This window comes from Protopterus annectens, chromosome 1.part1 (genome assembly GCF_019279795.1).
Source record: "Protopterus annectens isolate FY-2018-M chromosome 1.part1, PAN1.0, whole genome shotgun sequence".
NCBI lineage: Eukaryota > Metazoa > Chordata > Ceratodontiformes > Protopteridae > Protopterus > Protopterus annectens.
The window spans coordinates 465,861,666-466,005,844 of record NC_056726.1 but is presented as its reverse complement, the minus strand read 5'-3'; positions in this window follow the sequence as shown (position 1 = coordinate 466,005,844).

Sequence of the window (144,179 nt, the reverse complement as noted above, 5' to 3'; positions counted from 1 at the left end):
TTACAATCAAATAATATGCTTCAAAGTTTGGTAGCTCAAGTCCCCCTCTTGTTTTAGGGGTCATTAATTTCTCATAAGATATTCTAGTTCTTTTTGGGTTCCAGATAAATTTAGCTAGATCTTTATGCATTTGTTTAAAAACTGTTTTTGAAATTGATAATTGGGCAGACCTAAATATGTATAACATTCATGGTAGTATATTCATTTTCACTATTGATACTTTTGCTAATACTGGTAGTTTTAAATTCTTCCATCTGTCACAATCAGCTATTATGTGTTCCTATACTCGTTTAACATTATTGTTATAAAAGTCCTTATTATCCGTAGAGAAGTTGATACCAAAATATTTAATATTTTCTTTACATGTTAACTTCCCATCAGGGCCATTAGTGAAAAAGGTTTTGGGGTTCTTAATGGGAAGATATTCATTTTCTGTAAGTTAATTTTATAATTAGAAACTACTGAAAATTCGTTTATGAGCTTTAATATCTTTTCACTGTCTGAAATTGGGGTTGTACAATAAATAATAAGATCATCGGCGAATGCTGACATTAATATTTTATTCCTATAAATTATTGGTGCATTATGATACAAATTTTGCTTGATATATAAAAATAGGGGTTCTAGATATAGGTTAAACAATAAGGGGGACATGGGACAACCCTGACGAGTACCATTTTTAATCTGTATTCTGTTAGAATAAGTCCTATTGATGTATAGCGTAGTGTATGGATTACTATATAATATTTGTAGTATCTGAATGAATTCTTGGGGCAAGTTAAAATAGGGTAACACATCAAACAAAAAATTTATGTCTACTCTATCAAATGCTTTCTGGGCATCTATTATAAGAGCATAGATATTAAAGTTGTTTTTTTAGCATACGTCATCATATTATGCAGTGTAAGTGTGTTATCGCTGGTTTGTCTAGTTGCCATAAATCCAGCTTGTTCCTTAGAAATTAGATATATCAAAACCTTCTTTAGTCTCGATGCTATAATTGATGTTAAAATTTTCATATCCACATTCATTAGTGCTATTGGTCTGTAATTATCTGGGTTAAGGGGATCCGAATTGGTTTTATGTATGAAAATTGTTTTGACGCATTGAGGTGGGGGTCACTAATTTTATTTTTAGTTATATAATTAAATACATGAGACAATTCTTTTCCCAAACTATTAGCAAACTCTTTGTAAAATTCAGCTGTAATACCATCAGGCCCTGGCGACTTATGTACTTTCATATGTTGAATTGTATATACTATTTCTTCTTTAGAAATAGGTTTAATCAGGTCACTTTGCAGGCTCTCTTCTAATTCTGGAAAGTTAATTTTTGCAGAAAACTTTTATTCTGGTTATGTAGAGACCTATCAGTTTGCCCTCATACACCTTAGTATAGATTTTCCCAAAAACATCAACAATATCCTCAGTTTTAGAATATATTGTGTCGTTATACTGAATTTCGAAATATATCCAGTTGTTTTTGATTGATTTATAATCCTTGCCAGTGCTTTTATGGTATTTGAACATTATTAGCATATTTCACTAAACACCTATGTTCTTGAAGTGTTAATTTATTATTATGAAGCAAAGAGATCCCTTTGAAGCTTCAACATTTCCTCCTCAGTTTGAGCATTAAAATTCTGAATCAGCTCATTATCAAGTTGTTTTATTCTTATTTCTAGTTTTTGAATATTACTATTATGAATTTTCTTATAATATGAGGCTTTTGTATAAGAAATCCTCTAATTTGAGCTTTAGCTGTGCCCATTCAATGTCAGGGGTATGTTTTGGAGCTTCAAGCTATCTGTAAATTCTTTCAAATATTTTATAATTCCATCTGCTATCTCTTTTTACTTAATAGATTTGGGTTGAGTGACCAATTATAACCCCTATGCCTTCTTGTGTCTTTTAAATCTTTAGAAAATTTTAACGAAATTTTTGAGTGATCTGATAGATGGCAGTATGTATAACCACCACTGGTTCTAAATTCGTTAGTGCTTTAGATATCAAAAGTAATCTATTCTAGCCCACATTTTGTGGCATGGTGAATAGAAGGTATATTTATTTGCATTATTAATATCTTGTGAATAAGAAAAGGGGTCATATAATTGAAAATCTTCCTTAAAATCATTTAATGCTATCCCGGCCTGCTTATTAAATGCTCTCTGTGGACAAGACCTATCCAACTTTGGATTTTGATAGGTATTCCAGTCCCCACCCACAACAAAATAATAACCATCGTATTGTGTTAATATTGGATATAATGATGCTATGAAACTGTGTTGATCATTGCATGGGGCATATATATTCAAAAGTAGGATAGGTTTATCAAATGCATTATCCGATAAAATCACATAACACCATCACCCATTTGGATCCACTTTGGAGTCTAAAATCCGATCTTTGTATTGGGTTTTGATAATTATAGCCACTCCCGCACTGTTTGTCTTACCTTCTGATGTCACTAGCTCTCTAATCCAGTTCTTTTTTCTAATATCATTCCATTGTTCATTCATCAAATGTGTTTCCTGTAGAAATACAAACAGTGCTTTGTCCTGTAATAATATGTGTAGCAACAGCTTTCTCTTCTTCAAGTTCTGGAGCCCTTTAACATTCCATGAGTTCAACTCAAAGACACATTCTTTCAAATGCATCTTGATTGAACTTGAAAGCACAAAAAGGCAAAAAAGTGAAATGGCATATAAGCAAATTCTTTCTCTGGGAAAGAAATTGCTTGGCTGCTTCTGTTATTTTGCCGTTTTTGTCAATGTAGTGTGACCTCAGAGTTGGTATAATTAAGGGACAAAGCCCTCCACTTTATGTAATGTTTTACATTTTTTTTGTTTTGTGGAACAGTGATTTTTTTTCCCTTGAAAAAGAATTGCTGTTCTAAGCATTTGAAATTGTAAGCTTTCACTTACATGGTTTCGATAAATCATTGTTTGCTTTTTTTTAATTGTTTGATCATTTAACATGGACCCCAAAAAAACACCCCCCAGAACTCGGCCCATAACATATTAACTTAAAACAAACACACAAAACTATGTACATTTTCAAATAATTAAGTTTAACCCTCCTGACAGGAACAATTGCCCCAAATTGACAGCTGCACCCACAGACATCAGTTAACCTAAAATGCGGTTATTCATGCTAAGATGCATGTTATAACCTGAGTTCCTTCTACATGACCTGCTATCTGTTCTTGTCTTATATTTATTCATCTTCCAGATGTGAAAAACAATGTGTATGCTTTCAGAAAACATTAACTTTTAGCCTTGAGAAAAGGTGTACTGGCTATCTTTAAATAAAACTACATTATACAATGTTCTAGTAAATGCACTGAAGTATTTTGTTTCCAGTAAAGCTGCTATATTTTATTCACTTCCAGTAACATCAAATTGTATTTTATATTGAGCTCTTGCCCTTGTACCTTTTAATTTTATGTTTCTGTCACCAATGTCCAGACCTCTTGACTTATTGCCTTCACCTTTAGTCAGCTTATTTCCATGAAAACATAAGAACAAAATATACAGCTGCCCTCAGCTTCAGACTTCTCAACTGGTATTGAACATTTATTTGCTTAAAGAAAACTATTCATTACATTATGGTGTCTCGTTTTTTTAAATCCACTTGCATTCATGAAAAACTTGTCATTATATTAAGCCAAGGGCTTTACTCCAGATGTTCATTTATGCAAAAGTAAATGAAATAATTTCATCTCTCTATATATTAGAATCAGTGCATTTTTACACCCCAGCTCCCACCCTAACAGCTCTAGATTGCAACCTATTGGTTTAAATGTGCTTTTGTCCAGCGTTTCTTATCTTTTTTTACATTATAATGCCTACATTTTGTAAAACTAAAGTGTTTGTTTACTGTAGTATCATTATTACGTGCAACAATCCCTGAAAATACTTTACCATATAACCTGAAATTTACATCATAAAACATTTTATACAAATACTGTTAAGAACAAAAAATGTTTTACAGATGATTTTCCCTTTTTCTTCTTTTTTCCCCTTTTAGTGTCCTTCCAAACATTAATGACATGGTGGGACATATGCATGTCAGTCTCCCACCAATTTTAACAAAGTTAACAAAAATATAATTTTTCCTCACTTTTTCTTGTAAAACCATAATTCATAAATGTGGTTGATGCTTTATAGTCTCACATTTATTCACTAATTTCAGTGTTGCTGATCTTCTTCCTGTTCATCTCTATCTCTCAACCCCAGATCATGTTTCAAGTCCAGGGTACTCCCCATTCTTCTAGTTAGCTTATGTGCTTTTTTTCTGTCTCTCAAGCATTTTCTGTTGGAGCACTGAAAAAGATTTCACTTGCAAAGTCTCTCTATGAGCCTTACTGTCAGAAGAATGGGAAGAAGAGTCTCCTTTTCTTTGTGGCCCACCTCTTGTTAGACAAACCTTTGCAATTCTCCCTTGTAGTGTTCTGCATCAAAAAATGACCTTGATCATCCTGGAAAAAAATATTCTGAAACAGCTGGATACAGCAGCTTGAATCTCACACCTTTTTCTTGAAATTCCCTGGTTGCTTGGATAAATTTGTTTCTCTTCTGCCTGGTATACAGTGAATAATAATTTTCTACAAACACTCTACTGTCGTCAGTTTTTAATACTTTGCCTTTCTGCCACAGTTTTGTCAGGATCAACTCTTTCTGTTGGTATGATTGTATATTTACTAATACCGGTCTTGGCTGCTTTCTCATTAACATGTTTGGAACATACACATGACTTGCCCTTTCATTTAACAAATTTGGCTGTAGAATACCAGTTCAGTTACTTGTTTGTGCTTTCATAAAATTAATATAGTCTTTTCCTTCCATTTTCTCTGGTACAGCCGTAAATATTAGGATTTCTCCCCATACTCTGTCCTCTAACTCTATCATTTTTTAAAACTGCTCTTATTGTACAGTCTAATACTCAGAAAGACTTTTCTTCATTTCAGACTCTGATTAATGCAGTTTTATCAGTTCATCTGAATAGTTATTTAAAGTTTCTTCAATTTTTTCTAGCCTTTTGTTATTTTAGTTAATATACACCTTCAGTGTTTAATTAATTTTAATCAGCTCTCAGCACATTTGACTTACATTTTCCTCTAAATTACTAGAATCCATCTCTTGTACCAAACCTGGAGCTTGAACTGCTTTTTTGCTGAATATTTGCCGGCTTCTTTTCAGTCAGTATTTTCTCTTCATCTTTTCTAGTTGATTTTATTTCAGGGTCTCTAAGTTTCTTTTCTGGTATCCAGGCACTGTACTTACTAGCCATTAAATGAATTTTTCTAAAACAGGCAGAATTACTGGCCCTTATCTATTAGCTTATTTTTTCATACTGAGAGAACTGAAATTAATCTATTGATCAGTGTGCAGTCATCTTGGAAAGCCTGGTGTTTAGTACTTGAGCAGTTCTACCTACTTCATAGTTAGTTTCCCATCTTTCTGCAACTGGAAAAATTATCCTCCAGTAAGTAAATATGAGAAATAAAACTGGAAAAAGCAATATATTTTTCCTCATTGTCATCTAAAATGTATACCATCATGTGAACAAATTCCTTCATTTACTAATTCTTCTGCCTAGTTTTCCTTTGCCATACCAATATTGCCACATTTAAGGCAGTATCTGATGCTTATTTATCTTTAGGTCTCCCTTCCTTTTCAGACAACTCACACATATATCCATCATTTCTCCAGTACCAACCTCTGACATCACAAACATACTGTATCAAAATAAGCTAATACTCTAGGATACAAACTAAACTGCCCCATTATCCTACTAGACACACACACATTGCACTTCCAACATTTATAATATTTTCTGACTGAAATACCCACTTTCTCTAATTGTTTTATCCATTTCAGAGTAGCAGAGAAACCATAACCTTTCCCAGCAAATATCTGGCATAAGGGAGGAACCAGTCCTGTAAAAGGTGCAGATGCACAAATGCACCCAGTGTGTACACTCTTGGGGACAATTTGAACATCACACATTTGCCTATCCATGTATCTTTTAAATTGGGCAGAAATTTAAGACCCTGGCAAAACCTCACTTGGGCGTGGGGAGAAAATGTAAAATATAGACACAAGGCACCAATTTGCATCAAAACAAAAATGGGTTATGAATTGTGTCTTTCGGCTTTTCCCGGTTAGGGGTCGCCACAGTGGAACTCCGGTCTGCTAATGATTAGCAGTAGATTTTTACGTGCCAAGTTGCCAGCTCTGATGCACAACCTTCAATGAAGGTACGCCCATTCACGCATGTCTCCACACAGAAGACGCTCTAGCTGAGAATCGAACAGGGCAACGTCTTACTGTGAGGCGACAACGCTACTGCAGCACCACCACCGCAGCAAAAACAAGCTGTGAATGGAAAATAAAGCTTAACATTGACATGCTGACTTGAATTCTTCCTCAGAAAGAAAAAAAAAGATGTAAGTTGGTAGAGATGCAATTGGAAATCAAGGGATATACATTAGGCAGTAGGAGATGCAATTGTGCTGTTTTGGTGTGTGGGAAAAAGTAAACTGAGATCAGAAGAGAATGAGGAAAGAATCAAAGAAAACAAAGTGCTAATGGGGGAGCATAATAGCTTGATAATATCTGCAGATATACACTGTTTGTTTGTTTGTTTCTTTTTTTCTTTGCTTGTTTATTGACATTTGATTACCATGAAAGTCTGACTGGGTAGGAACCCATTTTCAGCAGAGTCTGGGAAAAAAAGCTCCAAAATATTACAGAACATTTTAAGGATAATAATTTTACAATCTTTAAAAATAATACAAAAACTAATACAATAATTATGCCAAGTTAGACAAAACATGAAATCATTGGTAGAGAACAGATACACGTTACATGACAATGATTAAATAGTTGAGAAATTTTAGACAGTTTATAGACAAATTAAAAGTAATTTAGTATAATACAAACATGAATTGCAATATAAAGTGAGTCAGAAGCAGACTTATGGCATAGTTAGGGAGAACGCCAGGGGAAAGAAATTGATAGAAGCAAGGAAGTGAGTGAAGAAGGGAATAGTAAGGAGCTGTAACTGTAAGGTATGAATAGGTATTTATTCACATTTAGGGATATAGTTTATCCTGGTGTTTAGCAAGAACAGAACCAGCTTTTGGCTAGGATGTCTTTCAGAATGGTGTTGAAGGATGGGATGGAGGGTTTTCACCTTATGGATAGAGATAAGGAGTTCCAGGCCTTAGCAACATAGTATGAGTACATCAGTGCCCAACAGATTTGATAGGTTTGTGAACAAACAGGAGTTTTTGGTCATCGGATCATAATGACTGACTAAGAACATAGTTATGTAGAATGTTATTTAGTGCTGGACAAGCATATGGATTCTTGATAAATGTATAGGTGGCAAGAAGCTGTGTGCATGTTAGTTGATGGGGTAGTTCTAAACAATCTATGCTTTTTAGTGCTATACATTTGTGGGTTCTGAAAGGGGTATTTGATGCAAATTTAGGAACTTTGTTCTAGCATTGTTCAAGTTTTGATTTTTGTGATGTCTGAAGGTTAGTAAGGATGGGAGCACCAAAAAGTATCCCTATTTTTTATGAGTTTTTTCTTGCAATTTTTTACATGCAGGTTGAATTTAAGATTATAATCCACTATCATCCCTAATAATTTGCTATGAGATGTGACTTCAATGGTTGTATTATCAAGAGAGAATACTATACATTTTGTTTTTTTGTTTTTTCCATGGGAGAGGGATTTGGGAAAAAGTAGTTCTTTTTTTAGAGTTGAACATGAGTTGTGAGTTACAAAATCATGATTCAGTTGTTGTTAAAGCTTCTTGAGTAATTATTTGGAGGTGTACCAATTAATCAGATGTGCAAATGAGTGTGAAGTCACCTGCATACTGTATTAGGTAGGCCTGTTGAGTGAAAGTGTGGAGGGTGTTGGTGAGAATATTAAAGAGGGGAGATCAAGGATAGAACCTTGTGGTACACTGGTGGTGACTGGAGGCATGGAAAGAAGGTGTAGTGCCATTTTACTGATACCTCTTTGATGGGTAGCCTTTGAACCATAGAAGGGTGGGCTGATCTAATGTGGACATTTTAAGTAGAAGTTTGCTGTGACAAACTGTGTCGAAGGCTTTAGATAAGTCTAGAAATAAGGAGACTAGTTTGCTGTTATTTCTAACTTTATTAACAGTATTTATATAGGTTAGAAATGCAGTGTTAGTACTATGGGAAGGATGGAAGCCATTTTGTGTGGGATTGGAGTTTTTCCTGCAGTAGATAGTTTAGCAATTGTTTTTGAGTACATTTTTCAAGTATTTTTGAGAAGTGGTATAAGATTGCTATAGGTCTAAAGTTAGTAATGTCTGTTGAATTTCCTCCTTTGTGCAGAGGGATAATGTGTGACTTTTTTCATAGAGAGGGAATGTGGGATTTCTGGAATGACCTACTTATAAGGATTGAGACAAGGTAGGCAATGCTATCTGCCACTATTTTAAAGTATTCAGGTCCCCCTTCATGAACCAAAAAAAGAACAATGCCTACATGGACTTACTGGAGTCACCTGTTATACAGCCCAACACCTTAGTCATGGAAGATTTCAGTTATCTTTCCATCAACTGGGTTACATACACAAGCTCAAACACATGTGCTCAGAGATTCCTGGACTTTGTCAATCAAATGCTTTGGAACAGATAGTCTGCACTCCCACAAGGGGCTCAAATGTCCTAGATATTGTACTCACCAACATGGATGGTCATTTTACTGCCCCCTTTGTGATGCCCTCCCTGGTAAGGTCAGACCATAAATCAGTCTCATTTGAAATACCTATTGGACCCCACACCCCCAAAGGAGCAAAATAATTAAGGAACTTCTCCAAAACAAACTACAGCCTACTAAGTGATGGTATACAAAGTTTTATACCCCCTGCAATCACAGGCAATAATGACTCCTATGCAGAGATGTTCACAAATGCCCTGTATAATCATCTTAGCAACTGTATAGATTTGCCTGTACCTTGCCAGACTAAAACCAGGACCTCACAAAAAAACAAGGCACCTTGGTGGATGTCTGGTATAAACAGATTGTATACCCAAAGGAAGAAACTGATGCCCAATAACAAAAGGCAACTGCCTCTGCAGAGGAAGAATTCCCTCCACAGATTGAACAAGCAAATCAGAAGTCTTGAAAAGTCCTCTAAAGCTAATTATGAAGCTAAAATAGCATCCCTAGCCAAGGACAATCAAAAGGCATTCTTTAACTATGATGGAAATTTAAAAGGGAGTGCCCAGCTATGTGCCAGATTTGCAGTAGATGGTACCACTCACACATGGTTATCAACCTCTTGGCACAAAAAAATTGGACAAAGCCAAAAATGATGGGGTGACAAAGCCCAAAAATTGGGGCAAATTTTAAATATTGCTCTTATAAACTTAGAAAGTTGTTATTATACCAGAGGAAATTGTCAACCTGCTTGCTGACAGATTTGGTGGAAATGTCATCCTCCTATCCCCATCAGCCATACCCCAAAATATACCTGACACCAGTTTTCTACCTAGTATCTGTAGATCTGTAGCGATCAAGTCATATCTGTGCTCTCCAAGGCCAAAAACATGGCCTCAGTGGGACCAGATAAAGCCCCTGGTTGCTTACTATGTTCTCTTTAACCATAGCTTAAGGGGAGCCATCAACCAACCCTGGGAACTATAGACCTATAAGTGTAGCCGCCTCATCTGCAAGGATCATCATGGACCTTATCAACAAGGATATAAGCAACCTCCAAACCCTATACCAAAACTACTTTGGCTTTGTTAAGGGTAGATTGTGTTTATTGTACCTGGTAGACTTCTTCGAGAAAGTTACCAAAGCCCTGGATAAAGCTAAGACAGTGCATACTGTCTATCTAGACCTAGCCAAAGCCTTTGACATCATCGCCACTCAGGCATCATTGAAAAACTCTCCCAGCTAGGTAGCTAATTGGCTCATGAACAGAATACATACTGTCAAAGTTGGTGACGCCACCTCCACCAGTAGACCCATCACCAGTGGTGTACCACAAGGATATGTGCTGGCCCTTTATTATTTGGAATCTATTTCTCAGAAGTAGATAGCCTTTGGCTTATTAAGTTCGCTGATGATTGTAAACTAGGTGCAGTTATTGAGTTTCGCACCAATGTGCTTTGAGCAGCCTATCTGTTGCTGGAGGAGTAGAGTCAGCTCAGAATCTGTAGTTTTATTGGCCATTTTGGGCTATTTCTATCCCTTTCATCTTTCTGTTTAAAAACCCGTGTTTGCAAGGTTTTACCCATCGTGCAGCACCATTTAACTAGGGTTAAACTATTCCTGGTGCCAGAAAGTCTGCTCTTCTAGTTATCCCTTAGAACTAGCCAGTTTTCTAGTTTTAGCACTCCAAACTGTTTCCTTGTGCTCAGCACTTGTTCAAAACTCATTACAATCACTAAACAATCTGCACATTACTGCAGCACTCAACTTTTTTCACTTGTCAGGAGGAAAACAGTTTTTAGTACTTAAATTAATAAGCACCTATCCAGGCATGTCTAAGGATCAGCTCCTGGTATTTTCCCCTGTCCACCTGATGAATCTAGGCATCTTGGGACAATGGAGCAATTGCCTCATGTACACTGACAACCCTATCCTCCTATCACCCAACACTACAACCTGTGAGAGCTGCACTTATATAGCCAAACTGGAAGCTAAGCTCTCTCCAGCCAAGACTGTACTAGACAGTCAAGAGGAGAAGGTAAACACCTGCACCACACCACACTCAACACATAGTCCATCAAAACCTACGTCACCTAAACCCACACATAGTAACACAAAACACACACCTACATTTGCAGAGGCTCTCAATAAAAATCTGCCCAAACAACAGAGACCTCCAAAGCTGAAAAACAAGCAACCATCACCCCCAACACTACCCAAATGACACATAGCCCAGAAAATCAGTGTGCCACTCAACCTCAGCCTATAAGTCAAAACAACGCACCCAACACACAAGTCATAGGTGACGCCTGTCGGGTACCAGGATCTGCCACATAACGCAAGCACTCAGGTCACTCCACAACAAGTACAAATATGACTCTGTCATTGTCCATGTTGGTGTGAATTACCTGAGATGTACCTCACTGGACTACATAAAAAGAGACATGGAGGAGATCTCAGATTATGTAGCCCAGACAGATATGACCCTAGCCCTGAATAGCATCCTGCCATCACCCAGAATGATATCACAATACAAGGACAAAATGATTGACTTCAGCAATTGGCTAAGCTTCTGGTGTCATTCTATGGAGATCCAGTGTCTGTCTGCCTGGCACGACATGATCAAGAGACCACAATGCTTTGCCAGAGATGGCCTGCACCTGTCGCCCCTGGGATTCCAGATACTGGCTAAGGCTCTTGCCAGCCCTATAGTGCCTTTTTAGGCAAGGTTCAAACAACCACAAGGACAAGCACTCAGGTCACTCCAAGGCAAGTACAAATATGACTCAGTCATTGTCCATGCTGGTGTGAATGACCTGAGATGTACCTCCCTGGACTACATGAAAAGAGACATAGAGGAGCTCTCTGAGCATTTGGCCCAGGCCGGTATGACCCTGACCTTGAGTAGCATCTTACCCTCACCAAGAATGATGCCACAATATGAAGACAAAATGATCAATTTCAACAATTGGCTTAAGTATTAGTGTCATTCAAAGGGGATCCAATGCCTGTCAGCCTGTGATGACATGCTCGACAAGCCACGATGCTTTGCTAGGGACGGCTTGCACCTGTCACCCCTGGGCTTTCGGATATTGGCAAAGGCTCTTGCTACCCCCATAGTGCCTTTTTTAGGCAAGGCTCAAAAGACAAACCCACCTCCATAGGTATCACAAGGGATAAGAAACTAAGAGTAATGCTACTCAACGCCAAAAGTCTAAACCTCAAGATGCACGCACTCAAAACTCTCCTTAGCATGGAGAACATCGATATCTGTGCAGTAACAGAAACCTGGTTCAAGGCTCCCAAGAGCACCCCAGCACTACCAGGTTATACCTCATACCATGCTTTTCAGCCCCAAAACTTGGACCGACCCACAAAAGGAGGGAGTATCAATATTTGTCAAAGATACCCACACCTCCAGGTTGGTGGCACAGCACGAAGCATCAGAGACTATCCATGTGCAACTAACAGTGGGTAAAACTGCCTTCCAGTTTATAGCTTGCTACAGACCACCCTCCCTAACCCAGGAACCCCACTCGGCCTTCCTGAGAACACTGGAAAATATGAAGGTCTCTCCAAACACCATTATATTGGGTGACTTCAACTACCCAAACATAGACTGGGAGCATTACTCTAGCTCCAACACCCTAGCCCAAAAGTTCCTAGAATTTATAAACTCAAATGCTATGGAACAACTTGTTACCACTCCCACAAGAGGGGAAAGCATACTGGACCTGATCATCACCAACATGGGGACTCTATGTTCCAGACCAGAAGTGTATCCCTCACTGGTAAGATCAGACCATAAACTAATCTCACTGGATATTCACAAGCTGGCCCCACCCCCTGCCCAGAAAACCACAGTGAAAAACTTCTCTAAAGCAAATTTCACACTCCTCAAAACCGAGGTGGAATCCTTCAAAGCCCCTGGGCCTGTGGAAAATACGGCCCAGACTGGAGAATCCTTTATAAACACATTCTATGAACACCTTCAGGAATGCATGGATCATGCGATCCCAAATAAAACCAAGACCCAATCCTCCAAAGGCATACGTCCTGTCTGGTGGACCCCAGCCATAAACAAACTATACAATAGAAGGAGGAAGCTACTAAATGATAGAGCAAAATTCCAAAAAGGGAAGGCATCTGTGGTCAGTATTAGCAAAAAACTACGGGCACTCATAAAATCATCTAAGGCCAGCTTCAAGAGAAAAATTGCACAGGACACTAAGGATAATCACAAGGCTTTCTTTAGTTATGTTAGGAACCTGGGTGGTAATTCCCAGATATGCTCAGAATTAGTCCAAAATGACAAAAAATACACCGAACCCACAGACATTGCCAACATCCTAGCTGACAGGTTCAGCACAAACCCCCCCTCCCCACCAAAAGGGCAAATATCTATCCCAGCAGAGTGCTGCCCCCCTGACATCTCATATGCTCAGGTAAGAACCGCCCTCTCCAAAGCAAAAAACACAGCATCAGTGGGACCAGACGGTGTCCCGGGCTACGTCCTACATGAACTCCAAGAAGAGCTAAACCCAAACATAAAACTACTGTTCAATCTCAGCCTTACTACAGGATATGTACCCAAAGAGTGGCGTACAGCAACTGTGGTCCCTCTCCACAAAGGTGGTGCCTCAACGGATCCTGGAAACTATCGCCCCATAAACCTGACTAGCTTGGTCTGCAAAGCTATGGAAAGGATCATCATGGACCTCATAAATAAACACTGGATCCTACCCAGTTCAGCTTTGTTAGGGGCAGATCCTGCCTCTTAAACTTGGTTGATTTCTTTGAAACAGTCACCAAGGCCATTGACGAGGGGAAGGTGGTCCACACAGCCTACCTGGACCTCGCAAAAGCCTTCGATACAATACCCCACTCGGGCATTATAGATAAGCTCACCAGCTTAAATATAAACCCTATGTCACTAGATGGGTTGCAAACTGGCTCAAGGACAGAACCCACATGGTTAGAATTGCTGGAGCCATGTCAGACTCCAAACCAGTTACAAGTGTCGTCCCACAAGGCTCAGTCCTGGGACCTCTCTTGTTCGGTATATATTTCTCGGAGGTACAGGCCAACACGGAAGTACTGTGGCTGACCAAGTTCGCAGATGACTGCAAACTGGGTGCCATAATCGACTCTCCAGCCGACACAAGCATCCTCCAAAAGGGCCTCATAGAAACAGACAACTGGTGCCAGAGCCATGGCCTCAAGCTAAATGCCAAAAAGTGTATAGTCATCCCTTTGGCAAAACAAACTGTCCACAAATTACCACATAGGTGGTAATCCATTAAGTACCGAAGAAGTAATTAGGGACCTGGGGACCCAAGTTGATAGCAATCTCTCATTTGACAACCACGTGGCCAAAGTGGTTAGAAAAACATTTTATATAGCCCACCTAATCATGAAGGGATTCACATCTAGATCAGGGGAGGTCATCGTGCCTCTTTACTCATCCCTCATCAGGCCCATAATTGAGTACAATGCCCCTTTTGGGATGTACCTTACCAGACACCTGCAGCAACTGGAAAGACCCCAAAAGTACCTCACCAAGAGGATCAAAGGGCTCAAACAGATGCCATATGCTGCCCAGTTAAAGAAACTCCAGCTCTACTCAGTGGCATACCGCCTGTTCAGAGGCGATCTGTGCCTGACGTATAAAGCCATGTCCAACCCGGAATTAATGGACATGCTGCACCTCAGAAAATCCAAATCCTATCGAGCTACATACTCCAAAGACTTGAACCTCAGCACTGAAATAAACAGGACATGCTGGAGGGACAGATTCATAACCCAGAGGCTCCCTTCACTCTGGAATAAAATCCCAGTCCAGGTTAGGCAGAGTCCCTCATTGACTCTCTTCAAGAGGAATCTTGATGAGCGTATGGGAGATCGTAGGTTTACCCCAGGTATCACTTCTGTGTCACTGTTAGACAGAGGCACAGTATACTAACCTCAAAAAAGGGCATAGCAAAATTAATTTAAAATGGGTGGCGAAAGCCAAACACATTCTGGCTAGGCTTATAAATGCCCTAGGGCAGATAGCCTAGTATGAACCTATGAACAAACCCACCACCGTAGCAGGTATAAGCAAGCAAAATCTGAGGGTATTGCTACTCAATGCTAGAAGTCTAAATCTCAAAATGCACTCACTCGAGGCACTCCTTAAAATGGAGAACATCGACATCTGTACAGTGACAGAGAACTGATTCAAGGCTTCAGAGCGCACCCTTGCATTACCAGGCTATAACTCATACCACACCTTTTGGCCACCTAATCTGGACCGAAACATTAAAGGAGGAGACGTGTCCATATTCATTAAGGATATCCACACCTCCAGGCTAGTTGCTCTACATAGGTAGGTTAGGCCAACGTATTTATGAACATATGTATGAGGTCAAGCAAAACAACGAGAAAAATGCCTTATATAGGCATATTAAAAGTTGTCCTCAACATAGTTTTAAATGTAGTGTTTTGCAACAAATTTCTAGTCAACCCAGGGGTGGTCCTTGGAAAATACAACTGGAAGAGAAGAAAACCTGGTGGCAACTTTTTTAAATGCTGGTTCTCCCCCAGGGTTGAACGACACAATTTCAATTGCTTGTAAATTAAAATTAAAAGTCTTTGACAGGTGACCAGGTAATATATAAACCTAACTATCATCTTGTGCACACCTTTTTATTATACTTAACGGTAATTTAAAGTAATTAGGTAAACCTAGGTATAGTTTCATAGTTTCATAGTACAGTACTAGGCTATCTGCCCTGGGGCATTTGTAAGCCTAGCCATAGTGATGTGGCTTTTGCCACCCCATGAAATGGTACAAAAATGTACAGAATAAATCTAGAAAACTGTGCCTCTGTCTAGTAGTGACACAATGAAGGTCCCCTTATATAATAGAATTAGTTTACTGTGCCCCTGTCTAGCAGTGACACAGATGTGACCCCTGGGGTAAACGTACGATCTCCCATCCACTCATCAAGATTTCTCTTGAAGAGAGGCAGTGAGGGGCTCTGCCTAATACGAACTGGGATCCTGTTCCAAAGCATGGGAAGCCTCTGGGTTATGAATCTATCCCTCCAGCATGTCCTATTCATACTTGTGCCGAGGTTTAAGTCTTTAGCTCTTGTGGTCCTGATGGATTAGGATTTTTTGAGGTGGAGCATGTCCATAAGATCCTGATTGGACATGGCCTTGTACATCAGGCAGAGATCACCTCTGAGCAGGCGGTATGCTACTGAATAGAGCTGAAGTTTCTTTAGTCTGGCAGAATAAGATATATGTTGGAGACCCTTGATCCTTTTGGTGAGGTACTTTTGTGGTCTCTCCAGCTGTTGCAAATGCCGGGTGAGGTACATACCAAATGGGGCATTGTACTCAATCATGGGTCTGATGAGGGAGGAATATAGGGGTACAATGGCATCCTTGGATCTGGATGTGAATCCCTTCATGATGAGGTGTGCAAGGTAGAATGTTTTTCTAACCACTTTGGCAACGTGGGTGTCAAATGAGAGATCGCTGTCTACTTGGGTCCCTAGGTCTCTGATTACTTTTTCTGTACTCAGTGGGTTGCTGTCTATGTGATAATTTGTGGGTACTTTGTTTTTTCCAAAAGGGATGACTATACATTTTTTGGCATTTAGTTTAAGGCCGTGACTACGGCACCAGTTGTCCGTTTCAGTGAGGCCTTTTTGTAGGATGTGTGTGTCTGCTGGTGTATCGACTATAGCGCCTAGTTTGCAGTCATCTGCGAACTTTGTCAGCCACAGCCCTCCCATGTTTGCTTTAACATCTGAGAAATAAATGCCGAACAAGAGGGGTCCCAGGACAGATCCCTGTGGGACACCACTTGTGACTGGCTTTGAGTCTGACATTGCTCCAGCGATTTTAACTTTATGGGTTCTGTCCTTTAGCCAGTTTGCAACCCATCTAGTGACATAAGGGTTTACTTTTAAGCTGTTTAGCTTATCTATGATGCCTGAGTGGGGTATTGTGTCGAAGGCCTTAGCCAAGTCCAGGTATGCTGTATGGACTGCTTTGCCCTCATCAATGGCTCTAGTGACTGTTTCGAAAAAGTCAACCAGGTTTAAAAGGCAGGATCTGCCCTTTACAAAGCCGAACTGGGTGGGGTCAAGTGTCTGTAGGTCCCCTATGTCTCTGTTTATGAGTTCCATAATGATTCTTTCCATAGCTTTGCGGACCAGGCTAGTTAAGCTTATGGGGCGGTAGTTTCCAGGGTCTGTAGAGGCACCCGCCTTGTGGAGTGGGACCACTGTTGCTGTACGCCAGTGTTCAGGTACATATCCAGTAAGGCTAAGGTTAAATAGCATTTTTATGTGTGGGTTTAGCTCCTCTTGGAGTTCACGTAACACGCACCCTGGGATACCGTCAGGTCCCATTGATGCTGTGTTTTTTGCTTTGTTTAGGGCGGTTCTTACTTGGACATCTGAGATGACAGGGAGATTACATTCAGCTGGGATAAGTATTTCTTCTTTTGGGGGTGAAGGAGGGGAGAAATTTGCACTGAACCTGTCAGCCAGAATGTTAGCAATATCTGTGGGTTCAGTGTATTTTTTGTTGTTGTGAACCAACTCTGAGTATATCTGAGGGTTTCCGCCCAGGTTTCTAACATAGCTGAAGAAGGCTTTGTGGTTATCTTTAGTGTCCTTAGCGATTTTTCTCTCAAAGTTTGCCTTGGATGTTTTTATGAGAGAACGTAGTTTTCTGCTAATGTTGATCAGAGATGTCTTCCCTTCATGGGATTTCGCTCTGACGTGCAGTAGCTTCCTTCTTTTGCTATACAATTTGTTTATGGCTGAGGTCCACCAGACAGGATGCTTACATTTGGTGGAGAGGGATTTGGATTTGTTTGGGATTGCATGATCCATGCATTCCTGGAGATGTCTATAGAAAGCATTTGTGAAGGATTCGGCATTGTGGGATGTGGTATCCACTGGCACAGTGGGCTTAAAGGATACCATCTCAGTCTTAAGAAGAGTGAAGTCTGCTTTTGAGAAGTTTTTCACTGTGGTCTTTTGTGCTGGGGGTGGAGGTGGGATATGTATATCCAGGGTGATTAGTTTGTGGTCAGATCTCACTAGTGAGGGGTATACTTCCGGTGTGGAGCATTTTGAACCCCATGTTTGTGATGATTAGGTCTAGTATATTATCTCCCCTAGTGGGAGAGGTGACTAGTTGTTCCAGTGCATTTGAATTTATGAATTCCAGGAACCTTTAGGCTAGGGTATTAGGGCTAGAATAATGTACCCAATCTATGTTTGGGTAGTTGAAGTCTCCCAGTATGATGGTATTTTGTGATACATTCATATCCTCCAATGTCTTCAGGAAGGCTGAGTGGGGTTCTTGAGATTGGAAGGGTGGTCTGTAACATGCTACCAGTTGTATAGCAGTTTTGCCTATGGTTAGTTGCACCTGTATGGTCTCTGATGCTTCATGTGTTGCTACTAACCTGGAGGTGTGGGTGTCCTTTATGAATATGGACACTCCCCCTCCCTTTGTGGTTCGGCCTGGGTTTTGGGGCCGAAAGGCATGATACGAGGTATAGCCTGGTAGCACTGGGGTTTCAGTTACTGCACAGACGTCGATGTTCTCCATGCTGAGGAGTGCATCAAGTGCCTGCATCTTGAGATTTCGACTTCTGGCATTGAGCAGCATTACCCTTAGTTTTTTTCTGTTTTTGTTTTCTAAGGAGGTGGGTTTGTCTTTTGAGCCTTGCCTAAAAAAGGCACTATGGGGGTGGCAAGAGCCTTAGCCAATATCTGGAAGCCCAGTGGTGACAGGTGTAAGCCATCCCTTGCGAAGCAGCGTGGCTTGTCCAACATATCATCCCAGGCAGACAGGCATTGGATCCCCTTAGAATGACACCAGTACTTGAGCCAATTGTTAAAGCTGATCAAAAGCATTTGTTTAGATTCTCAAGGAATTTTTCTGTGTGTTATATATGAGCATTGTTTCTAATTTATTTTTAAATAAGATTTATTTGGTTTGAAACAACTAATTGGTTTTACAACAAACTTTTATAATTGTTTTTATCTTTGAAATAATAATATTTTTTATTTTTTATGCTTTATACTTTTGTTAGGAGACTGGTTGCAGCTTTTTAGTATCTCATTGTCAATACTTAAATATGTAATTATTCTATTTACCAATTATGCCAACTATTGGTTGATTAATTTATTGTGTTTAAAATCTATGTATATAAGTAAGGGGGTTACTTGTTTTAATTGTCTGATGAAGTTTGGTCACAGGTACCAAACGAAAGCGCTTACTTTGTGGTAAATAAAAGTTGGGTCGTGCAGCTGGTGTTCCTGGCCTCGTTTGTTGGATTTGTGTTTGCTAGTTGCTCAACATAATGTATCCGAAATGATCCAAGTACAACTAACACTGCGCAAGACTGCAATCCAGGTTGTAGCTTGTTAAAGATCCCCCAACATGCCCCAGGATGCAAACTCCACATTTCTTGATTGACTGGGTAATATTAAGGTACAGTCCAATACCCTAATAATCAACCTACCATCAACTGGCAAAACTACTCATATACTAACTCATTTGCTCAATGCTTTCTGGAATTCATAAATTCCAACACCCTGGATCAGCTTGTCCATACCCCCACCAGGAGCAGCAATATCCTGGACCTGATCATTACCAATATGAGCAACCGATGTTCCACCCCAAAGGTCAACTCCTCGCTGGTCAGATCCTATCACAAGCTAACCACCCTAGACATCAATATCCCACCCCCACCCCGTTAAGGAAACCACCGTAAAAAAACTTTTCCAAAGCCAACTTCATGCTTCTTAAGACAGAATTGGCAAGCTTCACAACACCCATACAGATGGAAAATAGAGGTACAACTGCTGAATCCTATACAAATGCACTGTATAAGCACATAAACGAGTGCATGGAATGTGCCATCCCCAACAGAACCAAGATGCTATTCTCCAAACAAAGGAAACCAATCTGGTGGTCCCCTGCCATAAACAAACTCTACAACAGAAGGAAGAATCTGTTGCAAAAAAAAAGAGTAAAATCCCCTGATTGCAGTAACTCCCTGGTCAGCCTCAGTAAGAAGCTGAGATCCCTCATAAAATCCTCCAAAGCTAGTTACAAAAATAAAATCACCACTGATTCTAAAAACAACCACAAAGCTTTCTACAGCTATGTCAAGAATCTCAGTGGCGACACTCAGATGTGTTCTGAGCTACAGCACAATGGCACTAGATGTACAGAACCAACTGATATTGCCAACATCCTGGCAGATAGGTTCAGTGCAAACTTCACCCCCCAACAGGCCCATCACTATACCGGTAGAATGCAAAGCCCTTGTAATCACTGCTGCACAAGTAGAGACTGCACTCTCCAACGCCAAGAACACAGCATCCATGGGAAATGACAACATGCCAGGCTGGGTTCTGCACAAACTACAGAATGAACTGGCACCCCACCCTAAGTACCATGTTCAGTCATAGCCTCACTTCAGGTTTTCTGCCTACTGAATATTGCATAGTGACGGTTATCCCACTCCACAAAGGGGGGTGTCACCACAGACCCCAGGAATTACCCCCCCCCATTAACCTGACGAGCCTGGACTGCAAGGCCATGGAATATATCATTTTGGAGCTTATAAACAAGGACATAGGTAACCTCCAAACTCTGGAACCCACTCAGTTTGGGTTTGTAAAAGGTAGGTCATGTTTCCTAAACCTGATTGACTTCTTTGAAGTAGTCACCAAAGCCGTGGACGAGGGTAAGGTGGTGCACACAGCCTATCTTGACCTCGCCAAGGCTTTTGACACCATCCCCCACTCTGGAATTATAGATAAACTCACTAGACTGGGCATAAATCCCTATGTCGCAAGATGGGTGGCCAACTGGCTCATAGACAGAGCCCACACAGTGAAAGAAACCGACTCCAAATCCAACTTCAGACCAGTGACAAGTGGAGTACCACAGGGCTCAGTCCTGGGTCGTCTCCTGTTTGGCATCTACTTCTCAGAAGTCAAGGCTAATACAGCAGGTCTTTGGCTAATGAAGTTTGCAGAGGACTGCAAATTAGGTGCCATAATAGAATTGGCTAATGATGTGGACATTCTACAAAGGGGCCTCACTGAGGCTGATGCTTGGTGTCAAAGTCATGGCCTCAAGCTCAATGCCAAAAAGTGCATTGTCATCCCCTTTGGGAAAAAAACTTTACCCATGAACTACCACATAGGTGGTAGCCTACTAAATACCGAAAGTGTGATAAGAGACCTTGGGACACAAGTGGACAGTAGTCTCTCCTTTGATAATCACATCGCCACAGTACTCAGGAAATCCTTCTATGTGGCACATCTCATCACAAAGGGGTTTCCCTCCAGAAAAAAAGAGGTCATTGTTCCTCTCTACTCATCCCTCATCAGACCCATTATAGAGTACAATGCCCCGTTTAGCATGTACCTCACAAGACATCTACAACAGCTAGAAAGGCCACAGAAATATCTCACTAAGAGGATTACCAGCCTCAAACAGATGCCATATGCAGACTATCTCAAAAAACTCCAGCTCTACTCCGTCACTTATCGCCTGTTTAGAGACGACTTCTGCCTAACATACAAAGCCATGTCAAACCCAGATCTGTTGGACATGCTACACTTAAAGAAACCCCAATCCCTCCGAGCCACATGCTCCAGGGACCTAAACCTTGCCACCACAATAAACAGAACATGCTGGAGGGATAGATTCCTATCCCAGAGACATCTCATGCTCTGGAACAGACTACCCATTCATGTCAAGCAAAGTTCCTCATTAGCTCTCTTTAAGAAATATCTCGACAATTGGATGGGAAATAGGAAATTCACCCGAGGGATCATTTCTGTGGCTCTGCTGGACAGGGGCACAGGAAAATAACTTTCCTGGGTGGTGAAAGCCAGGGAACTTTTTTGGCTAGGCTTATATAGGCCCCAGGGCCGATAGCCTAGTACCTACCTATGAACCTATGTTAACATATTACAGGAGGGGCAAAAACTAACAAATGACTGGTGCCAAAGTCATGGTCTAAAACCAAACACAAAAGAGTACACTATTATTCCATTTGGCAAAGTGGATTTCCCCACTAATTACAATATTGACAGCACCTCTGTAAGTTCAACCCAGTGGTGCAAGGTCAGGGAACACAGGTCGACAGCAAACTGTGACCACCAGGTTTCCACGGTGGTAAAGAAAGCCTTCTACATTGCACATCTTGTAAGTAAAGGCATCACATCCGGGTCTAAGGATGTTATAACCCCACTTTACTCGACCCTAATCAGACCATTAATAGAGTACAGTCCTCCTTCTGCATGCATCTCACTAGACACCTGCAGGAACTGGAGAGACCACAAAGGTCTCCTCAATAAGAAGATACAGGGCCTCCAAACATGACCTACATGGATAGACTGAAAGCCCTGTCACTTGGCCTACAGGGCAGTCCCTGGCCCAGACCTGATGGAAATGCTGCACATCTGCCAATCAAATGGCACTAGAGTCACTCACTCTAGGGATCTCAACCTTGTCAGTGACATTAACAGGACATGCTGGAGAGACAGATATGCCTCCCAGAGATTGCTGCTGCGCTGGAATAACTTTCCAGTTCATGTGAAGCAAAGCTTCTCAATGACCCTATTTAGTGCAACCTGGACAAATGGATGGGTGACTTCAAATTCACCCTGGGGGTGGCACTCATGTCCCTCATGGACAGGAGTAGTCAGTGCTGATCTGTAAAGTACATCCATCTAACCAAGGACAGTTGGGGCAACCCGAGATTAACATGGCTAGGCTTATAAAGGCTCTAGGGCTGCTAGCCTAGTAACCTATGAACCTATAAAAGTGTCAGTAAACATAAAAAAGAGCTGAATCAAAAACATCAGTCCCAAAAGGTTGAATGCAAAACATCAAAAATAGATAAGTCTGCTGCATCCCTCCACACCCCTGCAACTTATATATAACAACTCCAAGATCCCAGTTCCTAATTTCCACTCCAATCCAGCAGAAAACGTTCAACATTAGTGACTGCAAACATGTATATGTCAACATTAGCGACTATATGTATATATATATATATATATATATATATATATATATATATATATATATGTGTGTGTGTGTGTGTGTGTGTGTGTATGTGTGTGTGTGTGTGTGTATAGGGTCTATATTAGCAAATCGAAAAACCCTTTACGCGAATACCTAAATGTCAATGCCTATAACATGAACCGCAAAAATCCCGAATGCACTAAACAGCGAAAAATAAAATATCGAACTTTCATAGTCGGCCAGCCCCACCACCCGCTACATACTACCTACCCAAACAAAATAAATAAACCACATACATACACTAAACAAACCCTACTTCTAACCTAAAATAAAGCACCAAAACCCTACTTCTAACCCTACATTAAACCCGACATACACAACTAACTATGCACTATCCTTAACCCCTCCCTAACCCTAAAGTCCGTAATTACCGCACACGTCCCCTACAGACATATACCCAAAAAAATAAATACACATACATACATTTAACAAAACCCTACTTCCAACACTACACTAAAGCCCACATACACAACTATCTATGCACTATCCTTAACCCCTCCCTAACCCTAAGGTCCATAACTACCGCACACTTCCCCTACAGACATACACCCAAAAAATAAATAAATAATACACATACATACAGTTAAATAAAACCCTACTTCTAACACTACACTAAATCTTACATACATTACCTATCTATTCACTTAACTTAACTCACATCCTAACCCTAAAGTCCTATCTATCGCACACTTACCTTACGGAGCTATACCACAGACGGGCCAGCCATTACACTTCGACATTTAAATTTTTGCTATTTTGGACGTTCAGCGTTTCTACATTTCGAGCAATACATGTCACTCTTTTCGTATTCGCGATTACGGTCTTTCGATCTGGTAATAAGAACCCATGTATAGATGTATATGTGTGTGTGTGTGTGTGTGTGTGTGTGTGTGTGTGTGTGTGTGTGTGTGTGTGTGTGTGTGTGTGTGTATAGTATGTATATATATATATATATATATATATATATATATATATATTATATATAGTATATCTATATATATATATATATATATATATATATATATATATATATATATATAGATATATATATATATATATATATATATATATATGGGTCTACTTCTAACGTCCACAACGCCGATTCGCCGACAGTGAAATCACCGACACGAAGCGACCGACAACGCAGTTGACCGACCTTCGAATCCCAACAGACGGAAGACCGACAAGGGGAATGTGTAAGCGACCTGGTAAGTATGCGATAGTGAGGGATTTAGGAGTAGGAGCGGACAGGTAAGTGTGCAATACTCAGGGATGTAGGGTTAGGGTGTGTGATAGGTGAGTGTGCGGTAGTGTCGGAGCTTGGGGTTCGGTGTGTAAGTGAGTTAGGGTTAGGGTGCAGGTAGGAGAGTGTCGGTAGTGTCGGAACTTGGGGTTGGGTGTGTAAGTGAGTTAGGGTTAGGGTGCAGGTAGGGAGAGTGTCTAGTGTCGGACCTTAGGGTTAGGGTTTGGGTTAGGGCTAGTGGATATGTGTTGTAGTGTACTGTGTTGTTTACGTGTAGTGTGTCGGTGTTATGGTGTTCGGTGTTTCGCGTTGTCGGGTTTGTGTGTTGTCGGTTTTCTGGCGTTGGTGATTTCACTGTCGGCGAATCGGCGTTTCGGTCATTAGAAGTAGACCCATATATATATATGTGTGTGTGTGTGTGTGGGTCTACATTTACTTACCGAATTTCCATTTCACCGAATCGCTGTGAATTGAAAGAAACTCCAGTAAACCGAAAAAATGGTCTACTGAACAGCTTTCCCTGAGAAATGAACCGCTTGGCCACCAGTGAAAATAAATCAACGGAAAAGAAATGTAACCCACCCGAGTGGGGGGCTTCACTTCCACCCGCCTAACTAAATATATCAACTATGAGATTGCATTACACTGGGGAAAAGAGCAAAGGTCACCCTGGTGGCTAAGTGGTTCATTTCCCAGGGAAAGCTGTTCGGTAGTCCGTTGTTTCAGTTTACTGGAATTTCGTTGAACTGGAGTCTGCAATTTCCGATTCGGTAAAGTGGAAATTCGGTAAGTAAAAGTAGACCCATAGATATATATATATATATATATATATATATATATATATATATATATATATATATATACACACACACACACACACATATATATATATATATATATATATATATATATACTATATATACATACATACATATATGTATATAATATATATATATATATATATATATATATATATATATATATTTATTTAGCAAACAACCATTGCAAATATTAAAACTTCACAAACAACAGGCTAGACCAATGCAATGACAAGCAATGCATAAATAAAATCCATTTTTGTGTGTATGCAACTTCTACATTATTATAAAGCACACTGCAAAATGTCATAGCTCAACTACTTGGACTTTCCTCAATGTCACCGTCACAGTTAGAGTAGCACTGTTTTGCTACTTCAGAAAAGCACTTATCACAGAATAGGGCTGTTTTTTAAACTCTTGTATTCTTTCTGAAAAAAAAATTGTCACCAGCCAGACAGCTACTGCAGTGCTAAATGAAGCTTTCTAGAATTAATTTGAAATACACACACATATGCACACACACACACAGCACACACACACACACACACACACACACACACACATACATACACGGAGGCATACACACGATGGGAAATTGAAAATTTACCCAGAGTCTGGCCCTCATGTCAATGATAGACAGAGACTAACAGCAACTATGCCCAAACTAACATACCCTCCTACACATAACCTTTAGAAACTTCCAAACATATCCCATCTAGTAAATAGGGAAACAATTGGGTTGGTTTTGGTGGTTAGGCATATAAAGTTCGTGGTGATTGTTAGCCTAGTATATACCTATGCACAGATGAGTGTGCACATGCATGCACACACATTCATAGACATGCACACACACTACACATGTATGCATGCACATGAGTGTGCACATGCACACACACACACACACACACACACACACACACACACACACACACACACACACACACACACACACTCATACACTCTCGCAGATGCGCAAACATACATACATACACACACACGGACACACAACTTCACATAGACACACACTCACTTGCACATGTGTATACACACCCAGCTTCATATAGACACACGTCCATACCTCTCAACTGTACAGATTTTCACAGAATGTTCAGATTTTTGCCTCCTATTTTTGGCCCATTTTTCATAAAATTGTGATTTTTCTGACAAATTAGTGGCAAATCATTAAAGATTGAAGTTAGAAAATAATGACAGACATTTAAGTTTCAGATTTCATACCCTTCAGAAAATCCATGCTAAAGCAAAACCTGTTATTCTAACAACTTTGTAAGTCTGTAATAGCAATATTTAATAATTGTCCCTATTTTGGGGCCTTTGTCCCACTTTTGTTCATGGCTTTGTCCAGATTTCTTGCTCTAAGAGGTTGATAGGTGTGACACTCACTTGCACATGAGTACACACACACACACACACACACACACACACACACACACACACACACACACACACACACACACACACACACAGAGCTTCGCATAGATACACACTTGCACAAGCACACACACACTTGGATGCACACACTCTAGATTTGCAGTCATATACCTATTTACTGAGAATTATCTATCCCTTTCTATAAGTACAATATGTGAAGCATTCCCTTATAAATAAAGTGACTACTTTTTTAAATGACCACAAGAAGCAAACAAAAAATATATAGAAAAAAATAATCTGAAAAAAAACATGTCGCTTTTTGCTAAGTGCAATAATATTCTCCAAGATGGGCATTATAGGGAATTACAAACATTCCACTGGAGGAGAATCTCTTCACTTCATAAGTTCATAGCTTCGTAGGTTGGTACTAGGCTATCAGCCCTAGGGCCTATACAAGCCTAGCCATAACAATTCCCTGGCTATTTCTTCCCACACTATTTACTTCCATGGACCCATGTCTAGCAGGGCGACTGACGTGATCCCCGGGGTGAATTTCCTTTCTCCCATCCAATCGTCTAGGTTACTTTTGAAGAGGGCCAAAGAGGCGCTCTGCTTGACATGTATGGGCAGTCTATTCCAGAGTCTGGGGAGTCTCTGGGTCAGGAACCTATCTCTCCAGCATGTTTTGTTTATTGTGATGACAAGGTTTAGATCCCTGGAGCATGTGGCTCTGAGGGATTGGGATTTCTTTAAGTGTAGCATGTCCAACAGCTCTGGGTTTGACATGGCCTTGGATGTTAAGCAGAGATTGCCTCTGAGTAGACGATATGCAACAGACTATAGCTGGAGTTTTTTTAAGGAGGTCAGTGTAGGGCATCTGCTTTAGGCCTGTGATTCTTTCAGTGAGGTATTTCTGCGGCCTTTCCAGTTGTTGCAGATATCTTGAGAGGTACATACCAAAGGGGGCATTGTATTCTATAATGGGTCTAATGATGGATGAGTACAGTGGGACAATGACCTCCTTTTTTCTGGATGAAAAGCCCTTCTTGATGAGGTGTGCCACGTAGAAGGATTTCTTGACTATTGTGGCGATGTGGTTACCGAAGGTGAGACTACTGTCCATCTGTGTCCCTAAGTCTCTTATCACACTTTCGGTGTTTAGTGCACTGCCACCTATGTGGTAATTCACGGGTACATGTTTTTTCCCAAAGGGGATAACTACACATTTCTTGGCATTGAGCTTGAGCCCATGGCTCTGGCTCCAATGATCTGCTTCTGTAAGGCCCTTTTGTAGAGTATCCACATCATTTGGGGATTCAATAATGGCTCCCAGTTTGCAGTCATCTGGGGACTTTGTTAGCCAGAGTCCTTTAGTGTTGGCCTGTACTTCAGAGAAGTAGATGTCAAACAAGAGCGGTCCCAGGACTGCACCCTGAGGTACTGCACTTGTCACTTTTCTGGAGCTGGATTTGGAGTCTGCTACTTTTACAGTGTGGGTTCTGTCAGTAAGCCAGTTGGCAACCCATCGAGTGACGTAGGGATTAATGCCCAGCTTAGTAAGTCTATCTATGATTCCAGAGTGGGGGATGGTGTCAAAGGCCTTGGCGAGGTCCAGATAGGCTGTGTGGACTGCCTTACCCTCGTCCATGTCTCTGGAGACTGATTCGAAGAAGTCAATCAGGTTCAGGAGACAAGATCAGCCCTTCACGAACCCAAACTGGGTGGGGTCCAGTGTTTGAAGGTTGCCATTGTCTTTGTTTATAAGTTCCATAATAATACGTTCCATGGCCTTGCAGATCAGGTTCGTCAGACTGATGGGGCGGTAGTTCCCGGGATCCAGGGTGGATCTCCCCTTGTGGAATGGGATAAATGTAGCTGTGCGCCTTTAGTGGACATGAAGCCTGAGGTGAGGCTATGATTAAACATGACACTTAGGTGAGGTGCCAGTTCATTTTGTAGTTCATGTAATACCCAGCCCGGGATGTCATCTGGTCCCATGGATGCTATATTCTTAGCTTCGGAGAGTGCGTTTTATACCTGTGTGGCCGATATTACCAGAATTTGGCAATCTTCCGGTATTGAGATGGGCCATTTAGGAGGTGAGAGGGGGGTGAAGTTGGCACTGAATTGATCTGCCAGGATATTGGCAATATCCTTGGGATCAGTATATTTAATGCCATCTGAGCATTGCCATTTAGATTCTTGACATAGTTATAGAATGCCTTGTGGTTGTCTTTGAAATCTTTGGCAATTTTATTTTCATAACTAGCTTTGGAGGATTTTATGAAGGATTTCAGCTTTTTACTGAGGCTGGTAAGGGAGTTTTTTGCATCCTGAGATTTTCCTCTTTTCTGCAACAGTTTCTTCCTTTTGATGTAAAGTTTGTTTATGGCAGGGGACCACCAGATTGGCTTCCTTTTTTTGGAGGAGAGCATCTTGGTTCTATTTAGGATGGCATGATTCATGCATGAGTGGATGTGCTTGTACAGTGCCTTAGTGTAGGATTCAGCAGTCAAACTTTCAGTTCCTGTCTGCATGGGTGTCATGAAGTTTGTCACTTTTGACTTGAGTAGCAAGAAGTTGGCTTTGGAGAAGTTTTTCATGGTGGTTTCCTTACTGGGGGGGTGGGGGTGGGATGTCGATGTTAAAGGTGATTCGCTTATGGTCAGACCTGACCAACAATGGGGTAACCATAGGTGTGGAGCATCGATTTCCCATGTTGGTAATGACCAGGTCTAGGATATTGGAGCCCCTGGTGGGACTATGGATTAATTAATCCAGGGCATTGGAATTTATGAATTCCAAGAACCCCTGGGCAAAGGTGTTGGCACACAAGTAGTTTTCCCAGTTAATGGCAGGGTAGTTGAACTCACTCAGTATTAGGGTGTTTGGTTGTATCTTAATATTTTCCAGTATGTTTAGAAAGGTGTAGTGAGAATCTTGGGGCATGGTGGGGGATCTGTATCAAGCTACAATTTGGATTGCAGTCTTACCTAGTGTTAGTTGCACCTGGAGAATTTCAGGTGCATTGTGTTGGGCAACTAGCCTAGTGTTGTGAATATCCTTGGTGAATATGGACACTCCTTCACCTTTAGTGTTTCAGTCCTGGTTTGGTGGCCGAAAAGTGTGGTAAGAGTTGTAGCCTGGTATTGCAGGGGTGCTCTCTGGAGCCTTAAATCAGGTCTCAGTTACTGCACAGATATCGATGTTCTCCATTTTTAGGAGTGCCCCGAGAGAGTTCATTTTGAGGTTTAGACTTCTAGCATTGAGTAGCATTAACTTCAGAATTTGCATGCTTGTATCTTTTAAGGTGGTGGTTTTGTCTTTGAACTTTGCCTAAAAAGGTATTATAGGGGTGGCAAGAGACACTTGTGACACTAGGCCCCTGGGCGATCTGTTATTTTCTTATTATATCCACCCTCCCAGTCATTATTAATTACATTCAAAATAGGCACAGAAAAGCAGCCAGGCTGTAAGTTAACTGTACACCAGATGTGTTCCATGCATGAGAGAATACTACCTCACCTAAACATCTCATTATGTCACAGGATCTCAAATGGCTCCATTATTTGTCTCACTACTATCTCTGTCCTGCAATAGAAGAAGATTATGCAGTATTCTTCCATATAATATTTTCAAAAATATAAAAAGAAAGTCCAAGAAAAACATATTTTCCACAATAACTAACAGCACAAGGGCTCTATAAAAAAAATAAAACATAAAAAAATTTAACACTGCTTTCAATAACTTTGCCAAAATTCAACTTTTTCAGCTTTTTAGCATAACATCTATAGTCAACCACAAGATGAATTATGACTCTGAATTGATGTAACTGATCCCGAATGTGATTTATAAAAACGACTGTGAAACAATACTTATAAATGGAACTGTATAACAACACAGTATTTTGACAGAAGAGGTGCTGAAATGATTACTCTGAAAGTATCATAGCAAAAAGTCCACATAGTAGTAATCATTACTTAACAAGCAAGTAAATAAAATGTGCAGTGGAACTACTTTACATTAAAATACAGTACAAAACATATAATTATAGATAAATTATTATCAGTCATAAACTGATAAACATAACATTCAAACTTAAAAATGACCATTTTATAAGTGGAATAAGGCACTTGTGAGATATATAGGTTCATAGGTGTACATTAGGCTAACAACCACTGAAGCCTAAGCCTAGCCAAGCACCCCAAAATTATCCTGCAAGTTTTATGTGCCTTATAGGTTATTTTAAGGGTTATATGTAATCGAGGACATGATTTACAGTCTGCCTCTGTCCATTACAGACATAGGTGCCAGACCCTGGGTGTATTTCTGATTTCCCATTCACTGGTCCAGGTTTCTCTTAAATAGGTTTAGGAAACAGCACTGCTTCATATAAATGGGAAGCCTGTTCCAGACAAGGGAATTCTATGAGAGACATACTACTGATAGTACCGTAAGCCTAGGCACGGTAAAGCATAAACCCTTCAGGCTTCTGCCTCAGAACACCCCTGAACATGCAGTAATATCTGTTATCACATACATTCTCTCACATCCTCTCATGCTTATTGTGTATACACACATACATATAGAATCCTCTCATGCCTGTTGTATACATGGGCCTACCTGTAACCACGATAGGCAACAACTGTAGAACAGAATACCAGGACCAGCAATGAACAGCCAGGAGTTATTTAATAATGGAACATCCACCGACTAAGCGCTTTCACCTAAAAAGGCATCATCAGAGTCATCATGGGCCTACCTGACTTTGTCGAAATCCCACATTATCGAATCGGTCCATCGACACTCAAAATATCGAAATTTCACTTCATCAAAGCAGCAGAACAATGGAGATCTTCCCAGGGTAACTACCTGTTGTGTAAGATGGTGACCTTTGCCCTTTTTCCAACTGTAGTGCAATCTTGGAGTTGGTATATTTAGTTGGTCTATATTAAATCATTGAACGCTTAGAAAAGCGAACGATGAGTTATCGACCCCATGTAAGCAAAAGCTTACAAACTCAAACGCTTAGAACAGCGATTTTGTTCCAAAAAAAAAAAACACTTAAAACATAACATAAAGTGGGGGGCGAACACCGACATTGGGGGCTGTGCCCCCCACACCCCTCTACTTAAATATACCAAGTATGAGATCGCACTACAGTGATGAAAACAGCAAAGTAATGGACATGGCCAAGCGATTTCTTTCCCAGGGAAAAGAATTTCCTCATATGCCGCTTCATCATTTTGCCTTTTCGTCCTTTCAAGTTCGACCAAGATGCATTCGAAAGAATGCGTCTTCGGTCATCTAATAGGAATCCTATTTAGTTAGGGGGGTGGGGGGGTGGGAGTAGCCCCCATACCTCAGTAAGTTAGGGATGGTGTGGTTTGGGTTTTGTTTCTTTTTGGGTAAGTGGTTAGTTACCCTGGGTAGATCTTCATTGTTACGCTGCTTCGATGAAGTGGGATTTCGATATTTTGTTATTCGATGATGTGGGATTTTGACTAAGTCAGGTAGATCCGTATATATATTTTGCTGAAATGTCTGTATCCTATATATATTAATTAATGTAAGGAAAATCAGGTGCAAGTGATCAAAAATTTAAATGTACCACTGTTCTTGAGCAAGATCATAGTACAGCAAGGAGGAGGACATTTGTTCTTTCCCACATTATTGTGATCCCGATGTTGGTAGATATAGTTAGCAAGGAGTTTGTGGGATGCAGGAGACAAAAACAGATGTTTTGTTTCTATTTTTTTTTTATTTAATGTTTTGAAGATCAAACATTTGTGGTTCGGTATTATGACATTTTGCTAAAATGTTATACACCTAATATATACTATATACCATAAATTAAATATGCTTTTTTTATCTCTAATAGCATATAAAGATGTATAGATCCCAATAAAACAGTAAGCAAGTCTGCTAATTTAAAGAAATGTACTTTGCATAATTTATAATCCAAATAATGTCTTACTTTCAAAAGAATTGTAGTTTAAAACTATCTGTATATCTATATTGGAAAATGCAATAATACCAATATCATAATCTATAGATGCTAATTTAATGCAAACAATCAGTTATTTCTATCATATCTAATAACAAATAAAGATTCTCATTATCAAGTAAGGAAGTTACTAAGATTGCTACCCTGTAGAAAAATAAGATTCTTGCTAGTGTATAAGGTGTAGCTGGAGGTTATTATCCAAAATAATACTTAAATCTGTAAATTCATAGAAATTTGCTAGCAACTGTAGAAATGTATACTACTTTGTGATATTACTCACAAGGGGTAGAGGAGAATAACTTTTGCAACGTCTTCTTGAAGAGCTAAGTCTGCCTTATAGATTTTGGAAACTTAAGCATCTCTAAATATAGGGCCCAATTCCAAAAGACTTGCTCTCAGTGTAAATGACCTCTTACACTGAGAGCAGGTGTTTTGGAATCTGGCCTCTGTAGGAAGCCTGTTTATAGATAGGCCTTACACCAAACTGAGTCCCTTACACGGAGAGCAGATCTTTTGGAATGGGGGCAGACTTCCACTGAGAGCAACTCTTTTGTAATTTGGCCCATAATCTCTTGAGAGAAGAAGTTTCTACTATATACCAGTATAATAGGCTAACTACCACTAGGGCCCTTATAAGCCTAGCCATGCAACCTAAATGTGACCAACAAATTTGATTTCTATCAGTGGTGATTTACTGTCTCTGTCCTTCAGAGACATAGGAGCAGACCAGGGGTGAATTTCCAATTACCCATCCATTGGTCCAAGTTGCACTTAAATAGGGATAGGGAGGAACTACTTTACATTTACTTCATTACTTCAAAAAGATGGGGAGCCTGTTCCAGAGAATGGGAATTGTTTGATCTCTCCTAAATGTCCTACTTATGTCGCAAGCAAAATTTAGGTCTTTTAAAGCACTAGTTTTGATGCTGTTTGTTTTGCGGATGCACAAAACATTCATCAAACAGGGTCCAGGGATACCTTGAATGCCAGGCAAAGATCACCTCTCATTAGTTTGTATGATACTGAGTAAAGAGACAGGGCTTTGAGGTGATCAGCATAGGACATTGTGTTTACTCCATGATTTCTTTTTTGTAAGGAACCTTTGTAGACATTTTAGGTGCTGCATGTGTCTGGTCAGCTACATAATGAAGGGGCTTTATATTCTCTGATGGGTCTGGTGAGGGCTGGGTACAGTGGCATAATGATATCTCTGGAACTAGACGCCATGCTCTTTCTTATAAGCTGAGCAACATAAAAGATTTTCTTACGACCTTGGACACTTTGTCAAAGGCTAGGTTGGTATCTACATGACTTCCTAGATCCCTCACTAATGAATTAACTTTTAGGGGTGTTTTATTGATGATGTGGTTACCTGGGGTGGCTGACTTCCCAAAAAGTACTATAATGCATTTCCTGGTAATGGGTTTAGCACCAAGCATTTGTCTGTATTAGACCTTCCTGAAGGGTGTTTTCATCTTGGGTGGGGGGGGGGGGGGATTGAGTGACTGCTTCCAGTTTGCAATTATCAGCAAACTTGGTTAACCAGAGGCTATTAACATTGGCTGTGACATCTGAGAAGTAGATGCCAAAGGGGAGTGGGCCTAGCACAGAGCCCTGAGAGACTCTACTGGTAACCGGCATCTTTGTGGAGGGGGCCTCACAAGTTCTAACCTCCTTGGTTCTATCAGTGAGCCAGATAGCTATCCAGCGTGTTATATATGGGTTTATACCTAGTTCAATAAGTTTGTTATCAATGCCCGAGTGAAGCATTGTATCAAATTCTTTAGCCAAAACTAGGTAGGCAGTATGCACAGTTTTCCTCTCATCCATTGCCTTATTGACTTTTTCAAAGAAGTCCATCAGATTCAATAAGCATGACCTTCCTTTGACAAAGCCAAACTAGGATAGAACAAATGTCTGGAGGTCTGTTATGCTCTAGCTGATAACTTCCATGATAATTCTTTCCATGGCTTTGCAAATAAGACTAGTCACAAAGTCTGTTTTAAGACTATAGTTAAATAATGATTCCAGGGGTCCTGATAAGTCATATTTTAAACTGTTCAGGAGGCATCTTGAGATGTTATTAGGCCCCATGTTATTTACTGACTACATAAACTGAGAAGAATATTATTTACTGACTACATAAACTGAGAAGAATATTATTGTGAAAAGTAAAAATATTCCTCTCTCTCAGATGAAAGAAAAGCACTTCACCTTCTTTTACTCTGTACCTTGGAAGAGCTTTTTTGCTACCAATTTAGGTTCTTATTGGTTTATTTTAAATGTAGATGTACATTGGTCTCCAAAATGGATGAGCAGTGGTCCTTGATTCGGTCCTGCAGTAGAAGATACTTTTTATTTTGTTACTAGTTTGTATTCTATGAAGAACATATTTGAGACAGGAAAACTGAACTTTCTGGAATGTTTGGAGGTTAAGGAACATTCACCCTTTGCTTGTCCAGGGATGTCCTCACAGGGCAGAAGCACCAGTCCTGTAGGCGCCTTAGAACATGACAGCCTGGACAGGGGCTCCAGGACTTGGTGGAGCAGATCATGGACAGAAGGCTTCAGCTTACTGAGGCTTCTCTTTAACAGATGGAAGATTCACTCTACCAGTCAGTGCCAATCACCCACTAAAGCCCCCTGCCTCCTTAACATTAGGAGTCTTCCAATGCAACACCATCTGGCTGTAGAAATGTTTAAGGCCTTGTGGACTGGGGACTGTTGCTGGGTAACACTTCTCTTCACCTCCTTCCTTCTCTTGTCCTCTCTATTACAACTTCTTACCTAGTTCCAAACCACACTACCCTCTTCTGTTAAAAAAATAAATAAATAAAAAATGGAGAAGTCTACTCCCAGCAAAAGCATAGAAAGCCACTCCTCCAGCCTCTTCATGTATTCATACTGTGTCTCCCTCTTTGTTGTTTCTTCCCTTTCTCCCTCTTATCTATTTCTTCCTTTCCACTCTTTAATGAAAACATCAGGATACCCCTGCATAAAACATAACAAATTTCTTTATTTTAAACAACAATAATAATAAAAGCTGCACAGTCTACAGCTCATCTTTAAGTCTTTCAAGCATGACTGTGCATAGTCACGTTCATCCACAATATCCAAGTACATACAAGTCATACAAAGCATACATCTTTCTCATACAACTTTGCATATGCTTAGGAGAATCCTCCCCTTATCTTACCACTCATAATTCTACCATACTTTCTTACTAGCTATGAACATCTACCATTCTTAGGTTTCCCCTATCCAAAACATCAAACCAGTACCCCCTCACCTCCACCTATTGCTGAATTTTCCCCATACTATACAACCCCAAAAACTATAAATTCCAACAACCTGTTTTTTAATAAATCGTACCAAACAACCCCAAAATCTAAATATGGTCTAAAACTATTATTTAAAGTCCTAAGACTACTAGCTGATCTAAGAAAAAACATAACCAAAGATGGAGACATCCATCCTAATCCAGGCCCAACCTCAACTCCAGACTCTACTAGCCCTCCACTCTCCCACAGGCTGGTTAACTCCCTTCTAATTTGCCACTTAAACATAAGAAGCCTAAACAACAAGGTACATAACCTGCATGCTGTGCTAGCTATCTACCTCCCTGACATAATGTGACTATCAGAAACCTGGCTCAGGCCATCAACCAAAGATAATGAGATCTTACCACCCGGATTCAATATACTTAGGGTTGATCGCACAAAGAAAAGGGGAGGTGGGATAGCTGTCTTATATAATAGCACACTTAACATCATAACTAATCCCAAACAACCACCCCAGGTCTCCAATGCTGAAATACTAGCTCTAAAACTTCTACTAAACAATCAAAAGCATAAATCTAATTGTTATCTACATCCCCCCTGGGAACAATTCTGAAACACTAGAGATCATTCTAAATTGGATAGCTAACAACTACCCTCAAGAAACTGTTGTCCTGGGCGATGTTAATATTGACTGGAACCAATGTTCCACACAGTCCAACCCCATTTCTATAAACCTACATGGATTATCTCAGATCATATCCTCTACCACCACACTAGGAAATTCTAACCAAAAAGAGAGTATACTTGACTGGATACTCACCAACAGACACCCCATAACTATATGTCTGGGACTCTCCCCAATGATCTTAGTGATCACCTGATCACATACATTATGAAAGACAAAACCATCTGTGCAAGCTTGCCTATCTATAGGTCCATCAGAACCAAGAAAAACTTTGACCCAACAAAATTTCATATGGAACTCAAATCCTGTAACTGGTCAAAACTAAAGTACCTTCCCTTGAGGAAGCAGTGTCTTTCTTTAATAACATATTCCTTACCATACTTGACTCTCATGCTCCAAAACGGTCCCCAGAATTAAAACTCAACTAGCACCCTGGCTAACAACAGAATCCAAATCTAAAATAACAATTAGAGATAAAGCTTGGGATAAATGGCGTACTACCAAGTTACCCCTAGATCGCATTAAATTCCAACAACTAAGAAATGAGACTAAAAAAGCCATCACACTAGACAAGAAAAACTCCTTTTACCATCTGCAACATAAACACCAACATAACCCTCAAAAGTACTGGGCAGGCTTAAATAAACTTCTCCAACCAGGCAAATCCACCACTCCTACCCCAGGAACATTATCTGACAAGAGCCAAGAAGAAGTAGCAAATTCCTTCAATACTTTCTTCACCGAAACCATTCAGTCCTTAGCTAACCAACTATCTCCTCCCTCCACATCAAAAAATACTACACCCGATTCGCTACTCTCTTTTAACCTCTGACCTGTGTCCACATCCTTTATCAGATCCCTATTGGAAAAGCTAAAGCCAACCACCCTTTCTGCCGATCTTCTCCCAGCTGAATATCTGCAAATAGCTGCAGATGTCATAGCCTACCCCATCTCGATTTTAATTAACAGAACCATAACCGAGGCCACAATTCCCTCAATATGGAAAATATCCTACGTTATACCACTCCATAAAGGTGGTACATCCACAGAACTATCAAACTATAGACCAATAGCCATACTATCACCACTTGCCAAAATTATGGAAAAGTGTGTGCACAACCAACTAATGCTCTATCTCACCCAGAACAAACTACTAACAGTCTCTCAACATGGGTTCAGACCCTATCACAGTACAACCACTGCCCTCCTCTCTTTTACTGAAAAATAAACCTTAACCGGAATAACAAAAAAATATCCTCTGCTCTCTTCCTGGACCTGACGAAAGCTTTCGACATGGTAAACCACCAGCTACTTCTCCATACTCTAGAAACCCTGCATCTAGATAGTCCAGCTCTTGACTGGTTTCAAGCCTACCTCACTGGCAGACAACAAGCAGTACTGTGGCAGAACAAGCTCTCTTGCATGCTACCAAATACCATAGGAGTTCCTCAAGGCTCCATATTAGGACCTCTTCTCTTTTCAGTCTTTATAAACGACCTCCAAACAGTCATCCCTGAAGCCACCTGTATTCAGTATGCAGATGACTCAACTCTAATATGTTCCAATGCCTCTCTAGAAAATTTACTAACTACAACCCAACACAGTTTTACAACAGTCGAAAACTGGCTCGCCAACCATTACCTGATCTTAAATCCAAATAAAACCAAACTACTTCTCTTCTACCCTACTAATAAATCACCTACCGCACACTTTACTATACAATCCAATAATGGGACCATTATCTCCCCTGACACCTATGCAAAGCTACTAGGAGTAAACATTGACAAAAAACTCAGATTTGATATGCATATCAACCAAACCATTAAGTCAGTAAACAAGAAACTTGGGACCCTATACAGAATAAAAACCTTCCTTACTCCAACTGCCAGGGCAGCCATTGCCCGCTCACACCTTCTCTCTACCTTACTATATGCCTCTCCTGTGCTTACTAACCTCAACAAATCTGACCTAAACAAGCTCTCATCTTGTTATAATCATATTGCCAGATTTGTAACTGGCTTACCCTACAGAACGCACCATTGTATTAACCTGAAAAAACTTGGCTGGATAGAATTCCCATGCCTTCTCCAGCAGTACCAACTCATAGAGGCATTTAAAATCCTTAAACAACCTGAGAACACCCCTGCTCTAAAAAATGTAATGACTCCTTACACTAATCTAAGTTGCCTTCGCTCAGCAAATAGACTCCTTGTCCAAACAACTAAATCTTACAACCTAGGTGGTGACGCACTGTTTGCCAATACCACTGGAAAAATATGGAACTCCCTCCCCAACAACCTCATGCTTATAACTTCACTAGTTCAATTCAAAAAGAGTCTAAAACTCCACTTTAAGTCACATTGGCTTTGCCCTTGCACAAACCCAGACTAGCTCCTTGCCGTAAACCAAAACCAAGCCCATACTAGTTCTTAGTATTATCCATACCCAAAAAGAACAACCTAGCAAGGGTTAAAACAACTATGTATGTTGCCAAACTCTAAGCTATAACACGTCCTAACGACTCTGCTAGCATGTTATTAATGTATAGTGTAATGAACAGTAGTATTCTGCATTTGATAGAGCATGGTAGTTTTATAATAGTATGTAAATTGTTTTTTTTTCTCTCTTCTTCATTTTTGTTCATCCTAAACTCTATTTTTGTAACAATTTGTCATTGTAACTCTGTTGGAGCTTTTCTCCCCGGGCCTCCGCTGAAAATGGACATGTATCCAGGTCGGACTATCCCAGTCAACAAATGTAAAATAAAATAAAATAAAATAAACATATCTTCAGGTACTTTACACTTTTGCCATAAGTAGGCACGTTTATCAAAATGCCTTTGCATTTCCTTAGTGTGAATAACCTGCGCTTAATGTATTTACATATAAATGTAGTGGTGCTCTTTGCAGATAACAGCTAAGCAATTGCAAAAACCGAGACTATGAATACCACCCATAGATTGTTGATGTCTTAAGACTGACAGCAAAATTAAGACGCATGGGAATGATCAAACTAAGCAGGCCCAGTGACCATTGTCTACTAACAAAGTCTTTGCTGTGTAACTGGTCGATCATACACATTACACTTCGTTGTACTGCAAAAAGCTGTAATAGTAATTTCCTGACAAAACAAAAAGTAAAAAAAATAAAAAAGAATGTCAGAGACATAGACATCAGTGTCACTATATCTAATGACCAAGGAATTAATTACTGTAGTTATTTTTGCCTACAGCTTAGACTGTCCAGTAAACAATTTCTTTACTACCAAGTCCATTCTATATAGAGTTACAAGAAAAAAAATATTTTACAGCATTATCTGTAATATATTGCAGAACATTTTTGTTCTGCTGCTTTAGGCGTAGTATGTAAAAATGAATTTAGGACAATACTAACATTCACAGTGTATACCAACTGCCAACAAATTAAAGTGCTATGCAAAGTAAACAAAAATAACTTTAGAAATTAAGACATTAAATGTGTAATTAGTCACTGAGTATTTCATTTTAATGACTTGCTTGCCTGCATGCTCTTCTACAACTTTGTTGGCAAACTAATTAGGCCCCTCATGATCACTAGTCCCTCAGTCCAGCTGTCTAACCTCCCACCAGTATTGTGAACTGCCTCAGTGCCCACAGTCAGGATTTCACAGCAAAGGACTCAACAGCTTGACACATTCACTTACTGATGACAACTCTATGAAGCAGAGGCCAGCACTGTGTAGGCTTTGGCTTTTTATTATATAGTAGGCTGCAATCCAATTAATGTTTTGCCATACTTTTTAATGATGGAATGTATGAAAGCTTTGCTGAGATGTAAGACAGTGGTTACTAAATGCTGTAATGTAGTTGTGTAGTTTTACAAAATCTCTTGGGGTAAAAATAAGGAATATATGGCATGAAATAGCTTCAATAATAGGTGGGAGCATATAGCAGCTTAATGCAATAGCTGCTATTAACTTTGCCATAAAACAATGTATGTATGCAAAGGAGAGAAGGAAATTTTATTAGGATTTGCTGCTGAAACTGAAATTGTGGATGAATACACACAGACCTGCAGTACCATAATCTGCTGAGGTTAAGAGATAGAAATAAGGTGAGCACGTGGATGATGAGATTAGCAAGGAAACATCATAGGAAATAATTTGATGTGTTACTGTGCTGGAAAGAGTAAATAAATAAAGAAGTATTTTGAATTACAAGAACTAACTAGACAGCAGGCCAGTGAAGGAGCAGTTGGAATGAATGATACTAATGTGTGTAATATATATATATATATATATATAAAACTTACCGTGCGGGAAACTTCAACTCTTCATTTGTCAATGTTCTGCCATGTCGGAGAAGTGGAATTTGATGTAGTGGGCTGTCGACGTACTAAAGGTAACCCATATATATATATATATATATATATATATATATATATATAAAACTATATATATATATATATATATATATATATATATATATATATATATAGGCCTACTGAAAAAAGACAACTGACCTAATCGTCGACATGCATAAGCAAAAATCTTGGCACAAGCAAAACAAAGTTTAAAAAACAGAGTAAAGCATTGTTTTTGTAGGGGTGGAACCCTCTGCTAATTATACGTATTCAAACTCCAAGATCGCACAGTCTAGGAGAAAGGGCAGTATTCCCTACCACAAGAACAGTGCAGTCTCATACATATTTGAGAAAAAAAAAAAAGAACAGTGCAGTCTCATACAGATGTTGACTAAATGTGAATCCCCCTTTGGTTTATCAACCAAAGGGGGATATATGTTTTATTTATTTATATGTGTATGAGTCTGTATAGATGATGTATACTTTATCGAAGTGTGATTTGTTTGACAGAGATAACAGCATGAAAATGTGGTCGATGGCCCGTATGATCAAGTTAATTTATTATTAAGTGCAGTGTATGTCAACAGGAGGATGATCTACTGCAATAGGCAAGTGTATGTTTTGGATGCTAATGCCTAATGGGTACACTGCAAGCTTAGGTATTAGGGAGTGGGAGTGTGTTTGTGCTTGTGTGTTTGGGTTAAGGATAGAGTAAGGGCTAAAAAAGGAGATAGGTTTAGTGTTTTCTATGGGTGTGTTTTGCATGTAATGTGTGTTTGCACTGTCTTGTTTAATGGTAGCATTATAGAAAGGATTTTTCTAAGTTGAGATCTAGGGTTAGGGTTTGGAGCAGATTTGATTTTAACATGCTTTATTAAATGAAAGGCTTTGCTTTAGAAAATCCCTTCCATAAGACTACCACTATTTAGATAAAGTAGATCTGAATAGTGTGGTAGGGTTAAGGAAGAAAACTGTTTTCTTTTTGCAGAAGTCTGTACTAACAGTGTTTTGTGTTTTCGGTAATCTGATTGTTCAAAATGTTTATATTAATCAGATGTATTTTGATGATTTCACATTTTGAACAATCATCATCATCTCCCTTTTTCCCATTTTTACATCGGGTTGGAGTATTGTGTTATATTTCACCATTTCACACGATTAAGGTGCCACATTCACTGGGCCTGACAATATAATAAACCTGTTAATGGAAAAATTCACTTTACCCCTCTTACCCCCAACCACCCCCTCAAAAATGCCCTCGAACATAACCCCTCCAGCTATTAATAGTGAACATGTACTGGCTGCATTCACTAAAGCCAAGATCATGGCCTCAATGGGCCTCGATAATATACCAGGATGCCTCCTGAATAGTGTAAATTATGACTTAGCAGGACCCCTGGATTCATTATTTAACTAAAGTCCTAAAACAGGCTTTGTGCCTCATGAATGGAGGACTGCAGTGATTATCTACCTTCATAAGGGAGAAACTTCAACAAATCCTGGAAGCTACAGCCCCATTAGTCAGACTGGTTTTATTTGTAAAGCCATGGAAAGATTATCATGGAAGTTATCAACAAGGACATAGGAGACCTCCAGACACTGGTTCCATCCCAGTTTGGCTTTGTTAAAGGAAGGCCATGCTTACTCAGTCTGGTGGACTTTTTTAAAAAGGTCACTAAGGCAATGGATGAGGGGGAAAAGCGATACATACTGCCGATCTAGATCTGACTAAAGCATTTAATACATCACCCTCCTCAGACATTGTCAACAAAGTTATGGAACTGGGTATAAACCCTTTTATAACACACTCGGTTGCTAGCTGGCTCACTGAGAGGACCCAGGAGGTTAGAACTGGTGAGGCCACCTCTACAAAGAGTATGTTTAGAAAGGTGTAGTGAGAATCTTGGGGCATGGTGGGGGATCTGTATCAAGCTACAATTTGGATTGCAGTCTTACCTAGTGTTAGTTGCACCTGGAGAATTTCAGGTGCATTGTGTTGGGCAACTAGCCTAGTGTTGTGAATATCCTTGGTGAATATGGACACTCCTTCACCTTTAGTGTTTCAGTCCTGGTTTGGTGGCCGAAAAGTGTGGTAAGAGTTGTAGCCTGGTATTGCAGGGGTGCTCTCTGGAGCCTTAAATCAGGTCTCAGTTACTGCACAGATATCGATGTTCTCCATTTTTAGGAGTGCCCGAGAGAGTTCATTTTGAGGTTTAGACTTCTAGCATTGAGTAGCATTAACTTCAGAATTTGCATGCTTGTATCTTTTAAGGTGGTGGTTTTGTCTTTGAACTTTGCCTAAAAGGTATTATAGGGGTGGCAAGAGACACTTGTGACACTAGGCCCCTGGGCGATCTGTTATTTTCTTATTATATCCACCCTCCCAGTCATTATTAATTACATTCAAAATAGGCACAGAAAAGCAGCCAGGCTGTAAGTTAACTGTACACCAGATGTGTTCCATGCATGAGAGAATACTACCTCACCTAAACATCTCATTATGTCACAGGATCTCAAATGGCTCCATTATTTGTCTCACTACTATCTCTGTCCTGCAATAGAAGAAGATTATGCAGTATTCTTCCATATAATATTTTCAAAAATATAAAAAGAAAGTCCAAGAAAAACATATTTTCCACAATAACTAACAGCACAAGGGCTCTATAAAAAAAAATAAAACATAAAAAAATTTAACACTGCTTTCAATAACTTTGCCAAAATTCAACTTTTTCAGCTTTTTAGCATAACATCTATAGTCAACCACAAGATGAATTATGACTCTGAATTGATGTAACTGATCCCGAATGTGATTTATAAAAACGACTGTGAAACAATACTTATAAATGGAACTGTATAACAACACAGTATTTTGACAGAAGAGGTGCTGAAATGATTACTCTGAAAGTATCATAGCAAAAAGTCCACATAGTAGTAATCATTACTTAACAAGCAAGTAAATAAAATGTGCAGTGGAACTACTTTACATTAAAATACAGTACAAAACATATAATTATAGATAAATTATTATCAGTCATAAACTGATAAACATAACATTCAAACTTAAAATGACCATTTTATAAGTGGAATAAGGCACTTGTGAGATATATAGGTTCATAGGTGTACATTAGGCTAACAACCACTGAAGCCTAAGCCTAGCCAAGCACCCCAAAATTATCCTGCAAGTTTTATGTGCCTTATAGGTTATTTTAAGGGTTATATGTAATCGAGGACATGATTTACAGTCTGCCTCTGTCCATTACAGACATAGGTGCCAGACCCTGGGTGTATTTCTGATTTCCCATTCACTGGTCCAGGTTTCTCTTAAATAGGTTTAGGAAACAGCACTGCTTCATATAAATGGGAAGCCTGTTCCAGACAAGGGGAATTCTATGAGAGACATACTACTGATAGTACCGTAAGCCTAGGCACAGTAAAGCATAAACCCTTCAGGCTTCTGCCTCAGAACACCCCTGAACATGCAGTAATATCTGTTATCACATACATTCTCTCACATCCTCTCATGCTTATTGTGTATACACACATACATATAGAATCCTCTCATGCCTGTTGTATACATGGGCCTACCTGTAACCACGATAGGCAACAACTGTAGAACAGAATACCAGGACCAGCAATGAACAGCCAGGAGTTATTTAATAATGGAACATCCACCGACTAAGCGCTTTCACCTAAAAAGGCATCATCAGAGTCATCATGGGCCTACCTGACTTTGTCGAAATCCCACATTATCGAATCGGTCCATCGACACTCAAAATATCGAAATTTCACTTCATCAAATCAGAAGAACAATGAAAATCTTCCCAGGGTAAGTAACCTGTTGTGTGAGATGGTGACCTTTGCCCTTTTCCCAACTGTAGTGCAGTCTCAGAGTTGGAATATTTAGTTGGTCTATATTAAATCATTGAACGCTTAGAAAAGCGAACGATGAGTTATCGACCCCATGTAAGCAAAAGCTTACAAACTCAAACGCTTAGAACAGCGATTTTGTTCCAAAAAAAAAAAACACTTAAAACATAACATAAAGTGGGGGGCGAACACCGACATTGGGGGCTGTGCCCCCCACACCCCTCTACTTAAATATACCAAGTATGAGATCGCACTACAGTGATGAAAACAGCAAAGTAATGGACATGGCCAAGCGATTTCTTTCCCAGGGAAAAGAATTTCCTCATATGCCGCTTCATCATTTTGCCTTTTCGTCCTTTCAAGTTCGACCAAGATGCATTCGAAAGAATGCGTCTTCGGTCATCTAATAGGAATCCTATTTAGTTAGGGGGGTGGGGGGGTGGGAGTAGCCCCCATACCTCAGTAAGTTAGGGATGGTGTGGTTTGGGTTTTGTTTCTTTTTGGGTAAGTGGTTAGTTACCCTGGGTAGATCTTCATTGTTACGCTGCTTCGATGAAGTGGGATTTCGATATTTTGTTATTCGATGATGTGGGATTTTGACTGTCAGGTAGATCCGTATATATATTTTGCTGAAATGTCTGTATCCTATATATATATGATACAGACATTTCAGCAAAATGTTGTTTTATTAATGTAAGGAAAATCAGGTGCAAGTGATCAAAAATTTAAATGTACCACTGTTCTTGAGCAAGATCATAGTACAGCAAGGAGGAGGACATTTGTTCTTTCCCACATTATTGTGATCCCGATGTTGGTAGATATAGTTAGCAAGGAGTTTGTGGGATGCAGGAGACAAAAACAGATGTTTTGTTTCTATTTTTTTTTATTTAATGTTTTGAAGATCAAACATTTGTGGTTCGGTATTATGACATTTTGCTAAAATGTTATACACCTAATATATACTATATACCATAAATTAAATATGCTTTTTTTATCTCTAATAGCATATAAAGATGTATAGATCCCAATAAAACAGTAAGCAAGTCTGCTAATTTAAAGAAATGTACTTTGCATAATTTATAATCCAAATAATGTCTTACTTTCAAAAGAATTGTAGTTTAAAACTATCTGTATATCTATATTGGAAAATGCAATAATACCAATATCATAATCTATAGATGCTAATTTAATGCAAACAATCAGTTATTTCTATCATATCTAATAACAAATAAAGATTCTCATTATCAAGTAAGGAAGTTACTAAGATTGCTACCCTGTAGAAAAATAAGATTCTTGCTAGTGTATAAGGTGTAGCTGGAGGTTATTATCCAAAATAATACTTAAATCTGTAAATTCATAGAAATTTGCTAGCAACTGTAGAAATGTATACTACTTTGTGATATTACTCACAAGGGGTAGAGGGAGAATAACTTTTGCAACGTCTTCTTGAAGAGCTAAGTCTGCCTTATAGATTTTGGAAACTTAAGCATCTCTAAATATAGGGCCCAATTCCAAAAGACTTGCTCTCAGTGTAAATGACCTCTTACACTGAGAGCAGGTGTTTTGGAATCTGGCCTCTGTAGGAAGCCTGTTTATAGATAGGCCTTACACCAAACTGAGTCCCTTACACGGAGAGCAGATCTTTTGGAATGGGGGCAGACTTCCACTGAGAGCAACTCTTTTGTAATTTGGCCCATAATCTCTTGAGAGAAGAAGTTTCTACTATATACCAGTATAATAGGCTAACTACCACTAGGGCCCTTATAAGCCTAGCCATGCAACCTAAATGTGACCAACAAATTTGATTTCTATCAGTGGTGATTTACTGTCTCTGTCCTTCAGAGACATAGGAGCAGACCAGGGGTGAATTTCCAATTACCCATCCATTGGTCCAAGTTGCACTTAAATAGGGATAGGGAGGAACTACTTTACATTTACTTCATTACTTCAAAAAGATGGGGAGCCTGTTCCAGAGAATGGGAATTGTTTGATCTCTCCTAAATGTCCTACTTATGTCGCAAGCAAAATTTAGGTCTTTTAAAGCACTAGTTTTGATGCTGTTTGTTTTGCGGATGCACAAAACATTCATCAAACAGGGTCCAGGGATACCTTGAATGCCAGGCAAAGATCACCTCTCATTAGTTTGTATGATACTGAGTAAAGAGACAGGGCTTTGAGGTGATCAGCATAGGACATTGTGTTTACTCCATGATTTCTTTTTTGTAAGGAACCTTTGTAGACATTTTAGGTGCTGCATGTGTCTGGTCAGCTACATAATGAAGGGGGCTTTATATTCTCTGATGGGTCTGGTGAGGGCTGGGTACAGTGGCATAATGATATCTCTGGAACTAGACGCCATGCTCTTTCTTATAAGCTGAGCAACATAAAAAAGATTTTCTTACGACCTTGGACACTTTGTCAAAGGCTAGGTTGGTATCTACATGACTTCCTAGATCCCTCACTAATGAATTAACTTTTAGGGGTGTTTTATTGATGATGTGGTTACCTGGGGTGGCTGACTTCCCAAAAAGTACTATAATGCATTTCCTGGTAATGGGTTTAGCACCAAGCATTTGTCTGTATTAGACCTTCCTGAAGGGTGTTTTCATCTTGGGTGGGGATTGAGTGACTGCTTCCAGTTTGCAATTATCAGCAAACTTGGTTAACCAGAGGCTATTAACATTGGCTGTGACATCTGAGAAGTAGATGCCAAAGGGGAGTGGGCCTAGCACAGAGCCCTGAGAGACTCTACTGGTAACCGGCATCTTTGTGGAGGGGGCCTCACAAGTTCTAACCTCCTTGGTTCTATCAGTGAGCCAGATAGCTATCCAGCGTGTTATATATGGGTTTATACCTAGTTCAATAAGTTTGTTATCAATGCCCGAGTGAAGCATTGTATCAAATTCTTTAGCCAAAACTAGGTAGGCAGTATGCACAGTTTTCCTCTCATCCATTGCCTTATTGACTTTTTCAAAGAAGTCCATCAGATTCAATAAGCATGACCTTCCTTTGACAAAGCCAAACTAGGATAGAACAAATGTCTGGAGGTCTGTTATGCTCTAGCTGATAACTTCCATGATAATTCTTTCCATGGCTTTGCAAATAAGACTAGTCACAAAGTCTGTTTTAAGACTATAGTTAAATAATGATTCCAGGGGTCCTGATAAGTCATATTTTAAACTGTTCAGGAGGCATCTTGAGATGTTATTAGGCCCCATGTTATTTACTGACTACATAAACTGAGAAGAATATTATTTACTGACTACATAAACTGAGAAGAATATTATTGTGAAAAGTAAAAATATTCCTCTCTCTCAGATGAAAGAAAAGCACTTCACCTTCTTTTACTCTGTACCTTGGAAGAGCTTTTTTGCTACCAATTTAGGTTCTTATTGGTTTATTTTAAATGTAGATGTACATTGGTCTCCAAAATGGATGAGCAGTGGTCCTTGATTCGGTCCTGCAGTAGAAGATACTTTTTATTTTGTTACTAGTTTGTATTCTATGAAGAACATATTTGAGACAGGAAAACTGAACTTTCTGGAATGTTTGGAGGTTAAGGAACATTCACCCTTTGCTTGTCCAGGGATGTCCTCACAGGGCAGAAGCACCAGTCCTGTAGGCGCCTTAGAACATGACAGCCTGGACAGGGGCTCCAGGACTTGGTGGAGCAGATCATGGACAGAAGGCTTCAGCTTACTGAGGCTTCTCTTTAACAGATGGAAGATTCACTCTACCAGTCAGTGCCAATCACCCACTAAAGCCCCCTGCCTCCTTAACATTAGGAGTCTTCCAATGCAACACCATCTGGCTGTAGAAATGTTTAAGGCCTTGTGGACTGGGGACTGTTGCTGGGTAACACTTCTCTTCACCTCCTTCCTTCTCTTGTCCTCTCTATTACAACTTCTTACCTAGTTCCAAACCACACTACCCTCTTCTGTTAAAAAAAATAAATAAATAAAAAATGGAGAAGTCTACTCCCAGCAAAAGCATAGAAAGCCACTCCTCCAGCCTCTTCATGTATTCATACTGTGTCTCCCTCTTTGTTGTTTCTTCCCTTTCTCCCTCTTATCTATTTCTTCCTTTCCACTCTTTAATGAAAACATCAGGATACCCCTGCATAAAACATAACAAATTTCTTTATTTTAAACAACAATAATAATAAAAGCTGCACAGTCTACAGCTCATCTTTAAGTCTTTCAAGCATGACTGTGCATAGTCACGTTCATCCACAATATCCAAGTACATACAAGTCATACAAAGCATACATCTTTCTCATACAACTTTGCATATGCTTAGGAGAATCCTCCCCCTTATCTTACCACTCATAATTCTACCATACTTTCTTACTAGCTATGAACATCTACCATTCTTAGGTTTCCCCTATCCAAAACATCAAACCAGTACCCCCTCACCTCCACCTATTGCTGAATTTTCCCCATACTATACAACCCCAAAAACTATAAATTCCAACAACCTGTTTTTTAATAAATCGTACCAAACAACCCCAAAATCTAAATATGGTCTAAAACTATTATTTAAAGTCCTAAGACTACTAGCTGATCTAAGAAAAAACATAACCAAAGATGGAGACATCCATCCTAATCCAGGCCCAACCTCAACTCCAGACTCTACTAGCCCTCCACTCTCCCACAGGCTGGTTAACTCCTTCTAATTTGCCACTTAAACATAAGAAGCCTAAACAACAAGGTACATAACCTGCATGCTGTGCTAGCTATCTACCTCCCTGACATAATGTGACTATCAGAAACCTGGCTCAGGCCATCAACCAAAGATAATGAGATCTTACCACCCGGATTCAATATACTTAGGGTTGATCGCACAAAGAAAAGGGGAGGTGGGATAGCTGTCTTATATAATAGCACACTTAACATCATAACTAATCCCAAACAACCACCCCAGGTCTCCAATGCTGAAATACTAGCTCTAAAACTTCTACTAAACAATCAAAAAAGCATAAATCTAATTGTTATCTACATCCCCCCTGGGAACAATTCTGAAACACTAGAGATCATTCTAAATTGGATAGCTAACAACTACCCTCAAGAAACTGTTGTCCTGGGCGATGTTAATATTGACTGGAACCAATGTTCCACACAGTCCAACCCCATTTCTATAAACCTACATGGATTATCTCAGATCATATCCTCTACCACCACACTAGGAAATTCTAACCAAAAAGAGAGTATACTTGACTGGATACTCACCAACAGACACCCCCATAACTATATGTCTGGGACTCTCCCCAATGATCTTAGTGATCACCTGATCACATACATTATGAAAGACAAAACCATCTGTGCAAGCTTGCCTATCTATAGGTCCATCAGAACCAAGAAAAACTTTGACCCAACAAAATTTCATATGGAACTCAAATCCTGTAACTGGTCAAAACTAAAGTACCTTCCCCTTGAGGAAGCAGTGTCTTTCTTTAATAACATATTCCTTACCATACTTGACTCTCATGCTCCAAAACGGTCCCCCAGAATTAAAACTCAACTAGCACCCTGGCTAACAACAGAATCCAAATCTAAAATAACAATTAGAGATAAAGCTTGGGATAAATGGCGTACTACCAAGTTACCCCTAGATCGCATTAAATTCCAACAACTAAGAAATGAGACTAAAAAAGCCATCACACTAGACAAGAAAAACTCCTTTTACCATCTGCAACATAAACACCAACATAACCCTCAAAAGTACTGGGCAGGCTTAAATAAACTTCTCCAACCAGGCAAATCCACCACTCCTACCCCAGGAACATTATCTGACAAGAGCCAAGAAGAAGTAGCAAATTCCTTCAATACTTTCTTCACGAAACCATTCAGTCCTTAGCTAACCAACTATCTCCTCCCTCCACATCAAAAAATACTACACCCGATTCGCTACTCTCTTTTAACCTCTGACCTGTGTCCACATCCTTTATCAGATCCCTATTGGAAAAGCTAAAGCCAACCACCCTTTCTGCCGATCTTCTCCCAGCTGAATATCTGCAAATAGCTGCAGATGTCATAGCCTACCCCATCTCGATTTTAATTAACAGAACCATAACCGAGGCCACAATTCCCTCAATATGGAAAATATCCTACGTTATACCACTCCATAAAGGTGGTACATCCACAGAACTATCAAACTATAGACCAATAGCCATACTATCACCACTTGCCAAAATTATGGAAAAGTGTGTGCACAACCAACTAATGCTCTATCTCACCCAGAACAAACTACTAACAGTCTCTCAACATGGGTTCAGACCCTATCACAGTACAACCACTGCCCTCCTCTCTTTTACTGAAAAAATAAACCTTAACCGGAATAACAAAAAAATATCCTCTGCTCTCTTCCTGGACCTGACGAAAGCTTTCGACATGGTAAACCACCAGCTACTTCTCCATACTCTAGAAACCCTGCATCTAGATAGTCCAGCTCTTGACTGGTTTCAAGCCTACCTCACTGGCAGACAACAAGCAGTACTGTGGCAGAACAAGCTCTCTTGCATGCTACCAAATACCATAGGAGTTCCTCAAGGCTCCATATTAGGACCTCTTCTCTTTTCAGTCTTTATAAACGACCTCCAAACAGTCATCCCTGAAGCCACCTGTATTCAGTATGCAGATGACTCAACTCTAATATGTTCCAATGCCTCTCTAGAAAATTTACTAACTACAACCCAACACAGTTTTACAACAGTCGAAAACTGGCTGCCAACCATTACCTGATCTTAAATCCAAATAAAACCAAACTACTTCTCTTCTACCCTACTAATAAATCACCTACCGACACTTTACTATACAATCCAATAATGGGACCATTATCTCCTGACACCTATGCAAAGCTACTAGGAGTAAACATTGACAAAAACTCAGATTTGATATGCATATCAACCAAACCATTAAGTCAGTAAACAAGAAACTTGGGACCCTATACAGAATAAAAACCTTCCTTACTCCAACTGCCAGGGCAGCCATTGCCCGCTCACACCTTCTCTCTACCTTACTATATGCCTCTCCTGTGCTTACTAACCTCAACAAATCTGACCTAAACAAGCTCTCATCTTGTTATAATCATATTGCCAGATTTGTAACTGGCTTACCCTACAGAACGCACCATTGTATTAACCTGAAAAAACTTGGCTGGATAGAATTCCCATGCCTTCTCCAGCAGTACCAACTCATAGAGGCATTTAAAATCCTTAAACAACCTGAGAACACCCCTGCTCTAAAATGTAATGACTCCTTACACTAATCTAAGTTGCCTTCTCAGCAAATAGACTCCTTGTCCAAACAACTAAATCTTACAACCTAGGTGGTGACGCACTGTTTGCCAATACCACTGGAAAAATATGGAACTCCCTCCCCAACAACCTCATGCTTATAACTTCACTAGTTCAATTCAAAAAGAGTCTAAAACTCCACTTTAAGTCACATTGGCTTTGCCCTTGCACAAACCCAGACTAGCTCCTTGCAGAACCAAAACCAAGCCCATACTAGTTCTTAGTATTATCCATACCCAAAAAGAACAACCTAGCAAGGGTTAAAACAACTATGTATGTTGCCAAACTCTAAGCTATAACACGTCCTAACGACTCTGCTAGCATGTTATTAATGTATAGTGTAATGAACAGTAGTATTCTGCATTTGATAGAGCATGGTAGTTTTATAATAGTATGTAAATTGTTTTTTTTTCTCTCTTCTTCATTTTGTTCATCCTAAACTCTATTTTTGTAACAATTTGTCATTGTAACTCTGTTGGAGCTTTTCTCCCCGGGCCTCCGCTGAAAATGGACATGTATCCAGGTCGGACTATCCCAGTCAACAAATGTAAAATAAAATAAAATAAAATAAACATATCTTCAGGTACTTTACACTTTTGCCATAAGTAGGCACGTTTATCAAAATGCCTTTGCATTTCCTTAGTGTGAATAACCTAAGCTTAATGTATTTACATATAAATGTAGTGGTGCTCTTTGCAGATAACAGCTAAGCAATTGCAAAACCGAGACTATGAATACCACCCATAGATTGTTGATGTCTTAAGACTGACAGCAAAATTAAGACGCATGGGAATGATCAAACTAAGCAGGCCCAGTGACCATTGTCTACTAACAAAGTCTTTGCTGTGTAACTGGTCGATCATACACATTACACTTCGTTGTACTGCAAAAGCTGTAATAGTAATTTCCTGACAAAACAAAAAGTAAAAAAAATAAAAAAGAATGTCAGAGACATAGACATCAGTGTCACTATATCTAATGACCAAGGAATTAATTACTGTAGTTATTTTTGCCTACAGCTTAGACTGTCCAGTAAACAATTTCTTTACTACCAAGTCCATTCTATATAGAGTTACAAGAAAAAAAATATTTTACAGCATTATCTGTAATATATTGCAGAACATTTTTGTTCTGCTGCTTTAGGCGTAGTATGTAAAAATGAATTTAGGACAATACTAACATTCACAGTGTATACCAACTGCCAACAAATTAAAGTGCTATGCAAAGTAAACAAAAATAACTTTAGAAATTAAGACATTAAATGTGTAATTAGTCACTGAGTATTTCATTTTAATGACTTGCTTGCCTGCATGCTCTTCTACAACTTTGCTGGCAAACTAATTAGGCCCCTCATGATCACTAGTCCCTCAGTCCAGCTGTCTAACCTCCCACCAGTATTGTGAACTGCCTCAGTGCCCACAGTCAGGATTTCACAGCAAAGGACTCAACAGCTTGACACATTCACTTGCTGATGACAACTCTATGAAGCAGAGGCCAGCACTGTGTAGGCTTTGGCTTTTTATTATATAGTAGGCTGCAATCCAATTAATGTTTTGCCATACTTTTTAATGATGGAATGTATGAAAGCTTTGCTGAGATGTAAGACAGTGGTTACTAAATGCTGTAATGTAGTTGTGTAGTTTTACAAAATCTCTTGGGGTAAAAATAAGGAATATATGGCATGAAATAGCTTCAATAATAGGTGGGAGCATATAGCAGCTTAATGCAATAGCTGCTATTAACTTTGCCATAAAACAATGTATGTATGCAAAGGAGAGAAGGAAATTTTATTAGGATTTGCTGCTGAAACTGAAATTGTGGATGAATACACACAGACCTGCAGTACCATAATCTGCTGAGGTTAAGAGATAGAAATAAGGTGAGCACGTGGATGATGAGATTAGCAAGGAAACATCATAGGAAATAATTTGATGTGTTACTGTGCTGGAAAGAGTAAATAAATAAAGAAGTATTTTGAATTACAAGAACTAACTAGACAGCAGGCCAGTGAAGGAGCAGTTGGAATGAATGATACTAATGTGTGTAATATATATATATATATATATATATAAAACTTACCGTGCGGGAAACTTCAACTCTTCATTTGTCAATGTTCTGCCATGTCGGAGAAGTGGAATTTGATGTAGTGGGCTGTCGACATTAAAGGTAACCATATATATATATATATATATATATAATATATATTATATATATATATATATATATATATATATATAAATACTATATAAAACTATATATATATATATATATATATATATATATATATATATATATAGGCCTACTGAAAAAAGACAACTGACCTAATCGTCGACATGCATAAGCAAAAATCTTGGCACAAGCAAAACAAAGTTTAAAACAGAGTAAAGCATTGTTTTTGTAGGGTGGAACCCTCTGCTAATTATAATGATTCAAACTCCAAGATCGCACAGTCTAGGAGAAAGGGCAGTATTCCCTACCACAAGAACAGTGCAGTCTCATACATATTTGAGAAAAAAAAAAAAGAACAGTGCAGTCTCATACAGATGTTGACTAAATGTGAATCCCCCTTTTGTTTTTCAAACAAAAAGGGATATATATTTTATTTATTTATTTATGTATGAGTCTGTATAGATGATGTATACTTTATCGAAGTGTGATTTGTTTGACAGAGATAACAGCATGAAAATGTGGTCGATGGCCCGTATGATCAAGTTAATTTATTATTAAGTGCAGTGTATGTCAACAGGAGGATGATCTACTGCAATAGGCAAGTGTATGTTTTGGATGCTAATGCCTAATGGGTACACTGCAAGCTTAGGTATTAGGGAGTGGGAGTGTGTTTGTGCTTGTGTGTTTGGGTTAAGGATAGAGTAAGGGCTAAAAAAGGAGATAGGTTTAGTGTTTTCTATGGGTGTGTTTTGCATGTAATGTGTGTTTGCACTGTCTTGTTTAATGGTAGCATTATAGAAAGGATTTTTCTAAGTTGAGATCTAGGGTTAGGGTTTGGAGCAGATTTGATTTTAACATGCTTTATTAAATGAAAGGCTTTGCTTTAGAAAATCCCTTCCATAAGACTACCACTATTTAGATAAAGTAGATCTGAATAGTGTGGTAGGGTTAAGGAAGAAAACTGTTTTCTTTTTGCAGAAGTCTGTACTAACAGTGTTTTGTGTTTTCGTAATCTGATTGTTCAAAATGTTTATATTAATCAGATGTATTTTGATGATTTCACATTTTGAACAATCATCATCATCTCCCTTTTTCCCATTTTTACATCGGGTTGGAGTATTGTGTTATATTTCACCATTTCACACGATTAAGGTGCCACATTCACTGGGCCTGACAATATAATAAACCTGTTAATGGAAAAATTCACTTTACCCCTCTTACCCCCAACCACCCCCTCAAAAATGCCCTCGAACATAACCCCTCCAGCTATTAATAGTGAACATGTACTGGCTGCATTCACTAAAGCCAAGATCATGGCCTCAATGGGCCTCGATAATATACCAGGATGCCTCCTGAATAGTGTAAATTATGACTTAGCAGGACCCTGGATTCATTATTTAACTAAAGTCCTAAACAGGCTTTGTGCCTCATGAATGGAGGACTGCAGTGATTATCTACCTTCATAAGGGAGAAACTTCAACAAATCCTGGAAGCTACAGCCCCATTAGTCAGACTGGTTTTATTTGTAAAGCCATGGAAAGATTATCATGGAAGTTATCAACAAGGACATAGGAGACCTCCAGACACTGGTTCCATCCCAGTTTGGCTTTGTTAAAGGAAGGCCATGCTTACTCAGTCTGGTGGACTTTTTTAAAAAGGTCACTAAGGCAATGGATGAGGGGGAAAAGCGATACATACTGCCGATCTAGATCTGACTAAAGCATTTAATACATCACCCTCCTCAGACATTGTCAACAAAGTTATGGAACTGGGTATAAACCCTTTTATAACACACTCGGTTGCTAGCTGGCTCACTGAGAGGACCCAGGAGGTTAGAACTGGTGAGGCCACCTCTACAAAGAGGACAGTCACCAGTAGAGTCCCCTAGGGCTCTGTGATGGGCCCACTCCTCTTTGGCATCTACTTTTCAGATGTCAAAGTCAATGGAAAAAAAAGGCCTCTGGCCACCAAATTCACAGATTATTGCAAACTGGGAGCAGTCACTGACTCCCCCCAAGATGAGAACATCCTTCAGGAAGGTGTAATACAAACAAACGCTTGGTGTCAAGGCCATGGCTTAAAGATCAATACCAAAAATACATTATAGTATCTTTTGGGAAATCTACAATCCCAGGTAGCTATGTCATCAATAAAACACACTTAAAAGTTGATTCATTAGTTAGGGATCTGGAAACTCATGTAGATAGTAATCTAACCTTTCACAGCATGTGTCCAAGGTAGCAATGAAATCCTCCTATGCCAGTCACTTATAAGCAAGGGCATGGCATATAGGTCCAAAGAGGGCACCGTACCACTGTTCTCAGCTGTCATCAGGCTTATCAAAAGAGTATAATGACCACTTTGATATGTAACTGACCAGACACATGCAGCAGCTGGAATGTCTGCAAAAGTTCCTTACAAAAAGAACACTGGGAGTAAATACAATGTCCTACACAAATCACATCAAAGCCCTGTTTCTTTACTTGGTATCGTACAGATTTCTGAGAGGTGATCTTTGCCTGGCATACAGGGCATCCCTTGACCCTGTTTTGATGAAAACTCTTTGCACATCCACAAACAAACAGCATCAAAACTACTAAATTAAAATACCTAAATTTTGTTTGTAACAAAAATAGGACAAGTTAGAGAGATAGATATGTTTCTCAGAGAATTCACATTCTCTGGAGCAGACTCCCCATCCATGTGAAGCAGAGTTCCTCCCTATTCCTTTTTAAGTGCACCTTGGACCAATGGATCATAATCAGAAACGCATCCCTTGTCTGGCTGCTATGTCTCTAATGGACAGTGGCACTCAGTAAATCATCACCTATATAAATCAAATTTGGGGGTCACATTTGGGTTGCATGGCTAAACTTATAGGTTCATAGGTTCATAGATTAGTACTAGGCTAACTGCCCTTGTGGGCCATTTTGAGCCTAGCCAATTACTCCATGTCAGAATCAAGCCCTGCACCTTTTGTCTGCAAGGTTAACACCTTAATGATTAAGCCAACCTCCCGACTGGTCCCAGTCCCAAGGGCTCCAGTGGTCATTAGTCTAGTATACACCTATGAACCAGTTAGTTTGTTTAATAATAGTAATAATAATAATAATAATCATCATAATAATAATAATAGCTTTCCTCAGCAGAAAACACACATGCACACACACACACACACACACACACACACACACACACACACACACACACACACACACACACACACACACTGTATCACAGCTCGCATTCCATCCTGCTTCTCCCAAATACACATTAATCCTGGAAAGCTAGAATTAAAAGAACAAAACAACAGGGCCAATCATTTAATTCACAAACAACTATCATATCAGTTGTCTACCTAACTACCTGCTTTGACCGTGACAGGCTAATAATAACAATAATAATAATAATAATAATAATAATAATAATAATAATAATGGTGGTTTCATTGAGTTTTGTTGCACAGAAACAGTAGTCATAGCTTATATGCCAGCCCACCCTAATAAATTAAGACTAATATTGCCAGCATTGCAACAGGGTGAGTCATTTCATCCACACACAGCCCCCATCCACATTACCCACCACAGTATCTGGTTAGACCTTGCAAGGTTAAAAAAAGACAACACTGATTGCATTAATGTATTTTTTGCATTATATTTGTGATAATGTGAGATATTGCCAGCTATGCCAGGAGAAATAGGGCAGTAGATGTGTAACATATGCTACACAGCTATCTGGAATTTAGTAAATAATTATATGTTATTTGAACCTCAAACTGATTTTACAGATGCTTGCATTGAAAATGTATTTGAAAAGTTGCTTATGTTAAAAATGTATCAACAGTGTGTCTTGCTGGAAAGAAAAGAAATGTGCATGCATTATTGTAACTGTTTAAATGTATATATTGTAATGCAATATACTGGAAGGGAAGAGGTTAACTTTGGAAAATAGCTGAAACTAAATTAGGCCATAAAGATTGTATCTTACAGTTCTGATTGCAGCCAGAGATGAAATGTCTGTGAGAAGCATGGCTTAGTAGCTCTGTAGAAGAGAAGTGTTAAAATTGCCTTATGACTTCCATGAGCTGCAGCAGATCTTAGCAAAGCTGTATGTGTGTGTGTTATTGACATATAGGTGCAAAATCCTGACAACTTCTAGCCAAAGGGGATAGTGTGGGAGCCAAAAGTCAGATGACCAGATGTGATGTCATCCTGTAAGCTGTCCCAGAAATAATATTTAGATATTATACTGAGAAATCTCAGTCAGACTGGGCATTATGTTTCTTGGAACCTGACATAAAATAATCCTCACCTACTTCATCTTGCCTTGCTCTAATAAGTGAACCAGGAAAGAGTATCTTTAGATTAGTCAGGAAAATATAGTGAGATTAGTTAAGTACTGTTTTTCTGGATCTGTGAGAATCTATTTATCTGTGTTATTTTATTATTTCCTGTGGCTGAAACTCAGGTGTTTACTGTAAGTAGATATTTAACATTTTCTTGTTCTTTTATCATTTATTATTAAATATATTTAAACTTTTCATTGTGGCTGGTCGTTTTAAAAATATTTAAGCTTTGAGAGTATCTGCATATATTTATTTGGTGATAATTGTGGTCAACATTACCATTTGTATTAATATTAACTTCACACAGCATAATTGGATACCCTTTTAAGAACTTTAAGAATTTTACTCTGCACAATGAAGTAGTACAGGCCCTTACTCGTCGCTAGCTGTAGGACTCCCAAACTAGAGGCTCACCCCGTGGCTCCTAAGCCCCCGGCTGCAGACTTACTTGGACTCCCAGTGTGAATGCACAGACCAGCCTTCTTCCAATTCCATTGCATTTAGTCCAAAAGCTCATAAAGAGACTCAGGGTACATGACTATTCTACCCTAAAGTGTGCTATCTGACTAGCATCTGCTGCAGACTCCCCCCCAAACTAGAGGCTCACTGCGTGGTTCCTAAGCCCCCGTCGCAGACTTACTTGGACTCCCAGTGTGAATGCACAGACCAGCCTTCTTCCAATTCCATTGCATTTAGTCCAAAAGCTCATAAAGAGACTCAGGGTACATGACTATTCTACCCTAAAGTGTGCTATCTGACTAGCATCTGCTGCAGGTATTAAAAAGTACCAGATCTAAAAGTAACCTTTTGTCCTACTGACAATTCCAGCATATACCAAAAAGGCATTAAAACTAACAAGAAAAAGACATTAAAACTAACAAGCTGACTTTGTAAGCTGTTACCTTTAGGACCCAGGAAAAACCCTTGTGGTGTAGTCCCTGACGTCACCGAGGTTACATTACACCCAAGAGGTTTTCCGCCATTTATTTTACTCTGCACAATGAAGTAGTACAGGCCCTTACTCGTCGCTAGCTGTAGGGTATGTTGATTTGAACTAATGTAAGAACTAGGTCAGCGTTGTTTACTGCATCATATTTTTACTGTGAGCAGAACTACTGCATGAACTACGATAGCGTTTATTTACTGCATCATATTCTGAACTGTGAATTCAACTAGTGGGAGAATTAAGCTAGCGTTGTTTGCTGCATCATTTTTTAAACTGTGAGCAGAACTACTGTGTGAACTAGGTTAGCGACTACATGCTGCATCATATTCTGTACTGTGAATTTAACTAGAGTGAGAATTAAGCTAGCGTTGTTTGCTGTATCATTTCTTTAAACTGTGAGCAGAACTACTGTGTGAACTAGGTTAGCGTTTTTATATGCTGCATCATAATTTGAACTGTGAATTCAACTAGTGTGTGAATTAAGCTAGCGTTGTTTATTGCATCATATTTCAAACTGTGAGCTGAACTACTGTGTGAACTAGGTTAGCGTTCTTATGCTGCATCTTATTTTGAACTAAAGTAAGAACCAGGTTAGCGTCTTTATGCTATAACGCATACTAAACAATTGAAACGCTAGGTTAATGTATACCTCCTGAATTGTAATTGTGAATATTACCATACTCTAGTAAGGTTATTTTAATGATTGGAAAACCAGGCTAGTATATGTGCTGCATTGTATATCACATTTAAATTGTGGCAACACCAGCATTGCAATTTTGATTATTGCTATACTCAAGAGTTTTTGTTTGAAGCATGCTCATGCTCACACTGATGGGCCTGATGCATAGCGGCATCAAGTTAGCCGCCTCTGGCTTCAACAGTGTATAAATCTAACAAACTATGGTATTATTGTATTCTTCTGCATAATTATGAATACTGTATTCTAACTATTCACAAAATCACTCTAAACACTTGGTTACAGTGTAGTATTGCTCTAGATCATGTTATCATTCTGCTATCACATTTGAAATGTAACTAACCTCTGCCTGCTTCTAAACAATTTTGTAGACTGTCGCTAAAGCTACTATCTCTCTCCCTTATTTCTCTCTTTAGACTCCCCCCCAAACTAGAGGCTCACCGCGTGGTTCCTAAGCCCCCATCGCAGACTTACTTGGACTCCCAGTGTGAATGCACAGACCAGCCTTCTTCCAATTCCATTGCATTTAGTCCAAAAGCTCATAAAGAGACTCAGGGTACATGACTATTCTACCCTAAAGTGTGCTATCTGACTAGCATCTGCTGCAGGTATTAAAAGTACCAGATCTAAAGTAACCTTTGTCCTACTGACAATTCCAGCATATACCAAAAGGCATTAAAACTAACAAGAAAAAGACATTAAAACTAACAAGCTGACTTTGTAAGCTGTTACCTTTAGGACCCAGGAAAAACCCTTGTGGTGTAGTCCCACTCCGCTTCTCGCTCCGCCGGGCTTGCTCCGCTCCCCACCCTGCCCCTATTCCCACCCGCCCAATACCTCTACATTTATTAGGTCATTGCCCATCCCCCTCATCACCAACCAATCACTACTGTCCCTCACTCTGACTCCTCTCCCTCCCACTTTCTTTGTTCTGTCTGTACTACCAAGACTACTCCCTCGGTCCGCCCACCAACCTTCCTCTATCCCTCTTCCTCCATTATCCCCCCAGCTTTTTATATACCCACTCTACCAGGGTAATTCCCACTAGCATATTACACTCATCTACTTCCTCTCACCATGGATAGAAACTCTTTCACCACCCTTCCTTCTTATCATTACTCCTTATTATCTCTTATCTCTTAACAAGTTATGAAACTCTAGTCCTAGCAGGAGTCTACCTCCCCAAGGGTCATACCTCTCTACACTCACAGATCCCCTCCAATCTCATCCATCCCTCCCTCCCACTACCCCGTTAGCAACCTGATTTCCAAAAGAACCCATCCTACCTCCGACACCCTAAAGTACCTTCAACTAAGGACACTCTCAAATTACTAATCAAGCTCCAAAAAATATTTGACTACTTGAAGCAGCTACTTGGAGTTCAGTGCATACTTTCTCTAAGCATTATCACCTTCCTATCTACTCTAAGTCTAGGGCTGGTTTTGCCACAGCTGTTTTGCAAGGCATGTTGTCAGCTCCTGCTTCTTTATGATTTGCCAGCCTCCCTTACCTCTGCTTTGGGATTCTACCCAATAGTAAGGACTGCAGCAATGGAAAACGAAGAACATAGTACAGTTTTGTACCTACCATAAATGTAGATGTTCGAGGATTCCATTGCTGCAGTCCAATTTACCCTCCCTCCTTCCCTCTGTGTTTAGGGGTGGTTGTGTAGGTGAGTTTACCTGCTTATATTTTTGTATATATTGTTCATGTTTTGGTGCAGGTATTTTGGGCCTTGTCTTTTAGGGTCTTCTGACATCTGGGGCAAGAAAAGACTGAGGATATGACGCCGGTCATGCGCATTAGTACCCTGACGTACTGACGTCAGTCTAATGCGCCCTGACCGACGTCAGCCTTATACTCTGGTATTCGGGCCGACTGGATGCGGACTATACCCAATAGTAAGGACTGCAGCAATGGAATCCTCGAACATCTACATTTATGGTAGGTACAAAACTGTACTTTTCTTTACTTGGTATCGTACAGATTTCTGAGAGGTGATCTTTGCCTGGCATACAGGGCATCCCTTGACCCTGTTTTGATGAAAACTCTTTGCACATCCACAAACAAACAGCATCAAAACTACTAAATTAAAATACCTAAATTTTGTTTGTAACAAAAATAGGACAAGTTAGAGAGATAGATATGTTTCTCAGAGAATTCACATTCTCTGGAGCAGACTCCCCATCCATGTGAAGCAGAGTTCCTCCCTATTCCTTTTTAAGTGCACCTTGGACCAATGGATCATAATCAGAAACTCATCCCTTGTCTGGCTGCTATGTCTCTAATGGACAGTGGCACTCAGTAAATCATCACCTATATAAATCAAATTTGGGGGTCACATTTGGGTTGCATGGCTAAACTTATAGGTTCATAGGTTCATAGATTAGTACTAGGCTAACTGCCCTTGTGGGCCATTTTGAGCCTAGCCAATTACTCCATGTCAGAATCAAGCCCTGCACCTTTTGTCTGCAAGGTTAACACCTTAATGATTAAGCCAACCTCCCGACTGGTCCCAGTCCCAAGGGCTCCAGTGGTCATTAGTCTAGTATACACCTATGAACCAGTTAGTTTGTTTAATAATAGTAATAATAATAATAATAATCATCATAATAATAATAATAGCTTTCCTCAGCAGAAAACACACATGCACACACACACACACACACACACACACACACACACACACACACACACACACACACACACACACACACACACACACACACACTGTATCACAGCTCGCATTCCATCCTGCTTCTCCCAAATACACATTAATCCTGGAAAGCTAGAATTAAAAGAACAAAACAACAGGGCCAATCATTTAATTCACAAACAACTATCATATCAGTTGTCTACCTAACTACCTGCTTTGACCGTGACAGGCTAATAATAACAATAATAATAATAATAATAATAATAATAATAATAATGGTGGTTTCATTGAGTTTTGTTGCACAGAAACAGTAGTCATAGCTTATATGCCAGCCCACCCTAATAAATTAAGACTAATATTGCCAGCATTGCAACAGGGTGAGTCATTTCATCCACACACAGCCCCCATCCACATTACCCACCACAGTATCTGGTTAGACCTTGCAAGGTTAAAAAAAGACAACACTGATTGCATTAATGTATTTTTTGCATTATATTTGTGATAATGTGAGATATTGCCAGCTATGCCAGGAGAAATAGGGCAGTAGATGTGTAACATATGCTACACAGCTATCTGGAATTTAGTAAATAATTATATGTTATTTGAACCTCAAACTGATTTTACAGATGCTTGCATTGAAAATGTATTTGAAAAGTTGCTTATGTTAAAATGTATCAACAGTGTGTCTTGCTGGAAAGAAAAGAAATGTGCATGCATTATTGTAACTGTTTAAATGTATATATTGTAATGCAATATACTGGAAGGGAAGAGGTTAACTTTGGAAAATAGCTGAAACTAAATTAGGCCATAAAGATTGTATCTTACAGTTCTGATTGCAGCCAGAGATGAAATGTCTGTGAGAAGCATGGCTTAGTAGCTCTGTAGAAGAGAAGTGTTAAAATTGCCTTATGACTTCCATGAGCTGCAGCAGATCTTAGCAAAGCTGTATGTGTGTGTGTTATTGACATATAGGTGCAAAATCCTGACAACTTCTAGCCAAAGGGGATAGTGTGGGAGCCAAAAGTCAGATGACCAGATGTGATGTCATCCTGTAAGCTGTCCCAGAAATAATATTTAGATATTATACTGAGAAATCTCAGTCAGACTGGGCATTATGTTTCTTGGAACCTGACATAAAATAATCCCTCACCTACTTCATCTTGCCTTGCTCTAATAAGTGAACCAGGAAAGAGTATCTTTAGATTAGTCAGGAAAATATAGTGAGATTAGTTAAGTACTGTTTTTCTGGATCTGTGATAATCTATTTATCTGTGTTATTTTATTATTTCCTGTGGCTGAAACTCAGGTGTTTACTGTAAGTAGATATTTAACATTTTCTTGTTCTTTTATCATTTATTATTAAATATATTTAAACTTTTCATTGTGGCTGGTCGTTTTAAAAATATTTAAGCTTTGAGAGTATCTGCATATATTTATTTGGTGATAATTGTGGTCAACATTACCATTTGTATTAATATTAACTTCACACAGCATAATTGGATACCCTTTTAAGAACTTTAAGAATTTTACTCTGCACAATGAAGTAGTACAGGCCCTTACTCGTCGCTAGCTGTAGGACTCCCCCCCAAACTAGAGGCTCACCGCGTGGCTCCTAAGCCCCCGTCGCAGACTTACTTGGACTCCCAGTGTGAATGCACAGACCAGCCTTCTTCCAATTCCATTGCATTTAGTCCAAAAGCTCATAAAGAGACTCAGGGTACATGACTATTCTACCCTAAAGTGTGCTATCTGACTAGCATCTGCTGCAGACTCCCCCCCAAACTAGAGGCTCACTGCATGGTTCCTAAGCCCCCGTCGCAGACTTACTTGGACTCCCAGTGTGAATGCACAGACCAGCCTTCTTCCAATTCCATTGCATTTAGTCCAAAAGCTCATAAAGAGACTCAGGGTACATGACTATTCTACCCTAAAGTGTGCTATCTGACTAGCATCTGCTGCAGGTATTAAAAAGTACCAGATCTAAAAGTAACCTTTTGTCCTACTGACAATTCCAGCATATACCAAAAAGGCATTAAAACTAACAAGAAAAGACATTAAAACTAACAAGCTGACTTTGTAAGCTGTTACCTTTAGGACCCAGGAAAAACCCTTGTGGTGTAGTCCCTGACGTCACCGAGGTTACATTACACCCAAGAGGTTTTCCGCCATTTATTTTACTCTGCACAATGAAGTAGTACAGGCCCTTACTCGTCGCTAGCTGTAGGGTATGTTGATTTGAACTAATGTAAGAACTAGGTCAGCGTTGTTTACTGCATCATATTTTTACTGTGAGCAGAACTACTGCATGAACTACGATAGCGTTTATTTACTGCATCATATTCTGAACTGTGAATTCAACTAGTGGGAGAATTAAGCTAGCGTTGTTTGCTGCATCATTTTTTAAACTGTGAGCAGAACTACTGTGTGAACTAGGTTAGCGACTACATGCTGCATCATATTCTGTACTGTGAATTTAACTAGAGTGAGAATTAAGCTAGCGTTGTTTGCTGTATCATTTCTTTAAACTGTGAGCAGAACTACTGTGTGAACTAGGTTAGCGTTTTATATGCTGCATCATAATTTGAACTGTGAATTCAACTAGTGTGTGAATTAAGCTAGCGTTGTTTATTGCATCATATTTCAAACTGTGAGCTGAACTACTGTGTGAACTAGGTTAGCGTTCTTATGCTGCATCTTATTTTGAACTAAAGTAAGAACCAGGTTAGCGTTTTTATGCTATAACGCATACTAAACAATTGAAACGCTAGGTTAATGTATACCTCCTGAATTGTAACTGTGAATATTACCATACTCTAGAAAGGTTATTTTAATGATTGGAAAACCAGGCTAGTATATGTGCTGCATTGTATATCACATTTAAATTGTGGCAACACCAGCATTGCAATTTTGATTATTGCTATACTCAAGAGTTTTTGTTTGTAGCGCACGCTCATGCTCACACTGATGGGCCTGATGCATAGCGGCATCGTTTAGCGTCGCCTCTGGCTTCAACAGTGTATAACGAACAAACTATGGTATTATTGTATTCTTCTGCATAATTATGAATACTGTATTCTAACTATTCACAAAATCACTCTAAACACTTGGTTACAGTGTAGTATTGCTCTAGATCATGTTATCATTCTGCTATCACATTTGAAATGTAACTAACCTCTGCCTGCTTCTAAACAATTTTGTAGACTGTCGCTAAAGCTACTATCTCTCTCCCTTATTTCTCTCTTTAGACTCCCCCCCAAACTAGAGGCTCACCGCGTGGTTCCTAAGCCCCCATCGCAGACTTACTTGGACTCCCAGTGTGAATGCACAGACCAGCCTTCTTCCAATTCCATTGCATTTAGTCCAAAAGCTCATAAAGAGACTCAGGGTACATGACTATTCTACCCTAAAGTGTGCTATCTGACTAGCATCTGCTGCAGGTATTAAAAAGTACCAGATCTAAAAGTAACCTTTTGTCCTACTGACAATTCCAGCATATACCAAAAAGGCATTAAAACTAACAAGAAAAAGACATTAAAACTAACAAGCTGACTTTGTAAGCTGTTACCTTTAGGACCCAGGAAAAACCCTTGTGGTGTAGTCCCCACTCCGCTTCGCCCTCGCTCCGCTCGGGCTTGCTCCGCTCCCCACCCTGCCCCCTATTCCCACCCACCCCAATACCTCTACATTTATTAGGTCATTAAGCCCATCCCCCTCATCACCAACCAATCACTACTGTCCCTCACTCTGACTCCTCTCCCTCCCACTTTCTTTGTTCTGTCTGTACTACCAAGACTACTCCCTCGGTCCGCCCACCAACCTTCCTCTATCCCTCTTCCCTCCATTATCCCCCCCCAGCTTTTTTATATACCCACTCTACCAGGGTAATTCCCACTAGCATATTACACTCATCTACTTCCCCTCTCACCATGGATAGAAACTCTTTCACCACCCTTCCCTTCTTATCATTACTCCTTATTATCTCTTATCTCTTAACAAGTTATGAAACTCTAGTCCTAGCAGGAGTCTACCTCCCCAAGGGTCATACCTCTCTACACTCACAGATCCCCTCCAATCTCATCCATCCCTCCCTCCCACTACCCCGTTAGCAACCTGATTTCCAAAAGAACCCATCCTACCCTCCGACACCCTAAAGTACCTTCAACTAAGGACACTCTCAAATTACTAATCAAGCTCCAAAAAATATTTGACTACTTGAAAAAATCCATCACGAAAGATGGCGATATCCACCCCAACCCAGGCCCTAACTTTGACCAAGGCCCTAACACCTTGAAAGCAGCTAGAAGCTCAGTGGGCTCCCTCCTTATCCTTCACCTGAATCTAAGAAGTATCAATAATAAGGTACACAACTTACATGCCATGCTTGCAACCCACTCCCCTGACATCATGTGTCTATCAGAAACATGGCTCAAACCTAGCACTAAGGATGAAGAAATCATCCCACCTGGGTATAACATTCTCAGGGCCGACCGAATTACTAGAAAGGGTGGGGGAACAGCTGTCATGTTTAAGAACTCCTTGAACATTACAATGCACCCGCTCCAACCCCCAAAAATTCCTACCCTAGAACTGATTTCCCTAAAGCTATGCCTAAACAACCAAAAAAGTATTAATCTCTTAGTAATTTACTTACCACCAGGCAAAAATGTTGAATACCTTGAACAAATACTCAGTTGGTTAGCTGCCACCTATCCCCAAGAAACTATAATACTAGGAGACGTTAATATTGACTGGTCCCTCTACTCCAAACACTCAAATCCTCTCCCCATCAACTTACATGGTTTCTCCCAAAACATTCTATCTCCCACTAGAATTGGAAATGCTCAACAAAAGGAGAGCATCATTGACTGGATTCTTACTAATAAGACTCCAAACAACTATACTGCAGGGACCCTTCCAAATGACCTTAGTGACCACCTTATTACCTTTATCATAAAACACAAATGCCCGACCTCAAACCATCCCCTAACCAGACTAGTTAGGAATAGTAAGAATTTTGTCCCAGACCATTTTCTTGCAGACCTCAAAACATGCAATTGGTCCATCCTTAAAACTCTCCCCTTAGATGAGAGTGTGTCATATTTTAATGACATCTTCCTCAAGATACTTGACTCACGCTCCAATGAGACTTACTAGAACTAAGGAACGTATCGCACCTTGGTTAACAAAAGATACCAAATCCAAAATCAAACTCCGTGATCAGGCCTGGAATAAATGGAGATCTACCAAAACCCACCTTGACCGCATCAAGTTTCTACAGCTTAGAAACTCAACCAAATCAGCCGTTAAGACTGACAAAAAACAATATTTCTGCCACCTCCAAGACAAACACCAGCATAATCCTAAAAAATTCTGGGCTGGGTTCAATCACCTCCTTCATCCGGGAAAATCCACCACCCCCATCCCTGAAAAACTTTTGGGCAAAGATCCAGGACAAATAGCCAACACTTTTAATTCATTTTTCACTGAGACCATCCAGTCCCTCGCCAATCAGCTTACCACTTCTCCCTCGGCCACAACCTTAACTAAAGACCCAACTCAACCCTCCTTTAACCTACAACCCACATCTACCTCCTATATTCGAACCCTCTTGAAAAAACTCAAACCAACTACCTTAGCGGCTGACTTACTCCCAGCCAATTACTTACAATTGGCATCTGACGCCATAGCCTACCCTGTTTCAATCTTGATCAACCGGTCCATTTCTGAAGCTTCTATTCCTTCAATCTGGAAAATCTCCTATATCATCCCTCTGCATAAAGGTGGGTCCTCCACTGACACATCTAACTACAGACCAATAGCTATACTATCTCCTCTAGCCAAGATCTTGGAACGCTGCGTTCACAAACAACTCATTACCCATCTTTCTCGTAACAACCTTCTCTCCAACACCCAGTATGGCTTTCGCCCCCATCATAGCACAACCTCTGCCCTTCTCTCCTTTGTTGACTCAGTCAACCAAAACCGCAATAATAAACTTATATCCTCTGCGCTATTTCTAGATCTATCAAAAGCTTTCGACATGGTCAATCACAAACAGTTGATTCACATGCTGGAAAACTTTCAACTTAGCAAATCAACCATAAATTGGTTTAATGACTACCTCTCTTGTAGAAAACAGGCAGTCCAGTGGCAAAACACTCTATCAGACCTACTCCCAACTAATATCGGTGTTCCCCAAGGATCTATTTTTGGTCCCCTTCTCTTTTCCCTTTTTATAAATGGTCTACACTCAATCATTCCCAAAGCCACCTGCATTCAATACGCAGACGATTCCACCCTGATCTGCTCGGATGTTTCCCTCACGAAACTACAAATTGCAACCCAAAATTGCTTCTCCTTAGTTGAACAATGGTTCTCAGAACTAAAGCTTTTACTTAACCCAACCAAAACCAAATTACTTCTAATTTTCCCCACACCAATTGCCTCCCAAGGAAAAGAACCACCTAGTACCAACAACCCAACCTTCCATGTGTCCTCCAACAATGGGACCATAATCGAACCTGTCTCCCACACTAAACTATTAGGGGTGACCATAGATAACAAGCTTAAATTTGATACACGTCAGTCTGACCATCAAGTCAGTTAACAAGAAACTTGGGTCTATGTATAGAATAAAGAACTTCCTAACCCCGCACACCAAACTAACTATTGCCAGGACCCACCTCCTCTCCACACTCCTTTATGCATCCCCAGTATTCTCCTTCCTTAACAAGAGAGAACTCAACAAACTATCTACAACCTATAACCATATAGCCAGATTCATAACAGGAATGCCCTATCGCACCCATCACTGCCAAAATCTAAGGACACTGGAATGGCTAGAACTGCCCAACATTCTCAAACTCAACCAACTCACTGAGGTTTTTAAAACAATCAACCACCCAGAAAAACCCCCCTCACTGAACAAAATATTCACCCCCTACTCCAACCTTATATCCCTTCGGTCGTCCAAAAGCCTACTAGTTCAGACCATTAAACCTAACAACTCGGGAGGCGAAGCACTCTATGCTAATTCCATTGGCAAATCCTGGAATGCCCTCCCAAACAACCTAAGGCATATGACCTCTCCTCACCAATTCAAAAAACACCTCAAAGATCTCCTAAAGTCCCAATGGCTATGCCCTTGCTCTAATCCAGACTAATAGCAAACGCCCTAGGCCCACCAAAGCCTCTACCCAACCCAAAACCTAATGGGTTCATAATGTAGCCAGGCTAGATCATCTTTTTAAGCCTGTACCTCTTTTAACTAACATGTTTAACCTGTTTGATTGCTTTATTCTTGTATGTAATAATAACCAATTAATCTTCTTATGTTTCTGTTAAACTTCCTCTGACTATATCTTTGAATGTAATAATAATTATGTGCTCTTCTGATGTTTCTGTTTAAATTCCTCTGTCTCTTTTGGAGCTTTTCTCCCCGGGCCTCTACTGAAAATGGACATATATCCAGCTAGACTAGCCCGGTCAACAAATGTAAAATAAATAAAATAAAAATAAAATAAAATAAATTATAGTAACTGACTGGTGGCACTGACTCTACATTATAGTCTGGGCAAAGTTGGTAGAGCAGGTAATTTCTGCTAGCCTTTCCCAGATGTGTGTGTGTGTGTGTGTGTGTGTGTGTGTGTGTGTGTGTGTGTGTGTGTTTGTGTGTGAAAATTAAATCTCAAAGAGTGTGTGTGTCAGCTACTTGGAACAGGGACATGAAGCACTGGTTTCACAGACAGAATGGTAGAGGACTTGGCTTGAACACTCAGCTAAGGACTTAACTCTGCAGCTGTGCCATTTGGGAGACTTATTGGAGACCTGGGGAGAGACAGAGAGAGAGAAACTCAGATCCTGGACTGAGTGTGTTCCCTCTGTCCTCTTAAGGGAAACTATGCTTGATGCAGAGAGGTCTGCATCTGGAAATATTGAGTGTATCCATTTGCATTTCAAGTGAACACCCTCTCTACTGTCAGTGGTGACCTGAGGCTCCTTGGCCCAGGGTGGGGACATCACAATATTCTTTTTATCCTCTTTTCCAATTTTACTCAGTTATGCAAATGCTGCCTCTCTTCTCCCTTATAAATAATATATCTGCCTATATAGTAACGCCTTAATTTTTTCTCGATTTCTTTTATATATTTTTTTCCATATCATAATAATCTCCTGTATTATTCTCTATCCTTCCTGGTTACATGATCCTTCAATGACTGCAATACTTCCCACTCTCCAATTTCATTCCATAATTGCTCATTTATTCTTTTTATTCCCTTTCCTCTTTTAATGGGTCTACTTTACATAATCGAACCATGCTTCACTAAAACTCTTTTCATAGAGACAGAAAGAGCAAATATTCAATAAAGTGAATGTTCACATCAGCAATAAAAAAGGAAGCAGTTGGCCAGTGTTAGGAAACTGCCGTTTTTCCCACTTTAATGCGATTTCAGAGTTGGCATATATAGTTAGGGAGGCTTGTGGGTTTGACATACTGCAGTGTGTGTTTTGCTCATATGGTGGCCAAGTGCTTCCTTTCAATATGGCATTTTTCACTGATTTGAATGTTCACTCTTTTTGTCTCTATGAAAAGAGTTTCGGCAAAGTGTGGTTTGATTATGTGACATACACCCCTTTTAATATACTCCCTTTCTTCTGTCACCTGCATCCATATTACTAAATGGTCTGAAAAACTGTTGCAACTGTTATTATCATCTGCTATCCCTAAGCCTTGTAATAATAAAAAAAATAATCAATTTCAGGTCCCAGTGCCTCCTTCTATAAGTGCATTGACTTTTCTTCCACAACATGACTTTACCATATTTTATAACGTTCTCTATTTCTTTTATATCTTTCCCTTTATTTTTACATTTTCCCCTTAAATCACAATTAAAGTCCCCTGCAATTATAATTTTCATGTTAACCACCATGTAGTCTAATATCTGATGAAACAGATTATCTATTTCCTTGTTACTTATATATGCATATAATACTATAATTCTATAAATATGTTCTCTTCCACTCACATCCAACAGTTAACCTTCCCATCCTTACCAACATTACATCTAGTATTTCTACTCTTTTTACACAGTACAGTCACTCCAGAACAAGAATAAACTTTCACTTCCTAAGTTCCATATTATATTTCCACCCCACAATTTTTCTGTTTGCAGTTTTTTCATCACTTGCCAGGAATCTTACATTGTTTAACAGAATAAAATCTATATCACATTTAGCACACAATTCCAGTATCCGTATTCTTCTTGCAGTGTTAATACTGTTCACATTTACTGAAAGTACTCTAAAATTTTTGCTCTTCCTTCTTTTTAAGTTTAGGGAAAATATTTTAAAATTTTCATTTTCTTATTTTTACTCTATCCCCAAATTAATATTTTTTTCTGGGTTTATGTTCAAATAATCCTTGATCTTTATAATCAGATTTTAAACAGACTAGACCTTCAAAAAAAAAAAAAAAAAAATATATATATATATATATATATATAAGCATCAATCCCTTCTTCTGACCTCTCTTCCTGCATGCACTCTCCCTTCTCATTTTCTTCTTATTCTTTCTTTTTCTACACCTAGGTCACCCTCTCCCTCAACCTCTTGTTCTTCCTCATGAATGTTTCCATTTTTTTTTTCTTTGTTTACTGTTTGCTCTTGAAAACTCATCCAAAAGTGTCTGCCTCCCCTTTTGTATACACCCTGCATTCAGGCAAACACCTTTTTGATGTATGTCTTTTCTCCCCATACAGGTTACATTGTATCTTGTCAAGTTGTCACAATCATTAATTAAATGAAAAAAGTCCCCACAAAAGAAACCTGATTTAGGTTGGCCAGCATATTTTAAATGTCCCTCTATGACAAGCCACAAAAACAACACTTGGCAAATGTTTCACCATGTTGTTTTCACATTTCAAGACCGCTTCCAACCTCTACCTTCCATTCCATAAGTTTCTATCATCTACAACTTCAGAATATTATCAACCGCTTCACATAGACCCTGCATGCATTTTTAACATTGTCTTCTTCCATTTCTTTAGTTACAAACTGCAAAGTAACATTTTTTTACATTTAAGTTACTACCAGAAAACAAATAATTGTTCCACAGATAAATGTCCTTCTTTAACTTACACAGTTCCAGAAATGTCATCTTTATTCCATCAGTTTCAAATGTTGTCATAAAAAGTCTCTGTCCCAATATATATATATATATATATATATATATATATATATATATATATATAATATATATATATATATATATATATATATATATATATATATATATATATATATATATAATATATATATATATATATATATATATATATATGAACCCATTTTTTTCATCTTATGTTGTAGTTACTACATTATATGCTGTCACAAAGCCAGGCACCTTCACAGTTTGTTGCTGCTTTCCTCTTTCACTTTCTGTCACTACTGAATAAGTTTTAACTGCTGCATTCTCTGCTGCCACATCACCTGGTTCCTTTTCCACATTACTGTCCTCAGCACTTCCAAGAAAGTTATCTGCTGTCTCACCCCAAGAAACAGTAGAACTGTCACCCAGATCATCCTGATTATTTTTAGCAGAACATCTGCAATCACTCTTAATGCATTTTCTGTTATCTGCACCACATTCAACAGACTCACTCACTTCCTTCTTCATGGAGATAGCTAAATGCTGCTCATTTGTAACATCCTCTAAACAGGAATCTTTGCATTCTGAAGCTCCATGCCAAAGAGATTTTTCTCCAAATTCTCTCTTCCCAACTCCAAACTCTCCATAGCTCTTTTTCTCCTCCTCTATCCCTCTGCTTCCCTTACGCCTCCTCCCTGCTGCTGTGGGAGCCCTTCAGCAACATCTAGCAGCTCCAAAGAGTATGAGAATTTCCTCTGTGCCTTGGCCAAATTTCCCCTAGTCACTATAACTATTACCTTGCGTCTTCCCCAAAAAGTGGCCACTGCCTAGTAGGACTAACTCAACTAGTGTTGAGGGGAAAAATAAAAAGCAAAGAAACTAGTGGTCTTCCATTAGTTTCTTTGATTTTATTTTTCCCTTGACACTCATGGTGGCGAGATTGCAACTAGATAAATTCCTGTGCTTGTTCATTTCTTTTATGTTAGATAACCTCAGACAGTTGTTGTGTCTTTCAGCTTTTTCCCGGTTAGGGGTCGCCACAGCGGAACTCCGGTCCGCTAATGATTGGCAGTTGATTTTTATGTGCTGAGTTGCCAGCCCTAACGCACAACCTTCAACAAAGGTACGCCCATTCATGCATGCCTCCACACAGATGATGCTCTAGCTGAGAGTCGAACCGGTCAGCGTCTTACTGTGAGGCAACAACGATAACCTCAGACAGTATGCTTTTTAAATGTCTATTTAAATAAAAAAAATTACTCAAGAGCAGTTGTCTAGGACTTGTGGCTTATATTTTTCCAGATTAAATCTCAGACTTTTCTGGTTTACTGCAGTGAGTATAGACCCTCGCAAGACAGTCTGACTAGTTTACTTGGGGTTCACAGTCATTCTGATCTAGCAATAAGCAAGTATTATGACACTCAGACAGTCTGCTGAAAAAGTGAACTATGTTTCTGTTCATCTTCTGCAGGATTTGTACACTATTACAGATCATGGGCTGCATATAATCTCATATTCAGCCTCAGTAAGTCAAAATATATTTTATCTCTGATGAGGAAAGTTTAAACAGATGTAGGTACTTCTGCACAGATATTGTAAAATGAAGATTCACAAGGACAATATTTTAATCCATGGATTGAGTATTCGATTATACCTAGTTCCCAACCTGCAGGTGACCATCAGCTATCACCAGCTCCTGTCCATATTCACTAGGTCTAACAGACCCTTCTTAGCCTCACTTGGGATCAATGTGACCCACATCAGGAGCTGCTGAGGAGATCACATGTGCTGGTGCAGTGTCATATAGTAGCAGCCTTGTGAGCTCCACAGTGGCTGCCTTTGGGATGTGCATGTGCACCTCCATGCATAAGCACCCTCACACCCCATTGGTATGCCACTTGAGTATAGAGGTCACTGAGCTCTTAATGGTGCTATTACAGCAATCCTAGACAGCCTCTCTTTCCTAGGATGGATCATCTGGCATCAGGCACTCACTACAATCCTTCCATAGGCTGATAGGTTCATAGGAGATTACTAGGCTAACAGCCCAAAAGCCCTTACAAGCCTAGCCATATTTATCCTAAGTTGCCCCAATTGTCAATCGTTAGGTGAATGGAGTTCACAGAGGTCTGAGTCTATGGTATTTAAAACTGACTGTCTGTGTCCATCCATCCTCTGATTCAGGTTGGATTTGAAAAGGGTTGAGGAGAGACTCTGCTTCACATGAATGGGGAGCTTGTTGCAGAAAAGAGGTAGTTTCTGGGAGATGTATATATCTCTCCAGCAAGATTTGTTCATGTCAGAGGCTAGCTTAAATCCCTGGAGTGAATGATCCTCATGCAGTTTGATGTATGAATGTGTAGCATTTCCATCAGGGCTGTGTAAGAGATTGTCCTGTAAGCTAGGCATAGGTCATCCCTTAGCAGCATGTAGGAGATAGAATATAGTGACAGGGCTTTTTGTCTTTCCACGTAGGACTTATTTTGTGTACCCTGTATTTTCTTGGTGAGAAACCTCTGTGTTCTCTCCAGCTGCTGCAGGTGCCTGGTAGGATGCATGCAAAAAAGGAACATTGTACTCAATTACTGGTCTAATGAGGGCCAACTATAATAGAATTATATCACCCTTAGATCTAGATATGATGTCTTTACTAATGAGATATGCTACAGAAAAGCATTTTCTTACCACTGTGGATACATGGTGGTCAAAGTTTAGATTGATATCAACCTGAATACCCAGATCACATATCATTGGGTTTACAATTAGGGGGGTGCTGTATATAATGTAATTAGCAGGGATGTTAGCTTTTCCAAAGGGAATATTAATGCATTTTTTTTGCATTTAGCTTCAATCCATTGCTTTGGCAGCAATCATTTGTCTGCATTAACCCTTTTTGCAATATATTAGCATCATTGTGGAACTCAGTGATTACACACAAATTTGCAATCATCAGCGATCTTGATCAGCCACAAGCCATCCACATTTCTCTGGAACTCTGAAAAGTAAATTCTGAACAGTAAAGGGTGCAGTACAGACCCCTGTGGTATGCTACTGGTGACTGGTCTTTTGCTAGATGTGAAGTCACCCACTTTGACAGCATGTATCCTGTCAGTGAGCTAGATAGCTGGTGATGTAGGGGTTAATTCTCAACTGGGAGAGTTTATCTATAATATCTTAGTGGTGAATTGTGTCAAATGTCTTAGCTAGGTTAAGGCAGGTGGTATGCACTGTCTTTCCCTCATCCACGGCCTTGGTGCCTTTCTCGAAGAAGTCAACTAGGTTTAACAGACATAGGTTCATAGGTTCATAGGTAGGTACTAGGCTATCTGCCCAAGGTCATTTATAAGCCTAGCCAGAGTGTGTCGGCTTTCACCACCCCATTGATTAATTAACTGATCCTCTGTCAAGCAGAACCAATGAAGTGATCCCAGGGGTGTATTTTCTGTTATCTATTCACTCGTCAAGGTTTCTCTTGAAGAGTGGTAGTGAGGGGCTCTGCCTGATGTAATTTGGAATTTTGTTCCAAAGCATGGGGAGTCTCTGTGATAGGAATCTACCCCTCCAGCATGTTCTATTTATTGTTGTGGCGAGGTTTAGCTCACTAGAGCACGTGGCTCGCAGTGACTTGGATTTTTTTAGGCGGAGCATGTCCATTAATTCTGAGTTGGACATGGCTTTGTAAGTCAGGCAGAGATCACCTCTGAGTAAGCGATATACCACTGAGTACAGCCGGAGTTTTTTCAGTCGGGCTGCATAGGACATATGTTTGAGGCCAGTAATCCTCTTGGTGAGGTACTTTTGTGGTCTTTCCAGCTATTGGAAGTGTCTTGTGAGGTACATCCCAAATGGGGCATTGTACTCTCTGGTGGGTCTAATGAGTGATGAGTAGAGGGGCACTATAACATTTTTATTTCTAGATGCAAACCCTTTAGTAATTAGATGGGCCACATAGAAGGATTTCCTAACTACTTTGGCAATATGATTGTCAAAGGAGAGATTACTATCTACCTGGGTCCCCAGATCTCTTATTACCTCTTCTGTATTAAGGGGGCTGCCACCTATGTGGTAATTCGTGGGTGTTTTGTTTTTCCCAAATGGGATGACTATGCATTTTTTGGCATTTAGCTTGAAGCCATGACTTTGACACCAGGTGTCCGTCTAAGTAAGGTCCTTTTGGAGGATGTCCGTGTTAGCCGGAGAGTCAATTATGGCTCCCAGTTTGCAGTCATCGGCGAACTTGGTTAGCCATAGTCCTCCTGTGTTTGCTTGTACTTCTGAGAAGTATATGCCGAACAGTAGGGGTCCCAGGACCGAGCCTTGCAGGACACCACTTGTGACTGGTTTAGAGTCGGGCCTGGAGCCCGCTATTCTTACCGTGTGAGTTCTGTCTGTAAGCCACTTGGCAACCCATCTCGTGACATAGGGGTTTATGTTCAGGCTGGTGAGTTTTTCTGTAATACTCGAGTGGGAAATGGTGTTGAAAGCCTTGGCGAGGTCAAGGTAGGCTGTGTGAACCACCTTTCCCTTGTCTATGGCTTTGGTGACTGTCTCAAACAAGTCAACCAAGTTTAGTAGGCATGATCTGCCCTTAACAAAGCCGAACTGGGTCGGGTCAAGTGTTTGGAGGCTCCCAATGTCTTTGTTAATGAGTTCCATAATGATGCGCTCCATAACCTTGCAGACCAGGCTAGTCAGGCTTATGGGGCAATAGTTCCCACGGTCAGTTGTGGCCCCTCCTTTGTGGAGAGGAATAACCATTGCTGTGCGCCATTGTATGTGCACGTAGCCTGTGGAGAGGCTGAGGTTGAACAGCGTGTTTAGATGGGGGGTTAGTTCATTCTGTAGTTCGTGCAAGATGCAGCCTGGGACACCATCTGGTCCCATTGATGCTGTGTTTTTGGCTTTTGAAAGGGCTGTTTCCACCTGTGCATCTGTGATTTTTGGGGCACTACACTTTTCCAGTATTGTTGTGGGCCCTTTTGGAGGTGGGGGGGGGTGAAGTTTGCACTGAATCTATCTGCCAGGATGTTGGCAATATCAGTAGGTTCAGTATATTTTGTGCTATTTTGCACTAGTTCAGTGCATATCTGTGAGTTGCCACTTAGATTCTTAACATAGATAAAGAAAGCTTTGTGGTTATCTTTTGAATCCTTGGCTATTTTTCTTTCGAAGTTAGCCTTGGGTGATTTCATGAGGGACCTTAGTTTCTTACTGATACTGATCAGGGATGTCTTTCCTTCTTGGGATTTGATTTTTTTCTGAACTAGTTTCCTCCTTCTATTGTATAGCCTGTTTATTGCAGGGGTCCACCAAACTGGTTTCCTTCTCTTAAAGGAGTGAGTCTTGGTTTTGCTAGGGATGGCACGATCCATGCATCCTTGTAGGTGCTCATAGAGTGCATTTGTAAAGGTTTCTGCATCTTGGGCAGCGTTATCCTTTAGCATGGGGGCTGTGAAACTTACCACCTCTGTCTTAAGTAAGGTGAAGTTTGCTTTAGAAAAGTTTTTTACTGAGGTTTCCTTAGTTGGGGGTGGCGGTGGGGTGTGGACATCCAGAGTGATTAGTTTATGGTCTGATCTAACCAGTGACGGGGTGACCTCCGGTGTGGAGCACCTGTCGCCCATGTTGGTGATGACCAGGCCCAATATGTTTTCACCTCTGGTAGGGGAGTTTACCAGCTGATCCAGGGCATTTGAGTTGATGAATTCCAGGAAGCACTGGGCCTGGGAATTTGTACTCGAGTAGTTTTCCCAGTGAATGGTAGGGTAATTGAAATCGCCCAATATCAGGGTGTTCGGTAGGACCTTCATGTTTTCCAGTGTCTCCAGAAAGGTGGACTGGTGGTCCTGGGTCATGGAGGGTGATCTGTAGCAGGCCACAATTTGCATTTCAGATTTGCCCGATGTTAGTTGCACATGGATGATCTCAGAGGTATCATGCTGCACCACTAACTTGGAGGTGTAGGTATCCTTGATGAATATGGATACACCTCCTCCTTTTGTGTTTCGGTCCATGTTCTGTGGCTGAAACGTGTGGTATGAGTTGTAGCCTGGTAGTGCTGGGGTGCTCTCTGGAGCCTTGAACCAGGTTTTAGTTACTGCACAGATGTCAACGTTCTCCATACTAAGGAGTGCTTCAAGCACATGCATTTTGAGATTTAAACTCCTGGCGTTGAGTAGCATAACCCTCAGTTTTTTGTTTATTGTGCTTTATACGGAGGTGAGTTTGACTTTTGAGCCTTGCCTAAAAAAAGACATTATGGGAGCAGCAAGAGCCTTGGCCAGTATTCGAAAGCCTAGGGGTGACAGGTGCAAGCAGGTTCTTGTGAAGCAGCGCGGCTTGTTGAGAATTTCGTCCCAGACTGACAGACATTTTGAATGACACCAGAAACTTAGCCAATTGTTGAAATTGATCAATTTTTTTTTTATACTGAGGTATCATTCTTGGTGAGGGCAGGATGCTACTCAGGGTCAGGGTCATACCAGCCTGGGCTACATGATCAGAGAGCTCTTCCATGTCTCTTTTCATGTAGTCCAGGGAGGTACTTCTCAGGTCATTCACACCAACATGAAAAATGACAAAGTCATATTTGTACTTGTTCTGGAGTGACCTGAGTGCTTGTGTTATGTGGCGTATTCTGGCTCCCGACAGGCAGGTAACAGTAACCTTCTGCTTGTCCAGCCTAGTGAGTGGGACGTCAGTGTGCCTGATTATAGAGTCATCTATTACTAGTGTGTTAGGTATGTTATTTCACCTTAAGTGCTGTGATTGTGTGGCACACTGATTTTGTGTTTTATGTGTTGTCTGGCTTGTGACGGGAAGTGCAGGTTGTTTGGGTGTCTGCTTTGGAGGTCTCTGATGCTTTTGCAGGTTTTTTAGAGCCTCCGTGTATGATTTTGTGTGTTTATGTGTATTTTTTGCCAGTGCTGTTTTAGTAGGTCTGTGTACGGCTGGAGGTGTGGTGCAAGTGTTAACCTTCTCCTCTTGACTGTCTGTTCCAGTCTTGGGTGGAGACAGCTTAGCTTCCAGTTTGGCTGTATAATTGCATCTCTCGCATATGTTAGTGTTTTGTGGTAGGAGGAGAGGGTTGTGTGTGTACATGAGGCAGTTGTAACATTGCCTCAGGATACCCAGATTCACCAGCTGGACTGGAGAGTGCACCTGAAGTTGCCCTTTGGTCATGCCTGAATAGTAGGGTGAGCTGCTTAGTTGCTTGGTTGGTGAGGGGTGAATAAAGAGCCTTTCCCTGCTGGGTAATCAGTGTCAGAGTATATCAGTGCTTGCTATTAGGTCTGAGCGAGTGCTGGGCTGTAAGATGTTTTTTGAGTGCTTAAGTTGAGAGTTAGACTAGTTTTAATGGAAAAACTGAAGAGGAGACTTAGTGGAGCCAGGAATAATTTAACCATAGCTAACCGGCACTGCCCAGTGCTCAAAACCGTGCAAACACGTTTTTTATAGTGGGGAAATGAAAGAGAGAGAAATTAGCCCAAAATGGCCAATAAACTACTAACTTCTGGCCTGGAACCACTCCTCCAGGGACAGATAGGTTGCTCAAAGCTCCTCTCTCTCACAGGTGAACAGAGAAACTTCCTTCTATCCAAGTAAGGTATGGGCAACTCAGAAACTAGTATCACAGCCCTGAATTCAGCACTAGCCTGAAAACTGGACTATACTAGCTTAGAAAGGCAAGAAACAAGGATTTTTTTTTTTGTTTTTTTTTTTTGAAAAGATAAGGCAAAAACAGTAAAAAAATACACTTAAAACAGCTTTAAATGACTACAAATGATCAGAAAAGGCTATCGCACTTTCATGTGTAGCCTTCAACAGTTAAACAAATTATTTAAACAAAAAACAACTTTTTAAAAGTCCAGGCAGTCAAATAAGTACAATATGTGAAAAAACAAGCTTTTAAATCACAATAAACACTGGAAAATCTGCGTTTAGGCGGAAAACAGTTAAGCACAGCAAGAAAGTACAGAAAACTGATACTTAATCACTCCAAAGTCTCTCTTCTAAGCTAGAAGGCTTGTATCAGTTTAAGGCTTTCTAGTGCTACCCAGTAGGTTAGTTACAAGAAAGATGGGAAACAAGCACAGATGTGGTCTTTTAAACCAGAAAGTTGAAAGAGACGGACAAACTGTCCAAATGGTCAATAAACTACAATTTCTGGGCCAAGAACCTCTCCTCTCATGGCAGACAGGCTACCTAGTGCTTACCACTCCCACTGATAAGTTAGAAGGCTTGTGGGGCTCAAAAGCTTACCAACAGTCCTGGATACAGCAACTCTGTATCTGGACTAGGCTAGTTACAGGAAAGGTGGGATACAAGCGCAAGTGCAGCTTTTAAACCAGAACGTTGAAAGAGATGGAAAAAAAACTGCCCAAACAGCCAAAAGCTACAATTTCTGGGCCAGGAACCACTCCTCTTGTGGTAGATAGGCTACCTAATGCTTACCACTCCCACTGATAAGCTAGAAGGCTTCCATCTAACACAGAAAGGCTTGGGGGGCTCAGAAGCTTACGAAGAGTCTTGGATACAGCAGATCTGTACCTGGAATAGACTAGTTACAGGAAAGGTGGGGAATAAGTACAAATGTAGGCTTTTAAGCCAGCAAGTTGAAAGAGATGGAAAACTGCCCAAATGGCCAAATAAACTACAATTTCTGGGCCAAAACTCACTCTTCGCGTGGAGGATAGGCTACCTAGTGCTTACCACTTCCACTGATAAGCTAGAAGGCTTCCCTCCAACACAAAAAGGCTTGGGGGGCTCAGAAGCTTACTAACAATCCTGGACACAGCAACTCTGTAACTGGACTAGGCTAGTTATAGGAAAGGTGGGAAACAGGCACAAATGCAACTTTCAATCCAGAAAGTTGAAAGAGATGGAAAAAAACTCAAACAGCCAATAGCTACAATTTCTGGGCCAGGGACCACTCCTCTTGTGGTAGGTTGGCTACCTGATGCTTACCACTCCCACTGATAAGCTAGAAAGCTTCCCTCAAACATGAAAAGGCTTGGGGGGCTCAGAAGCTTACATAGAGTCCTGGATACAGCAAATCTGTACCTGGACTAGACTAGTTAACAGGAAAGGCAGGAAATAAGCGCAAATACAGACTTTTAAATCAGAAGGTTAAAAGAGATGGAAAAGCTTCCCAAACAGCCAAAAACTATAATTTCTGGGCCAGAAAGCACTCCTCCTGTGGTAGATAGGTTACCTAGTGCTTACCACTCCCACTGATAAGCTAGAAGGCTTCTCTCCAACACAGAAGGGCTTGGGGGGGGGGGGGCTCAGAAGCTTACAACAGTCCTGGATACAGCAAATCTGTACCTGGACTACACTAGTTATAGGAAAGGCAGGGACCAAACACAAAACGGGCTTTTAACCAGAAAGTAGAAAGAGATGGAAAAACTGCCCAAATGGACAATAAACTACAATTTCAGGGCCAAAACCCACTCTTCCCATGGTAGATAGGCTATCTAATGCTTACCACTTCCACTGATAAGCTAGAAGGCTTCCCTCCAGCACAGAAAGGCTTGGGGGGCTCAGAAGCTTACCAACAGTCCTGGATACAGCAAGTCTGTATCTGGACTTGACTAGTAACAGGAAATGCCGGAAACAAACTTAGAATTTTTTATTTTTTTTTTTTTACAGAAAAGCAGATAAAACAGCAGTAAATACAATTCAAATTGTAGTGCAGGCCAGCACACCCGAGTGTGTAGTAACACTACGGCAAACACAGCTCAAATAAATGCAATTAAATTAACAAATGACTAAAAACAAGTGCAGAAGGCAGTAAATTAGAAGGCTACTAACAAGCAGTAATAAGTGCAGAGTAAGAGCGACTGAACAGATAACAGTACATAGAAGAGCAACTAAGACAGTTACAGTAAGAGCAGCTGAATAAAAAATTGTTTTTTTTGAAGGAGGGAATAGAGCAGGATTAAGAGGCTACAGGGGTTGTCCTTCCCAAATGCTCTCTTTGTACACAGTAGGAGTGCCTGAAATCAGAATATGATCTCACTGCACTCAGTTGAGTGAGCAAATGAGATGGGCCCAGAAGGAGTATCCAAATACAAATCTACAAGAGGGGCGGGCAATTTCAAAGCCACCAACATTAACACCAAAACAAAAACAGGGTGGGTGGGGAACTAACTGTAGAGAGACAGCCACAACTTCAGTTGAGTTAATATTCAATGAAAAACACAAATAAATAAATTAAATAAAGTACTATATACAAAAGAGCAGATAAAAGTGCACTTAAATTCACTTATACATCCAGCTGATTTCAGGTAGATGTTAGCCAGCCAAAGCTCTGATATTAAACAGAGATACCTCAAAATGTACCACTTATATAAGGCAAGACAGAATGTCAGTGATGAGCTGAAACTACCCCCCACTGCTATCAGTGGCTACACAGAAACTCTAAAAAGTACTCTGTAGAGAGACAGCCACAATTTCAGTTGAGTTAATATTCAGGGAAAAACACACAAAAAAAATTAAATACAGTACTATATGCAAAACAGCAGATAAAAGTGTACTTAAATTCACTTATACGTCCAGCTGATTTCAGGTAGTTGTTAGCCGGCCAAAGCTCTGATATTAAGCAGAGATATCTCAAAATGTACCACATATATAAGGCAAGACAGAATATTAGTGATGAGCTGAAACTACCCCCCACTGCTATCAGTGGCTACACAGAAATTCTAAAAAGTACTCTGTAGAGGGACAGCCACAACTTCAGTTGAGTTAATATTCAGTGAAAAACACAAATAAATAAATTAAATACAGTACTATATACAAAGCAGATAAAAGTGTACTTAAATTCACTTATACGTCCATTTGATTTCAGGTAGATGTTAGCCGGCCAAAGCTCTGATATTAAGCAGAAATAACTCAAAATATACCACTTATATACAATTGTACAATTTACAAAATACAGTTGTACAATTGTGAACAATTGATTTAGTTTTACTGGTATATCTTTAAAATCTGACAAGTGTTTGTTTATTGCATTGCTCTCTTGCTAAGGTTTCTTAGCTATCAATCTTAATCCATTCTGAAGTGTGCTACTGTACCCCCGCCAAAAAAAACTTTCTGAATGTACTGTTATAAAATAACTGCCTGTTGCTGCCTTAATTCTTACCCTAGAATCTCTGCTTTTCTCTTTTCCTAGCTGAACTTCACATTTACCTACACTAACAAACTGCAGCTCCTGACTAACGGTGTCTACAGGATTGCAATTGGAAAACACAATAAATATTGTTTCTCCCAGCAATTAATCAGAGTAGGTTACACACACAAAAAAACATTTGTTAAGCATTCTCTTACAGTGCTGTGTAATTAAGCAAGTCACCATTTTGGTCAGCCATAGGTCTCTTTTCTACTTGAGTGTTTGCCTCCTTCCCCTGTAACTAAAGTACACTGACTCTTACATTTGTGTCTCTGACCCTAATTTTTACAGGTATAATTTATACCTTTCTGGCTTTCTAACAACTCAGACATAGATTCCTGTTGAAAGTTTTACTTACTTGTTTGACATTTGAACAAGTAACCCTTGTAATAATCCTCAAAATTGTATACTGTTGGTCTGTCTTTCCTGCTAAACATAAGTAAAATTAAAGTGCTGAGTGCAAGTAACATTACAGTGCTGAGTGCAGATTTTAGGCCCTTGCATTCAACTTACCTCTGGTGTGGTGTCAGTCAATCAAGGTATTCCTCTAACCACTCCTACTGCCTTCTCTTTTCCCCCACCCCCCTCTTTCCTCATACAGGTTAAACTGCTACAACTTAGTACAGGCATTGGTTTATCCCTGCTCCACTTGCCCTCGCTTCGCACCCCACCCTGAACTCAAATTCCTCCCGCCCCTGGTGCTGCTACATTTATTGGTACTAGACCACACCCCACTTTTTTTAAACAAATCGATAACAACTTGTCACTCAACAGCACCACTCTCAACCTGATACCACCAGTCCTCCAACTCTACTATTCCTTTCGCCTAAGTTTCAAGTCTCATTCAGTAGGTATGCTATCACCCAAAATAGTCTTATTAACTCTACTTCTACCCCTTTTACTCATCCCATATCTCCTAACCGCCTACAAATATCAGGATCACCCAGGTTTCCACTACCCTAAATTCCAAACATCCATCCCATCTACAACAGATAATAATGCACCCTTACTCACTCCCCTCATGCTTACCTCCTTAACCCCTAAATACTACCATCTTACTGGACCTAGTTACATTAGTCATAAAACTAGACACTATTACAAAACTTTATTCAAAATCTTAAAACTCATAATCAGGATACACTACAACCTCACAAAGGATGGCAACATCCACCCAAACCCTTGTCCATCCCCACCTGTTGGCCCTAATCCCCCTACTATATCCCCTACCACCATAGCTCCAACAAATAGACCTCCTAGCTCACTGCTGGCCTGCCATTTAAACATTAGGAGCATAAATAACAAAACTCAGCACCTGCATGCCCTCTTAGCTGTTCATTCCCCAGATATATTATACCTAACAAAAATGTGGCTGAAGCCTGCCACCAAGGACCATGAGATTCTGCCACCAGGGTATAGTATGTTTTGACTAGACCATACCACCAGAAAGGGTGGTGGAGTAGCCATACTTTACAAGTCTACCCTATCTGTCAGTATAGATACCCAACAACCACCTCAGTTCAATAATGCTGATGATATTCTTATCTCAAAACTACAAATTAGCAAAAACTAAAATCTAAACATTGTCTGTGTCTACATTCCCCCAGGGAGGAACACAGAAACGTTAGAAGACTTCTTATATTGGTTATGCAATAACCACCCCCAAGAAACAATTGTTCTTGGGGATTTCAACATTGACTGGAACACTTGCTCTTGTGAACCCCCCACAACCCACATAAACCTCTTTGGATTTACTCAAATCATAACCTCCCCCACCAGGACAAGAAAATCCAATAACAAGGAAAGTACCCTAGACTGGATACTCATCAATACCCATCTTCAATCTTATAAATCAGGCACTTTGCCTGATGACCTAAGTGACCACTGTCTCACCTATGTAATCAAGCTCAAAGTAGACTGCTCCTACCAACCCACCTATAGAACATTAAAAAACAACAAGAATTTTATTCTCACCAAGTTTCAAAATGAACTTAAGGCATGCAACTGGTCAGTACTAAAAAGTCTCCCCCTAGATGAAACAGCATACTTTAACATCAAATTCCTTGCTATTCTTAACTCCCATGCTCCCAGCTGTTCTATTAGTACCAAAGTTAATATTGTACCATGGCTTTCTAAAGATACCAAAACCAAAATTTCACTCAGAAACAAAGCATGGGCCACCTACCGAAAAACAAAAGCCCCACTTGATCAACTAAGATTCAGACAGCTAAGGAATGATACCAAAAAATCCATAACCTTAAGCAAAAAGAACCACTACTATCATCTACTGCAAACACACCAAAACAAACCTCAAAAGTTCTGGGCAGGAATAAACAAACTACTTCACCCAGGCCAAACCGCCATTCCACTCCCCTCAGCTTCCCAACAAAAATCCCCAGTAGACATTGCTAATAACTTCAACAGCTTCTTCACAGAGACTATCCAGTCTCTAGCCAGCCAACTCTCTCTCAATGGCTCTAATTCTAATGTAGCTACACCCAGTACTCAAACATACTTTGCCTTCCAACCTGTTTCTACTCAACGTATTCTTGCCCTACTTAAGAAACTAAGACCCACCACCCTGGCTGCTGACCTCCTCCCAGCAGACTTTCTGAAAAAGGCTGCTGACACCATAGCCTACCCCATCTCTATCTTGATCAACAGAGCTATATTTGAAGCTACTGTACCCACTATATGGAAAATCTCCCATGTCATACCTCTCCATAAAGGAGGTAGTTCCACTGAACTGCCAAACTTTAGACCCATAGCTATTCTGTCACCTCTAGCTAAAATTATGGAGAAGTGTGTACACATACAGCTCATGCACTACCTCACACAGAACAAGCTGTTGTCCAACTTTCAGCATGGCTTTAAGCTACGCCACAGTACTGCTTCTGCCCTCCTCTCTTTCTCTAACGTCATTAACCACAACTGCAATAATAACAAACTATCCTCAGCACTCTTTCTAGATCTATCCAAGGCTTTTGACATGGTTGACCACAAAATGCTTATAAATACCTTGAAGGCCTTCTCCTTAAACAACCATGCACTCCAGTGGTTTCAGTCCTACCTGCAGGGCAGGCAACAGGCAGTCCTATAGCAGGACAAGCTATCATCTCGCCTACCCATCACATTAGGAGTCCCCCAGGGCTCGATATTAGGGCCCCTTCCTTTCTCCATCTTTATCAACGACCTTCATTCAGTCATCCCAGATGCTACTGCATTCAGTATGTGGATGACTCTACCTTGATTTGTTCTGACACCTCACCAGCTACTTTATTCACATTAACCCAAATTACCTTCAGTGCAGTGGAAAAATGGCTCTCCAATCAACATCTAATCCTAAACCCCAACAAAGATAAGTTGCTCCTCTTCTCCCCCACATGCAGGACCCCCTGCCAGCCTTCAACATAACTGCTAACAATGGCACTATCATCTCCCCAGAAGTCCAAACTAAATTACTGGGTGTCACAGTTGATAACAACCTGAAGTTTGATATGCATATCAATCAAACTATCAAAATCCTTAATAAAAAAACATGGCTCTCTTTACAGAATCAAACCTTTCCTTGCCCCACTTGCTAGAACTGCAATTGCCCATTCCCATCTGCTATCAACTCTTCTCTATGCCTCACCTCTATTCTCCAACTTAAACAAAATAGATCTTAATAAACTATTATCCTGCTATAACCACACTGCCAGATTTGCTACTGGCACAGCCTACCAGACACACCACTATCACAATGTAAATCGCCTAGGATGGTTTGAACTGCCAAGCCTACTGCAGTTCAATCAGCTAACAGTGGCACATAAAGTCCTTTACCAACCAGAAAATACACATGTACTAAAAAATATTATCAGCTGCGATCATCCACTAGACTCCTAGTTCAAACTTACATATTCAACTACTCAGCTGGGGACTCTCTGTTTGCCAAATCTGTTGGAAAAATATGGAACAGACTCCCAGCTGACTTGACCCTAGAACCCTCACTCACACAATTCAAAAACAAACTCAAGAAATACTTCAAAACCCATTGGTTATATCCTTGCACTAACCCCGACGAGTGACCTCTCTTTTTAGGTGCCTTACCTTCAACTACTTCTAACTTTTTTCTACCATTCCATTTCAGGAAGGGTCAATTGTATAACTGCTGCTCAGTGTGTCTTAAACCTGAATGTAATGCTATGTATGTTTAACTTTGAAGATAATGTTATGTTTTGTAAAGTGTTTTATAATAAGTACTATATGTGCTAAATGTTGGTATTGCTTATGACTAATCTGCTTGAAACTAGCATTTACTAAATGTTCGATGTGTATTATTATCTTGGAGCTTTTCTCTTCGGGCCTCCGCTGAAAATGGACATGTATCCAGTTGGACTATCCCAGTCAACAAATGTAAAATAAAAATAAATAATAAATAAATTATATAAGGCAAGACAGAATGTCAGTGATGAGCTGAAACTACCCCCACTGCTATCAATGGCTACACAAAAATTCTAAAAAGTACTCTGTAGAGAGACATCCACAACTTCAGTTGAGTTAAACTTCAGTGAAAAACACAAATAAATAAATTAAATACAGTACTATATGCAAAAGAGCAGATAAAAGTGTACTTAAATTCACTTATACGTCCAGCTGATTTCAGGTAGATGTTAGCTGGCCAAAGCTCTGATATTAAGCTTTTGAAGAATCTGAACACGATTGGGTCCATAGATTGGAGATAATGTATGTCCTTGTTGATAAGGTCCATAATGATTCTTTCCATGGCCTTGCAGATTAGTCTAGTCAAGCTTATAGGTAGGTTGACGGTCCCCCTTTGTGCAGAAGGATTACTGTTGCTGTCTTTCAGTCTGTGATTATACAGGGATCCAAATGGGTCTGCTAGATCGTGTTTTAAGTTGTTTAAAAGGCAAGATGGAATGTTGTCTGATTCCATTGATACTGTTTTTTGGCCTTGGGAGCACAGAGAAGACCTGTTCTCTTGAGATAATAGGCTGAGGAATGGTGGTAGGTATACTTTGGAGGATGACCAGAGGGGACGGGTGGGAGAAATTTGCTCCATATCTGTCAGCTATCACGTTGGCTATTACCTCCTGTTGAGTGTGAGTGATGGCATCCACAACCAGTTCAGTGCATAGCTGGGTATTTGGATGTAGTTAAAGAATGCCCTGTCATTATCATTAGCTAGAGAAGTTATTTTTGCTTCATAAATAGCTATGGAAAACTTGACAAGATTTCTAATTTGTTTGTTTAGGCTAGAGGGGGATTTCTTCCTCTGCTGAGCCACTTCCCTCTTGTTTTTGGACATTAGATTCTTTCTTTTGTTGTATAGCCTGTTTATAGAAGGGGTCTACCAGATTGGCTTGTTTTTCCCTCAAGACATGATTTTAATCCGTTCTGGTACAACTGATTCTATACAGCTGCTTAAGTGGTTATACAGGGCATTGGTGTACACCTCTACATAGGAGTCCATGTTATCTGTGTTCGTCGGAACTTTGAAACTTCTTATACCATCACTTAGTAGGAAGGAATTTGTTTCTGAAAAATTCTTAAGTTGTTTTTGAGCTTGATAGAGTATCTGGCCTTATAATTACATCAAACGAGACTGATGAATACCTCTCAAACTCTTAGAGAAAGAAATCTGGGGAAGCCACAAATGAAAGTGGGACAAAGTCCCAAAAGTAGGGACAATTTTAAAAATTGCTCTTACAAACTTAGAAAGTTGATGGAATAACAAGTTTTCCATTTGCATGAATTTTCTGAAGGGTATGAAATCTGAAACTCAAATGTCTGTCATTATTTTCTAATTTCACTCTTTAATGATTTGCCACTAATATATCAGAAAACCAGAATTTTATGAAAAAAGGACCAGAAATATGAAGCAAAAATCTGTACAGTTAAGAGGTATGGACTGATGTATGATCCACTCTTACCAGGGAGGACATCACATGGGGGAGTGCAATACTCTCCCATGTGAGTGAGTACTATGTCAAGGACATTTGATCCCCTCATGGCTGTGCTGACTAGCTGTTCCAGAGCATTTATATTGTCAAAGGCCAAAAACCTCAAAGCCAGCATGTTTGTGGTCATGTATGTTTCCTAGTCGGTGCTAGAATAATTAAAATCACCCATTAGTAAGGTGTTGGGCTGGATGGCAAGTGACTCCAGTAAGTTCAGGTAGGCGGTATGCTTTTCCTGGTTCATGCTGGGGGACCTTTAGCTTACTATGAGGTAGTAGGGTTTTTGCCTATGGTTAAGTGGACATGGAGTAGCTCAATAGAGTTGTATTGTTTGACCAGTCTAGAGGTGTACTTATCCTTGATGAAGATGGATACACCTTCTCCTTCAGTTCTTTCATGCTCAGATTGTGGTCTGAGCATACAAAAGGAGTTGTAGCCAGAGTGCTTTCCATGACTTTGAAATATGTCTCTGTGACTGCACAGATGTCAGCATCTTCCATGGTGAGGAGAGCTCTAAGGAGTGAAGTTTCTTGCTGAGAATCCTAGCATTAAGCAGCAGTACCTTAAATTTGTCTAGAGAGGATTTTCTTATATTAAGAGGGTGATTATCTTGACACTGACTTAAAAAAGGCACAATAGGGGTAGCTAATTCCTTTGCCAGTATCAAAAAGCATAGAGAAGATGGGTGCAGACCATCTCTGGCAAACCAGTGTGGCCTGTTGACCATGTCTTCCAAGACTGACAAATATTGGACCCCTTAGACTGACTCCAAAAGCTAAGCCAATTGTTAGTCAGTCATTTTTGTTTGTATTGTGGTATCATCCTTGGAAAAGGTAGAATGCTTCTTAAAGCTAGGCTTATACCTGCCTGTGACACACAATCTGAGAGGTCAGTCATGTCTGTCTTCATATAGTCCAGAGAAGTATGTATCAAGTTGTTCATCCCCACATGGAGTATGATAAGAGTCATACTGGTACTTGTGGTTGAGTGACCTGAGTGCTTGAGTAACTTGATGGATCCTGGCACCTGACAGGCAGCTAACCGTAACCCTCTCCATATCCAGCCTGGTGAGGGGAATGTGTCTCACTATGGAGTCTCCTGTGACCAGTAGTTTGGGTTTTGTGGTGTTACACCTTATAGGCTTACATGTTGAGACACTGATGTGTGTGTTATTCTGTGTTGTTGTATTTTTTGCATTGTTGTGCATGGAAGTGGTTTCTGAAGGCAGTGCTTGGGAGGCTTTTGGTAAGTTACTAGAGAGTACCTCTGCATATGTGTGTTTGTGTCATGTCCTTAGTTAGTGTGGGAAGTGATGAGTGTGTGTGCTGACAACCTGTTTGGTATCTGAATTGTCCTTATGTGAGAGCCTTGCCTCCAATTTCACAGAGTAACTACATCTCTCACATAAAGTGTTGTTTCAGGAGTATGTGGTTGTCAGTATACATGAGACAATTGCTATTACCTCAGGATGTCCATGTCCATCAGGCTGGCCAGACAGATGATGGGAAACTACGCATTCATAATAGCAAGTTCTTACTGTATGTATTATTAGGAAAGAGAAAGGGTTAATTTGACAGGACTGTGCTGTTAGCTCAGAGACTATACGAGGGACCTATAATTTGTGTAGGCTAAGGTTGATCTATAGAGTAAAGCTGCTCACAACTGAGTTGCTCCTAGAGCAACAAAAAGGCCTGGAAGGATTTCACTGACAGTTGTTTAGGGAAAAACTAATCTTCAAGGCTTTTATATCTATACAGGACACTGGCAACCACCACTGTGCAGAGAGGGATGCAGGTCACTGGCAACCACCTCTGTGTGGACAGCAGCAACATGCAAACATAAAGCTTAAATATCAGCTGGAATAAAATTCAGAAAGCTCACAGTGAGCCTTCTTCCAGCAGTTCCCAAATCAGATGGTTCTTGAACTACACACTTCTGCCACAAGGGTGAAAAAGCCCTCTAAATGTAAGATGGTTGGTATAGTACTCAAGTGGACAAAAACATATCTAGTTGATACTATGTAACTGGGTACTTAAATCAACATTAACAGTTCAGTATTGAAAGTGCAGAAATGCAGCAAAAATAACAGCAATGAAGCAGACCATGCTTGGTCCCTCCATTGCTCATGCTGCCAATCAAACAAGGATTATCTGGAGTAGAGTCACGGCTTTATCTCTTTCTATGTTAGGACCAAGGCCATGGTTTAATTCATAATCAAGATATAACATTCAATTACTGCACAACAGTTTCTGTCTTCCCTGGTACAAAAAACGTAATGATTATTTGGTACATTTGTTTCCTTCCCCTTCTCCTTTATAGAGCTTCTACTTTAGCATTATTTCTGGTAAGAAAATACTGCAGAAGGGAAGGCTCTGTGCCTCAAAGATGTGTACTTTTATTAATGCTAACAAAGAAAATTATTTTAAAGCTTTATTAAGAGATCTGCCAGACCAGATTGCTATGTAAGTATATTTCATTATCTTGTTTTTATACTTATACTGCTTTTACCTTTATTTTAGTAGTATTTTAATTTAAACATTAATGTTTTAAAAGCTCTAAGATAGGAGCAACACTTTGTGTTATCCTGTGTTTTTTTCTTTTTTTGGAATGACATAGGGAATTCTGTGAGGAGCTGGAAGATAGTCTTCTCTAAAGTGACAATGAAAAACCGTTCAAGGTTTTCTTGAAAGAGATACAAGAACAAACTACAGTGAGAATATATCTGATATTTTACCTCTCTAAGCTCCCTGTTCCTATTATATTTTTAAGCCCAGAGACTCCCGAGTTATCTGCTCCTTATATACCTTTAATTTCAAAAGCCCACCTGCTCCTGTCTCATCTTCTCTTACTAGTGATCATCACAAGATCATATTTTGAAAGGCCTCCTCTTAATTAATAAAACTTCATTTAATTAACCATTCGTAACTTCACACTTAATTAGATATCATAGCTCTCAACCTTTTATCACAAAAAATCTGGACAAAGCCAAATATAATGGAGGGACAAAGCCCCCCCCCCCCCCCCATATAGGGGCAACTTTTAAATCTTGTTCTTATAAACTTAGAAAGTTGCTAGAAGACAAGGTTTTGTATTACCATGTATTTTTTGAAGGATATGAAGTCTGAAACTCAAAATGCCTGTCATTATTTAGTGAATTCAGTCATCACTGATTTGCCACAAAACATCACAGTTTTTATGAGGAACAGACAAAAATTATGAGGCAAAATTCTATGCATTCTGCAAAAATCTGGACAGTTGGGTGGTATGAATAGATGCACCTTTCAATACTCATAGCCCTAATAGTTTTTCCAGCTTACTTTTAAAATCTCCACTTTGTACAAGAACATAGTAGTATTGTCTGGCAAAGCAGTTGTAGGCAGATTAAATGGAGCACAGAAAACATTTTAAAAAGAAACTTACTACAGTGCTTGCCAATGTACTGACCCTTTCACAAAGATAAAACTAAGTTTTGACTAGCATTAGGCATTCTTCTCATATATATTTTTGCATGGGAAGACTTATTTTAAATTAGATATTAAGGTACAACATGAGCTAGCTTTCAAATACTAGAGATACAAGTTACCTCAGGCAGTGTAAGAAGTGCACAATGCTTGCAAAAATAAACAAAGGTGTAAATATCTTTGAGGGGAACAAGAATATCTGTAATATTGAGGCTAAACTCTCAGTAGCTGTTCCACCCTGTAAGCAGTAAGCATACACACAGACAGGCACATCTAGCAAAACATACACAGATGTTCTGAAGTTTACATCTGCAGAAGTCTTACATATTTATAAGGTTTGTGACAATAGGAATTACCGCCAGCACATCTAGCTGAAATTTTGTAAATAATTATGTCATTTGTGAATATCAAACGGATTCATACAAGATGCTTGTGTTACAAGTGTATTAAAACTGTATGTCATGTATATATCAAACTGATTGTACAGACGTTTGTATTGAAAAGTTATTTGTAAAGTGCTTGTGTTTAAATGTATCCACAGTGTGCCCTATTGGAGAGAACAGAAATGTGCATGCACTAGTGTAACTGTTTAAATGTATATGTTTTAACAGAGGAAACTGGCAAAAAGGAGGTTAGCCACAGTCCAGCAAATTTGAAAATATATCTGAAATTAAATCTCTTTATAGGCTAGGCCATAAAAATGCTATCTCACACATTTCAATGCAGCAAAGATAGACATTGTGACCTGGCAACTCCAAAAACATCGTATTAATTGAAGACTCAACTGTGTGTAAAACAGATTCATAACACAATGGATGCTTCAAGGAGTTAATGACAGTGTCATGCTTACCTGGGACCAAATTTATGGACATCTCAACTAAATTAAAATGATTGTAGTTAATTATGACATGGTTGGTATTTATGTTGGAGTGAACAATCAAATAATGTCATCTTTCTTTGATAAGCAACAAGATGTGGTAAGATTATTGAATATACTAACAAATAAAGGAGAACATATCTGCTTAGGTAGGGTTACCACCTGTCCCACTTTGTGAGGGACAGTCCCTCTTTGGGCAGTTATGTCCTGACAAAAAATTGTAGAAATGGCAAATGTCCTGAGATTTTAGGACAAAACTATTTCCTATATTTTATGTAATAGTTGCATAAAACAGTTATTCTGTAACTAAAATACCTACGTGTTTATAAGAAACAGAATAAGCAACTAAAATGCTACAAGAATAAGCTTTTATTTAGGCAAAAAAGTTAAGTTCTAACCTTTGTCCTGACTGTGGGTATGTGTCGGCCTGTAAAATCTGATGTTTTTACCATAAATGTCCCACTTTGGCCATTTGAAAAGGTGGCAACCCTATGCTTAGGACACTCATCCAGTTACCTCCTATGGTCTCTGTCTATCATGACAACATTTTGGTATTCAGTACAGTGAAATATACTCTAGCTAGAGTGTTCTGCAGCATTTAGGCTTCACCTGTATCTCTCGGGAGTACAAGTACTGAACAGGAAATTTCCCATCCACATAGTATCTTTCTTAGACTTCTGCATGTTAAAAAATAAAATAGACAAGATAAAAAATCATTTAGAGGTGAAAAAAGCTTTTCTAAATGCCAGAGTTCTCAAAAATGAAAATATTGATTTAGGCCTTTCTTCCTGTTTAGACAATATTAAAATCTGTACCATTAGTGAACCCTGATTTAAAGATCCAAAATACATCTTACAGATTCCAGGCCAAATCTTCTTTTGTTGTAGCAGATCTGATAAAATGGGTGTCAGTATCTTGAAACCCAAACACCATAATCAAAGAAAACAAAGCAGAACTAGAAAACAAAGCAGAACTAAACACTTTTTGTATACAAATAACTATCATGGGTACTGAATATAACAAGTTCCTAATATATACTATCTATGCCTATACAGACCATATGGATTTTCCTGTGTTGATTCCAGGATACATGGAAAAAATCTATGAAAACAGAGTCCTTGTGATGGGTTATAACTTCTCAAATAGTGTATGGGAAAACTAAATCAACTATATGTGCCCATATAGGACTTTTCTGCTTCCTATATGTGGTCATACACTCTGTAGTTTACACAGATGATGATTCCATCATGTTTAACCTAAGTGTATGATGAAACTCTGTCAAAAGTAAATAATCCTTCATAGGCTTTGCCATAATGAAGTAAATTATAAACTTATGTGAACAGTTTAGGATACTTTCCTGAAATGCCTAAATATATCTGCTTTGATGCTATCAATAATGTCTATGATGTTATTAATTTCTGTAGTCATGAACACAAAAATGTAAGATATAAATAGACAGATAAAAATAAGTGGAATCACAACACTGATAAAATATCCACATATTCATTAATTCTCCAGTTACCTAACTTAATCCAGTTTAGAGGCTGGAAGGCTCACAGCCTAACCCAGCATTCAGTGGGAACAAGACAGATAGACAAATCATGGACAGAGACTTAAAGCCTAATACACTGCAAACTCACACAGACACACACACACAATCCCTCACACATGCCATATGTATATACCTACAGGCAATTTGAGGATTAATTGCTTCACCTGTGTCACATCTTTGTCATGTTACAGGAACCTGAACACTTGTTAAAAATCCACACAGACACACTGATGATGTGCGTACTACACACAAAAGGCACCCAAGCTAAGAGCTAAACTGAAGACTTGTGCATTGTGAGACATCAGTGCTAACTACTTGTATCACTGTTATACCAAAATAATAAGATATGCAAAAGAAAACAATTACTACTGCACAGCTTTCAAAATGACCCTAGTCAAGAAAATACATCTCGGTACAGAAATATTCTACTTAGCTTATCAAATCTTCCAGATCATATTATGAACTCAGATAAATCTCAAAGTTTTAAATCAGTGAAAAAGCCTGACATTCATTCAGGTCCATAGCACAAAAGGATGAAAGTCTGACTGATCCATGTGTCTGAGGTTTGCTAGAGGATCTGGCTCTGGGAGAACCAGACAGAAAGGAACAGAAGGAATGAGATCTGGCTGTCTTGCCTGTCCAAGGGCAGGATGGGAGAGTTGCACACTGGGACATTAAGCCTTTTCTGTTGGTGGCCAGGGGACACCATCTCCTGTGCCTCAAGACTGGTTTGTGGCAATGCTTGCTGGTATCATTTCTCATAGAAGTGAGAGAATGTGCAGCATGGTCAGTCCATTACGCTTCCCCTTATTTTGCTTAGCTGAGCATCCAAGGGGATGTAAGGTCACAAGAAAAACTTCTAATTATCCCTGATGGCTGCCTAAATGATATTGTTTCATAGCCATCTCTCATCCTGGGTGATGATGGAACAAATGGATTAATTGGATGAAAGGGGGCTGATGAATAGCAGGAGGTGGGGGCAAAGTATGCATTAAAAAAAAAAAATAAAAAAAAAATCAGAAAGTCTGATTAAAAATTGTGAATAGAGAATGTTATTAATAAACAGGAATGTAAACAGTCACTCATATAATAAAGTGAAAAGCAAAGATTTTTCAGGGAAGTGATTGGTTACATAAATGCAGATATGATAAAAAGTGCAATTAATAAACTTAAAAACTGAAATTCCATAGAACCAGTCAACATACCCTGTTGTTTCCTATGATGGATTAAAAATATAAGCAAACATTTTTTTAGTTGTGTGAAATAAAATGATGGCATGTAGACATATCCTTAAACTATGACAATGGGCTGTAAGTGGTGCCAATTTACTGAAGAGGTTTTCATAACACCTAGGCAGCTTTAGAGGCATACACCTCATCAGTATTCTATGGAAACTCATGGGACTTATCCAAAATGATACAGGAGACCTACTTTTGTTAGCTACGGAACAGTATTTTTTTTTTTTGTAAGGAAGGATTTTGTCTTTTGAATTCTGTGTCATTGTATCTTGCTTTTTGAATCTTCAGTCATTCTCTAATGAGGAAATACATATGACTTGATGAAGATCTCACCATGCATGTTATTCTTTTGAGCTTGCTAAGCCAATATTTCAATCATGTCCATAGCACAGAAGGATGAAGACCTGATCCAGGTGGCTGAGGTTGTCTGGTGGCTGTGTCATCGGAGCAGGTGGGCAGGAAAGGAGAGAAACAAAGGGGTCTGGCTCTCTTAGATTCATATGTTCATAGGTGTGTACTATGCTAATGCCCTGGAGCCTTTACAAGCCTAGACCATAGGATTACCCTGGCATCATGCCACCCGACCTTAGTTCCCAGTGTCTCTGTTGAGTAAAGCCACTGGAGTAATCCCTGGGTGAATTTTCTATTTCCCATCCACTCATCAAGATTTCTCTTGAAGAGGGCCAGTAAGGTGCTTTGCCTGACATGTATGGGAAGTCTATTCCATAGCATGGGCAGTCTCTGGGTTATGAACCTGTCCCTCCAGCATGTTCTGTTGATTGTGGTAATGAGGCTGAGGTCTCTGGAGTGTGCAGTGTGGAGGGATTGGGATTTCTTTAGATGCAGCATTTCTAACAGAGCTGAGTCAGACATCGCTTTGCACGTCAAGCAGAGAGCGCCTCTAAGTAGGCGATATGAGACAGAGAATAGTTGGAGTTTTTTGAGTCTGTCCATATAGGACAAATGTTTAAGGCCTAATATCCTCTTTGTAAGGTACTGTTGCGGCCTCTCCAGTTGTTGCAGGCGTTTAGTAAGGTACATGCCAAATGGGGCATTGTACTCAATGACTGGCCTAATGAGGGAAGAGTAGAGAGAGACAATGACCTCTTTCTTCCTGGATGCAAAACCCTTAGTAATGAAATGTGCCACATAGAAGGACTTTCTGACAACAGTGGCAATGTGGTGATCAAAAGAGAGGTTGCTGTCAACCTGTGTTCCCAGATCTCTTATAACTCCTTCTGTGTTCAGTGGACAACCATCGATGTAGTAATTCATGGGAACTGGGTTTTTCCCAAAGGGGATGACAACACATTGTTTTGCATTGAGCTTAAGGCCATGGTTCTGACACCACTCGTGACTGTTTGGCAGTCTGACTTGGAGTCAGCTACTTTCACACTGTGGGTTCTACCTGTGAGTCAGTTTGCAACCCACCTAGAGACAGAGGGGTTGATGTCTAGCTTAGTGAGTTTTTTTTATGATTCCTGAGTGGGGAATGGTATCAAAGGCCTTTGCCAGATCACAGTAGGCTGTATGAACCACCTTGCCTTCATCCACAGCTCTGGTGACTGACTCAAAGAAGTCGACCAAGTTGAGCAGGCATGATCTACCCTTCACAAAACTAAACTGTGTAGGATCTAGAGTTTGGAGATTCCCTATATCCTTGTTTATTAGGTCCATGATGATGCGTTCCATAGTTTTGCATATCAGACTCATCAGACTAATGGGGGTGATAGTTCCCACAGTCTGTAGTTGCTCCTCCTTTGTGGAGAGGGATGACTGTAGCAGTGCACCATTCAGTAGGGATAAAGCTTGAGGTGAGGCTGTGACTGAACAAGGCAAACAAGTGAGGTGAACACAGCCAGGGATGTTATCAGGTCCCATAGAAGCTATATTCTTGGACTTGGACAGTGCTGTTTTTAACCTACACAGCAGTAATACAGGGTGCTTGGCAATCTATTGGTATTGTGACTGGTCCATTGGGGGGTAAAATTGGCACTGAATCTGTCTGCCAGTGTAGCGGCAATATCTGTTGGCTCAGTATAGGAGGTACCATTGTGCAGTAGCTCAGAGCAAATCTGGGTATTGCCATGGAGATTCTTTACATAACTATAGAAGGTCTTGTGGTTGTCTTTACTATCTGTTGCAATTCTGTATTCATAGCTAGCTTTAGAGGATTTGATGAGGGATCTCAACTTTTTGTTGAGGCTGATAAGCGAGTTTTTCCAGTCTTGGGACTTCACCTTATTCAACATCAGTTTCATCCTTCTGTTGTAGAGTTTGTTTATGGCAGGAGACCACCAGATTGGCTTCCTTTTTTGGAGGAGAGCGTCTTGGTTCTGTTGGGTATGGCGAGAGCCACGCATTTGTGTACGTGTTCGTACAGTGCATTGGTGTATGATTCAGCAGTCATGGGTGTTGTGAAGTTAGCCACCTCTGGTTTTAGGAGCCCATAGTTAGCTTTGGAGAAGTTTTTCATGGTGGTTACCTTTGCCAGGGTTGGGGGGGGGGGGGTGAGAGGTATGTGGATTTCCAAGATGATTAGTTTGTGGTCGGATCTAACCAGGGATGAGTTGACTATTGATGTAGAGCAATGGTCACCCATGTTAGTAATGACCAGGTCAAGGATGTTGGATGTTGCTACCTGTAGTGGGAGTAAGAACGAGCTGGTCTAAGGCATTGGAGTTAATGAATTCCAGGAAACCTTGGGCAAGTGTATTGGTACATGAGTAGTTTTCCCAGTTAATGGAGGGCTAGTTGAAGTCACCTAGTATGAGAGTGTTAGGTTGTACCCTAATATTCTCCAGAATGCTTAAGAACATGGAGTTTGAGTCTTGGGACATGGCTGGGGACCTATAGCAGGCTACAACCTGAATTGCTGTCTTACCCAATATTAGCTGCACCTGAAGTATCTCAGATGCTTTATGTTGGGCTACCAGTCTGGAGGTGTGCGCATCCTTTATGAATATGGAAACACCACTGCCTTTGGAGCTTCGGTCCAAATTCTGGGGCCGAAAGGTGTGGAATGAGTTATAGCCTGGTAGTGCAGGGGTGATTTCTGCTGCCTTGAACTAGGTCTCTGTTATGGCACAAATGTTGATGTTCTCCATTTTAAGGAGTGCTTTGAGCAAATGCATTTTAAGATTTAGGCTTCTAGCACTGAGCAGCATGACCCTTAGATTTCATATGTTTGTAGCTGTTATGGTGGTAATTTGGTCTATGGAGCACCACCTAAAAAAAGTAACTATAGGGGTGGCAAGAGCTTTGGCCAGTATCTGGAAGCCTCTCCCAGGGTGAGTGGTAAGAGTTGCACACTGGGACAATAAGTCTTCTCCAGTGGAGAAGAGGGGAACACCACCTCCTGAAAGATGAAAAGCATTAAATGACATTCGATATATAGTGCAATGAGTAAAACAATGAAACAACAGGGTACAACAAGTCAGGTTGGGTGGCTGATGTCTATCCCTGTGTGAGTACTGTATTTGACATTATGGCCAGTACTTGGCTTATTCTTCTCAGATTCAAAAGTGTAAAATAGACTTTGGGTAATCAAATATGTTGATGACTATATATGGGAATTCTGCAAGATGGTCTACCTACTAGGGGTGGTAACATTGTTTACCTGGTTCTCACAGACATGAGGGAACACTATGCCCCCCAGTGCAGTTTCCTCACTGGTTAGGTCAGGCCATAAAGCTGTCTCTGCTGAAATAAAAATAAAACCCAGGTCCCAGCTAATAGTGGAACTTAAAGGAATTATTTTAAGGCAAACTGCCTACTATTAAGTGACAACATGGCAAAAATGTCAAGACCCCCAAACCCTGGGAACGCTGCTGCTTATGTGAAATTGTTAAAAAAAAAAACATTTGCAATCATGTTGAAGGCTGCAGAGACAGCTATAACTATCTGCAGTAAGCAGAAGACAAACTCAAAAAAACAAGCTATTATGGTGGAATCTCAACATCAGTAGTTTGTATAACAAAAGGAAGAAAATCATGGCAGAAATTAGGAGATGCAATACTCAGTAAAATAAAAACTACCTCATCAATCTTAACAGGGAACTCTCAGGACAAATCAAGTCTACCTAAGCCAAATATGAGGTAAAAACAGCTTCCCAAGCCAAAGACAATCACAAAGCATTCTTTAGCTATGTCTGCAACCTCAAAGGCAATAGATAACAATGTGCTGAACTAATTGTAGTTGAAGCCACCTACACAGAGGTAGAAGATATAGTAAATGTTCTCTCTTACAGATTTAGCTCAAATTTTTCCCCCTCTCTCCAGTCACCCCATCAGGACATACGCTCACCCATAACAGCCCCAACTATCACTAGGGAACAGATCCTCAATGCACTTTCCAAAGCCAAGAACAGGGTCTGTATTAAATCAGTGAATGCTTAAAAAAGTGAACGCTGATTTATTGACCCCATGTAAGCAAAAGCTTACAATCCCAAACACTTGGAACAGCAATTTTTTTCCCAGGGAAAAAAATCGTTGTTCCACAAAAAAAAAAAAAAAATAAAAACTTCAAAACATTACATAAAGTGGGGGTCTTTGCCCCCACACCCCGCAGTGTGGGGAGCTGTACCCTCCACACCCCCCTACTTAAATATACCAACTCTGAAATTGCACTACAGTGAGGAAAATGACAAAGTAACGGAGGCGGCCAAGTGATTTCTTTCCCAGCGAAAGAAATCGCTTATATGCCGTTTCACTATTTTGCTGTTTCGTGCTTTCAAGATGGATCAAGATGCATTTGAAGGATTGCGTGTTCGATTATATAATAGGAACCCCAAGAACACTGCATCAGCAGGCCCTTGATAGTATCTGAGGATGTCTAGTCAATAGTATGAAACACAGCCTGTCCCTACCACCAGAATCACTATTTAACCACAACCATGAAACTGGCGATGTGTTAAGGGAATGGAGGACTATAACAGTCATTCCTCTGTACAAGGGCAGGCCATCTACAGACCAAGGTAATTATCTGACTTTCACTATTACTGATACAAGCATTTTCTTTAAGTCACCCAGTGCATAGAACTCCTTGTTTGGTTTGAATTGCAAACAAGTGCTTTTGAAACACCTCATGTTGCGATGCTTGTTCACTGCCTGCATTCACCTCTATGATTGATTGCATTGGACTTATTGGATTTTTTATTTCTCTGTTGTAGTCGTTCACTAGTTTTTATAGCCTAACTAAGGGGCATAGAACTGTGACTTAACGGACGCATTTAATACTGTCCTTAGCCATTTATAAGTTGATGTTAACTTACTACATGTGGTTTGGGTTTGAACATTTGATTGTAGAGGCTACATATTATACTGTGCATGCATGTTTTAATTGAAAGCTGGTAATTAGTAGTTTCACAGTTCCTGCCATCCTACTGAACTGTCCCATACCTGTAGAGATAAATCACGCCAGGAGCCAGTAAACCCAAATCGGAATACAATTAAAAACTGACAGAATTAACAGCCAGGAAAGGAAACCTGTATGTTATACCCTATAACTGTATATTTAAATGTAAAATGCAATATGAGCTGTAGCGCTGTTAGCTACCTAAATTCTACTGTCTAAGCTCGTAAATCTAGCTGAAGTTTATTATAAATACTGTTGCTACTCGCTTCACTCTGGACGGCAGCTGTTGTAAACCCTGGCCATTTTCTGGTCTGATTTAGGCTCTCCCACTATCTACTGTCATACAAATAAAGACATTACCTAACATAACTAATAATTTTCTCCTTCCCAGCTAATTGTGAGGGTTTACTTGGTATCAAACAGGAGTTTGTTTTACAAACTTGTTAACTTTTTCTCTTACCAGAGCAATTCACACTGATTGTTTCTCATATTCTGGGTTCTGGCCTGCTTGGGCTCCACTATACTCCCCTACCCTACCCCCATTCCTACCCACCCCTGTCCTTGCTAGATTTATAGTTACAAGGCCACACTCCCACTCATCCTTCAACCAGATAACCCCTCCTCTAAATCTCTCCACCATTGCAGACAGACTTCCTCCCTCATTCCCACACAACTTCCCTATCAATTCATACACCATATAATTACACCCCTCTTGAAAACATTATTCAGTGAAATACATTAGTTATACCAAACAACTAATATGGCCACCAAAAATTATCCTGCTAAGTCGAACAAACCCATGCCCTACCAGAATACTACTAAATCCATATGCTTGATAACATTTCTAATATCCTCACTAACTTTACTAATAGTGGTAACCAGGATCACTTCATGTCACCCAGAAATCCCCAAAGCCCCTCCAGTCCACATCACCTCTAACACCCAACCTCTGCCTATCAATCCAGTTAACATAGTTATAGGTAGTTCTATCTTAACCAGCACAACCTTAACCCAGATTAAGCTCCCATCACTAAACTATCAAAACTCTCCCACTATCTCTGTCAAATATGACAAAAACATTAGCAAACTGTTGAGACATATTGTCCAAATAGCCTCAAAGCTAGCCCTAAGTGGAGACATTCATCCTAACCCTGGCCCCATCAGCAGAGTCCCAACCTTAATATGTGCCCCACAACTCAACACCAACCAAGCATCAATCATTCCCAGTAGGGACATAGCAGATATTTTAATACTAAATATGAATGTGAGAAGCTTTAACAACAAAATCCATGATCTCCATGCTAACATCTCTCATTACTCACCAGACATCTCACTACTTACAGAGACATGGCTAAACCCAAACACCAGCAGTAATGAGATACTATCCCCAGGTTACAACATCTTATGTACTGACAGAATAAACAGAAGAGGTGGTGGTATTGCCCTACTCTTAAAAAACACCTCTTGATAGAAACACCAGTTATCAAAACCGTGCAACTTAAAAACGCAGAAATAATATCTGACAAACTAAATATCAACCCTAAGAAACATATATACATATTAGGTCTCTACATACCACCAGGGGATAATATCCCAAAGCTAGAAAACATCCTACACTGGTGTAGCAATAACTTACTCCAGGAAACACTTATAATGGGTGATCTCAACATAGACTGGTCATATTGCAATTCTCCAAGTCCCAAGCAGTGTATAAACCTACATGGTTTCTCACAACTCATCCAAGGACCCACCAGAATTAACAAATTCTCCAACAAATAATCTACTTTAGACTGGATATTAACTAACAGGCCAGCCCTTTACCCCTACTCAGGTTGTCTCCCAGACTGCCTCAGTGATCACTATCCCACTTATTTGATCAGAAAAAGAACAAACCCAACCAAGAACCTATTCTACTACAAATAAGAAACAAAAAGGAACTTTACCCCAACAAACTTGTAGAAATGCTAAAACATTGCAATTGGACACCATTAAAACAGCTACAACTTCAAGAAGCCATTAATTACTTCAACATTACCTTCCTCTCCATTTTAAACTCCCAAGTGCCCATTAGACACATACATGTTAAATCTAACTATGTCCCATGGCTAAAAAAAAGAAACACTAAATCTTCTCAAATGTACAGACAATGCTTGGTCTCAATGGAAATCAAATAAATCCCAAACCACACGACAAGCTTATCAGGAACTTAGAAACAAAGCTAAGAAACAAATTAAAGTAGATAAGGTTAACTACTACACAGAAATACAATCCAGGCACCACAAAAATCCACAAAAATTCTGGTCCACTATAAACAATATCCTTCTACTAGGGAAAACAGGAACACCACTTCCCAATACTACCAGCAACTCAGACAATATTGCTACTCAGTTTAACAAATACTTTATAGAAACCATCCTAGAACTATCCAAGAGTCAAACTCCCTCAACAACCAAGCCCTACACCCCCACAAATAATACTTCCCCGTTATTCGCTCTCCAACTAGTAGCAACTGATACTATCAAAAAGCTACTGATGAAATTAAAACCCACCAGACTGGCTGCAGATGGTCTACCTGCTGAATACTTACAGCTATTGCAGAAGGTATAGCATATCCTGTCTCTTTACTCATTAATAGCTCCATAGCTGAACACCAGGTCCCTCCCATCTGGAAAACCTCCTATATCATTCCCCTACATAAAAGTGTCCCATCAACAGAACTAAATAACTATAGATCAATTGCAATATTGTATCCTCTTTCTAAAATACTTGAAAGAGTAATTCATAAGCAGGTTACTTACTACCCACTCACTAACAATCTTCTACTAATACCCAACATACATGGTTTCAGACCATACCATAGCACAACCACCGCACTAATGTCTTTCACTGACACTGTCAACTTCCACGGAGCTAATAATAATTATGTCTCTTCTGTCTTCCTAGACCTGTCAAAAGCCTTTGACATGGTGTCACATACTAACCTACTTAATACCCTCACTGAACTACATTTCTCAAACCCCACACTTGCATGGTTCCAAGATTACCTCACATGATGGCAGCAAGCAGTCTCCTGGCAGCAAACTCTTTCTCCCCTACTACCAGTCACCCTTGGAGTACCTCAGGGTTCTATCTTAGGCCCACTTCTATTCTCTATATTTACTAACAACCTCCATCTAGCAACCACTCATGCATCCCTCATCCAATATGCAGACAACTCCACAGTGATTTGTTCTGCACCTTCTCTGTTAGAGCTTCAGACTCAAACTCAAAAAGCCTTTCATGAAGTTATGAAGTTGAGTCCTGGCTTACAAATGCTAACCAAATGTTAAACCCTAAAAAACAAACTAATGGTCTTTCTCCCTAATAAAGCTGCATATCCCTCTAACACCTTCTTCATTACCTCAACTAACAACATCATCACCCCATCACCACACACTAAACTTTTAGGAGTAGAAATAGACTGCAAACTTAAATTTGATATTCACATTTTCCAGACAGTGAAAGGGTACATAAAACACTTGGTACTCTATATAGGAATAAATACTACTTTACCAAAAATACCAAAATGGCCATTGCACAAACACACTTAATCTCCACATTTTTGTATGCAGCTCCCATCCTCACTAGTCTCAAAAAAACTGAATTACAACAACTTGAATCCTGCTACAATAAAATTGTAAAATATACCTCAAATTCACCAGCTAGATCACACCACTGCCTCGCACTGAAATAAATTAACTGGTTAAAGCACCCCCAACTCCTAAAACATATGCAACTAACAATGGCCACAAAATCTGGTCAGAGCCACATAAAATACCAGCATTAGAAATTCTTCTTCAACCCTGTGTTACCAGCAGACCACTCCATTCCTCATACAAACAGCAAATAAAAACTCACTTATCCAAAAACCAAGCAGGGGACTCTCTATTTGCGAGCTACATAGGTAAAATCTGTAATGAACTGCCTTTAAACATTACCTCTGTACAAGCCTTACCACTATTTAAAACTAGCCTAAAAATCATCAACATAGTAAATCGCTCTGCCCATGCTTCAACCCCAACTGATATATAGGAACCCACTCTCAACTGCTCCTGCCTAATGTAATACACAGAAACTAAGATTATTTTTAACATCACAATGTGACCTACCTCAAACAACATTCTTCCACTGATGTCTAAATTCAACAGAAATACACTATCAGATCTTACATATACCACAATCGTATTCTTCTCCTGACTCTCTATACTCCACATCCCTGCATAAAATTCCTCTAATTTACTAATGGAATATACACTACTAGTTGCCATAACACATTGTATAACATTGTATATACTACATTGTATAACATTGTATATACTACATTGTATAACATTGTATATACTACATTGTATAACATTGTATATACTACATTATATAACATTGTATATACTACATTGTATAACATTGTATATGCTACATTGTATATACTATTGTTACGTGTCTACTATTGATTTGTATTTCATCACTTTAAGTTTTTGACCTTTGATGCTTTGTATTACTCCATTTATGACCATGTTCTTCTTTATTCTTATTTGGTTTGTCTACTTACTAACTGGAGCTTTTCTCCTTCTTGTATTGATTTGTATTTAATCACATTTAAATTTATGGCCTTTATGTCTTGTTCTATGTCTGCTTACTAACTGAAGCTTTTCTCCCTGTGCCTCCGCTGAAAAAGGACACGTGCCCAGTCGGACCATCCCGGTAAACAAATGTAAACTAAATAAAATAATAAATATGCAAAGCCCTTGGAAGAATTATCATGGAGATGAGAAACAATGACAAAAAAAACTTCAGACACTGGATCCAACCTAGTTTGATTTTGTCACGGGTAGGTCATATCTACTCAACCTGGTAGACTTCTTTGAAAAAGACACCAAAGCAATAGATGAGAGCAAAACACTGCATATTATCTCCCTTGACTTGGCCATAGCATTTGACACAATACCCCACTGTGGGCAGTGTATACAAACTCACAGAATTAGTTATAAAACCCTAGGTCTCCCATAGGATAGCCATCCAGGTCCTACAAATAGGAAAGAAGAAGTTAATATAGGGGAGTCCATCTTCACAAAGAGTCCAGTCACTAGTGGAGTCCCTCAAGACTCATTTCTAGGGCCACTCCTTTTTGACATTTAGTTCTATAAAGCGAGGCTAATGTCAAGGGCTGCTGGCTGACCAAAATTATAGGTGACTGTAAACTAGGCACTGTCACAGAATTCCCCAGTGACATCAATATCCTCCAAGAAGGCCTGACACAGACTAATAACTGGTGTCGAAGCCACAATCTAGAACCCAGTGTTATGAAATGCATTACAAATAAAAACAAGTGTTCTGTTTTGGCTTTTAAATTTATTTTCATGTACCATTGCTAGGACTTCTCATGTTGTTCTACTGGTCTTCAGCTTGAGTGAGTTTGTTACCCTTGTGTATCATTCATTTCTCGGGTCCATGTGCATTGCTAAGAATTTTTATTTATTTATTTATTTATTCATTCATGTATGAAGATACACTTCCCCTCCTTTAGACACAGTATATCTGTGGCTATGCATTATTCCTATCTACAACATTGATGCTTTTTTTATATGCAACCTTACAGTGTCTTTTTAAAATATTTTATTTTCCTCTATTACTTACCTCCTTCCCAGATAATGGCACAAATGTTTGGCAAAATATTTGGACTTTCTGGAATACTATCTTCACTTATCTGTAACACTATTTCTCTGCTTCATCTTCTCTGATTCAGCAATTGCATTTTTCTTGTTATTGAATATACATTAGTTATATGGTGCCATTCACAGTAAAGAGTGGCCTCAGTGTTTCCAATATACCATACCACCTTAGAATGCAGCTCAAGATATGAAAATTAAGTACATTTATAAGTGTAATTCTTTCTAAGTAGACTATAGCTTAAGTTTTTGACATTTGCAGCTTATTTTGTGAATGTATGACACCTCACAAACATCAAAAGGCATTTTAGAAATGGCATTCATCTAAATTAGTCAATGTGACCAAATCATATAGATCCAATTTTTATACTGCCAGTTTTGTTAGCCTAGATGCAGCCATCAGACTTTGGTCCATGTTCTCCTAGATAGAAGATGCTGCATATCCCAGTTGATGCCTAAAGCAGTTTATTGACATGATTCTTCCCCTATAGGTACTGTCCTGAATCTGTGCTACTGCCCACTACTCCATTCATTTTTGGTTGCATTTTGTTAACAGCCATCTCAGGTTCAGCTGGGAGGGGAGGGCTGGGTTTGAACCTGGTACCGTTCCATTCTTGAGGTAGAAACACCCTAAAAATGGAAACAGTTGAATTAAACTTGATGCAACACTATCCCCATACAAAAATGGGGAAACAGGGCTTTATAATGATCCCTCCAAATGTAAGCACAAATCTCTATCTGATGATTTTCTAGCACTGTGACAAATCTTTATACTGTTCAGAACTTCTCTGTGCTTCAGTCTCATAAGCTTCTATAGCAAACTTCATCTGAGTTTACAAAGACACTGCCAACAGATCCCAGCAGTTTCACAATAATTGTTACAGTAATGGATGCGCACAGTTCTCAAACTAACTTTAAGGATCTTATAAAAGAGCATCACTTTTAAATATTAGAAAGGAAAATGACTTCATTATTACTTTACTGTGCAATCCATGTCCAAATCAGTGAGGTATTTATTAGAGAAACACTATCTTTTACACATTTAAGTTAATGGTCATTACAATAATGTGATATAAGATAGATGAAGTATTTCACTGGTATAAAATATGAAATTATTGTTCATTGAAATGTTAATAACTTAACCATTTAACATTTTCACTTGGTTTTGGAAGCTGCATCACTGGAGAAAACTACATACACTGAAGATTGACTGATGACTGCGAAAAGCTGCATACCCCCTGCTAGGAACATTTTCTCTGCATCATTAAATCATGAATTTGTTTAAGATGGAATTTGACATTTATAGAAAACTAGACATTACTAGGGATATGGCTTTTCTTTTGCTTTACCAATGGTGATACGTATTACAGTAGAGACTCTGGACCATAACATAAAAATCAGCATTAAAATATATTTTTAATTTATAAACATATTTATTAATACATGAAACACATACAAACAATAAGGACACACAGCCAAACCTTCACCCCACCTTAGCTATGCTACTGTCATGCAGTTTACTTCAGTCTGGCTAAAGAATATGACAAGAAATTCCAATGATGGAGTTATACAAAAACTCAGGGATCTAATGTAAAAGAAGCCATAATAATAATGCGGGTCCACAACTGGCTACATGGGTGAACAAAACAGATAACCATGTGAGGACTCCTATCTTGTCCATCCTCTGTCACCAGTAAAATCCCTCAGTGCTTTGTTCTTTGGCCACTCATTTTTAACAACTTATTCTCAGATGACAACTCTTGACTCTAGAGTCTAACTCATCATGTGACTGCAAACTTGAGAATGTTGTCTTTATCTCCACTGTCAGCAACTCCCACCAAACAGTACTAAGCATTACATACAATATTTTGCAGCAGAAATTACCCTGCCTTCAAAATAAAGAAATGTAGCAGTCTGCCATTTGGCAAACCCTCGCCCACCAGCTTTATTCACTATTGATGAGTAACAGTTATAATTTGATAAACTAGTAAAATCGTTTGCAATCCTTGTAGAGAATGACTTTTAATTTGATACCCATACAGCTGCTACTATCTGCAAAGGATATGGAGTTGCTCATCTGATCCTCCATGGGGTTGAGAGCTCTGCCACAGAAGTAATCATACTCCTTTATGCAACTTATCAGACCAGTCATAGAATCCTAAACCATCTTCTGTGATCTACTTGTACATTATCTGGTGCAATTAAAGAATGTACAGAGATCACTCTCAAAGTGCATCAAAGGACTTAAAGGCTTGTCTTAATGTGAAAGACTACAGCAACAATCTCTCACCTCTGTATATTACAGTCTTGTCAGAAGAGACCTGTTTTTGACATACATAGCAAGAAAAGATCCTTTATTATTTGAAAACTTTTGCTTAGAATACCCCACAATGACTCAAATATAGGACAATCATACTCAGCAAAAATTAATAGCAGCCATACCATGAAATGTGATAACCCAGCTTGAAGTGTGTGGATTATACACAGAGATGTGACAATTTCATATTTTAAGGCTTCTACACCTATGAAATAAACTCCTCCTTTCAATAAAGTTCATCCCACTTGATTCATACATACAACAAGTAACTTGGTGAATACATGGGCATCCACAAGTTCCAACATGGGACCCAGGGTTTCAAGCTCCTTCATGTCCTGTAGGCATTGAGCTTGTTTTCTCAGCCCACATGACTGAAACTATGAACAGCAACCATCCAAACAGAAAATGTCACTGCAACAAAACAGATCTGCTTCTAAATAAGATTAAACTGTCCCAAAAACATAATTAATCAGACTACTCATCAGTGGCAGCTGGTGACTTCAAATCAAAGGGGGGCTGCAGGAGACAGCTGAATGGGTGGGGGTCAAGGGGAAGGGGTGTGGCCAACTAGAAAGGGGAGGAGCTATGCTCAAAACCACAAAAACTAACTTTAATTAAATACGCTGCCCTGGGTGGCAAACCATCATTATGAGAGTCCAATCAAGACAAAAATAAGTGCAGAAGAATAAAAATATTTCAATGCATTGGCTGCATGACAGCTTACTTAATATCTAGATGGAAACAAAAGGTTGTGAGGCATGAAAAAATAAATTACTTCTTAAATACATTACTGGAATGCCAGTCAAAATTAAGTATAAGAAAAACCAGAAGCACTCAACTCAAACCACTTCTCCTTGCACTGCAGTTCTAATCATAATTTATATTCAGCTTTATTAAAGTACCAAGTAACATGCTGAAAGTAGAAATCTCTGTGATGCCCCCACTTGTAAAAATGTTTCTTATCCAAAAAGACCTGCTGCCTGACAACTATCTACTTGTTTCATGGGGAAAACATGATCAAAGTAAAAAATGAAAAGCAAACAAGAAACAAGCTCAATATATATTGCTTAAAGGATTACTGTACAGGTTATGGACCACACATGATTGGCATTCTGTTTAGTTTACGGGTAAAGTCTGTAGAGATGACTGGAAGTCTCCAACAAGTGTAATGAGCTTTTTAAAATAATGGAATCCTGTCCTTTAATACCCAAGGCTTATACGTTATCTAGTCAAGTATTCTCTGCATGGCAACAACAGAAAGGCTTTCAATGTTGGCAATTCTTTAACAGTATGCTTATTAAAGCTTACTTGCATCTTATGATCTCTGACACGCTTACCTTATGGTCATTAAAGCATTGCTACTTAAACACAGAGCAACAGGCACTTTCTGAGAAATAAGCATAAATCTGAGTAATAAGCATAAATCAACAGTACAAAAATATGACAGAAACCAGACCGTTCTGCAAAATCAAGGACAGATGAAAAGCCACTGTAGTACTTGTGTCTACCTTGGATGGGGGGACACACTGCACATTTACACTGCATAACTTCTCCTTGCCTTGCATGGACACATCCAGAGTCACTACATGGGGGAGTGGGGTGCAACAAGTATGTCACAATTTGAAATGTCTCTGGCTGACTGTGATGGCCCTGACACATTTGTCATACCTCTCAACCTCAGAGCAAGAAATCTGGACAAAGCCATACACAGAAGTGGGACAAAGGCCCAAAAATAAGGACAATTTTTAAATATTGCTCTAATAAACTTAGAAAGATAATAGAATAGGTCTTGCATTAGTATGAATTTTCTGAAGGGTATAAAATCTGAAACTCAAATGTCTGTCATTATTTTCTAACTTCAGTCTTTAGTGATTTGTCACTAGTTTGCCAAAAAACACAATTTTATGAAAAATGGACCAAAATTGTGATGCAAAAATATAAAGTAGCCACACAATACAGCTGGGAACCTGTCAAAGAAGGGACACTTTAATATTAGTACTGCTAACTTGAGCAGCTGACAAAATAAAAGAATCTACATGCATTTCAAGTAATCTATAACTTTGATTATTACAGTTATTTCTTAATTGTAAACCCTACATGTTTTCTTCCAAAATTGCTATTTTGCGGAGGGATTATTAGGGGGAAGAGCAACATTTTGAGCCAAAATTGGGGACAGTTGAGAGGTTGGCTATGCCTAATTCTATAAAGCAATTTATTTGCATGTACCTCTCAACCTGTTAATGCAGTAAATCTGAACAAGGCCAAATATATTGGGGGAACATATAAACAGTACTAAAAATTGCTCTTGTATAAATTGAGACAGTTGATAGAATTACAGTTCTTACTTTAGCATGTATTTTTCTGAAGGTTATGAAGTCTGAAACTCAGTGTATCATTTAGTGACTTAATTCCTAAATGATTTGCCAGAAAACTACAAATTTTATGAAGAACAAACCAAAAATAAGAAGCAAAAATCTATTTATTCTTTGAAAATCTGGACAGTTGGGAGGTTTAGTTCAGCTGGGCCTGTCTGAGTTTAATGCCCTTCCCCCCTGACAAAATCATGGTTGAATGGAGCCTCTGCAGCCATTCCAATGAACCATTACTTGGCTATTTCACTCCATTTACCATAAACACTAATGTGCATACTGCTTTACTTCTATGATGAGTTGGACTTCATTTGAAAGTTTTATTTTGTATTTTACAGCACAAACACTAAGTCATCTGCTAAACAAAGCAATGTAGTCTCACAATGAAAACTTAGCATTAAAACTTCTCTGCCCTTGAAACTCACATTAATTGAAACAGCATTGAAACCCACATTCAAAGAAAATACATTTTGCCAGTGGCAGATAAAGATTAATTTTGGGCTGTTTTCAAATCATAGGCCCCTTACATATGAAACATACATGTGCTCTTTGATACACCTTCCTCATTGTACTAAATTATATTCCTTGTACAATACAGTACAGTTGTTAGAGGGCGTTTTAAATTTGTTTTGAACATTTTTCCAGTAAGCAATGAAACAAAACACATGCATCCATAATGGCAAAACTGCCCAGTTCAGAACATTTATCACAAAAGTTTACTCAGACTTCCACAGTCCACCATTATCAGTAAATATGCACAATTCTACAGCCCACCATTATCAGTAAATATGCACAATTCTACAGTCCATTATCAGTAAATATGCACAATTCTACAGTCCATTATCATTATTATATGCACAATCTCTGAAGAAGTAAAAGTCATCTAAATAATTCCACATTAAAGAAATCTGTAACTAATGAAGAGGTTGCTGCTAGCAAACACCTTTATATTTCATGGTTTCATCGAAAAATAAAGCGTCTGTTGTCCCTCAGGAATAAATTGCCTATATTACATTAAAAAAATGATAAGCTAGTAATATTGCAAGAGGAAATGGATGGCGAACTGATAACAGACTCATAGTTAGTATCTTCACCAAGGAGAACATTCTCAGTACGGCAGCATCAACCCCTTGTGGGAGTAGAACCCACAGCCTTCTGCATCAAAAGCAAGTGCACAACCTGTTGTGCTATTAACAAGGCAAACTGACTTCACTTAAGCAACACTAAACTTCTGTTCCCCTGCAGCTCTCAGCTTCTTGTAAAATCTACTCAATACTCAACTGCATCTCAACTTCTCAGCACAAGAAAACTGCAAAAAGCCAAAATGTATTTGGGGGTGGGGGGGTTAAAAGCCAAAAACCAGGGACACATTAAACATTGCTTGTATAATCTTGGAAAGTTGCTAGAATAAAATGCTGTGTTACCACCATACATTTTACTGCCAAGGTCCCTGTGCAAAACAGTCAGAGCAACATACCACTACGCCAAATCAGCTGCTTTGTGAAAAAGAAATGCTGCGTTACCACCATACATTTTACTGCCAAGGTCCCTGTGCAAAACAGTCAGAGCAACATACCACTACACCAAATCAGCTGCTTTGTAAAAGAGAGGAAGACTGAAACTTAAATGGCTATCATTTAGAGAATTCAGTTCTCACCATAGCTGTCAACCTCTTAGTACAAAACACCTGGACAAACTCAGTAATGAGGGAATACAGCCCTCAAACATATTCAGTGAATTCAGTTCTTGCCATAGCTGTCAACCTTAGCACAAAAAACCTGGACAAAGCCAATAATGGGGGAATACAGTCCCAAAAATAGGAACAAATTTCAAATATTCATCTTATAAACTTAGAAAATTGCTAGAATAAAAGGTTGTGTTACAGTTGTGTTACTATGTATTTTCTGAAGAACATGAAGTCTGAAATTCAAATGCCTGTCAATTTTACTGCTGACAGAACAAAAACAATTTTCAGCAGAGACCCAGGGAGAAATACTGCAGACACGTGTTTGTAAAATGACAGGGCACCAGAGCAAATCCACACAAACACAGAGAGGAGATGCAGACTCCACACAGAAGGCACCCCAGCGAAGAATCAAACCAGAAAACCTATAGCTGTGAGGCAGCAATACTACCACTGCAGCATCAAATATGCAAGGAATTAAATATTCAGAAACCTGAAGTCTGAAATTCAAATGCCTGTCAATTTTATTTAACATTTGTTAATCAGGACAGTCTGACTTGGAACAAAAAAAATGTCAGCAGAGGCCCAGGAAGAAATAATGCAGACATGTCTTTGTAACATGGGAGAACACAAAAGCAAACCCACACAAACACAGGGAGAAGATACAGACCCCACAAAGAAGGCACCCCAGCCAAGAATCAAACCTGAGAACTGGCAGCTGTGAGGCAACAATTCTACCACTGCACCATCAAATATCAAGCATTGCAACATTTACAAACCACAGATATTATGAGGAACAGATCAGATCAAATATGAGGCAAAAATCTGCCATTTTTTTTTTTATAAATGGTGGTGGGTAGGGAATTCAGGTCTTTAACACCTGCATACAAGGTACAGGGTTCAAGCCTGAGGTATTCTCTACCACACACACACACACACACACACACACACACACACACACACACACACACACACACACACACACACACATACACACTTGTAGTAGCAAACCACAAAAACTAAATATACTGCCCTGGGTGCCAAACCGTCATTATGAGAGTCCAATCAAGACAAAATGAAGTGTAGAAGAATAAAAATATTTCAATGCACTGGCTACATGACAGCTTACTTAATATCTAGATGGAAACAAAAAGGTTGTGAGGCATGAACAAATAAATTACTTTTTAAATACATTACTGGAATACCAGTCAAAATCGAGTATAAAAAAACAAGCTTCTCCTTGCACTACAGTTCTAATTATAATTTATATTCAGCTTTATAAAAGTACCAAGTAACATGCTGAAAGTAGCAATCTCTGTGATACCCCCACTTGTAAAAATGTTTCTTATCCAAAAAAGATCTGCTGCCTGACAACTATCTACTTGTTTCATGGGGAAAATATGATCAAAGTAAAAAATGAACAGCAAACAAGAAACAAGCTCAAGATAAATTGCTTAAAGGATTACTGCACAGGTTATGGACCACACATGATTGGCATTCTTTTAGTTTACGGGTAAAGCCTGCAAAGATGACTGCAAATCTCCAACAAATGTAATGAGCTTCCGATCCTGTCCTTTATTACAAATACTGTCATATGCATTTCAATACCTAAGGCTTGTACATTATCTAGTTATGTAAATATTCTCTGCATGGCAACAACAAAAAGGCTTTCAGTGTTGGTAATTATTTAACAGTATATTTATTAAAGGTTACTTGCATCTTACAATCTCAGACAAGCTTACCTGATGGTCATTAAAGCATTGCTACTTAAACACAGAGCAACAGGGCACTGCGACAGCATGCATTTTCTGAATAATAAGAAGCATAAATCAACAGTATAAAAATATGACAGAAAACCAGAACATTCTGCAAAATCAAGGACAGATGAAAAGTCACTGTCGTAGTTGTGTCTACCTTGGATGGAGTGATACTCTGCACGTTTACACTGCATAACTGCTCCTTCCTTTGCTTGGACACATCCAGAGTCACTACATGGGGGAGTGGGGTGCAACAAGTATGTCACAATTTGAAATGACTCTGGCTGACGGTGATGGCTCTGACAATCATATCTCTCAACCTGAGAGCAAGAAATCTGGACAAAGCCATACATAGAAGTGGGACAAAGGCCCAGAATAAGGACAATTTTTAAATATTGCTCTTATAAACTTAGAAAGATAATAGAATAGTAGTAGGTCTTAGTGCTACACAATAGTGAAGCAGGAACAGTTGGGTCTTGGGTGACAGTGAACCAGTTACTTCAGTTAGGCGGGGGTGAGACTCCAATTTACAGTTTCTTTGATTTAATTTAAATAAAATCTCAATAGAATCACACAATACAAAATATGTTACACACAACATGCATCCAAAAATATAGAGAGAAAGCTATTTTAACATTTTTTTATTTTCAAACTTGAAAATAATATAGACATTTTAAATTCTAAAGATGACATGTAAAATTATTTACAAACAAATTATACTTAGCAGTTGTAAAATAATTGCTAGATTCAAAATATATGTAATTTGCTTTTTTGGTACAGACATAAATCCTTCAACATTATATCAATAATCCCAACACATCAGTGTAACAAATATCAAGTCATCCACTCTAACTATATAACCAAAACAATTTTCATATCTGTTAATACATCTATCTAATCGCCTTAGCATTTGTATTCTTCGATCACCTACATCTGACATGAGCTACATGAAAACACTGCCAGTCATACTAAACTGTTTCACTTCCAGTACACAAGGCAGTAATGTGTATATACAAAAAAAAAATTTCCATGTCTATAAATGTGAACATTAATCACCTAAATCTTCTATACACATGGAAGAAGACATAACTGTACTGAACATCTCTGAAAATTTTTACGTGGGATATAGGGACAGGAGGGTAACAAACATCACCTTCACTCTGTTCTTCTTCTAACTTCTTTTCTTTCTTCTTCTTTCTTCTTCTGTTCTTCCTTCAGGCTAGGCTAGCACAGGCTGCACAGCACAGATATTACCACCCAAATAAATAAAAATTAAAAAATCCAATACCAAATTAAATTATTAATAAAATCTGACTCCTTGCTTAATCACAGTAACGAATCAATCCACATTCCACAAGCCCACAACTGACTGATTGATTCTCGCTCTTTTCCCAGCACATAAAGCCCGGGAAGAGAGTGACAACCAATCAGCAGCATTTAGCCCAGCAAGCACGTCATGACATGCCTGCGGACGTCACAGTCCGAGCCCCTTCCAGTTCTATGCGGTTTGGAACCGCATAGACTTCTGGGAATCACAATGATTCCTTCATTACTCCACCGGGCTGCAAAAAAAACAAAAAAAAAAATCTATTTAAAACTGCCGCAACCTGAGGCGGTTAAAGTGCGCATGTGTGTACTTCCGAGTCGCGGACTCGAATTTCTCATTTTAAACAAAAAAAAAAAATCTGCTACTGTGATTACTGTCACACAAGAAAAGGTAACATTTTCTTCTTTTTAGCTGACGGGGCTGCAGTCCGGCAGTCCGATGCCACGAGCCGCCCCTGCTACTCATATAATTGGTAGTATAAAAATTATCTCAGAAGCGCAGCAGAAAAATACTCTCAACATCAACTATTCAGAAAAACAAAAACTTTGGAAACTCCATAATGCCCTGTTGTTCAATAATAAACAATCATTCAGAATGAAAAACAAACAGCAAACAAAAAATAGAATGCATATGGGTCTGGTTCATATGATACATGAAATATCTTACACTGAAAAATTTGGGAACTTACCACTCATGACACTCGGTCCTTTACGTTCAACAAAAGATATTGTATGTATTGCATACCAGACCCCATGTATTACAGGAGGTCTAGTACGTGATACATGAAATATCTTGTATCTTAAAATTTCCAGTGCAGTAGACTCATCAGAGATGGTGATGGTGAGTTAAGCTAGAATGAGACACTCTAGCATGATGCAAAGTGGCAAAGCAGGGATGTTGTTAGGGAAAACAGATGGAAAAAGATCAAAGTATGGAATGAAAGGAAAATGAAGAGCATGCTGAAGTTATTAAATGAGAATGTGAATGTAAATGAGGAAAGTAGGAAGATTTGGAAGAAGACTTAAGGGAAGTAAATAAGAATAGTGCACCTGGACCTCATAGTTTGAGCTATGTTTTTGGAAAGAAACAGAGGAGGAGAAGGAGAAAGTGAGCTTTATTCAAATATTAAGTTTTGAAGAAATATATGAAGGAGCTATTAGGACTAACCTACGTTCTGACTGAAGCAGCTAATATTGATCTACTTCACATCATACAAGTATGTTGAGTGTTCATGATGATGACTCTTTAAAAAAAATAAAAAATAAAACATAAGGAGTTGCACAACTGTCAGCCTGGATAACCAGAGTCATGACTATGACTGCCCAAAGCTGTGATTATGTGAGTGAAAGATATAAAGAAATAAAGTACCCTTGGAGACAGGAAACCCTAACACATACAGCTGAAGAAAGGAAACATACATGAGCGCAGGAAATATAACACATGATAGTGCAGGAAAAAGCGCATTAAAAATTAAATAATGTGCAATTATATTACCCAACATGACCACAGAGCTATCGTAGTTGTAAAATGTTACTTCTGTGTGTAGGATTAAAGTACCATCCACAGTTGTCACAGGCAGTGTGGAGCAGCACTAAGCTAGCAAGCAGCTGGCGGAGTACTACCACAGTTATATGTAACAGCCGTAGTGCTGCTCAAGCATTAGCGTACGGCGTGGTCAATGTGAACATCTGACATACTCTGTGTGATGGAAAAAAGATCAGAGTTAAATGTTTGGATCTGAACTTAGGAAGCCATTACAAGGATTATATTCAAAAAAGGAAAAGTGAAGATAGTAAAAATCAGAAGCTCATTACTGAGCAGAATATGGACTACAGATATTTTATGAAGATTTTATTAAAAAAAAAAAATTGATGGTATTATAAGGGAGAAACTGGAAGGTAAAATTTTAGTATATGATGTGGTGATATAACAAAAGTATTTAATAATGTCCAGCAAGACAGTATGTGGATAAATATTATTAAAGTTATGGAATAAGTTAGAGAGTATGAAATGCTTAAGAATACATATATGAAAATACTCAAAAAGTAGCAGTGAATGGATGATTAAGTGAAACAATTGTAGAGAGGTAAAGCAAGGATTCCCATGAGTAGGGTATCATTTATGTTAGTTATGAAAGCATTATTAAAAACTATAAAGGAATATTAGCTGAGATAGGTTGGGAGATACTAGGAATAGTAAGAATTCCAGTATTTATAGCATTTATTATAATAAATGTTTGTGTGTGTGTGTGTGTGTGTGTGTGTGTGTGTGTGTGTGTGTCTGTGTGTGTGTGTGTGTGTGTGTGTGTGAGTGTGTGTATATATATATATATATATATATATATATATATATATATATATATATATGGGTCCCTATCAGTTGATCGAGTTTTCGGAAACTCCAAATTCATATGCCGAGACCATATGATTGAGTTTATAAAAACCTGAAGCTTTTGAATTGAAATTGTAGAATAGTGTGGATCAGGAAATTTGCCCTTTTCCTTACTGTAGTGAGATCTCAGAGTTGGTATATATAATATGCATGGGGTGTGGGTACACGGAGGCTTGCCCCCAACAAAAACGTAAACAATGTAGATTTTTGTGGGGTTTTTTTTAATATAGTTTTTGGAAACCCGATCATATGGTCTTGACCATGTGAATTTCAAGTTTCTGAAAACTCTTTCATCTGACATAAACCCATACATATATATATATATATATATCAAATATTATATGGGGAAAATGAAAACATTGAGAAAATTGTTAGTAAAAGTAGATATATTTATCACTGCTGAATTTGTGGAGTTGCAGATGTACGGTATTGTAGCAGAATACGTTGTGGTGTTGTGATAGTATGCTGAGAATAAGAATGTGGTTATGGAAAGAGGAGTAAGAAGGATGGAACAAAAGTGATAAAGTAGAGTGTCCTCTTATTTATTATGGTTAATGGATAATTATATGGAAAGGATGCTGTATAAATATTTAACACTGTGTAAATATTGAATCAGGTTGTAGTGAATAAAGCTGTCATACTCTTAAATAACAACCTTGGGATCTTTTAATTCTAACCGAGCTGACATCAACTCGAGTATGTGGGACCTTGGTTTAGTGTTTCATTTAAAACATGCCCAGTAAGGCTGCATACTTAATTTAAGATGCATTGCAGTCTCATTATTGTAAAACGAATATGAACATCTGATGTGGGAATAGAACCCACAGTCTTTTCATCTTCTAGCTTCAAAGTTGAGTGTATTACCTGTTGAAATACTGCCAATGGAACTCATTCACTGCAGTTTTCAGTGTTTTATATTTTAACTGTGATTTGAATTATTGTTGTTTACAATAATGGAACTGTAAGTGAAAGAAAGGAAGAATTTGTGAATATCTGTGACTCACTGGCTTACACTCCAAGGCAATAATAATATGATTGTAAAGATAGTCCAAGCAAATCTAAATACAATTTTTCATAACATAAATAAAAAAGTTCAATGTAATCATCTTTTTGGGATATTGTATTTTTTATACAAATCCTGGTGCCTCTAAGTTACCTCAGCATTTTAATAAAGAACTGTTAGAACTTCCTTTTTATAGAAAACTGATTATGTTAATTAAATCATAAAAACACTTCTATTTGTCAACTATTAAACCCATCAGAAAACAATGTAATACATTTCAGAATACACACTGATTTTTTCATCTGCAACACGTGATTTATATTTTCATCCCAAATGGAACCTAAAAACTAATATAACAATGCAAACATTAAACCATTACAATGTACCCCAGCGTTCAATATAAGTATATAAAACCAGGGTACCATTTTGTCGACTATGTGAAGATGTCCAGGAACCTTCAGCCTTATTTCTTTCTCTCTCTGGTTTCCACACATGATGTTTTTCACTTGTACATTTTAATATGAACATAATATTTTCAGTCCTACAAGTCTATGACTTTTTGCACCATACCATTATTGCAGTATCTTTATTCTATACATAAGCACAGATAGTGCAATCACTACATGTTTAACTTCCAATCTTTTGACATTCTCTAAATGGCTTTTAACATAATTTAATATATCCCTCCTGCAAGCATATTTCCTCAGCTTGGTTCAGTCTCAAATCTAATAGAATTTGTACATGAATGCATCAGAAATGCTATGATTCATTTGAAAAGCTATAAAATGGTATCTATACAACACATTTTTTTAGGAGACAATTCAGCAAGTAAAATCTTCCAGTTGTCATTAATGGTCTGCATCACTCCTGTATAGCAGTTTATGACTATAGATTTTTGAAAAGATCTTTTAAAAATCTGCCTAGAAAAATATCTCTTTTTTTAACTTCCTTATAGTATTTATGCTAGCAAGCAAAATTATATTTTAGAGAAGTTTATATGTCCTTAGATATTCTTCCAAAGATAATAACCTCATTAGATGGGTTGAGTGATAACCATTAGCACAGAGAAAGCTGACAGATGGTTTTGTTTCCAGTGAGACTTAAAAAAAAATCTTTCTGTATTTTATCCACGGGAAACACCCAGACATGAAAAATCAGTATCAGGTGTGTCATGTTTAAAAGTTAAACCAAATCTGTTCAAATTTAGAAAGTATGCCAAAACTTCACATTTTTCATTAAAGATTAATAATTACTCATCCATAGGACATATGCAAATAGTCATGCTTCTATACTCCTATGGATAAAATTTCATATAGCAAAGAAAACTGTGCTCCCATTGCTATCCATTTTTCTTGGAAGATTTTTTTTTCTACCATAAGTGTAGAAACTGTTTGTCATAGAACATTTCACCAGATCACAAGCAAAATCCTTTTGGTAGCCTCTAAGATATTTACCAGCAGCTTCTATATCATATTCATGCTTTAAGTTACTACAGTGGCTTTTAACATAATTTAATATATCCCTCCTGCAAGCATATTTCCTCAGCTTGGTTCAGTCTCAAATCTAATAGAATTATTTTTCAAGATAACCAGGGTATTAGCTCAGAAGCAGTTTATTTACATGGTAAGCCTACATTTAAGAAGCCACATGAATCAAATGGGTACAAAGCATGCCTCTCAACAGTACCAAATTCCTCAGTATTTACCAGTTTTGAGGTCAAAATAATAGGGTGCCACGAATTCCTGAGTGGTCCCTTTAATTTCCGAATTTCCTGGTCTTTTTTTTTTTATGCTGATGTCATCACATGCTGAGTGTACGCTATGATGTCAGCGTCATGAGTAGATTGCCAGCCTGTCGGAATATAGCTGAGGGCTTGGAGGTGTGTGTACTAGTGTGTTTATGTTTATCTTTACCAAAACCAAGACGTGCAGGCAAACCGTTCGTTCATTCATTCCTTATAGTAGTAGACAGACAGTGAGTGAGTGCACTCATCGTATGGTACCGGTGATTGGTCTCACTCACTGTCAAACAAGAACACAGGAAGAAAGATGAAAAAATATATCACCAGAACCAGTTCTTCCCCTGACTCCTTCAGGTACTGAAAAAGAATTAAGAAAAAAAGAAAAGAAAGGGAAATGCAATGCTTTATGCTTATGCGGCTGTTAGTGTTTTTTTTTTTTTTTGAGGCTGAGACTTGAGAGAGAGTAAGAGAGATATATGAGCATTGAGAGCGAGTCAGTGAACAAGAGAGTGACTAATGGTATTACTAGTACACTACTACTTCTTCTTCTTTCGGCTGCTCCCGTTAGGGGTCACCACAGCAGATCAACTGTTTCCATTTCTTCCTGTCCTCTGCATCTTGCTCTGTCACAACAACCGCCTGCATGTCCTGTCTCACCACATCCATAAACCTTATCTTAGGCCTTCCTCTTTTCCTGTTACCTGGCAACTTCATCCTTAGCATCTTTTTCCCAATATACTCTGCATCCCTCCTCAGCACATGTCCAAACCAACGTAATCTTGCCTCTCTGGCTTTGTCTCCAAACCTTCCAACCTGGGCTGACCCTCTAATATACTTATTCCTAATCCTGTCCATCCTCGTCACACCCAGTGCAAATCTTAACATCTTCATCTCTGCCACGTCAAACTCTGACTCCTGCCTTATTGTCACTGCCACTGTCTCCAACCCGTATAACATAGCTGGTCTCACTACCCTCTTGTAGACCTTCCCTTTCACTCTTACTGGTACTCATCTGTCAGAAATCACTCCTGACACTCTTCTCCACCCACTCCATCCTGCCTGTACTCTCTTCTTCACCTCTCTTCCACACTCACCATTACTTTGAACTGTTGATCCCAAGTACTTAAACTCATTCACCTTCGCTACCTCTACTCCCTGCATCCTCACCATTCCTCTGTCCTTCCTCTCATTCACACACATATATTCTGTCTTAGTCCTGCTGAACTTCATTCCTCTTCTCTCTAGAGCATATCTCCACCTCTCCAGGGTCTCCTCCACCTGTTCTCTACTCTCACTACAGATCACAATGTCATCTGCAAACATCATAGTCCACGGGGACTCCTGTCTGATCTCATCTGTCAACCTGTCAATCACCATTGTAAATAAGAATGGGCTCAGAGCTGATCCTTGATGTAATCCCACCTCCACCTTAAATGCATCCATCACTCCCACCGCAGACCTCACCGCTGTCACACTACCCTCGTACATATACTGTACCACTCTTACATACTTCTCTGACACTCCCGACTTCCTCATACAATACCACAACTCCTCTCTAGGCACCCTGTCATATGCTTTCTCTAAATCCACAAAGACACAATGCAACTCCTTCTGACCTTCTCTGTACTTCTCCATCAACACTTTCAGAGCAAACATCACATCTGTAGTGCTCTTTCCTGGCATGAAACCATACTGCTGATCACTAATCATCACCTCCCTTCTTAACCTAGCTTCCACTACTCTTTCCCATAACTTCATGCTGTGACTGATCAGGTTAATCCCTCTGTAGTTACTACAGCTCTGCACATCACCCTTATTCTTAAAAATCGGTACCAAAACACTTTTCTCCATTCCTCAGGCATCCTCTCACTTTTCAAGATTTCATTAAACAATCTAGTTAAAAACTCCACTGCCATTTCACCTAAACACCTCCATGCTTCCACAGGTATGTAATCTGAACCAACAGCCTTTCCGTTCTTCATCCTCTTCATAGCTATCCTTACTTCCTCCTTGCTAATCCACTGCACTTCATGATTCACTATCCGCACATCATCCAACCTTCTCTCCCTCTCATTCTCTTCATTCATCAACCCCTCAAAGTACTCTTTCCATCTGCTCAACACACTCTCCTCACTTTTGAGTAAGTTTCCCTCATTATCCTTTATCACCTTTACCTGCTGCACATCTTTATTAGCTCAGTCTCCCCCAGCCACTGGGGTTGCACAAGCCAGTGCATTTCTTTGTGCCATCCCAAGCCTGGATAAATGGGGAGGGTTGCGTCAGGATGGGCATCCGGCGTAAAATTTTGCCACATCATATATGCAGAAAACTGTACAGAAATTACTAGTACACTACTACAAACTGAAAAAGCAGACAAGGCAGCCAGCCCTCTCTTCATGTTTTCATTTCAACTGTCTGACTCTGCATCTGTTCTGTGATGTGATAAGTTAATGATTTAATCATTCTGCTGCAGCTATTTCTGCACAAGAAGAAAAATGAAAAAATGTATCACCCGAGGATGGCTAAAGAAGTTTTATTATAACTGTAGTTGTGAATATTAAACAAATTATTCTAGGGACATGGAGTGAAAGTCTATTAGTTGCAGGGAGGATCCTAAATGATGAGATATTTGTGCATTGTGAAGTGGAGGTGGGTGGCTAACTTTCCAGTAGTAGCACATAAGGGAGGGATTTTTAATTATTTTGCTGGTTGTAGGTGCACCCAATTTTCTTCTCAATAAAAGGTGTTTGCATTTAAGCAAGAATGTTGCAGTCCTTGTATTCTTAAACTTGGCAACCAGGTGTTAGGCTTTTATACGTTTTGTTCCAATTTTGATTTGGGCAAAGTTTTTGCTTGTACATTTGGACCTGCTAGCCAAACTTTCTGGCTAATTCATCCTGAGCCACTTACCCATACTATTCAATACTCCCTGGTTTTGGTTAACAAAACAAATGCTCTATCCCACCTAATTTGTCATCACACTGGAGATTTTTGAGGAAATGGGGATTGTTCTTAATAAATGTGGATTGTTCTTAATAAATGGGGATTGTTCTTAATAAATGTGGATTGTTCTTAATAAATGGGGATTGTTCTTAATAAATGTGGATTGTCCTTAATAAATGTGGATTGTTCTTAATGAATGTGGATTGTCCTTAATGAATGTGGATTGTTCTTAATGAATGTGGATTGTCCTTAATGAATGTGGATTGTCCTTAATAAATGTGGATTGTTCTTAATGAATGTGGATTGTCCTTAATAAATGTGGATTGTTCTTAATAAATGTGGATTGTCCTTAATAAATGGGGATTGTCCTTAATAAATGTGGATTGTTCTTAATAAATGGGGATTGTTCTTAATGAATGTGGATTGTCCTTAATAAATGGGGATTGTCCTTAATGAATGTGGATTGTCCTTAATAAATGGGGATTGTCCTTAATAAATGGGGATTGTTCTTAATAAATGTGGATTGTCCTTAATAAATGGGGATTGTCCTTAATGAATGTGGATTGTCCTTAATAAATGGGGATTGTTCTTAATAAATGGGGATTGTTCTTAATAAATGGGGATTGTCCTTAATAAATGTGGATTGTTCTTAATAAATGTGGATTGTCCTTAATAAATGTGGATTGTCCTTAATAAATAATGGCAGTAGTTAGGATTATAGATGTTTCCATCAGCCTCTCAAAATAATAGTGCTAATATTTAAAAAATGTCCCCAATTGATTTTAATGTGTCCCTGACTCTGAATGAAGGAGATTTAAGCTATGCTTATTCCATAATTTCACAAATTTTTTTACAGTTTAATATCGCATTTTTATAATGAATGGAACCTGTAGGATATCCACGCTGGTGATTTTCATACTTATAAACACAGCTTTCAACTGTCCCTTTTTTGCTTAAATTTTTTTGCCTTGTTCTTCAGAGTTTTTTTTTTTTTTATTTTTTTTGGTAAATAACTGCAGATTGCAGTCAGTCAGTAATGCCAGGTGGCAAAGTTTAATACATGTTATTGTTCAGAAAATGTATATTTATGTAAAACATGACATCCTATTAATATTTTAAGTAAAAAAATGTACCTGTTTCTGGACCTTTGTCCTTTAGCTATTTTGCCTTTTTCCAGACTTCTTCAGCAAAGAATGTGAGAGCTATACTTTAGACCAGTTCTTCACCCAGCTCCTTCAAGTACTGTAAAAGAATTAAGAAAAAAAGAAATGCAAATGCAATGCTTTATGCTTTTGCGGGTTAGTGTTTTTTTTTTTTTTTTTTTTGAGATTGAGACTTGAGAGAGAGTAAGACAGATATATGAGCATTGAGAGTGAGCGAGAGAGTGAGTAATAGTATTACTAGCACACTATACTACAAACTGAAAAAGCAGACAAGGCATGTTGAAGGGACATAGTTTAACAGTGTGTGTATTACTGTGTATTTGCTTTTATTATTATTTGATTATTGACATTTTGACATTTGATTACCGCAAAAGTCCAACTGGGTAGAAGCCCATTTTCAGCACAGGCCCGGGGAGAAAAGCTCACAAAACATTTTTAGAACAATAATTTTACAATTTTCAAAAATAAAACGAAAATATCTGCAGTTTAAATAATTATAACAAATTACACCTCTTGATATAAAAACATCGACGCAAGTTATGTGACAATCATTTAATATTTAGAGAAATTTTAGTTTGTAGAGAAATTAAAGCTAATTTAGTATAATACAAACAGGATTGCAATGTGAAGTGAGGGGAAAACAGGCTTATGGTATATATATATATATATATATATATATATATATAGAGAGAGAGAGAGAGAGAGAGAGAGAGAACCGTTTATTTAAGCACACATTATTAACTCATGATTTGTGCTGCCGTTTTTGTCTTGTTCAGATTAGCATATTTTATCAAATGTAACAGATTTTTGTGTAGTGCCCTTGTTATATTGCACAGCTTTATTTTTGTCTTACTGCATTGAAGTAGTTGAATGAATGAATATCGTCTTTGTTTTTCTGAGGAAAAGAAAAAAATTAGAAAAAAGCATTATGTAATTAGATGTTAATATAAACAAGTTCAGATGTTAATATAAATAAAACAGTTTTGTTCTGGTAAAATTTTGCGTCATTTAATATTAGTGTAGAAGCAGTTAATTTTATTTTTATAAAAGAAAATTGTATTTTAGTTTTACACATGTTCAAAGTTTTATACAAGTTCAAATATTAATATAAATAAAACAGTATTGTTATTTTGTTTAGTTTGTGTTTCACCATATTTTGTCTGTTCTTCAGTTTGCATTTAAAAGTCAGTATCCAACAATTCCAGTGGAGTGGGTAGGGTTACATAATTATGTATGTAAATTTTATGTTAATCAGTGTACAGATTGTTGACCAGTTGCATCTATTTTTCATGGGCCTTTGTCCAGATTTTTAATGATTCCAGGTTGAGAGATATGGGTATTAGTATGTTAGTATGGTTAAATTACCAGTGAGGCAATGGGTAAGTCAACTCATATGAGAAGATGGTGACAAAGAATTATATAACTGACAGACAAATCAGTACCAGGACTACCCTTTATTTTTTTTTATTTTATTTATATATATTTTTTTACAGATTCTGAAAGTGCCATTGTGAACTGACAAAAAGGAAGTCTCAGTCTGCTAACATCATTGAGTTATACAGCAGGTTTAGTTAACGTAATAGTGCAGAAAGGATGAGAAAAAAATTGACAAGGCACAAGGAGTAGTTAAAACATGGTAGTTTATACTTAATTCAAAAATAACATGTTTGGGGAAGAACCCCACCAAAAAGGAATACACTTTAAGAGAAGATATATTACCAGCTGCAAGTAAGGAATGGGTCCTCTGTAATCAATTGGATTAAGGCCTCATCTCCAACCAACATACCTTCCCAGTCTAAGGACTGTTATAAGTTGAATATCACCTCATTGCCTACAACCCTTTAAAATGGTAATAATGACCATGGATTTCATAAGTTCCCAAATGCTACAAAGTACTAATCCCAGCAAGGATAAGAAAAACTTAAATCAAGTGACATTTCCAATGGCTATTACCCTTACAATTCTGGTATGTAAAGCCAAGTTGACAGTGTTAAATTACAGGAGAGTTTTTGTACTGAAGTCATAGGTAGTCCTGGATGAAGACAAGAGCACTGACTCAGAAAAATGATAATTGACTCACTAATATATATATGTATATTTATAGGTATTTATCACTTCACCTAAAACTCATTTCACCAAGACCAAATCACCTAAAGTTCATTTCACCTAAAACTCATTTCACTGACAAGTAGTACAATAAGGCAAGTCAAAGGTATATGTGCAATCCTGGTGTTACTATATATATAATTAGGGGGGGTTTGGGGGCGCAGCCCCCTACTTTGGGGATGTGGGGGAGAAGCCCCCCATTTACTTTGGTTTTATGGTGTCTGGTTTCGTTTTACATTATTTGGTAAAAGCCAACTAAGTGGGGGGGGGGCTATGCTCCCCACACCCCCCCTTAACATATATACTAACACCAGGATTGCACTACAGTGGGAAAAAGGACATATACCATTGACTTGCTTTAGAGTATTACTTATCAGTGAAATGAGTTTTAGGTGAAATGAGTTTTAGCTGAAATGAACTTTAGGTGATTTGGTCTTGGTGAAATTAGTTTAGGTGAAATGAGTTTTAGGTGAAGTGATACGTACCCGTATATTTATATATATATATATATATATATATATATATATATATATATATATATATATATATATATATATATAATGCACACACACACACACACACACACACACACACACACACACACACACACACACACACACACACATATATATGTATATGTGTGTGTATGTGTGTATGTGTGTATACACATACATATATATATATATATATATATATATATATATATATATATATATATATATATATACTGTATATAGTCTTTATTTCAAAAGTGGAATGTGATTTTCAGACACTAAAAACTCAGTCCCAGCTGGACCTTGCTAATGAATCCCAGTGAATTTTTGAAGCAACTTATACAACTTTAATTGTGCCTTGGTGACATTAAACGTATGTACATATTACCTAAAAGTTTTCTGTGTTTATGTAAGAAGTCAGATATGGTCATCTTATTAGACTACTCACTGGCTATATGGCTAAAACTCTATAAATCCAATAGAAGAGGTGATTTCACACAGTGACTACAAGCACCATTACAGATAGAATTACATCATGTCAGTTAGATGTCATGAGGCAGGGTCACCTAGATGATATGAGAAAAAAATCACCTGGAAAGTTTAGAAATACCCATGGTAAAGGTATTTGATAAAATATTCATACACTTGTATTGATCTGCATTTTAGTGCTTGTTTCCATTAATGATTTGGCATAAAGCAGTCGAACATCAACTTCAGTGGGAGAAGGGGAAGACCTTGCAGCTTTATGTTCTAATTCTGTGTGTGATGGGTGAGTGGCCAGCTGCAGATAGAAAGCAAGCTTTAGGTTTTAGAAACCACCAGTATCATGATGTGGTAAGTAAGCAACAGGAGACTAGGCATGTCCAGTGTCTTGTACTGATTAGCAGATAATGGAAAAATAAGTGTAAGTTGTCGGGATGAGTGATCCTGACAAATGACAATTTGAAAATAATCGTCTTTGCCTACCTAACATGGCTATGTAGCAGTAGACAGGTTTTAATGCTGTTTATGAATTACAATTTCATTTTGTTTTCAAAGTTTTTAAAACACATAACATCAGCATGTTACCTTTCAAAATAATACAAAAATGAGGGTGATGACTCTTTGTGAATGTGTTTTTTTAATGATAATTACAGCTATGTAAATTTGAGTTTCCCAAAATAAAAGGCACATGGGAAGAAAGTCATGGGCATTCAGAACTGTCATATAGCTGAAACACCTGATGTCCTTAAGGGGTAATTTGCATATATCCCATGTGCCTCTAATACAAGAGGTTTAAGGAATCACACAGTGGAAACTCTACCTTGGCTAGATTTTTCTTGTAGTTTTTACTGATTGCTTTGTCTGTGTGACCTTTTTACTCATTGTTTTAGTTTGTTAGTTGAGATATTTTGCAAACACCCTAATGGTTATAGACATTAGCTGGGTATAGCAACCCTGTGTTTCTAAAGGTGGGCAAACAGTCTATTTATGCTTCGCAGATGAGGACATAAGAAGGCTGAAAGATGCATATTAACTAGTGGGGTTTGGCTTTATTTCCATAACAGACTGAAAAAGAAAAAAGTTATGGGCATTCAGAACTGCCATATAGTTGAATCACCTGTTGTCTTTAAGGGGGTATTTTCATATATCCCATGTGCCTCTAATACAGGAGGTTTAAGGAATCACATAGTGGAAACTGTAGTTTGGCTAGGTTGCTCTTGTAGTTTTTACCGATTGGTTTGTCTGTGTTGACCTTTCTACTCATTGATAAACTCAATTTACTATACCGTATTACTTCTAACTATTTACATCATTTCCTTTTCTTTCTTTTTTTCTTAAACCATAATTAAAGTCTCCTACTGTTATTGTGTACATGTTTATGGCCAGATAATTTATAACTGTCTGAAATATATTCTCTATTTTTTCGCTATTCACACATGCATAAAGTGCTATTATTCTATATACATGCTCTTTCCATCTTATGTCCAGAAGTGTTATTCTTCCCATTAACACTAAAGTAACATCTAATATCTCTGCTGTTTTTTCAAATAATATTGCCACTCCTGAACATGTATCCTTGCCCTAAATGCCACATAACAGCCTCCCATAATTCATCAGTCTGTAATCTTTCTATTGTGTTCAAACATCTTATATCATCTAACACTATAATATCTCCATTAAGCTTTTTACACCATCCTATATTACCTGACTTTCTTGTTAAGCTTTTCAGACTAATTACATTTACTGATATTCTTTTACACTTAGCCCATTCTTTTTGAAAAATTACTTATACTAAATTTTGTTCAACTTGCCTATTCTTTTTATTCATTTTCCCTTTTCTTTTATATTTATTCCTATATTTTTTCTTTTTTTATCTTGCTCTTTTGCCTATCAAATTCTTTTCTCTTTCACTGTACGCCAGTTAACATTTTCTGCATCACTTACTTCTGATCCGTCTTCATCTCTACCTTTTGTTCATTTTTCACCTTCCTTCTGTGCTGTCTTTCTTTCTTTCTCGTTTGTAATATTTTCCAAAATTTCTCCCTTTTGTACTAATATATGTTGTTGTCTATCACTCATTTCACCTTCTATTTATTTTTCCCCTTCAGTACAACCCATCTATAAATGCTCTGTTTTATTGCATCTATAACATTTCAAATCACATTTTTTGCACCATGTCCAGTTTCATCACAAATATAACATTTTTACTTGCCACAGTTATTAATTAAATGATCTGTTTTTTTTTTTTTTTTTTTTACAATAAAAGTCTGTTTTATGTTGACCCTGGTACTTTGCAATGCCTTTATCCCCTTCATTGTTTATAACACTTGGAATGCAAACACTAGCATCATTTTTCATTTTCAGAACAACATTATAATGCCAACCCCCAGTTCACAGTCCACTATTATTACAGACTTTAGTAATATCCTTAAAATCTTGACATATTTTAATTAAATGTCTCTTTAAAGTCTCCTTCTCCCCCTCAATTCTGAATTGAAGATGAATCTTTTTTTCTTGCTATTAAATACTTTAAACACATATGAATTCCAGGGGTAACAGCCTTTTTTTCATATTCCCCTAAAATTTCTCCATTACAAATGTATTTTCCAATATAATGTCACAGAAAGTCTATTTGATAATGTAAATAAATGCCCTTACATCCTCTGGTTTAACCCCCAAAGGAAAAACAATATTGTCCCATACCTTATATCTGTCCATTTGCTCTTCTACCTTAATGAAGGGCCTATGTTAAATGTTCAAACATCCAAAATGTCGAACATTACATGGTTGAGACCAAATGTTCGACATTTGGATGCTCGAATATCAAATAAAAAAAACTAAGAGAAAGAAAAAAACACTTTAACAGCATAGGCAGGGAGGCAAGCCCCCCTGCACCCTCCACGTGGGGGGCTGTGCCCCACACCCCCCTACTTATATATACCAACTCTGAGACTGCACTTCAGTGCAGAAAAGAGAAATTCTCCCTATCTGCACCGTACAGCAGCATTGAAAGTCAATCTTCGAACACTTAAAATTTCAAATATTTGATCTCAACCATGTCTTCTTCTTCTTCTTCTTCTTTTGGCTTTTTCCTGGTTAGGGGTCACCACAACGGATCACCTGTCCGCTCATGATAGGCAGTGGAGTTTTACAGTGTCGAGTTGCCAGCCCGGCACCCAACTTTCCACAGAAGGCAAACACATGCATACACTCACAACTAGGGCCAATTTAGAGTGTCCAATCCACCTAAAGCATGTCTTTGGGATGTGGGAGGAAACCGGAGCACCCGGAGGAAACCCACGCGACCACAGGGAGGACATGCAGACTCCGCACAGAAGGCACCCCAGCCGAGGATTGAACCAGAGAACCTCTTGCTGTGAGGCGTGTAACGTACGAAATTTTGAGCATTCGAAGATTTGTCAGGTACCCTTAATGAATACTCTTACTGTATGGCTCTTTTTTCCTTACCTTAGAAATCCTCACTTATTTATGCTTCTCAACTTATTTCTGATCATCTCTGCATGCGTTCTTTTATTTTTTTTCCTTTTAAGGATTCTTCTCCCTGGTTTTCTTCCAAATCTTCTTTCTGGATCATCCCCTTTACATCTTCCCATGAAATGTCTTTTCCACTCTCTGGTTCACTCTCTGATAGCAAGCTCTTGAGAATATCATCCTGCAACACTCCCAACTGGAGGGTTGTAGTAATACACTCCTGTCTCATCGGTATCTCCTCTTCAGACAAGTGCAGTTGAAACAGCACTTCCGAATAAATGGAAGGCGCAGATGCTCTCACTCATGGGTTCTTACATTTCATCTTCCTGCTTCTCCAGGCTGCCACTGTACTTAGAACAGAAGCAAGAAGTGTTTTGGGGAAAACGTGGGCCATTGTTCACAAGAATGAGTAGAGGAAGTTCCCTGATGCCCTGGCCAAATTTCTCCCAGCAGTATAAATGCCACCTTGGGTCTCCCTTTTAAAGAGACTAGTAACCTACTGGGGCTACCCAGTCAGCAAAGGATAAATAAATGCTTTTGTGCTGATCCATTTTATCAAAAGTCTCAAGCTATTTTAATTTATGCATTGAAGACCGAAGCATACAATTCTAGAAACATAGTAATGATTTTGATAGTAGGTAATGATTGCTTGACCCATCTTGTCTGCCCTCTTCCCTATCAGTTGGATAAGGTGAAGATCTTGCTTAGCCAACAGTTTATTTATTTGACCTTTTTATCATGCCAATTATAAGAATTGCATTTTGTTTGCTTCATGTATTTTTATTTATTATATTGTTTTTGTTGAAGGGTGGCATAGTGATACAGTGTTAGCATTACTGCATTACAGAACTAAGCTGTCCAGTTAGGTTACTAACTAGGTCACCTTTCTATGGAGTCTGTATACCTTCACTGTGTCTGTATAGATGTTTTCCAAGAGCTGTTGTTTCTGCTTGTATTGCAACGATAGATGAGTAGGTGAACTAAAATGTTAACATTTCAACAGGTGTGTGCATGTCCTGTCATAGACTGACACTTTATCCAGAAATGGATTTTGCATTCCACCAGCTGCTTGCTAAAACAGGTTCAAGATCCCTATGATCCTGGAGGTAGGTAATGTGGGTATTAAAAATGGGCATTTTGTTTTACTACTTACAGTTATGATATTACTAGTATTTTAATAATTATAGAGAAGCCAAAATAACACTAAAGATGTGTAGTATACAAAAACTAACCATTTGATTTTAAGCCACTGGAGACTATAGGGTAGGAGTAGCAAATGGTGGATTTGAAGGAGGTAAATGAGAAGGTTGGGGAAAGCTACACATGCCAAAACAGAGTCAGGAATATCATGCTATCTTACAGTAAATGAAGAGACCAAGCGTTCTGATTGATGACCCTGCATGGTTTTGCTCATGTGTTTTTCAGGCTTCCAATTTCTTAGTGGTGGATATGCTTCTTCAGTCGGTTGTTGATTGAAAGTTTGCCCAGTTTGATAAGATCAAGTGTGTTTTCACTCCTACATGGTGGTTACCTGGATCATAACACTTTGTAGTGCCACTTTGAACAACTCGTTTACAAATCTGCCTAATTAGACTACCCCCTTGAAATGCAAAATACCAAAAACAAACTGTGAGTGAGCTGGGGGAAATGGGATAATCTGTGGTGTCACTATAGAAATTTCCAAGATACCAATCAGGTGTCCGGAAATGGGTATTTCAGCTAACCAGCATGAGTTGTGGCATCCCCTTCAATTATCAAAGTATGGAAAAATGGGCTGATGCAAAAGTATAATGATGTCTAATAAAATGGGTTAAACTGGGGTATGCCTAGTGTCCAGAAAATAAGAATTCATCCAGTTGCAATTAACCACATCCACACCTATCTATTGGGAAAACAGGAGGGGCTGCAGACAATCAGAGAAGGTTGATGACCATCCAGTGGTCTGCAGCTGCTTGTGGTTGACTGCCAGTGAAAAATAAACCATAGTGGGGCACAAGATTGTGGTGCAGCACCAGGTGGTAGGTGCACTAGCTGCCACTCTGGTTGACAGAAGGGACTACTGTGTTTTTATATCAGAATTGTTTTTGCTGAGTATAGTGTTCAATGAAAGCAGTAATGTTGAGTTTTTCATGTTGTATATGGGTTGTGCTTTGAGTTAAAGGAAGTTGCTGTATGTGTTAATGCCTAAACTTTTGAATATACCCAAAAGTTTCAGCATCAGGGGTAGGAGTGCCTCTACAACTATTTGCAAGTTAGGAACAGAGTTACAGCTAAGAAAGGAATAGCTTTTGTATACATGCGTGCTACTGTATCGGAAGTGTGTTCTATTGTCTTATGTATTGGTACTGTTAGGGAGATTTTTTTTTGTACAGTAATGTGTAGGATTAGGTTTAAGGGTAGCACATAAAAGTAAGGTGAGGTGGGGGGGCAAAGCCATCTTGCCCATCCTTACTTATATAATCCAACTATAACTCCGGCCTATCCCCAATTGTATACGTGTGTGTGTGTGTGTGTGTGTGTGTGTGTGTGTGTGTGTGTGTGTGTGTGTGTGTGTGTGTGTGTGTGTATATATATATATATATATATATATATATATACACACACAGATCTATGTCACATAATTGAATGCTCACTTATGCAAAACTCTCTTTGTCGAGACAAAAGCAGCGAACATTCACATCAGCAGATTTTAATGCAGGGAATAAAAACAATTGGCCAACATTCAACCTTCACACACACTGCAGCATGTCAAACCCACCCAGGTGGGTGGCTGTGCCTCCCACCTCCCTAACTATATATACCAGCTCTAAGATCGCACTACAGTGGGGAAATGATCAACTATCCTGATGTTGGCCAACTGCCTCCATTCCCTGTGTAAAACTTTGCTGATTTTCCAATTCGCTTATTTGAAAATTTGCTGTTTTTGGCCCGGCAAACAGTGGTATATAAAAGTGAACATTCAGTTATCTGAAATGTGTGTGTGTGTGTATATATATATATATATATATATATATATATATATATATATATATATATATATATATACTTTAGTAGAGTGAATTAACATAACAACAAAATTTAAGTTATTGAAATGAGAAAAAAGAAAGTGCCAAATAGTGCTAATGTGAAAAATCAAAGATTAGAAGGTCGAATTACATGTAAATGTTGATTCACTCTGGTGTTGTTATACACTGCCATGCTCACTTCAGTAGTTTGTTGAATGTATCAGCTAAACATTCTGTCTGATATTACATAACATTAGTTCACTACAAAGACAATACAGGAAGCTTCTCAGCACAGATATTATGTCTTCAGCCTAGCCTATAAAGTAATTTCATTTCAGCTATTTTTCTGAAGTTAACCTCCTGCATTTCAGTTTCCACTGTTAAAATATAGACACTTAAACAGTTACAATAGTGCATGTACATTTCTGTTCTCTTCCAACATGGCACACTTTGGTTACATTTTAAGCACAAGCACTTTATAAAATACTTTTCAAACACGCATGTCTGTACAGACCAATTTGATATACACATGACATCTTATATAAATCATGTTGATATTCACAAATGATATAGTGTTTTTTACAAAGTTCCAGATAGCTGTGCTGGCAGTGTCCCCCTTTGTCACACACTCGGCTTTACAGATCAGAATTGTCAAGCTAATGGGGCGATAGTTTCCAGGTTCAGTAGTAACATCATCTTTGTGCAAGGGGATGACAAAGGCAATTCTCCACCCTGCTGGAATAAAGCATGTACTGTAATCCAGAATGCAACAGTCTTTCTCTTATTCCGCCTCAGTTTACAGGCGTTCTGCCATGAATGCATCATAGCCAGCAACTAGATGTGTGACTGTTTCTAGCTCTACTTTACAGAACCTGCATTTGTCAGTTTCTCCCACATTTTCAAAGGACTTTGTAAGCCAATGTGTACACAGTCCTCTGTCTTGGATGGCCATTATTAGCCTTTCATCTTTTGGTTTCATTTCACCTCTCCTTAATCATTTCTGTATCAAATCTTGGCCAGCATGAGGTTACTCCAAAAGATCTATATACTTGTCACTATATTTGTGAACTTTCCAGTATTTTTTTTCCTTTTACCTGATCCTTTTCCTTATATCCTTTCTTTTGCTTTATGGCACATTCAGTTGCTGCCCGATTTTCATCTACTTCTGGTTTTATTTCCGTTTTCACTTGATTCCGAAATGCTTTTACTAAACAAAGGAAAGATGTCATATCAGACTTCTCCTCATATTTTAAAACACTGTCTATGTTTGGATCTGATGAAGTCATCAAATATGTATGCAGTCCAACGACTGCAGATCTATACATGTAATCAATTTCAAGGAGACCCATACCTTCTTCAGAACAAGGAATATATAATCTTGGTATACACTGATTTTCACACATCATTTGAGGCCAGTCAATCACCATAAAACTGTACGTTAGAACAGGAAGAGCAAATTGATTTATACTTTGCACTGTATTCCTGGATGTCAGGGCAGTTTTCAGTATTAATTTTAGTCTTCTGAAGTATTTCTTGCTGAGTTTTATTCTCATTTGTTCATGTTTTATTGCTGATCCTATATCTATTCCCAAATATGTACACACTCCCTCCTGCTCAAGTTCCTTTATATCACATTCCTGTCCAAGGTCAATATTTTCTTGGTGTTGCACTTTTCTGTTTTTTAATGTTTTGCACATTTATAAAGACCAAATGCCATTCTTATATTGTGTGAGAAAGTTTTAACCATTTGTTTTTTAAATTTCAGCTCCTTGTTTGATGAACTATACAATTTTAAGTCATCCACACAAAAAAATAGATATAGATGAAATATCTTTAAACAAGTTTGGTTTCTGCAACCATAGCCTAATCAGCTATGTAAACATCTTAATGGGTTAACGGAAGACAGCAATGGTGACAAAGAATCACCTTCAAACATCCCCCATGAACTTTTATCACCAGGATAATGTTTCTGTTTTTTCTTGGCTCAGCTGCAAAGTGGTTTGCCAAAGTTTCATAATCACTGCACTATAATTGACCAATGTAGGGTGTATCTTATACATCTGTATGCATTCCCTTATCTATGAATGTGGGGTGCTATTAAGAGCTTTTCTGTAATCTACCCATGCATACTTCAATTCTTTCCTTTTTTTACAACTCACTATTATGGCTTTGTTTATCAACAAATGATCCTTTGTTCCGTATGACCATCTTTTACTACCTTTTTGTTTTATTGCCATAATTGATTTTTCTAAGTGACTATCAAGTCTTTCTGCATCAGTTTCAGTATATAATTTGTATATTGTCGAAAGGCAAGCTATTGGTATATAGTTCTTAGGATAGCTTGCAGGTTCACTCTTAAGGATGCATGTTCATCACACCAGTCGTGCATACCTTCAGTGATATGTAACACGTCTGAACAACTTATACTGTAGCACATTTCAAGCAGCAGCACTGTCACATTTCAGGTTACAGCTTTCTCATTTCCATTTGCCTTAACCTGCTGAGATTAAGAAATTCAAAACCTGTCTCACTGCTGCCTTCAAACATTGTCGTAACTCATTTACATTAAACAGATGAATTGTGTTTATGAGACAAAATTAGCTGCAACTAAAAGGCAGCATCTATAGTACTAACATTTTCAACTTTATTGAGATGTGTTTGCCTGCCTCCGTGTGTGTGATCACTTAAGTGCAATAGTACAGTCTGAAATAACTTCTTCAGTCTGTCCAAATTCTGTTTTGTCATAATAATACTATTTGTGTAACTGAAATATATATAAAATGTATGTGTGTGTGTGTGTGTGTGTGTGTGTGTGTGTGTGTGTGTGTGTGTGTGTGTGTGTGTGTGTGTGTGTGTGTGTGTGTGTGTGTGTGTGTGTGTGTGGGTGTGTATACATATCTCTCACACAGGGACATCTACTTCGTATGAGAAGAGTAGCTAGGGTGGGGAGCAAAGTGTCAGGGGACATGATACTTCTCAACTGTACAGAGTTTCGTAGAATATCCAGATGTTTGCCTCATATTTTTGCTCTCTTTTTTCATAAGATTATGTTGTTTTTCCTGGCAAATTAGTGGTAAATCATAAAAGATGGAAGCTAAAAATAATGACAAACATTTGAATTTCAGATGTCATACTCTTCAGAAAATTCATGCTAATGCAAAACCTGTTATTCTATGAACTTTCTAAGTTTGTAAGAGCAATATTTAAAAATCGTCCCTATTTTTGGGCCTTTGTCCAACTTTTATTTATAGTGTTGCCCATATTTCTTGCTCTAAGAGGTTGAGAAGTATAGTGTGATCAGCAAATCCATTTTTTTTTTTTTTATTTTGTGCTCCTCACACAAACATGAGGGCAGGAGCAAACAGGTAGGACATTCATATCTGATAAAATATATTTTTTCTCTCACTTATGCTTGTTTGACAGTCTCCTTATGCATATGTGTGTGTGTGTGTGTGTGTGTGTGTGTGTGTGTGTGTGTATGTGGATACACACACACACACACACACACACACACACACACTCACAAAACCACATGCACAAACTCACAGAGGCTCACACACAAATACACATGCACACACGTGTGCATGCACAGTTATGGGTATATACACACCACGGGGATACCCAAATAGCAATACACTTGCTTTGCAACTGTTCCACATTGCACAGAGCTTAGAATTAATGCGTATATATCCTTGAAACCATCTTTGCCAAGTTAATGTTCCAATAGCAATGGAGAAGTGCAGAGATACAGACTGTCAAACAAAATATTAAACTGCACTCAATATGCTGCAGATGCACACTGACTGCTCTTTGATCTCATCTGTTACTGAAATGCTTGAAGTTGGAAGATAATACCTTAAGCATATTTAATGTTTTCCTTGACATAGTGCTTTTCTGACATGAAGTATTACCACTAACAAGTGTATCTTGTCATAGCTCCCTGCAGGAAAGCTCCCCTCTGTACCATATTGGGCATTCACTACTGTGATAAAAGTAGCTTAAAACCTCGACAATTCTTCTGCTCAGTACACTCCATTTGAAAGCCACCAGTAAAGTGTGCTTTTTGCAGAAACTATGCAATCTGTATATAGTACAGTTTATAGAATTTTGCCTTCTGAAAAGCGAAGACTGAAAGTTTATGCTCATGTATTAGTAAACTTTGATTCATGCTGGTGTTATAATTTGTTGTTTATAAACTGCATTATTTGCAGTGAACTTCTGAATATTATCCGTCTCCTGACAAATGCTTTGATATTACTCACTTTTCTGATGTTCTTTTCTTATACTCCTCTGTATGTTATATTACATAAATGAATGTATTTAGAATGTGCTTCTACTGCATAATACTTCAAAATGTTATTATGCAAATGAATATGGGTCTATGATCATAATAAACTTATGTGTTTGAAACATGGGAGCCTACAAGTTTACCCCAACAGTGGAGTAAAACAAAGCTCAAGAGGTGAATCTTGACACCCATGTTGAGAACACACAAAAAGTATTTCTGATTGGAGAGAGACAATCATAATTCCTAGTAATGCATGTAATTATATCTGAGCCATGTATTACCATTTTAAAAAGTGTAGGAGGATGAAGTGTTTCATTGTTTTGAGAACCATAAAACAAGCCATAAAACATTTAGAGCAACCACAGAGACAGCGTGCAGTAGTGAATTGTCCATTTGATGAATGGACAGCTTTAAAAGCTCATAGACACTTTGATCTGCCATGTTCTTTTATTTAACACTTTGCTGCCACAAAATTAATGGCAGACATTTCAGTCTGCCATTTTCTTTTGTGGCAGTGAAGTGTAAAACAAATTTTAAAGCTCTGAAAATTTCTGACACTTTCCTCGAGTGGCCTCTGTTATGCTCTAATATAAGATTACAGCCGGACAGCACTGAAAGGTGATAACTAAAACTCTGTAGTGCATGGAACATGGTATTTATGTTATGGCACTCACATTCTATTCAGACTAGATTAAAAAAATGAAGACAACTAATACATGTTGTCAATGTTTCAGTGCAATGTAAATGGCTGAATCACAGATAGTATGCTTTGATTTGGGTAGCAGGCCTTGCAGAAGAGGGAAAAGGTGAATTTTATTTCTGTTGTACATATTTTCCATTTTCTTTTTGTTTGTTGATGTCAGGGTTGTTAGATATAGAGACTGAGGTGGGGGCACAACTCTCACATCAATGTGCAGGTGTGCATGTTGCTTATTATTTCAGAGTGGGCAGTTATGTTTTCATTGCGGTTGATTGTTAATATTATTACATAATGTGTCAAGTGTTTTAATTATGATTACTTGCGTCTTGACTAACTGAGATGTGATTAATTGTAAGAAAGCCAAACTTCTTTATTTTTCATCCACAAACAACTCGGATGCCCACCTTCTAAGTTTTGTCATAATCTGTTAAGTACTTTACTTTTTAATAAAACATCATTCACTGCACTAATACACAGATGAAAATTAGCTATCCATCACAGTTGAAAAAAAATCCCTATAATAGCAGAAACATTTAAAACTGAGAAGATGTAATGAAACACAGAAGGAAAATTTTAAGGGATGGGCTGGAAAAGCTCATAACCTTAATCATCTGCCTTAAAGGTGCAGCACAGTGGCACACTGGATAGGATTGTTGTCTCACAGCAAGAGGTTCTCTGGTTTGATTCTCCACTGAACTGCCTTCCGCATGGAGTCTGTATGTCTTCCCTGTATTCGTGTGGCTTTCCTCCATGCACTCCAGTTTCCTCCTACACACTAAAGATATGCAGTAGGTGGATTAGACTCTTTAAATTGGACACAGGTGTGAGTGTATATACAAGTGTGTGGTATGGAAGAACTATTGTGGCAGGCATAGCCACCCGGAAGTGTAAACCTTGGATCTAGATGATTGTCACTGTTGAAGTGACACCTCAATCTCTTGGTGCAAAAATGGAAAAAAGTGGTTGCGGATGGATGGATGGATGGATGGATGGAAGAATCATCTGCCTTAAACTGACAGATATTAGTTATAACCCATTCTGCACCTGCCTATCACTTGGCTGGTATCACACCTGACAGTCACCCATTACATTGCATGAAATTAACCCACACTGTGGCTACACACATTTTTTTCAAGGTGAGCCTAATCACAAAGCCCAGGAGAGCTGTCAAGAAGTTGAGAATTGGCAAACATGTATTACAGTGCAGAGACATGTCAGGAGTGGCACACCAAGATATACACAGACTTAACAATGCATCTTGGGACATAGTTTAAGTTTTCAGTTTATGGATATTCACCAGCAGCTCTTATATAAAAGGTTTTCATGTGTACCTATGAAATGGGTGGATTTAGTACAAATAATGACAGAAATAAAGTTATATGTGTATAAGCTAAGCCTGATATATGCTTTAGCTAATATTGGTTCAAATGGAGATTTAGCAGTTACAAACCTGCTGAAAAAGATTTGTTTCAACCAACCCTTTCAATGTTTTCTGCTTCTGAGGTACTTTGTGAGTGGTATTTAAGGTGTGTATTAGCTGAGCCAAAAAATAAATGTTACAGTTTGACAAAAGACAAAATAAAAACAACAAAGGTGTTAAAAGTTAAGAACATTCATTTTATGGCAAAAAAAAGAGGACAGATTATTGATTATGACTAGACAGTGTTATATACAAAACAATTTAAATCTGATCTGTCTTATGTACAAACCTATACAATGACTTGGTATTATTAGATCTTTTGCACAATGATGCTATTTTTTTAATAGCGGACCACCTTAAAGCTGGGAAGGTACTCAGGCTTCCTTGCATACTGTCAACTTTTCTCAAACAACTACTATATTTCACAGAAATTTATTTATTGATTTTATTTTACATTTGTTGACTGGAATAGTCCGACTGGATACTTGTCCATTGTCCATTGTTACATTAAACAAGTTAAAGCACTGTTACAGATACAGTACATAGGATAAGAGTAATTTATTCTGTCATATATAAATCTGATTTGTTATAGAGTAACAATTAGGAAGCAACGTAGGGGTGGCCAAAAGTCCTCTTTAGCACATGTTTATATTGCCAGAGTTAGTCAGGATTAGAGCAAGGACATAGCCATTGCCTTTTAAAGTACTGTTTTAGATTTTTTTTTTTTTTGAATCGGGTTAGAACGGGTTCTGAAGTAAGCTCAGCAGGAAGTGAGTTCCATATTTTGCCAACAGAGTTGGCATATAGAGAGTCTCCAAATAAGTTGTTGCTTTTGAGGGTTTGGACTTGTAATTTGTTGGATGAGCGAAGTGTCTTGAAGTTGCTGTAAGTGGTGATAATTTTTTAAGTACAGGTGTGTTTTCAGGTTGGTAGAGAATTTTATGTGCAACAAATACCATTTGCATTCTAAAAATTAAAAAAAAATTTTTTTGAAAGTGGGCAAGCCACCTTTTGAGGATGATCAGTCCTGGGAAAAGAAGAAATCTCTGGTATGTCACAAAATCAATATGAAAAAACACACAGCAGTCAAACACTAGTAACTGCACATGAGAAGCCTAGCTCTCAATGTTTTATATCCTTAAATGGCACAAGAACTTTTCGGACTTCCCTTTTGGATAATTGCTTCATTAGGGAGGGGTCAAAGACAGATCCTTTCTCCCTGTTTTTGAATAACAAATTGAATGTATATCAAGGACTTGTGGAACATTTTAAACAAATTAAATTCTATTAATTAAGAAGAACTCAATGAATAATTTGATTTCATTAGAGTTTATTTCTTTGTATTCTGTAGATCATCAACAGTGAAGTATTGAAATGGTTAGGTTGATTTTCAGCAATATTACTTTTTTACAAGAAAGGAATTACTTTATGGTGTACTTTCTG